At 38.8% G+C, this 144,179-nt stretch overlaps 2 protein-coding genes and 1 pseudogene across 6 annotated transcripts; 1 reads left to right on the top strand and 2 right to left on the bottom strand.

Moving 5' to 3' along the window:
- The first annotated feature begins 23,601 nt into the window (after positions 1-23,601).
- On the top strand, positions 23,602-45,703 carry LOC148879519 (uncharacterized protein At1g51745-like). Its single transcript, XM_088961072.1, has 4 exons — positions 23,602-24,509; positions 28,920-29,629; positions 29,750-29,926; positions 43,744-45,703. Exons 1-4 carry the CDS (start codon positions 24,325-24,327, stop codon positions 45,111-45,113), a joined length of 2,442 nt encoding a protein of 813 aa, XP_088817198.1. The 5' UTR covers positions 23,602-24,324; the 3' UTR covers positions 45,114-45,703.
- A 1,570-nt stretch (positions 45,704-47,273) lies between these two features.
- EMB3006 (embryo defective 3006) lies at positions 47,274-141,126 on the bottom strand. Of its 5 annotated transcripts, XM_088961071.1 has the most exons (11): positions 140,686-140,960; positions 136,989-137,114; positions 133,839-134,001; positions 133,538-133,736; positions 133,124-133,192; positions 128,162-128,191; positions 106,562-106,594; positions 84,211-84,281; positions 76,397-76,478; positions 47,716-47,808; positions 47,274-47,608 (listed from the first exon to the last, which is right to left on the bottom strand). In XM_088961071.1, the coding sequence occupies exons 5-11, from the start codon at positions 133,169-133,171 to the stop codon at positions 47,573-47,575; spliced, it is 393 nt and encodes a 130-aa protein (XP_088817197.1). In that variant the 5' UTR covers positions 133,172-133,192; positions 133,538-133,736; positions 133,839-134,001; positions 136,989-137,114; positions 140,686-140,960; the 3' UTR covers positions 47,274-47,572. The 5 variants fall into 5 exon arrangements, 3 of the variants coding, with proteins under 3 accessions (XP_088817197.1, XP_088817195.1, XP_088817196.1); XM_088961069.1 differs by lacking the exons at positions 133,538-133,736; positions 133,839-134,001 and having other exon boundaries at positions 140,686-141,105; XM_088961070.1 differs by lacking the exons at positions 76,397-76,478; positions 133,538-133,736; positions 133,839-134,001 and having other exon boundaries at positions 140,686-141,126.
- Positions 68,159-68,757, bottom strand: LOC148879518 (ubiquitin-conjugating enzyme E2 36 pseudogene; annotated as a pseudogene).
- Positions 141,127-144,179: the final 3,053 nt, after the last annotated feature.

Raw genomic sequence — 144,179 nt, 5'->3', positions numbered from 1 at the left:
CGCTCTGGGAGCGACTCGCCGTCCACTCTCATTATTCTTGATTTTGCCCATGCCGAAAAAGGCGATTGGGTCTCATGTTGTGTCAAAGTCTTTTATCAGCTCGACAACTTAGCCCTTAGGCTCTGAGAGTGACTCGCGGTACATTCTCCTTAACAATATTTCTTGTCTGATGCTTTCAAGCAGAGAGCAGAGTTGGCAAAGAAATTACTAGAGCTACCCAGAATTTCAAAACACAATGTCATCAAATACTTTTGAAATGTTTGGGTGATTTTTGTTATTTGACAAAAACAAAAATTCCATTAAATTTAGAATCGAGTGTTGTCCATCAATTTATGAAAAGCATAACAGTAGTGAATTGTATAGAATGTTGAATCATATGGATTCATTAATAGATTAGCCGTGTTTTTTAGAAATATATCAAAAGGTTTAAAATTAAATTATCCATATAAACCGCATATCTAAATACTATAAATAAAGGAATAATAACACAATACATTTAACTTTGTGTAAATGTCAATTAATCCACATGTTACGTTTGCTTTATGGGAAGTTAACAAGGTTTCCAAATGGGTTTTAAAATGTATGAATAAATCTTATAAGAAAAGTTTTCATTGAAGGAAGAAACAAGGAATGGCATAGCAAAGAACTGGATCTCTAATTGAATTAAGCTTGCATTTCTTCAACTGGTTAGTAGGATTCTAATAATAATTGTATTACTTTTTAGAAAAAGATTCTGTATTCAGATGTAGGATAATACTGAATAGATCCTCCTAGCTGGTTGGTGATCCTTCTGCCCTACTTGTTGTATTCTTATACCCTAAGTAGTAAGTACCTAATCCTAGTTTGCTTCATGTATAAATTAATGCACAATACAGAGGGGGGATTAGAAGATTATTTGTCCGCCTATACCGGTGTTGCGGCCTTTTGCTAATGTCTTCTCTACAGGTCACTTTTGCTTTTTTGTCAAGTTAGAAAATGGTGTGTAGGCTTAAATGATATGCATTTGTTTGAATTTGAATTCGAAAATTGCTCCAATCAATGGTGCACAGAGTTTTTAAACGGCTTACAATTAGATTGAATATGGAGATTAGGTTTAAGGGTTCGTTTGGTTTGCAGGAATAGGAGAAGATTTAAGGGTTCATTTGGTTTGCCAGAATAAGGGTTTAGAATCAGAACCAGAATGGCCCATTTCAATTCCAATGGTTTGATTGGGTACAATTGGAATCTGAATGCCATCCTTGTTGGAATGGAACTCCCTAATTTGAGGGAATAACAATTTTCTCCCCTTCCCTTGGGATTGAGAATCCCAATCCAGCTGATTTTGATTCTGATTCCTTTATGAATTAAACATGTGGATGGAATAGACCACTCTAATTCTAATTCCAATGGATATTGATTCCGATTCCAATTAGGTGATTGTGAGTTAAATGGACCCTAAATATATATGCTCAGATATACTTAAGTTTTGAATTATATTTATTAGCAAAATTGGATTGAATGTTGTATTTTAACTAAATAGTCATTCAAGTTCAAACTAAGTTGATTTTAACCATCTATTATTAAAGATATAAATATTTTGATCATTATGAGTTTAATTTTTAATGCTAATTAATATCCAATTGCAATTAGAATTCGATTCAAATCGGATATAAATCTGATGGGTAAAATTCAATTCGAATCTGAGAATAAATGAATGAAAATTTGGATCTACATATATCTGATGTAATCCACTTGCCGTCCTAATTCTTTACAATCAAATCTAGAAGAGCTTTATGCCTTTATCCTTAATTAGCATGAATATTGTTGAATACCTATTGTTGAATTGCACCACTGATGGAGATACCACTTCCAGTCTCCCACCAGTAAGTATTTTAATTTGATCACTGGTTTCAAGTCATGAAGCCCTTCTTGTGCTTTGGTGGAGCATTTGTTATTTAGGTCCACAAATTATATTCAATGCCGTGAGTTTTGTTTGGCAAGCTTCCTTCTCTGTTTTTTTAACCCATGGGGGCCAGATATTACTACTTCGTTGGTCATCAACAAGACTGTTTTTACCTAGCACATTTCTGATGATGCGTATATGCACCGTGGTTTTATCCGAGTTTGAGGAGAATTGAAAGTAGACCTGGCAAAAAGTTGACCCAATCTGCCAATCCGACCCAACCTAACCCAAAAAAACAGGGTTAGGGTCTTATATTTATCTACTCAAATGTGAAAATGACCCGACCCACCCAACCCAAAAAAACTGGATTGGGTTGGGTTGAGTCATGGGTCAACCCGCTGATCCGATTGTCAAGTCTAATTGAGATTATTTATACATTGTTAGAAGTTTTCACTTTTTAATTTTTATTATTTAGTCTTTACTTTTTATTGTTTATGCTTTAAATTGTTAAATGCTCAAGTTTTTATTTTATATTTGGAATTTTAAGGTTAATTCTTTTAATTTTGACAATTTTCATGTAATTTTTCTTTATTTTTTTAATTTTAATTATTTTTTGGGATGACCCGAATTGACCCATGGGTCAACCCTAACCCGAACATTTAGGGTTAGGGTCTAGCATTTGACAACCCAACCCGAAATTCAACCCGACCCAAAATCAACCCGAAGTACCTTGACCCAACCCGAACCCAACCCACCCAACCCAATTGTCAGGTCTAATTGAAAGGGTTCTCTCCTCCCCTGTTGCAAACCTATAAATGTTAAGCTATACTAATACTAGGGGTGATCATTTTTTCAACCCAATTTGAACCCGTCCCACAAATTTCTGGGCCTGGGTTGGGTCCAACACTTTAACTCTAACTCAGCCTGTTAGATTCTAGCCATCATCTTCATCATCATTAGGAGAAAATTGCAGATTTGTATCTTGTATTTTGGGCTTAGTTTCACTTTGGTCCCCCGAACTTCAAAACATCTCAATCCGGTACCTAAACTTCCTAAATGTGACAATTCAATACAAAATCATTAACCATTGTTAAGTGGCATGTGAAAGGATGCAAATGCCCTTTAGCGGGTGTCATCTAATTTTTTTTATCAACCATCCAAATGCCCAAATCTCTTAGAAGCCAAAGGAGAAAGGCAATTCGTCAAAAACTGATTTGTTGCTTTGGTTCAACCTTGATTCTTGAGGAAGAAGACAATAAACAGTACCAAAGAGTAATTTTGACATTTTCAAAAGTTTTAAGTCACACATGTCATCACGTGATAAAGATAACTAATGGACTACAAACGGTAGGGACTAAACTGGCATGTTTTGGAAGTTTAGTATTGGATCGGCGCATTTTGAAGTTTGGAGACCAAAGTGAGACTACGCCCAATTATTAGGGGTGAGCAAGAAAAACCAAACCGAAAATCTGGTTAACCGAACCATTGGTTTGGTCTCGGTTTGGTATTTTTAAAAAATTGAAGGTACCAATTCAATTTTGATTAACCAATGTAGAAAGCCGGTGATTAACTGAACCGACCAGTATACATATATTTCTATAAATCAATAAATATGCATTATATATAAATATATTTATAATATACAATATATTATTTATTGTTTAAAGCATAATATTGTATATATATACTTCTAGTTTTTTACTATATATTTTTATATTTTCATAATACATATTATAAATATAAAAAACCAAAAAACTAGTCAACCAGTTAACTGATGAGCTTCGATTTGGTTTCAATTACCAGTTTTCCATAAACCGGTAGTACCGGTTCGATTTCAAAAATAGGCCCACGGTTCAGTTAATCAAACAATGAACACCCCTAAGCACTAGAAAGTTAGACATGAGGCCAAGTTATAGAATTATAATGTACTAGTGGAGGAGATTGGATCCGCTCCTCACACAGGTGCCTCACACACACATCCTTTCATACATTGGGAACATCTCCAGTACTTATTTATTATTATTCACTGGAGATGTTCCCAATGCACGGCCCAATGCACGGTGGATGTGCATGTGAGGCGCCCATTTGTGAGGAGAAGATCTTGTCACCTAGTGGAGGGGCCCCTCCGTTGTAGGGGCAAAACATGATGGTAAGTGGCTTATCAGAGGTGAATTATTATATAGGGAAAAACATTTGTGAAAGGTAAATTTTTTAATTAAAATTTTATTAGAAAAATATCTATTTAAAATAAATGATATTTTTTGAATAATATTATATATAATTTAATAAAATAAATAAATAAATAATCACGACCATTGGGCAATAGAGTGAAAGAGGGAGAGATTACTTTTTTCATTGTGTTTTTGTTTTATATGGTGGAATAATTGTAAATAGTTAAATAATAACTAATTTAATTTAATAAATAAATAAATTTATAAAATAAATAGATAAATAGACAATCAAGTGAGAGAGTATATATATACACACACACGATTCTATGTCTTACTTTGTTAGCAATAATAATTTGTTAGATTATTAAATTATTAACTAATTAAACAATTTAGTAAAATAAATAAAACTTTATATATTATCAACACAAGATTGGTAAAGGCTATCTCAAATTATTTAATAAATTAATTTAGCATTGTCAATGGGTCCTGCTAAACTACTGGGCTACCGAGCCCATGAACAAGCTTAGCCTAATTCATGGCCCAACATGACCTAAGACTTGGCCCAAAGACCAGCCCGGCCCGTGGCATGGCACATCGTATGGGTTCGGGCTAAAATAAAATTTAAGATATTCTTTAATTTTTTATCTATTTATAATTTATGTTAAAATTTTCATTATTTTTTTCAAAATTTTTAAAAAACATGGCTTAGCCCAATTCGTGGCTCGACCTAGCCTAAGACTTTGCCCGTGGACTAGCTCGGTCCATGGCACGGGTTGTATATTATATACAATAATTATATAATATATTAATATGTAGAATTTTATTTTCAAAATTATTATGTTATTTCATTTTATTATTGCATATATAAACAATTATACACATCAAAATTCATATAAAATAAAATTTTAAGACCTTTTTTAAATATTTGTATCTATTTTTTAATTTATGAAAACATGGCTTAGCCTGGTTCATGGCCCGACTTGGCCTAATACTTGGTCTATGACACAGTATGGGTCCACATGGGCGTAGGGCTCATATTATATACATAATTATTTAATTTAATTTTTGCATATATAAACAATTGTATACATCAAAATTCATATAAAATAAAATTCAATATTTGTTTTAATTTTTTTATCTATTTTTTAATTTATGTTAAATTTTCATTATTTTTTTCAAAATAAAAAAAGCATGGATTAGCCCGATTCATGGCCCGAACTGGCCTAAGACTTGGCCCGCGGACCAACCCAACCCACGACACAATACAGGCCTGTGCAGGCTCGGGTTGAGGGTTGTGCCAGGCCAACCCCCTAAAGTATCCCGGGGGAGGGAAGTTGTTTGATGGTTTGATTGTTCTCTCATTCTTGGTTTAAGCCATGTTATATGATGATTATAAGTATTAAATTAAAGTTGTTTGATGAAACGAATGAGAAAGGCATTTAATCATTTCGCTTTCTTCTAGTTGGTTATCCTTTTTAAAGGCTCAAATCTTCAATCATGGAAGCAATTGGTGCAATGCCAACTCCTAAAACTAATGAAAATAAATGCATGTGCGAAAGTGAAGATAGGATAAGCAGTTTACCCGATGCCATTCTTCACCACATCCTCTCTTTTCTTCCCATAAGCGACGTCGTATAGACCTGCATACTATCAATGAGATGGAAATACCAGTGGACCTTCATCACCAATCTTGACTTCGATGATGGGTTCTTGCATTACGGAGTGAGTGACAAATATGTTGACGTAAAGTCACAAAAGTTCATGTATTTCTTAGACTGAGTGTTAATTGTTAGCCAAGATAAGCACATGATAGCCAAGACAGGTAGTTTAACAAACACGTGGCCAACCTGTTGGGCCCACTTGACCACTTGGTCCAAGTCGGTTGTAGCATGTATATATGTGTGTGTTTGTGTGCGTGTCAAAATAATAAATTACACACAACATTTTATTCTCTCATTCGACACATTTTCATATCTCATCGCATCTCTCTTCATGTGCGTAACTCATCGCACTATTCTTCTTGTGATAACATTTTACATGGTATCAAAGCTGTCGATTTTGATTCAATCGTCGTCCTCATTCCTCTTCCCCTATAGATTTAGTTGGAACTGCTTTGTTCTCCATCAATGGCGACATGACAAAACTCCAGTTCGTTGTGCATGAATTTTAGCCAAGAGATCAGATAAGAGGAGAAAAGCTCTTCGTTTGATAGCCCATTCTACCTTCATCCATCAAACAACCTAGGACTAATCCTCGTTGCTTGTCCACTCACCGGTGACAATTTCTACACTTGGCAGCAAGCAATGAAAAATGCTTTGCAAGCCAAGAATAGATTTGGTTTTGTAGATGGATCACTGCCAAAACCATCAAATTCCTCACTAGACAAATGCAACTCAATGGCAGTCGCATGGATCTTTAACTCATTGGCAAAAGAACTTCACAATAGTGTTGCCTTCAATGAATCGGCTTGTGAAATCTGGCGTGAACTTGAAGAAAGATTCAGACAAGGTGACATCCCATGCATGCATCAGCTGAAGCGTGATCTTGTTCTACTTTAGCAATGAGACCGGTCTGTGGCAAGCTATTTTACACGATTGAAGAGTCTTTGGGACGAGCTTACCTAAATCACTCCAATGCCTGATTGCAACTATGAAGGTGTTGTGAAATATTTATTGGTTGAGCGTGAGAAAGAAAAGATGCATCAATTCCTCATGGGATTAGGAGAATCATTCAACATGATTTGCTCCAACATTCTTGTATCGGATTCTCTTCCAAATCTCAGCAAGATTTATGTGCTAATTGTCCAAGAAGAGCATCATCAACTTGCAATTTCTCTAAGAGCTCTGCCCAGTCTTAAAGCTGCAGCCCTCGATGTTTCTTCTTGATCCAACACTACAACGCATCCCTCCAGTTGTAATTGTCCATTCTACGACTACTGTAAGCAACTTGGGCACACCAAAGATAAATGTTTTGAACTCCATGGTTACCCTCCTAGGTGGAATAGATGAGCACAATCAAAGTCTTATAAATATGATAAATCTGAGAAAGAAACTTCACTCATAGTGATTGTGTTGTCATCAAACTTCCCCCTGTGGAAGACTTACGCCAATTGATCTTGAATGTGAATCAACTAATCTCCCTCCTCAGTAAAGATTCACAAGAAAATGTTTCTGCCAATCTATCTAGTAAGACTAATTATGCTTTTTCAGACTTCCCTTGTGGCAGAAAATGTTTATGTCGATCTTGACAGTGGTACATTTAACCACATAGTCTCCACTAAGTCCCTCTTCTTCACCATAATCCTCTCCCCATTCAAAAATTTGTACATGTACCAAATGGGACCATAGTCAATGTATCACACCATGGCACAATATATCTTACATGTAAGATTTTTCTTGATGGTGTCTTGTATGTTCTCGACTTTACCTGCAACTTATTATCTATCAGTAAACTAACACAACAGTTGCGATGTGCCGTTTTGTTTTTCTCTACTCATTATATCATACAGGACCCTGCCTCGAGGACCATGATTGGAATGGGTGAGATTTGAGAAGGTCTTTACCATCTTCACTTCAACATCTCAACATCTGTCCATGCTGCCAATTCCACAATTAGTTACAACCTATGGCATTAGTGCTTGGCCATGCCTCTAGGTCTCGCATGTCTCTCATCCCTAGAGTCTCTCCTCTCAATTCTAATGATTGTTTTGATCCCTGTCATTGTGCAAAGCTACCATGGAGCCCTTTTCCAGTCAACCACATTTGCAGCACAACCCCATTTCAGCTAGTGCATTGTGACACTTGGGGGGACTATAAGACTGCTTCCTACACAAATACTCAATTTTTTTTTCTTACCATAGTAGATGATTTTTCAAGATGTACTTGGACTTTTATGAAGAAAAACAAATATGAAGTTTACCATTTTTTACCTTGTTCTATTCAATGGTTGAGACACAATATCAACAAATTATACACCAAGTTCGGTCTGATAATGGGTGTGAATTCACCTCTAGATCAATGCTAGATTTCTTCTCTCAACATGACATTGTTTATCAACGATCTTGTGTTGATATGCCACAACAAAATGGCATAGTTGATCGGAGACATCGACATCTGTTGGAGGTAGCTTATGCTCTGCTCTTTCAAACCTCCATCCTAGTCACTTTTTGGGGAGAATGTCTCCTCACATCTACATACTTGATCAACATCACTCCTACTCCTCTGTTATCCGGCAAGTCACCATATGAGATGCTACATCGCAATCCACCTACTTACAATCATCATTGAATTTTTGATTGCTTATGTTACGCTCAAGTTCGGCCACAACCTCATGATAAATTTGTTGCTCATGTTGTTTGATGATTTTTGTTGTCTATCCCTATGGCTAAAAAGGATGCCGAGTGTTTGACATTGAAAAGCAGCTTATATTCACCTCTCGTGATGTCACACTCCATGAAGAAGAATTTTCCTTCTCAGTCCAGCAACCAGTTGAGGATCATATGGTAATTCCCACTGAATATGTTGAAGACCAGCTTTCTCTTGACTCTCATCCCAAGCCAGTTGCTACCCAACATGACCCTAATAGCACGAGCATTCATACCACACCATATTTGGGCAATAGACATAATGATGTGCCTAATACCAATAATTCTCCCCCAAACCCCTCAACCAGACGCAATGAACTTGCCATTCTTGATAGACCCACTCGTACTCGCAAAATACCATCTCATCTTTGTGACTTTGTGACATTCCACCATCCATTTCTTCCCCTCAAGCCTTAACCACCTCCACCACACCACCAACTGAACCCTCCTCCTATCATCAGGCCATATAGGATTCCTGTTGGTAGCAAGTCATGTGAGAAGAGTTGGATGCCTTAGATCATAATGGGACTTGGACACTTGTGGACCCACCGATTGGAAAGTGACCCATTGGATGCAAATGGATGTACAAAATCAAATTAAAAGATGATGGGTCTATTGATAGGTACAAAGCCTGACTCATAGCCAAAGGATACAACCAAGTAGAGGGCCTGGAATATCATGATACATTTGCCATGATTGCAAAAATGGTCATTATGCGATGCTTACTTGCCGTAGTTGCAGTTAAGCAATGGGAATTACATCAGCTTGACATCAATAATGCTTTTTTACATTGAGACTTTTATGAGGAGGTATACATAACCCCACATCCTGCCCTACTCTCACATGGGGACCATCGTGTTTGTTGCCTAAACAAATCTTTATATGGTTTCAAGCAAGCTTCTTGGCAATGGTTTGCAAAATTCACTCAAGCCCTCATTGCCATTGAATTTAAGCAATTCATTGTTGACTACTCATTATTCACCTCTCAACAGCATAACTCTTACATCACATTCCTAATCTATGTTGATGACTTAATCATTACCGGCCCACATCACATCCTTCAAAAACTACATCAATAATTGTTTCAAGACCGAGGACCTTGGGCCCTTAAAGTTCTTTCTTGGCATTGAGATTTCTAAATCTGATGAAGGCATATTTATGTGTCAACACAAGTACATTATGGATATATTGACTGAAACTGGGATGCAAGATTGCAAGCCGTGCTTGACCCCAATGGAACAACAAAAGCATCTCATTAATGACTTCAACCCATTTTATTTGATCCAGCCCGCTATCGCAGATTGGTAGGCCGCCTTGTTTATGTTATCGTCACTAGGCCTGAGTTGAGTTTTGCTGTCCACACACTTGGCCAATTTATGCATGAACCACATCAAAAACACCTTGATGCTTCTCTTTAGGTGGTACGATATCTCAAGGATACTCCAACACATGGTGTACTACTATCTTCAACAAATGATTTCATTCTAAGAGGCTTTTGTGATTTTGATTGAGCCAGTTGCCCTCTAACAAGACATTCTACCACTGGTTATATCACTATGCTAGGGGCATCTCCTATATCATGGAAAACAAAGAAGCAACACACGGTTTCTCGATCCTCTATTGAAGTCGAGTACCTGGCAATGGCTGTTCTCACCATTGAGCTACTATGGCTTAAGAGAGTATTGGCTGACCTTACAATTCATCTCTATTGCCCAATGCAACTTCATTGTGACAATAAGGCTGCCATTCACATTGTAGCCAATCCAGTCTTTCATGAATGCACAAAACACATTGACATTGACTATCATTTTGTGCATGACCACATTCAACAACAAGAGATTCAGACATATCACATTTCTGGACTCCACTAGCCTGTTTACCTCTTCACCAAGTCATTAGGATCTGATCAATTTCGTCAATTGTTATCCAAGTTGGGTGTCATTCCATCACACATCCAACTTGAGGGGGGTGTTAGCCAAGACAGGCAGTTGTAACAAACCCACAGTTATAATAAACACGTGGCCAACTTGTTGGGTCCACTTGACCACTTGGTCCAAATTGGTTGTAGCATGTATATATATGTGTGTCAAAATAATAAATTACACAAAGCATTTTAGTCTCTCATTTGACATCATTTTCATATCTCATCGCATCTCTCCTCCAATGTGTAACTCATCGCAATATTCATTTTTGCGATAACATTTTACACTAATGCTCTGCAATGTGTCAAATATAGACAAATTTAGTCTCCGCTACAATTGCTTGATTCCTATTGCTTTAATGCTTGGGTGCATGATGTGGTACAATGTCAGGTTCAAGAGCTCTCCCTCTGAATTGGTGTGAACAAGCTAGTTAATTTGTCTCGGTGCCTCTTCACTTGTCGGCCATTAACTTCACTGAGTTTGTACGTGCAATATGAACTTAAGCCATATGTTCGGTTTTGTTTTCCATCCCTCAAGAAGCTTCACCTGTATCGTACTACATTTTCTAATGATTACTCGACCCAACAACTCTTCTCTAATTGCCCAGTTCTTGAAGAGTTAATTATAAGACAATGCAACTCGGAAAAGCTTCATATTTTCAACATTTGTGCTCGTTCTCTAAAGACATTGACAATATATGATGGTAATCATGGTGAAAATGTGGTTTTCAAGTTAATTGCCCCAAGGATTGTGACATTGGAGCCACTTTTTTACTACAAGAGAGTATTCTCTAGGGAATCTAACTTTATTGTTTGATGTTTTACTTGAAATTAGTAAATCTTCCAAAATGGGTGTGGGCGTTGGAAAATGGGTTCACTTGCCATTTGGGCTGGAAATGGAATCACCACCCATCAGATTAAGAAATGAAGGTGATGGGACCTCTGAGTGATTTTCGAAATGCTTTATTTTAATAGTGACTCCAAAACCCAAGCACCGGTCCAGACCAGTCCGGGTAAGACTCGGATAGGAGAGGGAAGGGGTTAGGCACCCTTCTCCCGAGTTCAAAGGTGGGGCCCGCATGAGGTTTCAAAACAAGCATAAACACAAAAAAGCAAATATTCAAACCATAAAATACACTAATTAATATCAAACAAAGAACAAAACACTATAAAAAAAGATTCCTTATTTTATTATTTTTTTCTTATTTAGTATTACTTTATTTATATTTTTTTGTTTGTGATTTTTTTTTTAATTTTCTTTAATTAATTGAATTTTATTCGTTTTATTACTATTTTTTATCTTTTTATTTTTACCATCTTTTTTATTTTCTCTTCCCTTTATTTTTATCAACCATTTTTTTCTGATGAAATCCTAATGGTTTATTTATTCACTAATTGTTCATTTCCCTTTTTTGTTTTTTTGTTCTCTTCCTCTTTATTTTATACTATCTTTGCTACTACTATTATCTATTTACATTGCTTATTCATTTTTTTTTTTACTTATTGTTTCAAATTATTTTGTTCTCTGTAGCGGACTTTCCTTACACTTCGTTCCAACCCGATCTAACGACAAATGAATTACCCTCTGTTACACTATAACTCCCGCATATAGTTTTTCCTTTTTCTATTATTTTATTTTATTTTTACTACACTTTTCTTATTATCCAGGTAACGAATTCCGATGATCCAGGGTCTTCCACAGATGGTTAGATTCCATTATTCTTTTTAATCTTACGAAATCAATCCCGGTGACTACTTATTTAAACGCACGCAAAACAAGGGACATTAAAAAGAAGACAAGAAGAGATAATCTTAGTAGATCTACATGTAACAAAACAAAGCAAATCAGATACTAATACCAGCCTTGTTCACGTCTAATGTAGCATCATTGGCAATATTATTCCAAGAAGCAACAACCATTTACCAACCGAATTGGAGTCAAACGTTTCACGTGAGTTCAACTGACAGTGAACTGATTACCACCTCTGAGAACTTTTCCCACCCCCAAATCTTGATTAATTGAATGCAAAGTGGGAAAACAAACCCAGAAATAGGATAAGAAAAAGAAGTAATCACAATACTTACTTGGCTGGGATTTTGGCCTGAAACTTGACTCTGCAATAGGGAACTTGAGCTAACTTTCATCTCGGATAGCAATGGTTCTCAGAGGATACAATTGGGAGATTGGAGAGAGAAGAAGATCTTTCCAATGTGAATGTCACCTGAAGCTGAGAGACAGCAACAACTTCGAATGAAACTTGCAGCGACTGGCTCTGTTCTAATGACGTTCGAAGCAGAGCTTACGTTATAGATCAGTGTATTTGAAATGCTACGAGACGAGGTATGTATGATAGGGGATGAGAAGAACAACCGAAAACGGTGAGGGATAGCCAAAAATCTAAACGGAAATGCGATGGATGTGGCTATGGTAATGACCAGAGAAAAGTGATGGAAAGCTATCCAAAAATGGACGTCGACAAGGGAAGGAGAAGAAAAGAGGGGAAGGAAGAAGGAGAGGAGAGGAGAGAGAAAGAGGGTGATCGGTGTAACGCCGCCTTTGCTCTGGTTCGAACGAAGAAGAAAATGAACAGTGCCTCAGAACAGTGAATTCCCTTCTCTCCACTTAAGGCGAAAATGAAGGGGTCGATCTCTTTTAAATGGTACCAGGGGTGTTTTTGTAAGTTCTGAAAAATTAGAGAGTATTTTGGTAATTGTCAATAAGCTAGGTTAATCTGGCTCCAAGGGTTGAACTGGGTTTTTTTATCAATGATGGGTGATTCCAGGTCAAAAAAGTGGAGGGTTGAGATGGGTCTGGCCACAAGGAGTGGGTTTGTGCGTGTGGGTTAGCAAGACAGACTGAAATGGAATCTTTTTGGATGGAAGGGTTAATGAGGGTATTTTTGGCTGAGATTTTGTAGGGTGGGGTTTTCAGACATTATGAGTTGATTGGTAGGGTAAGATTGGCCCAATTGGGCCCGGATTGGGCAGATCTAGAAAGGGCTCAATTCGATTAATTTAAGGTCTCGAAATAAAATCTTTGTGTGATCGAGGGGCAAACAAGGCCTGTTTTGGGTGAAGTTTCACAATGTAGGATTTTTGGGTACTCTAAGGTGATTGGTAAGGTTAGATTGAGCCAATTGGGTCTGGATCAGGCAAATTTGTAATCTGGTCAATCTGAAACTTTGGAATGAAATCTTAATATGGTTTGAGGGTAAACGGAGGTATTTTGGGATGGGATTTCACATGTAAGGTTTTCTAGCATTTTGGGGTGACTAGCCAAGTTTGATTGGTTTTGATGTGTTCGGACCAAGTAGATATGGATTGTGGATGTAAGAAGGACCTTAATGGAATCTTTGTTTGATGGACAGATGAATAGATGTATCTTGAGTTGAAATTTCATGGATAGGTGTTTTGGGAGGTCCTAGGTCTACTAGTTGTGTCTGAGCTAATGGTTGAGATGTAAGTGAGGGTCAATCAAAGCCATTGGATAGGTATCGAACAAGTTTAACAGTAGATCCAAGGGCTCTTGGGATTAAATTCAGATTTTTGGGGTTTTGGAGGTTTCGAAAAAATTAGATAAATATGTCGGGTGTTTAAAGTGAATTGGAAGTTGAAGCAACGGACCGAACAAAAATCAGATGCTAACAATGGGTGATAATGAATTTGCTCTTGTATTGATTGATCATGATAAAATGGTCTCTGGAGCCAAGATTTTAAGAATAACAGGTAACAACATGGAGGTAAGCGCTCCTTTCTACTATCCCCTCCAATTGTCGCCCAGCTATCTTTTGTTTTCCTATGTAACTCTGAATTTTTTATTTATTTAATCCCTTGTATAACGAGCATTTATTACCATTTGTCTCAATCTCTTGTCTATGGAGATTGCATTTCTCTATTGCCTACATTTGGTGGTATGAACGGTTTGTCTATGTTTTCACCCCCATTGAAGATGATTTGCATCTATTAGCCAAGCTACTTGGTCGTGCACCTACTCTACTAGTGCTTGTATTTTCAGTGGCAGGTCTCTATGTATGACTGCAGTGCTAACCCATATAAAAAGAATCTATAAAATTTTCTAGTCAACTTTTGAATTCTTGTTATTGTCTAGGGCTTCAGCCTACAAAATTCGGGGGAAACTTTCAAAGTATTTGGGGAAAGAATTAAAGAATCTGTATGTTTGTTGTCACGCCTTAAGAGAATCATGATCTATGATTTCTTAGGGTTTGAAGGTGATCTAGCAATCATAGGATTTTTTTAAAAAAATTCAAAAGTTTTGGCCGAGATGATTATCAAACCTCCAGAACATCTGTCATTAGATGATTTACAGTGGAGAACAAAGGTTTTCAGTTACTTACTAATGATACCTAGTGGCTCACCACACTGCGTAATTAAGTTTGTTTTAGATGTGTTGTAGATTATTTTATGACAAGGCCTAATATACTTGGAACCAGAGTTAAAACTACATATGATAATTCTTCTTTTGGGGGTTCGCAGATTAGTTGGCCATTGATTGAAGACTTGAAATATTTTGTCTCAGTGGGTTAAACAAAATAGTTAGTTCATTTTGTGGTGAAGAAGATCAACTAATTATTAATACTATTGGCAATTCTCCTAGCTCAGTAGCTTGTTTGCCAATGTTTCTGTAGAGCCTTTTTTGTCCTTTTTGTTTTAGACTTGAAATATTGAATGTATATTTACCTAAACTAATAAATGCAACAATATCAAACGTGTTGATTTGCACATTTTTCCATTGAATATGGATATAGCCGTAGGTCCCAAGTTTGGGTAAAGGAGGGTTATGTCAGGTTAGGCATTCTGGCATTGCCAAACCCTTGTAGATCTAATTGAATGGATCGGTGAAATAGGATTCATGTAGTCAATCCTATGTAGTTGGGATAATGCATTGATGACGAAGATGATGATTCTTGTTAAATGTATTGAACTCATTTTTCCATTTTCCTATTAATCACATCTTAGCAGCCCAAGATCCTAAGGAGAAGCACTCCTCTCTCTCTCTCTCTCTCTTCCTTTTTTCATTTATCCTCTTTGAATTTGTCCTCTCCCCCTTTATTTCTTATAGTTTTATGGTTCTCCATTTTGGATTTTGGCAATTCTGTGTTTGTTTCTACCTTTGCTAAATGCTTTGTATACTATGAATATAGTTTTCCTTCTTCCAAGCTCATGGCTTTTGAGATTGGACTGATTCAATTTGATACTTAAGAATTTTGGACGTGAAGCATGATTTGGAACTAAAAAATATCCTATCATCCTTGCTAGAAAAAAAGTGCTTTCTGATGGTGTAGAGTTGACAAAGAAGTTTCTTTAAGCTACCTAGATTTTTAGAACAATAGAATGTTCTTTGAAATCATGCAATGCTCAATGCAATTACATGTTACCATCAAACTATGAAAAGCATAGCAATGGAACCATATAATATGGAATCACTTATAGATTTGTTTGATAAAACTCTTGTTGGTGAATCCATCTCCACTCCCTTGGAGATTACACACATTCATTGTTAGTGGCTACTCAATTACATTTTGTTGGTTGTGTTCAGTTTGAAGAAAAATATAGAAAAAGGAAGAGAAACCTATACAAACCAAACACAGCCTTATGGATCTGGTCTACAATCCCTGATTTTCTTCATCCTACTTTGGATGATTTGGATGTTGATGTAATGGAGTTAATTTGATGAGTGTATTTGCCTTGGGGCATTCAAATAAAAGAGGGTAAATTTCTTAAACTACCCTTATGGTTTAGCTAATTGACTAACTCATCCTTACTATTTACATATTGTCTTAAAGTATCTTTACTGTTTCGAACAATTGTCTAAAACTTCCCCTACCATTAACTCTCCGTCATAAACATTCACATGTGACATTACATGACTGATATATTTAAAAAAAATCTCTAGAATACCCTTTGGTCACAAAAAACTTAGGGCACCAAGGCTGAGAGTGAGAATTCTATTACAAAGTTTCAAACTAAAGTGCAATGGAACCAAAGACTGCCTTTTTCTTTCTTCTTTTTTTGGTTTTTTTGCTTTTCTTCCTTTGTTTTTTTCTTCTCGTTACTATTGATTGGGGATGGAGAGAGCATATTAGCAAACGATGGTAGTTTTGCCCCTCTCATCCATTTCTAACACCTCCTTCACTACCCTTCCTCATCCTTTCTTCCTCTCTATCTCACTCTCTCACTCACTCAATCACTCACTTGAATCTTGCTCTCTTGTTAGTTCTTTATCAAGGAAGCAATTCATCTGTCGCTTCTCCCGTGTCGACTCATTCTAGTACTAACTTCTTCAATCCAGCTCCTGCGTCAGAGCCTCATCAAGAGCCCGTAGGTCTGGATCCTTCAGAAAACCCTCCAAAGACCGCCAATCCAAAGTCCCTGAAGGTCATCTACCATTTATGTTGGAGAAGAGATAGAGAGGTTTATTGTCAGTGTCGAGTTCTTAAACCACCCGATCTTTGTCTTGCTTTTAAAGAAATCAACCAAGGAGTATGGGTATGAATAGAAGGGTGTGTTGAGAATTCCTTTCTACGTACTCTTCTTCGAACAGGTTCTTAAAGTGTTGCATGTTGGAGATAGTGCAAGAGATCCAGAAGAACATGTGCACTCGTTATGGGATGATTTCCTCTAGTTCCGCCCTTCTCTCTCTTGCTCCACTGTTTTGGTCTCTTCTTTCATTTTTTTATTTGATTTTGTGAGATCTGATACTCAATCTTCTTGTATATACTCTGCAATAGAAAATGACTGAGTATCTTAGTTGGCATAAGATTATATTTGTTTCTTAATTAAAACTTTGGTAACATTTTAACGGATTGGTGCAAAATACTAAAATGTTAAGATACTAAAATGGGTTAGTAATTTAATGGGTTTGTTTCTTAATTACACCAAGGCATTTGTAGCTTACGATCCGAGAGGATGAAGAAATTGATACACTAATCAAAGGAATTATAGCTGAGTGGAGTATGGTTTTGGAAGATTGTGGCAGTAACGACAACGATGATGGTAGCGGTAACGAGATATGACAAATGCATGACGATGGAGAACTTGGGAAGGTTCCTGAAATTTTTCATCAAGTTGGGTTTTATTTTGAAATTTGAGGAATAGTGGATGGAAAATTTGACATTTCATTTTTTCCATTAGTGCTTAATGACGATGTCAATTGTTAAAAACAGTAGGGATACTTTAAGACAATATGTATATAGTAAGAACAGAATTAGTCAATTAGCTAAACCATGAGAGTAGTTTAAGAAATTTGTCCAATAAAAAATGGATTATACATCTAACTTTTGACATAAATGTCAATTAACCCACTTGTTATGTTTTATTGTTATAATGGAAAGTTAACAAGGTTTCTAAATGGTTTTTGATTTTCAATTGAATTAAACATAAATTTCTTAAACTGATGTGTTAGAGTGAAGTTGTAATAGATTCCCCCAGCTCATTAGTGACTGGTCTTCCTTACTTTTTTTACTTGTATTGCTATGACCCAATCACTAAGCAAGTGGAGTTATGGTTAATACTTAAAGTTCGTTTGGTTTACAATTGGAATCAGAATCAAAATCCATCAGAATCGGAATTAGTATGGTCTATCACCTATTCAATGTAAATAAAAATTGGAATCAAATAGAGTGGATTCTCATTCCCAAGGGAAGGAGACAGGGGAGGGAATGACCATTTCTCATTCTCTCAAATAGAGAAATGCCATTCCACTAAAATTGAGAATGGGATTCTGATACTATTCAATCAAATAATTGGAAATTTCGATTCTAGACCCCTCCCTATTCCTATGAACCAAACATACCTTTAATACACAACAATGCTTGTAATGAATAAAATTGTATTTCGATACCTTTGGGGATTTGTACTTTTAAAGTCTTGAAGCATAAAATCCCGATTTTAAGTGTTGTGCTCTTGGGGCTGTTTTGGCCCTGCTTTTAAAAGCAATTATCGACAAATTCTTAAAATACTTTTTGGTTCATTTTTATTTTTCACATACTGTAGCTTGCAATTGTCACATTCTTTAGATTTCTATTGTAACATGGTGTCCTTACTATGGACCGCAACCTATATAGGTGTGCTTTTGCTAATACATGCTTGTATGTTGCTTGCTGCAAAAAATGCTTTAGCGTGAATTATGCGTGTGCCTTATTTTGCGTAGTTGTATTATATAAAGTATAGCATAAATTGTTTACAAATATTATATGTTATTTTATATTATATGGAATCAGTGTTAGAGCTTAATAAAACTATAAAATTATATAATATAAATTATAACCAATATGATGTAGGAAAAACTTGCAACAATTTACTAGCATTATAAAAGTGATAACTCAGGTGGTTTTCATCAACCATGCTTATGGTTTGCTAATAGAAAAACTGAAATGCGCCATTTTATGAAAAAAATTAGCATCTCTAGGAACACATTGGACCGAACAACTAGGAAGGTGAGAAATAGAAATTTTGCAATCTGTCAACATTGTTCTGAGCCACCATGGTGGTTTGAAAACATCCACTAATGGAAGGTTTACAATAGCTTGGAGCATCACCTTCAAAAATGACTTTAGAGAAGTTCATGATCTTTGCAAAATAGAGACCCTTAGGTTGTGTTTGGTTAGAAAGAAAAGAAGTGAAGGAAAAAGAAAGGAAGGAAAACTTTTATATTCCTCTTCCTCTTCCTTCCTTTCCCTTCCTTTCTTTTCATCTTTTTTCCCTTCCCTTTGTTTCTTTCAAACCAACACAGCCATATAGAAACCCATTCGGCCAAATCAGCTTAATGGAAAGAAATAGAATAGGTATAGCTTGCGCAAAAGGGAGAGACCCTACATGGGGACCAGATCTAATATTTTGACAACTGTTAAAAGTTGTCTTTAATCCTTTTAAGTTGTAAGTTGGGGGTATTTAAAGGAACAAGTGTCAAAAAAATTGAAAGTGCTCATTTAACATGCTTACAATGACGTGCCTACCTGATCCAGACTCCCCTACATGGTCCTGAACCACAATTCCAACTATACTAGTGGCTTTCCCTACAACTGCATCAAAATTTATCTATATTTTATAAAGTAGATACTTTCTTTGGTTTTGGTGGTCATAAAAATTGTTTGATTATATAATGTTAACTAATATCTTTACTTTTTAGCACTACCACTACATTGGCTTTTCTAACTTGATTAGAAGTTTTACTCCAATTTGCATGATGATGAGATTCAACTATAGAGTTGGTAAGGACAAAAATTACAAACACAATGGGTGCATGGAGTCCAAATCTACTCCTCGCACCAACCTTACAGCATGACATGGCCACACGCCGGGAACACTCTTGTAATTGTATTTATTATTCATAGGGAGATGTTCCCAATACACGGTGGGATATGGCTATTAAAGGATGAGTGATCCATCATATGGATGGCCGAACCCTGCAGGAAGGTTGGGTGAAATTTCAAAATTTATTTCTCTCCCATCTGGGAATTGCATTCCCTATTTTAGAAAATTGAATCTTTAAGGATCATTCTTGAATCCAAAATCGGATCAAATCTGAAACCAAAAGTGAGGAAAAGATATACCTGATACGAAGTAACAATAACTTCCAATGAAGGTGTTCACGCCCAAGGAGAAGACCAAAACTCGCCTCCACTGAAAATGACATAGTGTGTGGTGAAGCAAGATCAGCAGGATGGCTCTTCAGCAAAAATGAAACAATGACTAATGAGCATGACTTCATATTGTTTCTTCAGCCAAAAAACAATATCAAGAACCTTTCTTGATCATATCCACAAGTGGAGATCGAACTAGGTAGGGATGGCAAGAACTCTGCAAATTGTTTATGAAAGTGAGGAATTTGCCCCCTATTTATAGTCTTCTTTAGATCAACCTCCTAATCTAATTAGGAGAGAGTTTCTTGATCCAAATATGATATTTGGATCTAGACTCTTAAATGGATAAGACTTATCTTATCATTTAGCTAATCCTAATCAGATTATAAATCAGATCTTGCCCCTTTTAATTAATTAACTTAAGCCCAGTTCGAATTGGGCTTTAGGCCTATTAAGTTTATGTGCTCACTTACTCCTTAACCTGTTGCCCAGTTGGCTCTCTTTGTATGGCGTGGGACCCTTACATTGATCTACACATCAGCCACATGGATTCAGCCCAGCCTATGTTACAAGGCCTGGACGAATTCACCGTAGGAGACAGTGAACCCCTAAGTCCATCACCATGGGCTCTTAATGGGCCCAACATTTACACTAAATGGTTCTTGGATCCAGCCACCTTATAAAAACCCAAGAACTGTGGGTAGATGCAAGATTAGCCCATCAAGTATTACCCTCAATGGTCTTACACTTATCCTCTCAGCCCATAATGATCAAACGCTATCCGATAAGAGAAGATCTCTCTCTCGGCTGCAAGGTACAGCGCTGCACTCTCTACTCACATGGATCCCGAGAATTAAAACCTTTATATATATATATATACATGTATATCTTTATATAAATATATTTTGCAAAACAAATTTCAACGTTTGAAATCAACTACTGGTAGTTTAGGTTTTCATCAAAGAGAGTGCATTTCCCGATCATTCACTTTGTCCGATAAAGGAGCTGATCTTGTCACTATGATCATCCACTCAGGTGAATTCTCGGATTGCCCCAACATACTTAGGTTTTGACCCATAAAGGATCTCACTGATTGGCATATCAAAGATGGCCCAATCCGACACCTAGTGCAGTGCCATAATCGAGTCAAAGGGTTAGGTGTAACATTTCAGTTTTGATCATCTATCTCCAAGGTCTAGGGCAATGCTGGAATTTGGTCCAGTTCAGGGTTTCAAGGAAACCTATATTGCATGTATCTTAGGTCTCACCCTGGCAATTGAGACAAGCCACCCCAACCAACTTGGCGATACATCAGTGTTAGTCTTGGCAAGATAAATCTATTAATATCTATCCCACAACTGTGGAGATTTTAAAATAACACGAGTCTCATAAGTGTTCAGTTTAAGGGTATTACATAAAAATATACCAAAATAACATGAATCAATTATGCACTTTATCCATTTACAGTAAAATGATAATAAGTACACCAATCTGATTGGATGTAAGAGCATACACTGTCTAATAGCTACGAGGAGTGCTCTGTGAGGAGCAGATATCAATTTGGGTGCATGTACCTTATGTAATAACCAACCATTAAAAATGTTTTCATTTAAGCCTGGTTCACTTTTCAAAAAGTTGCTTATTTGGGTGAATGTTACCCATGTACTTTTATTTCTTAGGTAAAAATAAGAGAATAACTGTTTTAGCCATAAAAGGTCATTTGTTTTATGTGGGATACACAAAAAATTTAGGCCCTATTTGGCAATGTTCCTACTTGTTTTTGTTCTTTTAGAAATTTCTGTGTTAGAACAAGAATTTTATTTCTTGCTCCTTAGGAATAATAGAGGCATTTGGCAAATTGTTTTTCGAGAACGGATTTTTTTTTTACAAAAGCAGAAACAACGTTTGGATAACGAAACTATTTCTTAACATTAGTTATACAAATCCATCCTCATTAAGTCTAAAATTAAACACATGCACCTGATAACGATGTGTTTAAAATTGATTTTTGGGGATAGTCTTCCAAGAGGAGATGATCGTTGCGTTTAAAAAATCATATAAATAATGATCATTGGGGATATTCTTTCAAGCGGAGGTGATCGTTGCAACAGTTATTGATAAACAAAATTATAATTTTAAGATGAAAAAACAAAACATCCAACGATCCAATGTAAAAAATGACATGGAAGACAAGCTTACTTGTCTACGTGATTCTTGCCAGAAATGAGTTTCTAGTTGTTGTCTAGTCCTTGACACAACCTCAGTTGAACGAATGAAGATTTGGTGTTAGGGCTTAGAGAGCTGGAGTTTATAATTATGTGTGAAATGACAATGCTGTCCCTTCTCTTATGTGGGAACACTGCACATGTGTTCGTAAATAATGGGGAATGTTGTGGGAACCATGCATCCCTTGAGAATGTGTTCTTTGAGAGTGTTGATTTGTAACCCTTGAAGAACATGTTTTTGAGTGTTGTTCTCACTTGAGAATGGCTTATTTCTCGGTTTTTTTGCCAAACATGTTTATGTTCCGCAAGAGCGACAGGAACAAGAGAAACACTCTCATGGACGTTGCCAAACAATATAACATCCCATGCATTGATCAAATTCTCCCCTCTCAAAATCCAAAAACAAACAAAGCCTTAAAACTAGCCATGTCTACCTCAAAAATGATGCCTACTCTCATATGCCAACCATCATCTTCACAATGATTTTGCCTATTGATCTACACCAAAATAAGATAACATCATGGGACTCATGAAATCAATGCTCAGTAGGCCGAAACTTCATGCAAGAGACGAGCCAGAATGGCCTGTGCCCCAAGGCAATACACTAGAAGATGTGACAAGGTCTCATTCACACTGACACAACGAACGAATAGAACAAGTAGCAGTGTGATGCTTGTGAAGAAGATCCCATACTAGAAAGTTGTTATAAAAACACTTCCACATAAAGAGCTTTATCTTTATGAATGGGGGAAGTACCTTCAGTTTTCAGAGGTGTTTCCATTTCATTTCACTAGCCATAGCCATACTGGTGGTAGATTAGGTACTTGGCACTGTTGATGTGATCACCTTCACTCACAAGAGGAAGTAAATCTCTCATGAGGTGTATAGGTCTAAACTTGCTTCAGCAATGGTTGGACCAGCTTGATGCGTAAGTGCATCAATAGCCCGGCCTATTCACGCATTGGGCTTCGGTTTCAGTTCACACTGTTTGAGGCTCGGATCTATTCAAATTTTGACAAGTTGTCCGAGCTCGGCCCATGTCGATAGCTCCTTAGCACTAATCAACTGCGGCATCTTTGAGAAATAATCCACTGGACCACTCCCACTGTCTCACCGTCACATTAAAGGTCACCAAGCCAAACAGATCCGCAACAAATCCATATAAATGGAGGCCCAAAGTCCATCCCGGCCCACTGGATATCATGGAGATCCGATGGTTGAGACTTGAGAGCTCTAGTTGCGCAATAGTTTAGTTCTGTGAAATACTATAACATTGCTCCTTCCTTATTCTGTTGTGATAGGGCCCACATTAATTAAGCGTCCAACCTCTCGTCAATCAACGTACAGCATGCACGTCGATTAAGGGGCAATCAAGTCAATTAACATGGCGTGGGTTCATTAACGTACCTTCGTAAAACGACGAAAGTAACCTTGGTTCATTCGCATAACGGCATGAGTCGCTTGCTGATTTGAAGCGAAGAAGCGGAGAGGAGTCTGGAAAATTTGAGCGCTGCTTCGCTTGGGACTACTGTGCAACGGCTGATCAGAGAGAGACTTGCAGGCTTTCAGCTAACACAACACATCGTCCACTAGTCATAGCGACAATTTCATCATCTCGCGAGAAAATCGTGAGTTGAAAATCCAACTCAAATCCTCGTTGGTTATTTAGCTAGAGAGAGAAAGAGGAGAGAGAAAACTCTGTAATTCTCGTCTCGTGTCGGAAAAAACGAAAAAAAGGAGGGAGAGAGAGAGAGAGAGAAAGAGGAGAGAGGGGGCGGATCAAACTGTTCATTCAAATTAGGCATGGAGAGAATGCCCTTTTCGATCCATATGTCTGCAAATCGAGAAACGTCGACAGAGAGGGACCATCAATGAAACATCTAAGAAACCCTAGAGATGGAGGATTTTTATCAGATTTGAATGGAAACCCTAGGGGACTCCAGACTAGCAGGATCCACCAACAATGGCGGTTTTCCGATCTCCTGCCGACATTACGATTTCGTGCTCTCCTTTGCAGGGGGTTGACCAGGCCGGTGATATGATCGTCTACTGAGTCAATCGTCATTAACGGAGTAGCCATCTGTTCCTATTCTAATAGGGTTTTTTCTTTTGTTTTTATTATTTTTTTTGGAGAGGAGAGGGAGTGATAGAGAAAGTGAGATGGGGATTTCTGAAGGATCGGGTGGGGTTGATTGTAGCGCTGGGACTATAGTTTGGGTTCGCCGGAGGAACGGGTCTTGGTGGCCAGGGAGAATACTCGGCCCGAATGAACTATCGGCTTCTCATCTGATGTCTCCCAGATCAGGAACGCCGGTCAAGCTTCTCGGAAGGGAAGACGCCAGTGTGTAAGTCTGTTTCCCCTTTTTTCCCCGTGTAATTTTTGTTCTTTTAAACCGTTTTCCACTTTTCCTGTTATTTGCATGTTGATTACTTCACTTTGCTAAATTATAATTAAAATAAATCTAATGATTCTTAAGTAGTTTTAGTTGGCCACTTATTTTGAGAGAGCTAACCTGGTGCTTGATCATATATTTTAAGTTGATTGGGAATGTGTTATTGGACCTATCCCCAACGGAGCATTTTTTTTTTTTATTAAGTTCCAACTGGTTTTGGTTGTGGTTCTTTTACTGCGTTGTTTAGGATTTAAGGTGCCAAAATTTTATTTGTTAATTTAAAAATATTACATATTTCTCCATGTTATTTTGTGAATGTAAAGTGATGCTAAGTTAAATCTTAATGGGATATATGATTTGATTCAGATAAGAAGAAACTAGAAAGTAAACCCAATATTGTTTTTTTGTCAGGCTTGCCTGCACTTTATTCTTCAGGAAAAAATTCAGTGCACTTCAACTACTGTTCTGTGTTCTTTGGGCAAGAGCTGCTCCCCTTTTTGAAAGTCATGTCTTGATGAATCAGGCATATGGTTCTCAACGTTTTTATTCAAAGTTTCCTTATTTATATTGCATAAACATGGAGAGTGTATAAACAGTCTGGCCTATATAGAACTTGAATGTGGAAGGCGATAACCTTCTTGTTAATAACACAATACTCTAACCAATTGAGTTACTGAGCTAATATGTTTTTTTTTTGAAATATTTTATTTTTCATAATTTATATTTGCATATGTATATCAGTTTTTATTTTGTTTTCTTTTTCAAAATTGGTGCCTCACCTTGTATGGGTGTACTGCTTTTCTTCTGCCTTACCTCTCAAACTCTACAGTACTCCTTGTGCTTTAGTAGTCATGCTTGCTTTTCAAACATTGATCCACCCCAATGTTCCTAGTTGAAAATTTGTTTCAATTGGAAATTGTCGTAGAGTTCTACCTACCAAGTCAAATAGTGGGAGGGGGGGGGGACTAAAATGCCTCGATAGTTGATGCTTTGACTACCCTGCTCATGCTTGCAAATGCTTCCGTTTCATGCATGCATGTAATTGGGGCTGTTATATATCTGGAAATCAAGTCACATGTTGAACCCCTTGGTTTAGAAGAAATGTAAAAGATTGGGAAATTCAGTCATTTGTTTCCTTGCTGTAATTCTTTCATGTTTATACCCTTGATCCAAAACAACTGATTCATGAAAATGTAAGTGGGATCTGTCAGGGTGGTCTCTCTCTCTCTGGTGTGTCAGAGATTCAAGTCCAGGATCATTGTCTAGAAATTAGATTTAGGAGGCACCTTTACCTTATACAATATCCTTTTTGATATGGACAGACCCACTTGAAAAAATGCTTATTGGTATGGAGTATGGACAGACCCACTTGAAAATGGCTTAATTAATGATGGATAAAAAAATATGTCCAATGGAGATCTTGTCCTATTGCATTGGTGTTGGAGCCACCTGATCACTGTTTCCTATTGTAAATTTGGGTTTTTCTTATGGGCCTGCCTCTTTGATATGCTGGAAATGTGGTGGTGCTTCCCCTTTTCCATAGTTGAGATATTCTGATATTACCAGTTAAAAGGACTAAGTGCGGTGAATAATTTTATTGTCCATTTCCCTTTTTGCCATTTTTTTCTTTACTTCTGTAAGAAATAAACTGCTACATTTTTTAACAATGATTTTATCAGAGTAAAATTATTCTATGGAAGATCAGCAGGACATGTTCATGGCTTTCAATCTTTAAGAGTTGAGAGGAGCTCATCATAATTCATGTTCCTCTTATGCATGCATTAAATGATACATTGTTATCTCATCTTTGATAGTTTTGTATTCCCAGTGTATAGCAACTAGTTGTTCATGGGTTAATGTTGTAATATTTGTATATGGTCTTATGTTTATGAATATGATGCAAATTATGCTTTTCCAACAAAAAAGAAAAAATTATGTACATGAATACCAGGGAGGCTAAGAGGCTGGTTTTGGCTTGGGTCAGGTTTAAAGCCAATCTGATCTGAAGTCACTCTAACCTGAGCTTGACCTGACCTGACTAGTTGGAATAGGATTACCAAACCAATCTTCTCTATCATGTGAACAGACCTCTATTCTTATGGAAACCATATTTGCAATTTGTTTTCAATGTCACCATGTCTGTTCTTCAGTTGTTGGGTTCAGTGCAGGCCATGCTCAACCTGAACCTGATCCAAAACTTGACTGAGACCAACCTGAACCTGACCCAAAACTTGACTGAGACCAACCTGAACCTGACCCAAAACTTGATTGAGACCAACCTGAACTTGACCCAAAACTTGACTGAGACCAACCTGAACTTGGCCTGCCTGATAGGATTGGGTTGAGGTTGGTTTACCACTTAACCGGTGTTGCATGGACTCCCTTAATGGATAATGTGTCCATATTTCTTTTTGATAAATGATAATGTGTCCATATTGGAAATGAGCCCAACATTGCATGGATTATCCTTTTTATCTCCTGGCTTATTGGACATAATGAACAGATAATCTGCAAAGTGAAAGCTATTTTTTATATAAAACTTTACATGTTAGTGAGGGCAATATTTCAAACCACTTTTTGCATGTATATAATGCTAGAGTTCAAAAAAAAGAATTATTTTTGTAGTCTATACTTTTCCATGGATGTATTTGTTAAGTCCATGTTTTTCATCTTGCTGAGTCTGGATCTTGGACACACATTGGATCCAACTTCCATGTCTGTGTCCATGCAACTTTCATCTCTTTATTGTTTTATATTATATGATCAATTAAAGGTTTGCTTCAATCTCCAACATTTGGAAAAGTTTTGTTTTTCTTTTTTTTTTCTTCTTTTAAAATTTAAAGTTTTTTCCAGGATAAGAGTGGTCAAGGAAGACGTGAGATTAATGCTTCTCAGCAAAAGAGGAAATTAAAAGAATCTAGTCTTAACATTCATTGGAAATAATGAATGAAAGCAATGGAAACAATCAATAAACTCTGTCAATGCCCTTGCATCCATGATCCATCACCTTTATTATTATTATTATTTGCTGTAAATGATCCATCACTTTGAATTACATGATTTTCTTGAAATGTTCCAACAAAGTGTGGATGGGGATCAGGGACTGTCAATTCCAAAGCATATGTTGTTTGAATACTCCCTTGATGTAATAGTGTCCATTGTCAACAATTCATTTTTTTTTTCATGGACAATCTGTCTTCCTCTCCTTAGTTGGTTTGCACATGTCTTGTGGTCTCTTCTTGCATTCCCCCTCAAAGAAATTCTCTTTGTAATTTTTTTTTTCTTATTTGGAGGAGCACCAACCATAGAAATAGTAAACAAGAAAGTTAGAGAGGGTTGCTTTGATGACTCTGAGCTTACTGCCTTAAGAGATACAAATTTTTTCCAAGATGGTAACCAATATCCATCCCCAATATTAAAAAATCCTGATATTAAAATAAATTATCTTTTAGGATTTCTTCCGAAGCAATCCTTTGATATTTGATGGGTATCCTCCACACCATGCCAAATGTTTCCGAGGCATCCCAAAACATCACTCAGCTCAACATTAATTCAAAGCACCTGATGGTGCCCTTGAAGCTACAAAGAGCTTCTTTCTTTTGTTTAAGAAAACATCATATCATCTTCAAACTATAAACAGGAAATATTGACTCTGTTGTTATCCAGCTTGAACCAGGAAAGATGTCTATATGGTTTGCCCATTCTATGGAAAAGGCGAAAAGCATGCAATATCAACTGCCATACTAAATGGAAACAGTAGTATAGTGCAAGAACTAGAATAAACAGTAGTATCACATACCATGTCATTGAGAAACCAACTTACCAAGTATGCTTGTTGAAATTAATGTTGTCTAGAGATGCTTAAGGAAAACTGCTAACTTGTAGATTATTATTATTATTTTTTTGTCATCAGCCTTTAGGTGCATATCATCAGTTGAAATACTTTAGGCTCCAAAGGTATTTCATGTTTGATTGATAATGTTCCTTTGTATTTTTTCTGCACCATAGTCATCGTCATCATTAATTCTGTTCTTTATCCCAACTATATGGGGTGAGCTACATTAATTCTGTTCTGTTCAGTTCCATATCTATTGTTAAATTATGAGCCACTAGATCATTTCTCACTACTTCAACCCATGTCCTTTTTAGTCTGCCCCTAGATTTTCTAGTTCCTTCACTATCATTCTACACTACACTATTGTTCTCAAGAATTTGATAGAAATGTTTTGATATTTTCATCTGTTAAGTTATGCTTTCACTTAAGTTTTATTCACTATTTGTTATTTTTTTGGTTAACATGTAATTTTGGTAGTTTCATTTGGTGCTGCAATCATAGCTTGATTATTGGCTTCTGCTTTCCAGAGATTGGTACAATTTAGAAAAATCCAAGCGTGTAAAGGCTTTTCGCTGTGGGGAATTTGATGATTGTATTGAGAGGGCTGAATCCTCACAGGGTGTTCCTATCAAGAAAAGGGAGAAATATGCTCGCCGAGAAGATGCCATCCTTCATGCCCTTGAACTTGAGAAACGGTTGCTAGAGAAGCGACAGCTGAAGTTAGGCATTGCTTCTACGAGTGGAAAAACTTCTGGTGCTCCAAAAAAAGAGTTAGGTGCATCTTCAGAAAATTTGGGAAGAGATCGTGGCAAATTGGGTAATCCTAAATCACAGGATGAGAACATAGGCAATCCTTTATATTTGCAAAAAGTCAGGCAAGGGAAACAACCAAACTGGGAAGAAGATAATTCTGAAGCCATCCCTCGCATGAGAGGCTTACAGGACTTTGGGCTCAGGATTGCCCCCGCAAAGAGAAAGCAGCTTTCTGGTTCTGAAAGTTCTCGTAGAATTGCTTCAGTTGATAATCAAGATCATGTTCTTTCCAGTAGTGGTCGTGGTGTGGGAGGTGTTAATCATGCTGGTAGCATTAAAAATTCTTTGGCCATCAAAAGGAAAAGGTCCCAGGGAGGCCTGACTGAAGAATCCATTGTGAAGAGACGGGATAGACGCCGGCCTCTTGTTCAAGTATTACAGAGTAGTGCAAAATTACAAGTGCCTCACTCTTTACAAACTGAAGGTAATACTGGCACTTCATCTATACAAAGACAAAAAGGACAGATGGGAGTTATTTACTGGGCAAGGAGTAGCAGGTGTGTTTTTTTTCTGTCTGATTCAAGTGATTGTTTTGATGATACAGATTTTACTCAAGACCAGATGCAGATATCACCAACCCAATATGAGATGGACTGCCAAATACATCCTAGTTCCTTGACAGAAGAAAACAATTCCTCAGGATCGATGGATGATGATGATTCTGATTCTGAGAGGGATTATCTGGATCCGGACATGGATGATGAGATGACTGTTCTTTCAGGTTTGATTTTTTTTTTTCTATCTGTGAGTGATGTTTTTCTAAGAACATATACAAGATAGATATCTATCAGATGTTCACATTGGAAGCTGTTTGATCTTTCCAATGTGTTCTTTTTAGTGAAATCATTCAAGATGGCCTGTGATTTCATTTTACTTTCCTTGCAAAATACTGCATGGAAGACTTGAATTCATGTCAAACCTATCCCTAGAAATATATTCCATTGGCCTGTGAAAAAGCTAACTGAAAAGTTTTTCACTTACTGTATGCATCAATGATCTGGAAGAACTATGACAAAAACAGTGTAATATTGATGCTCCAGAAGTATGAGCTAGAACTTTTTTTATTGGTTGCCCTTTTGTTTTTTTTGTATTACTCATGACTGCATGGTTGCACATGGAGAACATAGTTTTCAAAGCGCCAAGGCGAGGCAGGGCGACTGGGGGGCGCCTAGTCGCCCAGGCGATGGATTTTTTTATGTTAAAAAATAGATCCTAGGGTAGTTCCCTAGGTACCATAACCATATTTCTTTAATAACTATTCATGGTTTTCATAAGAAAAGTATAAATTTCATATTAAAGTATAGAAAATCAACATATCCATGAGAAGAAAAGGAAGAAGGAAAATAAAATTCAAAAAATATAGGGGCTGAACCCTTATTTTTGTTATAGGAAAAGAAGAAAATAAAAAGTATTGGTAGTAGTAGTAGAAGAAGAAGAAGAATATATGGAAGAGGAAAATGTGCTGATTAGATAAAATTTTTAGTTCTTCCTTACTTATTGGTTCAGGTTTTTTAGTCTTTGAGGGTTCAATACAGCATTTAGCAATGTTTGTGTTGATTAAACCCTAATAAATAAGAAAATAATAAAAAGAAATTAGTATATAAACACAAACTAATTATTTAGTTTAATAGTGTCTATTTTATAATTATAATCTCAAAAAAGAATGAATAAAAAGTATTTTATAGTAGGAAGTAGAAAACTGTTAGGCGATTGGGCGAGGCGAGCCTCAAAGGGCTCCTTGTCGCCTTGACAACTGTGATGGAGAATTTCTTTTTTGATGAGTAATAGTAAATTTTATTAATTCAAAAACTGATTTTGAGTTGTGAATTCATACAACATCCCAGGGAGAGGCACGAGCTGCAGCCTCTCCTTGAATCTTACAAGTAAACTAGTAAAGAAATTCAGGAATCACAGCTGACCCCAAAACAATTCTTCCCTATTTACCCCTTGCTTGGCTAACACATCGGACAAAGTATTTGTTGATCTCCGCACCCACCGTAAAGAGACCAACATATTCCTTGTCAACCAACTGAATTTCTTTATGCCGTTCTTGTAGCACCATATAGCATCTTCAGGATTTTTCAACCAGCCCACCACCACCTTGGAATTCCCTTCAATTATTATTTATTAGATGCTGTACCCCCAACTGGTTTGCAAATTGCACCCCTTGTACAACAGCTAATAGCTCTGCCCTGATAGAGTCTCCAACTCCTAAAGGACCCGAGTAGAGCAACACAATCTCTCCATTCTCATTTCTCAAACACCCCCCATTTCATAATCCTAGATTACCCATGCTACTCCCATCAAAGTTCAACTTTAGTGAGACTTCAGATGGAGGAGACCATCTTGTAATTAACTTGTCCTTTAAGGGTGAACACCTTGCTATTGCTAACCAATTTCTCCAAAGGTCATTAAAAGAGAATTGATGAAAGATTTCCAAAATCTTCAGCCAAAGTATTGCCCTATGCAACACATAGTCTTTCAATTCCCAACTACTCCTTTCCTTATCTTGAAAAATTCTAGCATTCCTTTCTTCGCAAAGAGTCCAAATCAGGGTAGCACGAGCACATCTCCACATAAGTCTACCTCTTTTTGTAGGCCAAGAGAAAGTAGAATGGTTAAAGATCATTTGAACTTTTGCTGGTAGGCTCCAACTACACCCAAACAACGAAAGTAGCCAAGCCCAAAGGTCTGCAGAAAAAAGGACAAGGTATTAGTAGATGGTAACAATTCTCCCCATGAGCTCTGTAGAGGATACACCAATTGGGAGAAATACAGAGGAAATGTCTTCTCTTTTGTAGGTTATCTAGAGTGTTTACTTTCCCATAGAATACTTCCCAACAAAATGCCATAATCTTTGGGGGAACTGGCCTATACCAAATTTCCTTTGACGGAAAGGGTTGTTGAGTAGAAGGCTGAGAGATGGACAAATAAGAACTTAAGAAGCACAAGTAAAGGTTCCTTTGGGTCTAGGAGCACACACCCTTTTATCTGGCTTGGAGGGATCCAAGCAAACCTGATTAAAGCAACATAGCAAGTCAGAGAGAGATTCAATTTCATCATCCCTTAGTCCCCTATGAAACCCAAAATCCCAATTAGGAGCCAAGGGTATTCCCAATGTTGAGACAAATTTTGAGACCACCTCTTATACAAAGAAACAAAAAATAACAAAGGGAAAATGTCCTTTAAAGGGGTGTCTCCTACCCAAATATCCTCCCAAAAGTGAACAACATTGCCAAAACAAACTTCATACCTGATAAAATTGAGAAATTGAGGAAGGGTGTTGTGAATGGCCTTCCAAGGTGTTGCCAGATTAGCCTGCCTTGATACACCAGCCATCCTATCCATTCTCTGAACTCCCATGAATGCTTCCCACCACTTCATGCCACAGCCTCTCACTTTCCAATGGCCATCGCCACAACCATTTCTCTAACAGCGCTTGATTTTTTTCAATCACCCTCTCAAGTTCCAAACCCCTCTCTTCTTTACTTCTGCAAACAATTTCCCATTTAACCAAATGATCATTTTTTCTTGTCCTGGCTCCCACAGGAAGTCTCTCATCAACTTCTCCAGCTTCCTAGCTTTCCTAGCTAGTATCCTAAAAACAGACAGAAAGTAAATAGGTAAATTAGCCAAAGTATCTCTTATTAAGGTGATTCTCCCTCTTATTACTTTTGGCAGAATACCATTTTTCTTCTTTTTTTACTTTCCAGATGACCTGGGGTTCTAGCAGAGCCCTGAACAATACCTTGTAGTATTGTTCTCAACAAACTTGGAAAGTTAGACAGGCAATATGAACAGGACACAGGATGTATGGAATATGGATGTGGATGGACGTTTACATAGGAAGCTTACATGCAGCTATCCAAATCTCAAAATCTAGAATACATATGGATATGAGCATCTAAGTCTTGTATGCTGATACAATGCTTTTACTTTTAGTTTTTGAAGAAAGTTACCTTTTTGATGCTTTCGAAGTTTCTAGTAAATCCTGTTACAATATACCATTCTTCTAGGAGTCAAGAGACATGAAACTGAGAAACTTATAGATATGGGAGAAATGAGACTCTCACTTAAATGTAACGGTATGAAGAAAAAGAAGTGGGATCTACCATTCCATCATTCAATGTCCAAGTAATTCTTTCTTTTTCTGATTGTTCAGGGGACCAAAAGAATGCATGAATGAAATAAGAAGAAAATTACAACAGAGTTATATATTCCTGACCATCAAAGAAGCTAAGTGTTGTCATAGAGAAATACCACTCAAAACAAGAGCAATGCAAATAATGGTGATACCACCTAATCCTTTGAGCCTAACCACTGGGTAACTGTCTGTCATCATATTTCTGACTTTTGGGATCCATCTAAACAAGGTCTTCACCCAGGTCACCAAAGCTGTAGCCTCTCTAGTGGATTGCTGCAAAATCCAGGGGCCCTTCTATAATTCCTCATGCACACAATAACAATCTTCCTGTTTATAGTCATTTGTTACTTCATAAAATTTTGGACCTACCTTTTGTGGGACAATAATTCTTTGTCTGCTATTCTGATACTTTCCCACATTTTTAAAGAGGCTGTGGTTTATGGTGACATTTTTTCCATGGGAGACCAAAGTTTATCTTGGGATCATAACTTGATTAGAAGTTTAGAACCTTTAGAGGGCTATGGATTGAGGAAATAGCCACTCTCTTTGATTCCTTCATAGAGGTCTGTATCTCCTGTTTGGATCTTTATCAGTGTATATTTTGTGTACCATTTTGGTACTTTCCACCAAATTCTTCTTTCCAGTCTATCATTCATATCCCATTGCCATCATCTAGTACTTTCCCATTTTATGTGTATGTGCATGTGTGTGGAGGTTAGGGAGGGAGTTGTATTTTTCTTAGAGATTATGTAAAAATCAAGAAATACATTTGTCCTCTCAAAAAAGGCATACAATTGTCCTTGAGAACTGCATTCCCTTCCTCCCACGTTTGTACCATGTGTATGCAGGATATAGGATATATTTTTTGTCTCCTTCACTGCAAAGTGCAAACTGGGGAAGCTTTGACATTTTGGACAGAACCAGGGAGTAGGTGGACGTTAGTAGCCATGGATATCAGTTGGGTTTGATTTAAAGGTTAACCATATTGAAACGTCTTATTCACATTCGTCATTGTTGGCGATATGGAGTGAACTATTTTTGAAGGGTAGAAGCCTTGCACAATGCAGGGTGATAGCAGAATTTTGGGTATGGGGCAGTTCCTTATACTTTACCTCTAAAACTTTTTCCAAGAAAATTGATCATACTGAACCAAATAAGTGGGATTTTGGATTCTTTGCGGTATTGTCATCTGTAAAGCAGTAATGGAGACAGCAGAAAAACTGTTTATTCACTGCTAGGTGTCTAGTCTATCGTGGGGTGAAGTTCACCAGAACTTTTGGAGTACAGGGATGCCTGTATATTTGAAAATGAAAATTTGATCATACTGAACCAAATAAGTGGGATTTTGGATTCTTTGCGGTATTATCATCTGTAAAGCAGTAATGGAGACAGCGGAAAAACTGTTTATTCACTGGTAGGTGTCTAGTCTATCGTGGGGTGAAGATCACCAGAAATTTTGGAGTACGAGGATGCCTGTATATTTGAAAATGAGATGTGCACAGAAGAGGTTATACTGAAAAAGGTAGTCTATATACTTTATCTTGCCCGTTGATTCATAAAGCCTTCAAAGAAATACCATATAAATTATTGTTTTTAATTTTTGAGTTTGGGAACCTCTTTTTAAGTTGTAATTCCTGATATACATTATGGTTATACATCCCCAGTGTATGGAGATTTGGTGTATATGGGTGCTAACCTTTTTGTAGTCATTTTTCCACATGTTATATGAATCATATATTATCTTTGTCCAAAATAAATAAATAAACATCTAGGTATTCATAAAAAAAACATCTAGGCATTTCTGCCCAGGATTTTGCTTTTGCTTTAGGTAATGGTGTATGTTAATTCATAGTTTAACCTATTTTCTCTTGGCAACTTTACTCTAGCTGGTACTGGAGGAGTCTTCCTCAATGTGGATGAGGGCACCTTGTGAATCTTTATTGGCCCACCATTGGAGACACAAATTCCACATGGGCACAGGCACCAGCCATTGTTATTGGTTCTTGGATTCCTAAGATGTTGCATCTCTTTTTTCTTGTTATCAAAAGAGATTTAACTAAATGCCATTGGATATGGTAACCAGACTGGTCAAGACACCCTGGAGGAAGTAGGGAAACTTTATTTTATTTTATTTTTGATGAATGTCTCCGAGGGTTGTTGTATGAGCTTTCAGTCAGGGGAACTTTATCTTTACTGTGTTTTAAAATTAGATTGATACTTTTAAGTGTTTAATTTGTTTGCTTGATGATCCATACAACATTGGAAGGAGTTAATTTGGTAGAAAAAAGTTTCTGTTGATAAAAAGAACAGACAATAATTGGATTGAACATCTTGTGGGGATTTACTGGGAGAATGGTTCCTCATCCTTCTTATTGATTAATTCTTATTCAAGAAGGTTATTTTATTATGAACAGCAGTGATAACAAAAAGCTCCACATGATCCAATGCCACGGACACAACCTTAACTGAAACAAGCAGCTGGCAGAATTATTTTATTACAAGAGTTCATATCTATCTCTTAGTTGCATTAGATCTTCAATTTGATGGTGCAGATCATTCTTCAACCGTTTATTTGTTAATTACTATTTTATATTTTATTTCTTTCACTCTTTGCACTTGGTCATCAGTGGCTAGCAAGTTCATGAATAAACATCACAAATTAGGGAAGCAAGACCCTTATCAATGAAAAGAAAAAAATTAAGTGGCTGACTTGGGACATTGAGGTGAAATACAGCTGGATAACCTCTCTTTCTCACACTACCCAACCCTTGCAATTCCAGCTAACTATCTCCTCATACAGACTTGCTTTTGCTTCCCTCTTAGACTCAACCCTTCTACTTTCTCCCTCTTCTCCTCTCCCTTTTTTTGATAATTCCTCTTCTCCTATCCCTTCTTTTGTAAATCTTCCTGTTCTTGAGAACACCAAACATGTTAGACACCCAACAGAATGGAGGTCCACATGAGAATGGTCAAGATGACGAATAGAAAGCTTTAGAGTCCAAGGATGCAGGGGGAGAGGGGATTCAGAACCGTAGGAAGATGGAGGTCTGAGGTGTTGATCGAAGCTAAGACCTTCAAGTTTGAGGAGGATCGGATCAAAGGTAAGGAAGCATTGAAAATTAGAGAGAACAGCAGGGCGACAATATTGGTACCAAAGGATGTCATTGTATGAATGAAAGGTTTTATAGATGGGGCTATCAACTCTGGCAAGGTGAATGGCTGGAAGAACTCAATGTCAGTTCCAGGCAAGAAAGATGCAATTGAACTGAAAAGAAATTGGAAGGGGTGGTTCATTCATGGTGGAGGAGTTCTTTGGAAGAGCTGGAAAACAAATGCTCTGTGTGTCGGAAGGGAGAATGCAGAAAGCGTGGAGGACTATCGGGAAGGTGCTGCAGTCCTTCCTTGTAGCTTCAGAAAGAAAAAGGATAGGAGTGGAGGAAATTGGTCAAAATTCCAAGGACCAGGAGGAGACAACATCGATTAGAACTACTGGGAGTACAGAAGCTCAAAATACCTTGAACGAGGGTGTGATGGTGGCTTGCTTTTCTGTGCATCAGAGAATCCTGGTGGGAGCAGTGACAGATGTATGGAGGAGAAGAATGGTTCTGAAGGCCGATAAAGAAGTGACAGATTGGAAGAAAGTGTTGAATGCAGTAGCCAGAGAGATTGGTTTTGGAAATGAAGCCCTGCTGGTTCCATTTACAGATTCAAAAGCCGTTCTGGATGTAGTTGACCAGGAACTAAGCTTCAAAGCTGTGGAGGTGGACAGAGGCCTGATACAGGTCCAGAATTGGAGTCCCAGCTGTAATGAAGTTGCACTGCAAGATGGTTGCGTTCGACTGAAGCTTGTAGGTCTCCCCTTCCACCTAGGCGGGACTCTGTTCTTGAACATATAGCACAGAGCTTAGGAGGAGTCTTGGTGGGAGCTGATAGACGTAGTTTGGCTGCCGTCGAGGTTCAGGTGGCTGGTGTTAAACACGAAAACATGCCTAGGTGCTTCGAGGTTTACTCGGATGCAGTCTGGTATAAGGTGTGGGTAGCTTCAGAAGTCGAACAGGTGTGGTGGGGAAGAGGATTCAAGGTTGAAGACGATGAGTTGGAAGGATGGTGGACACGTGGAGGGCGGTCAAAAAGGGGCGCAGGTGGAATTTAAGGAAAGGTTTAATGGGACGGCTGGGGTAACTCAATCGATAAGTCAGCCAATTAAAGTAATTAATTCAAATTTTTTTGAAAGGCTTAAAGATAAGGCGAGCTCTTTATCCTTTGCTGACATGGCGAAGAAAGGGAGTGGCTCAGGGTGCAGTTTAGCTTGGTCTGAGCCGGTCGAGTTGATAGGGGGGTCGGGCGAACCACACAACAAACCAAAATTATTTTTATGTGACCCACGTGACAACTTAAATGGTCACGTGGATCAGGCTAAGGAGAAGGGCTTTGGACGGACGATAGACAGGAGTTTGGGCCTATCATCGTCCCCAATGGTCAGGGGCGTTGAGAACAGTTTGTAGCAATGGCGAACGAACAAGCAAAGGGACCTCCAGTGGGTTCCACGTCGCACCAATGAGGAACGGAGCCCAGGGTGACGCTTCTCAGAGAAGCCAAACCCAAGTAACACAAGGGAGAGAGACGAAGGGGAGGCGGCGGACCAAGGTTGGGTAACGTGTAGTGTAGATGAAGGAGAAGATTCAGATGATGGTACCAACATTTGCAGCGTGAATGACAAAGGCGACTATACTGCAGATGACATGGGAGGATGGAACATTGCAAGGTTGTTTCAGAGTGAGTTAATGGGAGTCCAGGAAGGTCGACTAGAGGAAGAAAGAAGCTTGGGACTCTACAAGTTAGATGAGAATGAAGTCAGTACACGAAAAAACCCATTCTCAAGACTTCATATTTGGCAAGCAACACAAGAAAGGGGATATCAGGAAAACCCGAAGCAAAGTAGGAACACACAAAGCAGGGGTGAATCAGGGGTACAGAGGAAAGATCGCCATGTTGACCAAAGGACATATGGTCTTCCCAACCAACTCACGAGATAGATTTTTACCAACCTCTGGATCAAGAAAGGGAGGCCGGGAACAATTTTATTCCAACCCCTTTATCAAATCCAGGTAACCAAGTGAATTTAGGTTATGCTTCTAATGTGTCTTTTGTGTCCTGTGTTCCAGATTCTGCTCCCGACCCATGTCCAGTCAAGGCGGTGAGATTTCTAAGGTTTTGGGAAGGGGATTGGAAACTAGTGAAGAGGAGCGGGAAGGGAGGTTAAGAAATGAGAAAGCATGGGAGATTATTAAGAGAGTATTTAATGAGGTGGAAGGAAATTTAATTTGGAGAGAGGGTCGAGAGGATAGAAGAGAGGAGGGCTCAGGGGAGGGGAGGGAAGGAAAGGAGGACCAGGTTAGGAAGGAATTTGTGGAGTGCACAAAGGATGTGGGAGGTAACATCATAGGAAGGAAGGATGGAGAGGAGAAAGGAGGGGAGGGACCTAAGGAGAGGAGGGAAGGAGAGGAGGATAGGGTTGAAGGGGAGTGTGTAGGGAGGGCTGGGGGGGGAATCTAAGCAAGAGGATTTGATAACAGATTTTGTGGGGGAAGTTGGGATGCAGATTAGAAGATTTGAATGTGCTGAAAGATGGCCTGCAAAAGAGGAAGGAGGGAAGAGCAAAGAAGAGAAAATTGAGTGAAGTGGAAAGATTGAGAAGAGATGTGGAAGGAGACAGAAAGTTTGGGGCAAAACGAGGGGGGGGGGGAGAAGGAGAGGGGAAAAATGGTGGTGAAGGGTAGAAGGGAATTAAGAAAGAAGTGAGAATGAAGATACTAAGTTGGAATGTGAGGGGGTTAGGAAGTGCGAGGAAAAGAGCAATAATAAGAGAGGTAATAAAGAGGTTTGACCTAGACATAGTATTATTACAAGAATCCAAGAGAACGGAGTTTAATAATAGCTGGGCCCGGAGTGTACGGGAAGCCAAGGGGATCAGTTGGGTGGATGCCCCATCTTAGGGTGCGTCAGGGGGGATAGTGACAATGTGGATGAGGGATGTGGTTGAAGGTTTGGAGGAACTGACGAGAAGATACTCAATTTCCATGAAGTTCAAACAACAGGAGGATGGATTTGTGTGGGTGCTTACAAATGTCTATGGGCCAAATGAGTACAGAGAGAGAAAGGATTTTTGGGAGGAATTGACTGATATAAGAGGGCTATGGGAGTGGTCATGGTGTGTGGGTGTGGAGACTTCAATGTGATCAGATACCCAGAGGAAACTAATAAGACCAATCACAGGGTGACAACGAGTATGAGGAAGTTTAATAGGTTTGTGGATGCCTTTGAGCTTAAGGAGATTTCGTTAGCCCATAAGACATTTACTTGGTCAAATCTCCAAGATAGACCCATATGCTCTAAGTTGGATAGGTTCCAGTTTTTTGTGGATTGGGAAAAACACTACGAGAACTTGACATCTAGAGCTCTACCTAGGGTGACCTCATACCATTGGCCCATAGTGTTATGCAAGGAAGAGAGGAGTGGAGGACCCGCACCCTTTAGATTTGAAAACATGTGGTTACTCCATCCCGGGTTTACCAGTAGAGTAAGGGAGTGATGGAATGAGTGTAACCCCTTGGTGGAATGGGAGGGGATGAGATTTCATAAGAAACTACACTTCCTGAAAACAAAGATTAAGGAGTGGAATATTTTGGAGTTTGGGAGGATAGAAGAAAGAAAGAGAGATTTGATGGACCAACTTGGAATCCGGTGGTGGAAAGATTTGAAAAAAGACTTGTATCTTGGAAGAAGAATTATCTCTCTCTGGGTGGTAGGATTACATTGATCAAGGCCATGTTAGCAAACTTACCCATTTATTTTCTTTCAATGTTTAAGATTCTAGGGAAGGTTTCTAGTAGGTTGGAGAGGCTGATGAGAGATTTCCTTTGGGAGTCGGGAGAGGAGAAGAGGGACCACAGGGTTAGTTGGAAGGTAGTGACCAGAAGTAAAAACTATGGGGGTTTGGGGCTTGGGAGCATTGGGATTAGGAATTCGGCCCTTATGGGGAAATGGTTGTGGAGGTTCCCTCTGGAGCAGCAGAAGCTATGGGCTAGAATAGTGGCAAGCATACATGGGCTGGAGCAAGATGGATGGGATGCTGGAATCAGAGCAAGGACCACAAGCACTTCACCTTGGAAAGCAATTCATGATTTGCTTCCAGTCTTCTCCCCTCATCTTAGGTATGATTTGAATTCAAGTAATGCCATAAAATTCTGGGAACATATTTGGGTGGGGAATGTTCCTCTTAAGGAACAATTTCCTTCTTTGTATGCTCTATCCGAATTTAAAGATGAGCCCGTTTCTTTATTCATCACCCCTTCCTCTTCTAGTTCGGGGTTTGGGTGGAACTTGGGTCTAAGGAGGGCTATGAGGGACTCAGACCTTGATTGTATTTTGGACCTCTTTGAACTTCTTGATAATGTTTTCTTGGACCCTTCTATGGTGGACTCTAGAATTTGGACCCCTACCCCCACGAGCTCTTTTTCTTGTGCTTCCTTCTTCAAAGTCCTTTGCCAGTCCACCAATCTTGCAACCTCCCCTTTCCCGGTTAGTGAGGTTTGGTGTAGACTGATTCCTCCTAGGGTTGGTAGTTTTTGTTGGGAAGCCTATTTGGAAAGATTCAATACTGGGGATTTTCTCCAAAAGAAGAGACCCGATACTTGTTTGTCACCTCATTGGTGTGTTCTTTGCAAAGTGGAGGGGGAGACTGGTTTTCACTTACTTGTGTCTTGCCAATTTGCAAAGTCAATTTGGGAGTGGGCTTGTTCTCTCTTTGGGTGTAGGTGGAACCCTCCATCAGACTTGCAGAGCCTTTTTTCCCCTTCCTTCTTCAGGTGGTACATGAAAAGGGGAAGGACTATGTGGAGAAGTATGAGGGCTGCAGTATGCTAGACATTATGGGAAGAAAGAAATTCTTGGATCTTCTCAGAAAATGAGAGGGGCTGAAGATGTAAAGGCTGTGATCCACATAAGGGCAGTACAGTAGCTGAAATCACTAGAGCTATTTATAGACTACGTAGTGGAAGACATGCTGAGAAAGTGGGGTGAGATTGCAAACTGCACTTAGATCAAACCAGTAATAAGGGTGTCTTGGACTCCCCCACCTCCTGGCTTCTTAAAGTTAAATTTTGATGGGAGTTGTAGGGGGAACCTGGGACAATCAGGGATTGGAGGTGTTTTTAGGGATGAGAACGAGGTCATTTCTGCCCTGTTCTCTGGGGGATTCCCTTAGAGCTGAGATCTTGGCAGTTATGGAAGGAGTTCAGAAATCAGGAAACTCATAATTGAAGGGGACTCGGAGGTGGTGATAGGGTGGCTGATTAAAGACAACTGTGGTTTATGGAATTACAGAAATGAAAAGAGGAAATTAGGTGTAACTCTTTGGCTGATGGATTAGCTAAACAAGGGATAGAAAGGGAAGCAATGTTTTGGGCTAAGCTGTAACTTAATTGTTTCTTTTGTTTCCTTGTTTCTCTCTTTGGAGGGTTTAAGTTGTACTCAGAAGATAAGAGTTTTTGTCTTCCTTGCTGTAAATAGTTTGATATTTCAATGAATTGAATGAATCTGTTATTGATCAAAAAAAAAAAAAAGGTGAAATACAGCTGGGTAAAGAGAACTGCTCACTCGCTTGCTGATGGGCTAGCCAAGAAAGGGGTGAATAGGGGTTCCTTTTTTTGGGCTCATTTCTAAATTTGTATCCTTTGTTTTGTGCTGGTGGGGGAGTTAAGACAGTTTACCTCCCCCTATCTTGTAATTAAAGCTTCATAGTTTTAATAAAATTTGCTATTATTGATAGAAAAAAGACCCTTAGCTGCTGGAATGGTCCTTGTTCACATGTTCAGCAAACGATTTTCAGATTCTCTGACCAGTGTAAATTGGGCTAATTTGTTCTGGTCCTACCCTCCTAAGGTAGGAAGTGGGATGTTGTACGGTCCATGGGGGATTAAGCCAAATTGATAAAAAAGGGGATCAGTTCTCTTTGCTGCTGACCAAGAGTGCATGGGAACTCCAAAGCAAAAATTATCTGGAGTTGTGTTCCCTTTTCTGTTTTCTGGGAGGTGTAGAAGGAAAGAAATAAGGCCATGTTTAGTTTGAAGGAAAAGGTAGGGAAACCTTTACATTTGAGGATAAAATGAGAAGCAACGAAAAGTTAGGGTCTGTGATAAGCTCAAGGATTGTTGGCTGGGTTTTACTTATGCCAGAATTTGAAGGCCGTAGTAAAGAAAATTTCGCAGCTGATTTTTGGTATACTTTGAATTTTAATTCTGATGACAAGTTCTGCTGTTTTCTTTGATGGTATTCTTTTGTATGTGGTGGGGTGACCCCTTGTCACCTAAACATTGTATTTTTCTTTTCTATTCAATAAATTTTCTTCTCTGATCTTCAAAAATGGGGAATTAAGCCAAGGGGCTCAGCAAATCTTTTCTATGAATTAGTGTACTATACAATTGTGTTACATAATACATTTCATAAATAAATAAATCTGCACTGATGTGTTAAAATAATCATAAATCACTAAATGATAATTTCAATTGTTTCTTCTGGTTGTTCTCATGGTTCTTGTCTGTGAAGGGTCCTTGGGTCATGAGGTATAATTGTTCAGTTGGCTCCTGAGTGGCCTTTTCTGGGTAAAGTATCTATAGTTTGGCATAGAGTTTTGCTTTTGTGGGAAGTGCGATGCTGGTCCTTCCCTACGATGCATTTAGTCTTTTTGTTTTTAACACATTTTATTTCTGTAAAAAATGAGCATTTAACCTTTCCTATATACAAGTTGAATGGGCCCCCCAACCCCACCCCATTATGGCATGTTGTTCTCCAGGCTCATAAAAAAGCAATATGTGCTCCAGTTCCAGGAGGGTGTTCATGAAGGTCCAAGCAAATTCGTCCTATGGTTGGTTAATTAGAATGATGATCCCTATCATCTATGGCCTAATTTATATTTCCCTGCAGAACAGGATGGATCGCTACCATTTTATCAGAAGTTTATAAGTGGATCTCTAGCATAGTTTTTCAAGTGAATGCGTGTGAAATGTCACTATTTGAAAACTTGACATACTTCAAAGAAAGAGTAGCATGGTCACTGTTCGTTACAAGTCTTGTACCCTTTTTTACCTATGCAAAAGGGGAGATGAAACAACATAAAAATATGGTTGCTTCCATCTGTTAACAGCTTATTTTTCACAAATTCTTTTCTATGACAATGTTCCATTCATATGTATTGCTTTTGTAGTATGACAATTTTAACAGCTAAATATTCCTATGCTATTATACGTTAAACGAAACTACTTGATTTTGTCTTTCTTCAATGTTTTAGTTGTATAGATCTTCACAATGCTTGCCTTTGTTATTTGGTTGTTCAGATGGTACTCAGACATTGACAGCAGAAGAACCTAAAAATTCTAGTAGATATGTTTCCACTAGTGGTTATCATGTTCAAGGACATCAGGAAAGCATGAGCAGTGAGGAGCTTGATGAATCGGCACCTGATGGTTTCATGCCTCACATTCAACCTCATGATCATGGTGCAACTGTTGCCACTGACATGGGGGTTTCCAAATGGCAACTGAAAGGGAAACGGAATATTCGTAACTTGACCAAGAGGCAGATGGAGGTTATGGATGGAAAGAGTCCCAGTGGATCCATTCATGAAACATACTTTGAAGGCAAGGGAACAAATTTCAATCAGAGGACGTCAGGCCAGGGGCTTTATCATAGAAGAGAGGAGTTAAATTATGTCTATGATGAGGGTGACATGACAGAGAAGGATTCTGTGCGGTCCCAGATGGTTGGATTTGACCACAGAAGATACCCACTGACTTCAAAATTAGCTTCCAAAAAATGTGGCAGAATTAACACAGACATTGCAGATTCAGAGGAAGACACAATTTGGGGGGGCAATGGGTTATGTCAGTCAGCTTTAAGAGGGTATTGGGAAGATCAAGGTGACTGCTATGATCCAGCATATGCTGGCCATCGTGTTGGCAACAGTATGGACTCGGTGTTGGTAGATGTAGATTTGAAGGTCCAAGCACAGGCCAGCTATCAAGGAGAGCATGTACCTTTGGTGTCTCTGATGAGCAGATTGAATGGGAAAGCAATTATAGGGCATCCAATCCAAATTGAAGCATTAGAAAATGGATCTTCCGATATTCTTCTTTCTACAAATGATGATTTTGGTGAAGAACCATTTGATAATGATGGAAGCACAGCTCTTCCACCAGTGTGGAGGACAGCCAGAAGAACAGCCATGCATCGTGTCCCACGCCCTCACCCTTCATCAGCATTGGAGGGTGATGAAGCTGCTGACATTCATCCACATTTAGATCTTGAAAGCAAGTCTATTTACAAGAAACCATACACGGGCCATTTAAATCACAAGTCAAAGTTGCTCAAAAAGAGCTTCTCTCATATTCGCCGGCCTCCAACAATTGAGAAGAAGTTCCAGAAAAAGCTATTGAAGAAAGTGAGCTTGTCTAGCCAAAAGACAAGAACCCTATCTTCAATTGCAACTGAGCAGAAACCAAATGGCAAGGGTGTGAATCCAAAATTCACTAGCAAGAGTAAGTTGGATGCATTGATCAAGCCAGATGAGACTGGACCAACAACAGTTACCTGCATCCCTGTGAAATTAGTATTCAGTAGGTTACTGGAAGCAGTTGGTAGGCCTCCATCCAGAGCAGCAAATCATGGGATTTTGATGAATGGCAATTCAGAAAGGAAAGCATCATAAACTCCAATTTAGATTGTTACTATTACATTGGGGGGATCAATAATCTTGTACTACCAAATCCCCAGAGTTCAACTCAACTTGTACACTAAAAAAGAGCAATTATCCAGTACAAATTTCTGAACTTCTTGGAAATGTTACTCTGCTCTTGGGGTGCCAATGGTGAGTCTCCCATTCTCAATTTGGTAATTTTACTTGTGCCAACAAACTCATGAATATGGGTACGGCCTGTTCATGCTCCAATCAACATCCTCTACCCCATTTCTTCCTCTCAAGTTATGTAAATCTTGCTCTGGTGTAAACTTTATATATGTTTCTAGGTATGGGGAATCTTGGGGTCAGATAATTTCTTATGCAGGTGACCCTTTTGTATCCAGAACCCATGGAGCGAGGGTCGGAGCAATGTCAGCAGAGGTGGTCCGGAAGATCAATTTTTTTTTTAAGTCTGGACCAGTGGACTAGTTTAATCATGTAAAGTAGTTACTGTAGCTTCTAGTATGTCAGTCATTTGATTAAAACAAAATACAGAACTCCCAGAAACAGTCATGTAACTCTTTGGAAAATTCGAATTTATATTTCTTTCTTTTGTGCAAGTAGGATGATTGCATATGCCTTGGTAGAGAATTGGCTTCGGTTTGGATGTTCGGATTCAAGTGGGTATTGGCCAAGATTTGCAATTGATAATTTGATACCGTACGTGTCAAGCTGTCTATATTCTGGATAGACGCTCAGGTCTTGGGGGAAACCATAAAGAGGGTACTTATTTCCAAAATTCTAGGGGGAAACTACTATGCAAGCATATTTCTGATGTACACAAAACTATTGTCGTGCACGAGCAGCAGTGTTTCTTTTTTATCCTTTTCTTTTTCTCTCTTTCCTAGCATAATTCCAAGCATTGTAGGAGTAAGACAGTTCCATGATAGCGTCAGTATCACGCTTTGACAAAATAGCTTCGCAGTTTTAGTTCATTAGGTGATTCTAGCTTCTAGGCCCGTGAAAATGTTGGTAGCTGATTGTCTAGCCTCAATTGGAGTTGGCCCTTGGGGCCTAAATTCTAAAATGATCTATGATTCTTTTTCGCCCCAAAAATCCATTTCAGTACCTGGCACCTGCTACTTGTGGGGACTACGGAATTATCTATATTTCTAAATTCTAATTATCCTTTAGGCCTAAGCCATATTATATGAGGACCAAACTAGACTGGCGAACTGGAGATCGACTTGGATTGATAATATTCCAGATATTATATGATGTGATGCAAGTTCAAAATATCGACACACTATACCCTTACACAAGGAGTATCGTATCGACATGGCACAAGGGGAACAACTTGAGTATATATGGCGGTGGTCCTAATTGCCATTAAAATTTATAATGGTGATCGTAACCGCTGTTAAAAGGTTTTTGACCGCCAACGCAGGTCGATGAATTGTTATTCAATATTTATCCAAGCTTTTTGATTTATAGGATCTTTCAAAGTATGCACCACTAACAAAATATCCAGTTACATCGGGAGTGAAACGCAACGTTTTAAAAAGACCTGGAAATGGAAGTATGGAACCGTTCTGGCCACCGGTTTCCGGGTTAATGGTCTGATTGTCTGATTCAAATGGATAGCCCATTCTAACAAAAAAAAAAAAAGACTAAAAACTATTCAACAGGTCAATAGATTGACTTTTTCAATGGTTTTGGCCAAAGACCGGGTTTGGGGTAAAACAGAACTGGTTGCCTGGACGGTTCCTGGACTGAACGGTCCAACTGTCTAGGTCAACTGCGGTTCGAAAACCATGGTGGAAGTAAATATAAAATTTTGCTATGAAATAAATAAATCATATTCTTAAATGCATAAATATTAGTATATTACAAATAATTTTAGTATATATAGAGAGATTATTTAGTTTAGAAAGAAAAGGTTATAAACATAAAGCAAAATACAAAATAAAAGTTCAAAAACATAATATTTATATTAAATTTACTATAAAAAGAAATAAATTGTAACACATAAAAACTAAAAAATTATGCATGTACTTTGAGGCTTAGCCTCAAACCGCCTGCTTATATCTCGCCTCTTTGACACCCAACTGCCTCACCTCCACCTTTAGCCTTCTAAAAATTAAAACCTTATTGCTAAGAAAGTAAATCCATGCAACAAAATCCAGAAACTTATAGAATTGTCCCTCAATATTAATCTAATCCATTTCCAATTTAGCCTGAGCCAAACGCTCTAAAGTTAAAAAAAAAGGTGAATACATGCTAAAATGACTAGAACTCGACAAAAAAAATGTTTATGCCAGTTTACGTGCAGAACATCATAGTACAAAATAAATACACCAAATAACTAAAATTCATAAAATAAAACAAAGACTAAACTGCATAGATATACACCAGCAGGATGTCATAGCATTGGATGTTCTAAATGGAAAGTTTATATGATACATTACGATCATTCGTTCAGCCTATTGCTATATCTGGCCATAGTTGCAATTCCAACTTCTCAACTGCAAAATTTGCAAAAAGCAAGAAAAAATAAGTTACATTGCCCATTCCATGGATGTCAAAGAATGTCATTGAAGTACAGCTTTCAATGCTACAGGAAACAACATACCTTCCCAACAGTATCTTCAATAGTTGACAAGTCTTGTCTTTCCTTCTTAAGGGATTCAATACGAGCTTTGATGAGGCGATTATGTTCCATAGCCTGATTCGCAACATGGTGATAATAGTAGTTAGAAATGGTAAAAATCATTTTTGAATTGAAGAGTAGTATGAGTCGCCTGTCCCATTGAGAAATAAAAAATCAAATCAATAAAGAAAGAAATGTGCTTTGGTTTTTGAATTTTAAATGGAGTGAGGGTTCTTTCACATAAATAAGGGGAAAAAAGAAAAAAAAAAGACAAACAATTGCTTATGATTCTTCTGGCACTTCGTGATTGTTTAGTAAGTTTTTTTTTTTTTTTTTTTTGGAGAAAAGTTAACAATTTTATTGAAGAAAGGAGAGGTATACAAGAGTGTGTACAAATACAAAAGAGGGGTGAGACCCCTGAGAATTACACAGGAGGGCAGGAATCACAGTACAGAGTCTCTAGAATAACTCCTAATTTTGCTAGACCATCTGCCATTACATTTAGTTCCCTTGGGATCCGGGTTGGAGAAACATTCAAAGGAGCCAGCAGGTCCCTTGCCTCTGATAGGAAGTGACTAAGTCTCCAAGGTCTAGTTTCCTGTTGTTCCAACCATCTTATAGTATTGGCTGAGTCATCTTCAATTGAGAAGCTTTGGATACCCAGTTTGCTGACTAGGTGAATCCCTGTTAGAGCTGCTAACACTTCTGCTTTTGTTGAGTCAGCTATCCCAATCGGACCACTATAAACCCAGCATGTGCGGGCCATTCTCATCTCTTAGAATTCCTCCAATGCCGGCAGCTCTGGGGTTACCATAAGCACTTCCATCAAAGCTGAGAGTCCAGATTCCTTCCCTTCTAACTAAAGGAGCTCTGGTAGAGAGTGGGGTAGGAGGGGAAGAAACCAGGAAGTTATATATGTTTCTGCTGAGACCATTGATACTAACTCCTGTAAACTCCTCTGAACTAGAGGCTCCCAAGTTGCAGTAGTGGTTGATGTGGCTGATCAGTTCACCTTTAGATTTAGACCTATTTTCAAACAGCCGATTGTTTCTTTCCTCCCAAAATCCCCAAAGAACAGTGTGCAGTATTATCAACCAATAGGTCTTACCTCTCTTGCTCAGACCTATTCCTTGCCACTGAGAAATCAGATCCTGCAGATGCTTAGGAACCACCCAACTGAAGCCGACTAACTGAAGAAAGAAGTTCCAGATGCTGCTAGCTACCTGGCAGTGTATGAAGAAGTGGTCTGTTGTCTCTCCTTCACATAAGAATAGTGTACAGTCATGAGGGGAGATATAGAGTCATCCAAGATTTTTCTTCTGCAGTAACTCACAAGTGTTCACTCGCTGCAGACAAGCCTCCCAAACAAAGAAACAAACTCTCGAGGGTATAACCTTGCACCAGATCTTCTTGTGAGGGAAATCACTGTCTCGAGTATCTGCAACCAGAGCTTCGAAGAAAGACTTGGACGAGAACTCACCTCCAGGGTGGGGTTTCCAGACTCGAGAATCTTGGGAATTTGGGGAGATGTAAAGGAGTTCAGTTAGCTCACTGATCTCCGCCTCCGGAATCCTTAAGGGTCTTCTGAAGTTCAGGTTTAGGTTTCTTTCTTTGCTGGATATGGGAAGGCACTGGGAGATGATTGCACCCTTATTTATAAAGGTTGTAGAGTCTGGGATACAGATCTGCCAATGTTGAGTTGCTCCACCACAAATCCATCCAGAATTTTAGTCTATTACCGTTACCTACCTTGTATCTAATGAAAGGAAAAAAGAGGGTGTGAATAGCAGAAATACCTTTCCAGGGATTAGAGAGAGCTGATCAGTTTGATTGGAGATTGCAGTCCCAACCATTTGCATTTAACCCATACTTGCTGGTGATGATAGTTGTCCAGAGAGAATTTGATTCCGTGGAGAATCTCCACAGCCATTTTCCAAGAAGGGCATTGTTTTTCTCTTTTAAATGCCCGATTCCTAATCCTTCAGCCTCTTTTGGTTTACAGACCTGATTCCAATTAACTAGATGCCCTTTCTTGACACCTCCCCACCTTCCCAAAGGAAATCTCTTTGGATTTTCTCAATCTGTGATGTAATTCTTGCAGGGATCTGAAATACTGATAGGAAATAGAAAGGCATGTTCGCATGGGAGGCCTTAATAAGAGTGATTCTACCCCCTTTTGATAGGTAGCAGCTTTTCCACCACAGGTTCCCAAAAGCTTGAATTTTTTGGGTTATCTCCTAGTGGCATGCCCAAATAAGAAAGGGGGAGATTTTCCACTCGACAATTCAGAGTTTCCTTGAAACTTTCCATCAAGGACCCTTCAATTTGGTTTATTGCTGCTAGGCTGCTCTTAGAGTAATTTACCTTCAGCCCTGATACTAGTTCAAAACACTGGAGAACTCTTTTCACATTTGAAATGTTCTCCAAATTGGCTTCTAGAAATAAGATGACATCATCAGCAAATAGGAGGTGGGAAACATTTATGGCATCTCTTCCAACCTCAAAACCTTTGATCAAATTGAGGTTTTTAGCTTTCTCCATAAGCTGGCTGAAAACATCCATTACCATTGTAAAGAGGAACGGGGAGAGGGGGTATCCCTGCCGTAGACCCCTGCTGGCCTTAAAATAACCTTTAGGCTCTCCATTGATCATGACTGAGAACCAGGTAGAACTAATACAGCCTTTCATCCACTGCAGCCATTTTGAACCAAAACCCTTCAAGTTTAGAATCTGGAGTAGGCAATCCCAATCAACCTTATCATAAGCTTTTTCAAGGTCTAGTTTCACTAGAAGGCCCTTCCTTCCACTCTTCCTTCTCTCTTCTATGACTTCGTTTGCAATTAGGATGCTCTCTACAATCTGTCTTCCTTTCACAAAAGCAAACTGGGTTTGAGAAACCAACTCTTTTAGGACTTCTCTGAGTCGTTTTGCCAACACCTTTGCCATTCTTTTGTACACACTCCCTACTAGACTTATTGGCCTGTAGTCTTTTACTTCCAAGATACCATTTCTCTTTGGAATGAGGCATTTGAAAGTGGAGTTAATTCTTTTATTAACCACCCCCTTGGAGTGGAATTCTTTAAAGACCTCCAAAATGTCCTCTTTTACTACTTCCCAGCAGATCTGGAAGAAGAAGATCGGGAATCCATCAGGCCCAGGTGCTCTCTCTCCATCCATATCAAAGACTGCTTCTCTAATTTCTTGCTCTTCAAATTCCCTTTCAAGCCAAATTCTCGTCTTCTGCTAGAGCCGGCCCTTCCCAGTTTCTTAAGTTAAAGCACCTAGCCCTTTCCTTGGAGTAAAGAGATTTGAAGTGGTTTAGAAAGGTCTCAGTGATCTCCTCTACATCATCCACTTCCCTCTGGTCCACCTTAATTTTTGAGATGAGATTCTTTCTACACCTACCCAATGCATAGCTGTGGAAGAATTTTGTGTTGTTGTCTCCTTCCTTTAACCATCTGACTCTTGACCTTTGCCTCCAAAAAATTTCTTCTTTTCGGATTACCTTTTCCCGCAAACTCCTTAGAGCATCTCTCCTGCTTCTTCCTTCTCCATCCAGGTCTCCTGATTGCTCTTTTTTGTTTAACTCTTCCATCTCCATGAGGATGGCATTTTTTTCTTCTGTGAATGATTTGAACTCTTCTCTCACCCAGTACTTCAGTTTTCTTTTCAAGAATTCCAGCTTTTGCAGCAATCTGTACCTTGCCCAGCCTTTGGCTTTACATTCCTTCCACCATAAAGCTACATTTTTCAGGAAATCTTTGTGATGAGTCCACATCTTCTCCAATCTGAATGGGCGTTTTCCTTTCAAAGCCAGATCTGTTCTCAAGACTAGAGGCTAGTGGTCTGAAGTACGAGGTCTGATTTCTTGGAGGAGATTTGGAAAATTCTCTGCCTAGTCCAAGGAAACCAGAAACCTATCTAGTCTGCAGCTTATTGGATTCTCTTGAAGGTTTGACCAAGTGAACTGTAATCAACACTACTTAAACTTCCTATGTTACATGGATACAGGTACAACGTGTTAAACTTGGCAAGTCCCCAAAAACAAAAAGAAGTATTAAGGGACTCAATTAACTATGGTTTTAACTCATTTTTTAATGATAAACCTTTATGTGTTATATAACTAGTGGGATAATTGTTGAAAAAAGGATAAAAAACATAGATGCATTAATCAGTGCAATCTACATAAAGCAAAAACAAAGGTTGATTATACTAAATTATCACAAATTAGCGCAAAAACTGTATCAGTGTATCCAATTGTCCAAAACTCCAAATAAAAATTCCAATTTGGTCCTATTAAGGCTGATTCGAATTCAATTCGTTTATAATTGGATCGAATATGGATCCACCTCTATATGATATATTTTTTTTCTTTGAAAATCCCATATCTGATCTGATATAATCCAATTTGATTCTATTATGTTATATGCTCATATATACGTACATTTTTTTATCAATAACACAAACATTAATTATCACAATGGGAATTACAAAGAGGAAGACAAACTTTCTTATCTTCCAACTTCAGCTTGAGCCCCAAGAAATGAAAAAAGAAAGAGAAAAGGAAAAAGAAAAAGAAAAAAAGAAAAAAAAAGAATTAAATTACAACTGTGCCCAAAACATTGACTCCCTGTTTAGTTAACCCATTAGCAAAAGAAATAGCTGATCTTTTTGCCCAACTGATTTTAACTTCTATTTCTCAAACCAGCCATCTGAATTTCCTTCTCGTATTGGTATATCTCCATAAACCACTATCATCTTTATTCAGCCACCCTACCACCACCTCCGAGTCCCCTTCAATTATGACTTTTCTGAGATTCATCTCCCTAGCTTTCTGAACTCCTTCCAAGACTGCATGGATCTCAGCTCTAAGGGAGTCACCCACTCCAATTGAGCCTGAGAACATGGCAGAAACATCCCCACTCTCATCCCTAAAAATACCCCTAATCCCTAATTGTTCAAGGTTCCCATTGCTATTTCCATCAAAGTTTAGTTTTATGAAGCCCGAAGGTGGGGGAGTCCAAGACACACTCATTACTACTTTTAGTCTGGGTACAGCTAGCAACCTCACCCCCCTTCCTCAGCATGTCATCCACTGTATAGTCTGTGGATAGCTCTAGGGATTTCATCCACTGTACAACCCTTATATGGATCAGGGACCTCAGATCTTCAGCACTTCTCTCTTCTTCAAAGAAGATCCTGGATTTTCTTTCTTCCCATAAAGATCAGTAGACTGCTGCCCTCAGTCCTCTCCACATAGTCCTTTCCCTTTTCATACGCCACCTGAAAAAAGGAGCAAAAAGACTTTGCATATTTGACGGAGGATTCCAAGTACACCCAAACAGAGAGAAAGCTCACTCCCAAATAGATTTTGCAAATTGGCAAGACACCAGTAAATGGAAACCAGTCTCCCCATCAACTTTACAAAGAATACACCAATGAGGGGACAAACAAGAATTGGGTTTCTTCTTTTGGAGCAGATCACTAGTGTTGATTCTTTCCAGAAATGCTTCCCAACAAAAACTACCAACCCTACCAACCCTATGAGGAATTGGTCTGCACCAAACCTCATTAACAGGGAAGGGGGGTTTACAGGATTGGTGGACTGGCTTAACACTTTAAAGAAGGAGGCATAGGAGAAGGAACCAGTAGGGGTGCGGGTCCAAATTCTAGAGTCTTCCTTAGCTGGGTCTAAGAACACATTATCAAGAAATTGGAGGAGACTCGAAGCACTATCAAGGTCTGAATCTCTCATAGCCCTTCTCAAACCCAAATTCCAACCAAACCCAGAATTGGAAGAGGAAAGGATGATGAAAGAAGATGTCTCATTTTTAAAAACAAATAAGGCATACAAAGAAGGAAACTGGTCCTTTAGAGGGGCATTCCCCACCCAAGTTTGTTCCCAGAATTTTATGGAGTTACCTGAATTCAAATCATACCTGATAAGAGGGGAGAAAACTAGTAATAGATCATGAATGGCTTTCCAAGGCAAAGTGCTTATGGTCCTAGCCCGGAGTCCAGCATCCCATCCATTTAGCTCCAACCCATGTATGCTTGCCACTAGTTTAGCCCATAATTTCTCCTTCTCTAGTGGGAATCTCCACAACCATTTCCCTAGAAGGGCCAAATTCCTTTCTCTAATGTTCCCAAACTCTAATCCACCATTGTTTTTGCTCCTGGTCACCACCTTCCAGCTTACCCTATGGTCCCTCTTCTCCTCTCCTGGCTCCCAAAGGAAGTCTCTCATCATCTTTTCCAGTCTATTAGCAACCTTTACTGGGATTTTGAACACTAAAAGGAAATAAATGTGTAAATTTGCTAGAGTAGCCTTAATCAGTGTCATCCTACCACCAAGAGAAAGGTAATTATTTTTCCAAGAAACAAGTCTCTTTTCAAATTTTTCCACCACCAGATTCCAGAAACTCTCCCTCTTTGGATTGTCACCCAATGGCAACCCTAAGTAGATTAATGGCCATCCTAAAACCTCACACCCTAGCACTTCTACACTCTCCCTAATTTCTCCCTCCTCCAAATTCACACCCACTACACAACTTTTCTCAAAGTTCACCTTCTATCTTGACATTTGTTCAACAAGTAGTATCACCAATTTCATGTTCTTAATATATTCCAAGTTTCCTCATTCACAGAACAAAATTGTGTCATCTGCAAACTGTAGATGGGTGAGGGGGGTTTCCTCCCTTCTGACTCTCCATCTTCTAATGAGACCCCTAGAGTCTGCTCTATTAATTAATCTCCCCAGGACATCAGCAATCAGTGTGAACAAGAAGGGAGATAGGGGGTCCCCTTGTGTTATACCCCTAGTAGCTAGAAAGAAATCTACCACTGTCCCATTCACCAGTATAGACTAATGACAATTCCAAACACATCCCATAATCCATTTGCACCATTTAGCCCCAAATCCAAATTTAGTCATAATTCTCCTTAAGAAATCCCAATCTACCAAATCATAAGCCTTTTCTAGATCCAACTTACATATCACTCCCTTCTTTCCATCATTCTTAACATTTTCAACACTCTCATTCGCAATTAGGATCTAATCTATAATTTGTCTTCCACTCACAAAGGCTCCTTGATTTGGTGTAATGATAACGTAAATTCATATTATATCAATCGGTAAAATTAGCTCGAATGTTGTATTTTCAATAAATTGTCATAGTTCAAGTTACATACAGATAATTTTCAATTCAATTTATTCATAAAAATATAATATTAAAGTCATTTTTAGTTTATTTTATTAATAATACATATTTTGGTTATTTTTATCCTAATTTGTTTATACTAATTAATATCAAATTATAATATGAATTCGACTCAAATCTGATAGATATCTGATGGATATGATCCAATTAGAATCCGAATATAAGCAAATCAAATTTGGATATACCTATTGTAGAGAGACTAGGCCGATTGGGCCCTAGTACTTGTTTATGTTTTTAAGTAGCATCATGTTTACATTTTATGTGCTAATGGGCCTGTAATTAGTAATAGTTAGGTGATTTTAATAAAATATAAAGAGAGAGAGAGGAGGAAACCATCAAACTCTCTTCTCCTTTCTCTTCTTCTTCTCCATCTTCTTACTTCTGCTGCAATCACCTTTTTTCTTTTTATTTTACTGTTGTAATCAGGTTTAATAATCAGATTTGAAGGACAGTTACACATCTTGGTATCAAAGCAGTTTTTCCCTCTCCCTTTTTTTTCTTTTCTTTTCCCATACACCCTACGATTAGAAGAGTGTATGCAGAGATAAGCTTTTGATCAATTAGAGGACTGTTTTCCAAGTTGGTAGAGGGTTTGGAGAATTAGAGTCTGGCCGAAGAGTGCCAAGAAATGAAGCTGTTATTTTTCTGCCCAAAACCCTTGCTGACTAGAGAGATTTCAAGTTATAGGATACGGAGAAGGATTGGGTGTGGCGCTTAAGGCTTGGGAGGTTTCTTTTGATTCCCAGAAGGGCGTGGTTGAGGTTTGAAGAAGGTTGGGAAGCTCTAGTAGGAGTGACTACCTTTTCTCTCTTTCTCACATTGAATCGAGTAAAGTGAAACCCTAGTTTTTGAACTTTTTGGTACTCAGCTGACCTTAATTAGGTCCATAAAGAGTGAAAAACTAATTTTTGGTTTTTCGTTTAATTAATGGAGCAATCTGGAAGTGAAATGAAACAGATTCCGATATCCAAGGTTGGTCTAGTAGATTCCTATTTGCGTGGAGTGACTACAATTAAACTAAATGGAACCAATTATCTAGCCTGGGCACAATCTATACGGATTTATGTTTGTAGTAGAGGTAAACTGGGGTATCTCATAGGCAATAAGGAGAAACCTACAAAGATGGGCCCTATGCATAAAAAACGGATGTAGGAGAACTACATAGTGATTGGGTGGTTAGTCAACTCTATGTAGCTCCACATAAGCCAACATTACCTCTGAATGACTTCTACCAAGGAGATTTGGGACAATGTCACTGAAACATATTCACAAAAGTTAAATGTTGTGAGAGCCTATAAGTTGAAGAGTGACGTGAATATCTGAGACAAGGGGAGAAGAGTGTAGCAGTTTACTTCTCCATGTTGAAATCATTGTGGTAGGAGACTGATGTTATGGAGACAGTTGTATGGGATAGCACCAAGGATGCAAAGACATTTAGAAATTGGTAGAACAAAACAGGGTGTTTGAGTTTCTTATAGGACTCAAACATCCTTGCTCAAGCATACTTTATGGTGAGTAGTGAACAGAGTAGGTGGCAAGTACAATTACAGGGACCACCTTCAAAACACTTTGCAAATGCTGGGATAAAGCCGAAAGGGCCGATTAAGAAAAGGAAGTGATATGTGAATATTGTAAGAAACCAAAGCATACTAAGGGCACTTATTGGAAATTCCATCTAGAACTTCTCCTGGACAAGTTTCAAAACAATAGCAACAACAATTTCAAGAAAAGTGGTCAGATAGGGAAGCCTAAAAATGCAAATGTTGCTACAATGCCTAAAGGCATAAATAGAGAGTAAAGAAAAATCGGCTATGGAGTAGCTGGTAGCAGTAAAGACAGAGTTTGAAAGGTATGAGAGGTTACTTAATCACTTGGAGGCCACTGTTGCAACATCCAACCCTTCAGGCAACACCTTGTCATCCGCATTTGTTCACTCAGATACCTGTGCTTCTACAAATCATGCTACTATTTCAGGTAATCATAAAATCCCTTAGGCTCCATTTGGTTTAGGGAAATTTTGGGTGGGATGGGAAAGGATGGGATGGGATGAGAAAGTGTGAAAATTTCACCTTCCACCGTTTGGTTGTGAAGTTATATCTTGATGTACATTATTAGAGTAGTCCTTGTTGTACAGTATCGTAATTCTTATTATTTTATTTGTTCTTTTTATCTTTCAACCCTGTAAGGGCATTCTTGTAACTGCACATACCTTTTATCTCTTTAATATAAAAAAGATTCCTTGGGGTGGGGGTCGACTATTATGGACACCCCTAGATCTGTTTTCTTCTTGCTCTGAATTCAGTTCACATGGTATCAGAGCAAGTTGCTCTTTGATCTTCCTTCTCTCTAATCCACCTTGTTTTCGTGATCTATTGAGAACCTACATCTCTACCGAGTGGTCCTGGATTGTTTTGATCTCTCCAGGAACCCCTTTTCTGTTTTCTACGCATCCAGAGAGGGAGATTTTATTGGATCTCTCTCGTTTAACCTCCGTTTGCAGCAAGAATTGAAAGGAGTTGTCGCCTAGCCCTTCTCAACATATTCTGAAATTTTTACAGAAATCCGTAAAGTTTTGAGAGAGATCTGGACTCTTCTTCTTGGCTGCTGCGCCCAGACTTTCCTTTTCTGGACTGTGTGTTCAGCTTTTCTTTGTTTTGGATCTTGAACAATCTCCGGCTAAAGTAAGGGGTTTCGATCTCAGTTTTTTAACTCTCTTGGATTGATTACAGCCTATTTCACTCGTCTTTGGATCAAGTTTTACTTCAGTTTAATCTCTTTAAACTTCAGTCGAACCCTATTTTGTGCTATTTTCTTGCTGTAATGGCTTCAGACAGAGGTGATATCATTCCTGCAAAGATGAATGGACAGAACTATGGGATGTGGAAGTTCCACTTCGACTTTTATGTTGAGGGAAAGAGTTTAGAAGGATATCTGAATGGAACGGTCACCAAACCAGATGAGACCGAGGCCAAAGCTCTACAACAATGGAAGTTGGATAACCATAAACTTGTTTCTTGGATTCTGAGTTCTATTGACTATCATATATCTATACCCATGAGGAGAATGAAAACAACATATGAGATGTACATGTATCTAGAAAAGTTTATCAATAGTCCAACATATCTAAACAATATTAGATAGAATAAAAAATATTATCTTACGGCCAAGGAGATAAGAGGATACGGGAGTATTATTCTAGTTTTCTTGATTTATGGGCTGAATATGAGATTGTTCACATTGAACCCTCGGATCCAATGGAGTGTGTGAAATATCTTTAGAAGCACTTTGAGAAGAGAAAGGTGACTCAATTCTTGATGAGACTTAGACCTGAATATGAGATAATCAGGTCCAACATTCTGAGTAGGAGAACTCTTCAAGATATGGATTCTGTTTTAGGGGAACTTTTGAGGGAAGAGACTAGACTTCTCACTACAGCCGGGTTTGATGGGAAGATGGCTGAAGTTGGGGCTGAAATAGCCTTTGTTGCTCATGGTGGTAATAAGCCAACCTCCAAGGACTTCTCCAAAACCCAATGCTATGAGTGTAAGGGTTTTGGACATATTGCATCTCACTGTAAGAAGAAGAATGTGTGTACCCATTGCAAGCAACATGGTCACATAATTCCAAACTGTCCAGTCCGACCAGCTGAGGGCTCTCAGAAAAAGACAACCCCGGGCCTATCAAGCAACAGATGGACTAGCAACAGACACCGTATCTACTAAGGGTGAGTCTTCAATGAAAGGTGATTCAATAGGAGTCATGGATGAAGAAAGGGTTCGACAACTGGTATTTTCTGCTATTTCCTTTGCTTTCTCTTCTATTGGCTTGTCTGGTAATTTCTCTGCATTCTTCACCTTCACATGCTTGGATTATAGATTCAGGTGCCACCAACCATATGGCAAGATCCTACCTCAATCACCTAATCCCTTCCACTAAAACTCACCATAAACATATTATTACTGCTAATGGTGACAAGTTGGACATCATTGGTAGTAATGATCTGTCCCTCCAATTGTCACCAACTAGATCCTTTCCTCTCCAAAACCCTCTTAGTACCCAACTTTACTACTAATCTGATTTCTATTGGTCAACTTGTTGATGAAGGAAATGTTCTCACCTTTTCTTATGATGGTTGCTTGATACAAGACTGGTACACTGGGAAGGTGAAAGGGAAGGAGCGTAGGCTGGGCCGTTTGTTTGCACTGGAGTTCGAGAAATCTCAATCGGGGGCATCCTCAACTTTACATAGTTCTTTGTTTGATTCTCTGTTGAGTTATAGAAATAATGTTTGGGATTTATGGCATAAGCGATTCGGTCATCCATATTCCAAAAAATTAAAATTTTTGTTTGACTTTGGTTTGATTAAGAATAAAATTCCCCCTATTGATACTGTTGATGTTTCTTGCACTGCATGTTGTTTGAGTAAAAGTCATGTTTTACCATTTCTTCATACATCTGAACATGCCACTAAACCTTTTGAGATAATACATAGTGATGTTTGGTCTACTTCTATTACTTCACGATTGGGGTACAGATATTTCGTATTATTTATAGATGATTGTACCAGATATACTTGGATTTATTTTCTGCGACACAAATCAGAAGTCTTTGGTGCATTTAAATTTGTTTCATACTATGGTGCAAAATCAATTCAAGTGCAACGTGACTATCTTCCGCTCAGATTCAAGGGGAGAATATAGAGATGAAGACTTCCTGGCATACTTGAGGAGTTATGGAATTCAGTCTCAATGCAGTTACCCAGACACTCCATAACAAAATGGTGTAGTTGAACAAAAGAGCAGACATATTCTCAGTGTTGTGCGAACATTACTACAGGAGTCTCATACTCCAACTTCATTTTGGGTAGAAGCAGCCAGTACAACTGTGTATTTGATCAATTTTCTTCCATCCTCTATTCTAGGCAACACTTCTCCCTTCCAAAAACTTTTTGGTTATCCCCCAGATTTCTATAACCTTCATGTTTTTTGTCGTCTTTTTTTTGTTCACCTTCCTGTTTGTGAACGATCTAAATTAACTACTCAGTTTGCCATGCGTGCCTTTGTGAGATATAGTCCTGACTACAAAGGATTTTTGTATTATGATCCTGTTATTCGTCGTATTCGGATTTCTCGGAATGTTGTGTTTCTTGAACATATCTCCTTTGTTGGGGTTGCTAGATTGCCTGCTCCTTTTATCTCTGTGTTGCAGGACATTGATTCAAAGGATACTACTACTTCCTCAACCGAGAGAGATCTTGTCTTCACCCGCAAGCGGGTACATGTCCCGACTCCTGCGCCTACAACCCCCCTTCCACCCGGTCCAAAGCATTCATCTCAGATATCCTCTGTAAGTGCTACCTTGACCCAAGATCCTCCTATTTCAGATAATAGTTCAGTTATTCCACTTCGTCGTTCTACCTATATCTCTCGACCTCCTGACCGCTATGGTTTTCCTTCAAACCAGATTTCATTTTCTACTATACTTTCTTCCATAGATATCCCTAGATCTTATCAGCAAGCCATTAGAAGTTCCCAGTGGAAAGAAGCTATGGATGCCAAAATTCAAGCCCTCCATGAGAATGAAACTTGGGATCTTGTGCCAACTCCTCCAGATGCTTCTATTGTTGGAAGCCGTTGAGTCTATACGATCAAATCGAAATCAGATGGTTCACTTGATTGATATAAGGCCCGGTTAGTTGCCCAAGGATACAATCAAGAATATGGATTGATTATGAAGAAACATTTTCCCCGGTTGCTAAGATCACCACAGTTCGAACTCTTATGGCCATATCTACTGTTTATTCCTGGACTATTTACCAATTAGATGTGAAGAATGCTTTCCTTCATGGTGAACTAAAGGAGACAATCTACATGAAACCTCCGCCTGGATATTACAGTGATCATTTACGTGTCTGTTGCTTGAAGAAGTCTTTATATGGCCTAAAACAAGCACCTGGGGTTTGGTTTGAGCGCTTCCGGGATGTTGTTGCAATTGGGTATAATCAAAGTTCCTCTGACTACTCCCTCTTTGTTAAGAGAAGATCCCAGGGTATTACTATTCTTCTACTATATGTTGACGACATACTTCTAACGGGGGATAATCATGACGACATTTGTGGGCTAAAGACCTTCATAACTCATTTCATATGTTTCGACTGCTGCTACAGTAGTCCGAACAGGAAGAAGAAGAAGAAGAAGAAGAAGAAGAAGAGAAGGGTCTGTCGAAAATCTGATGGTTAACCCATCCAGTCGACCCCCTTAATCTATATTAGATTCTAATAATGTTTACAAAGACAGAAATGCCCTTACTTAAGTGTGGGGCAGAGTAACTCTAATAACACTGCCACATAAGCAAGTTAATTAATAAACAGAAGACTAAACTACCCCTATTCGGCACATCTTAACATTCCCCCTCAAGCTGGAGAATATATGTCATATAATTCCAACTTGTTACATAGATAATTCACTTTCCCTGAGCTTAGAGCCTTTGTAAACAAATCTGCCCACTGGTCATTGGAGCCCACATGTTCTGTATTTATCTCTTCAGCAAGAACCTTCTCTCTCACAAAGTGGCAATCAACCTCTATGTGCTTTGTTCTCTCATGAAAGACAGGATTGGATGAGATATGGAGTGCAGCTTGGTTGTCACAGTACAATCTCATAGGTTTATCCATGTGAAACCCAATTTCTTGTAGGAGATTCCTCAGCCACACTAATTCACAGGTAGTGTGAGCCATGGCCCTATATTCGGCTTCAACACTGCTTCTGACCACAACCATCTGCTTTTTACTCTTCCATGTCACAAGATTTCCTCCCAGAAATGTGCAATAGCCTGTAGTAGATCTTCTGTCACTCACTGAGCCTGCCCAGTCTGCATCTGTATACCCAACTACTTCAAGTTTTCCTCCTGTTTTATAAATAGCCCACGACTTGGAGCTCCTTTCAGATACCTCACAATTCCAAGGACTGCATCCTAGTGAGGTATACGAGGGTTCTGCATGAATTGGCTCACCACACTGACTACAAAGATGTCGGGTCTTGTGATAGATAGTTCAGCTTTCCCACTAGTCGTCTATACCTTCCAGGATCTTCAAATACTTCTCCTGTATCACTACTCAACTTAACATTTGGTTCCATAGGGGTCTCAGCCGGTTTTGCACCTAACAATCCTGTTTCTTCCAATAAATCAAGGACATATTTCCTTTGGCACAGATTCACACCTTGTTTTGACCTGGCAACCTCTATTCCCAAGAAATACTTTAATGTTCCAAGGTCCTTTGTTTGAAAATGATTTTGCAGAAATACATTTAGTTTGCCAATCCCCAATTTATCACTACCAGTGATGACAATATCATCCGCATAGACCACTAATAAAATCTTCCCAGCTTCTGAGTCATAGCTGAACACTGAGTGATCAACCTGGCATTACTTCATTCCAAAACTCCTCACCACTTCGCTGAACTTCCCAAACCAAGCACGTGGAGATTGCTTCAACTCATAAATTGTTTTCTTCAGCTTGCACACCTTACCACCTCCCCCTGAGCAACAAACCCAGGTGGTTGCTCCATATATACCTCCTCCACTAGATCACCATGGAGGAAGGCATTCTTTATGTCAAGTTGAAGGAGAGGCCAATCATACATAACTGCCAAGGAAATTAGGACACGAACGGAACCAATTTTAGCCACCAGAGAGAATGTCTCCATGTAGTCCACACCATACAACTGTGAGTAACCTTTAGCAAAAAGTCTAGCCTTCAGATGCTCCACACTACCATCTGGCAAGTATTTCACAGTATACACCCATTTACAGCCCACAACATGCTTACTAGGTGGGAGAGTAGTAAGTTCCCACGTTTGAGTATGTTGAAGAGCAGAAAGTTCCTCCTCCATTGCCCGCCGCTATCTAGGTGAATTAAGAGCTTCTTGAACATTGTTAGGTATGGAAATAGAAGACAAAAGTGAAACAAACTGGCGATGTGAGGTAGAAAGACGAGATAATGAAACAAAATTGGAAATGGGATGGAGTGTAGAACTACGTTTACCTTTCCGTAAGGCAATGGGTAGGTCAAGGTCTGAAGGTTCAGCAATAGGAGCCATGAGAGGATCCGCAGATGAGGTAGAAGCAGGAGGAGGGGCCGGTGTCGTTCGACGTGTATACACTTGTCGGATCGGCGGTCGTTCAGTGGTGACCTGCACTGGATGAGGAGATGAGTTTACTCCAACAACAGCCTCTGGAACTGAATCACTAACAGCAAGAGGAAGAAGAGGTAAGGGTGAGGACAAGGGTGCTTCATGACTGGAGAAGAAGGGGACAAACTCAAAAAAGGTGACATCACGGCAGACATAGCACTTTCGGGCAATGGGATTATAACACTTGTACCCTTTTTGAGTCCGAGAGTAGCCAAGGAAGACACATTTAATTGAGCGTGCATCTAGCTTGTCTATTCCAGGACTCAAATTATGAACAAAGCACACACAACCAAAGATACGAGGAGTTAATGGAAACGGAGATAAAGTGGGAAACAAGATGGAGAAGGGGGACCGACCATGAAGAATAAAAGAGAGCATCCGATTAATGAGAAAATAAGCAGTGAGTACAGCATCACTCCAAAACCGTTTAGGAACATTCATGTGGTGAAGCATAGACCGAGCAATTTCAAGAAGATGACGATTCTTCCATTCAGCCACCCCATTTTGTTGAGGGGTGAAAGCACACGAGGTCTAATGAATAATGTCATGCTGTTGTAAATACTGTTGAAATGAAGTAAGAAAGTATTCACGACCATTATCTGAACGGAGAACTTTGATTGAAACACCAAATTGTATGCGTATTTCAGCATGGAATTTTCGAAAAATGGAAAATAATTCGCTTCTTTCTTTCATTCATTAAATCCATGTCATTCTTGAACAATCATCAATAAAGGAGACAAAATACTTGTACCCATTATAAGACACTATTTTGATTGGACCACAAACATCTGAATGAACCAAAGAAAAAGGACTCAACATACGACTCTCAACTCTTGGACTGAAGGACACAATGATATTTACCAAACTGGCATGACTCACATTGTAAAACTGACAACTGACTCAATGATGAAACCAACATCTTGAGAACCTTGAGAGATGGATGTCCCAGTCGGCAATGCCATTGTAGAGGAGTAAGGGAAGTCTGAAGTGCAATTGAAGATCCACCGCCGTCAAGGTAATACAATCCACCAGCTTCATGCCCCCCGCTAATTTTCTTCCCCGTCTTGAGATCCTGAAAAACACAAGTGGAAGGAAAGAAGGTAACAGAACAGTTAAGAGCTTTGGTTATTTTACTAACAGACATAAGATTGAATGGAAACTTAGGTACATATAAAACAAATGATAAGGGGACAAAAGCCATGTCAACATTACCAACACCACAGATGGGAGATGAGGACCCATTGGCAAGTGTAACAGTTTGTGATGCGGAGGTTTTAGAAAGAGAAGAGAACACACCTGGAGTCCCGGTCATATGATCTGAGGCTCCAGAGTCAATAGTCCAGGAAGGAGTTTTAGATGACATGCAAGCAATACCTGATTGGGCATATGTAGCAGTGGTATGCTGTGAAGTAGTTTGAAGGAACTGTTCATACTCATCATGCGGAACACTCACCATCTCCCTCCCAGAAGTAGATGTAGATGTGGGAGGTGTTTGGTCTGCCAGTTTACTGTCACTAATAGCAACCTCTCCTGCTACAGCATGATTAGCCCATTTAGAGGGAGGGCCATGTAGGTCATAACAGAAATTCACTGTGTCCTTCCCTACCACAATGAGTACACTTCCTTGTAGAGTTATTTTTTCCTCTGCCACGGCCTCCCCCTGAGTCACGGCCACCCCGACCAATCATGGAATTGCCACGACCCCCTCTGAGATGGCCTCCCCCTCTTGTACTATGTCCACCACCTCTAGCTGTCACAAGTGCTGATCTATCAGACTGTGTGGGGTTCTCTGTCTGTCCCAAAGAAATTCTACGAAGTCTTGAGAATACTTCCTCAAGTGTAGGGAGAGTAGAGCCCCCCAATATTTGAGCTCTAACTGGTTCATATTCCGACTTCAGCCCCACTAAAAATCTTGTAACATCTAGCTGCTCCCTTTGCTGTTGCTGAACTTGAATATCTGGAGTAAGGGGATGATAGACATTGAGTTCATTCCTTATATTCTTCATGCAGGCATAGTACTCTTCTAGTGTTTTGGTTCCTTGTTGTAAATCAAAGTACGCCTGATACAGTTGATATACTCTTGTTGTGTTATCTTGTCCAGAATATAGCTTCTTAGCATGCTCCCATATATCCATAGCCGTATCAAGAAACATGAAGTTGGCACTGATTTTGGGTTCCATACTATTCCACAGCCAAGTCATGATTTGAACATCTTCTTGTTCCCAATCATCAAACCCTGGAGAGTCAACCGGTGGCTTCTCATCTCTTACATGCTTTACTTTCTTCTTTGCCTTGAGAAAAACTTCCACAGATTTAGCCCATGGAAAATAGTTCTCCCCATTTAACTTAATTGAGGTCATTTGTACCCCTAGGTAGTCAGAGGAAATTACTACACTAGGTTTATGATCATTGTAGCCATCTCCTATTGCTGCCATTGTACTCTTTCACAGTTGCCTCTAACTTCTCAGCTACAAGCTGATTGATGTTGTTCACAGTTTGATATTTCAGCACCTATTGCAGCCTCTAAACACAACAATGGAAGCACACACTTGTTCTTATTCACACTACTGCTGATTTCACACACTTACGTCCCACATAAGCATCAGTTCACCATTCACTAATCACAAGTAGGCCCTCTTACAACCACTCAAAACAAATTGTGCATCACAAGCACCACAACACAGTCAAATCTGCTGCACCCAGTTCAAACTTGTTTAACACACTTAAGAGGGCATTACACAACGAGAAGGAGTTCGGCAAGGTCACTGCATTCTACATTATACCACTCGGCCACTTACAGCAGCCCTAACACCACTTAACAATTTACAGCAGCCCTACACCATTCAACAACTTACAGCAGCCCTAACCATTCGGCTACTGCACACACAGCCCTTCCTAGGGTAACAATGAACCTAGTTCTCTAGGTTCTAATCAATACTAACAGCTTCTTGTAGGGTTTCTACCCAGAAATATAAGTAACACTAGAAGAAGAGAGAACTGACCTTCGTTTGAGAATATCAATCAACCATTCACTGCTGAAGTCACTTTCCTTGTTGAAGAAGGTTATGTGCAGCAGAGAGACAAGCTGTAATGTTTCTGACCTAGGGCGAACCGGTTCTCTCCATTGACTGACCAGAAATGAAGGTTAAGAGTCACGAACAATGCTGAGGTGCTTTCCAACTGACGTAGGTCAGGAGCATGGCTCTGATACCAAACTGCTGCTACAGTAGTCCGAACAGGAAGAAGAAGAAGAAGAAGAAGAAGAAGAAGAGAAGAAGGGTCTGTCGAAAATCTGATGGTTAACCCATCCAGTCGACCCCCTTAATCTATATTAGATTCTAATAATGTTTACAAAGACATAAATGCCCTTACTTAAGTGTGGGGCAGAGTAACTCTAATAACACTGCCACATAAGCAAGTTACTTAATAAACAGAAGAAGACTAAACTACCCCTATTCGGCACATCTTAACATCACATAAAGGACCTAGGTCCTCTCACTTACTTCTTGGGTTTGGAGGTTCATCGTAACAATCGAGGGTATTTTATTTGTCAACACAAATACACCTCTAATCTCGTCAAACTAGCTGGAATCACTAATGAGAAACATGTTGATACCCCTCTGGAGCTACATGTCAAGCTACTAAACCCAAAGGCCTCATCTTTCTTGATCTATCTTACTATGACCAAGCCTAATATTTCACATGCTGTTCAGGTCATCAGTCAATTTGTCTCTACCCCAAGACAACCTCATATGATTGTTGTTCGCCGCATCATCCGTTATGTTAGATACACAACCTCTTAGGGACTGTTTTTCTCTTCCTCATCATCCATACAGTTGAGAGTTTATGCTGATGCTGATTGGGCTGGTTGCCCTGACACTCGTCGATCCACTACTAGTTGGTGCGTCTTCATGGGTGACTCTCTCATCTCTTGGAAGTGCAAGAAACAACAAACTATCTCTAAGTCTTCCACTGAAGTTGAGTATAGAGCTATGTCTTCTACATGTAGCGAGATTGTTTGGCTGAAGTCACTTTTCACGGATCTTGGTATTTCTCTTCCTACTCTTATCCCTTTGTATGCCAATAATAACAACACTATCAAGATCGCATCTAATCCAGTCTTTCATGAGAGGACTAAACATATTGAGGTGGATTGTCACTTTATTAGAGACCTCCTTGTTGTAGGCTCTATATCTCTTCCTCATGTTGCCTCTCACATGCAGATTGCCGACATCTTCACCAAGGCCATGACCAAAAGTCAACATCTCATTCTTGTGGGCAAACTGATGTTGATGTCTATGCATCAGTTTGAGGGGGAGTGTGAAGATATATCTTGATATACATTATTAGAGTAGTCCTTGTTGTATAGTATCGTAATTCTTATTGTTTTATTTGTTCTTTTTATCTTTCAGCCCTGTAAGAGCATTCTTGTAACTTTACATACCTTTTATCTCTTTAATATAAAAGAGACTCTTTGGGGTGGGGGTTGACTATTCTGGACACCCCTAGATCTGTTTTCTTCTTGCTCTGAATTCAGTTCAAATTGGTAAACAAGGGAAAAAAGTGGGAAATTTTATTTTTCCATGTTTGTTTTGTGGGAAATTAATTAGAGGTGTACATGAATGTTTTGAAACCTTTTGTGTTTCTTCCCCTAGTTTCCCTTTTCTTGTATTTAAGACTTTCATGCTGGTAGAACTCTGTCTCTCTATTTACATAGTCACCTTTATCATTTGGAAAAGAAAAAAATTGACTATTAACACAGCTTACAAGGGCCTTTGTTAAACTCTTTGACAGGTTGGGTCTGGCATGTTAGGTTTCAAGCTAGGTCAAAGCTTGAGCTGAGCTCTCCATCCATAAGAGCTTCTACAAAGGATCCCGACTTGGAATTCTGTCACCACATAGAAATTGAAGAGTCTTTGTAATTGGGTTAAGTCAATGGACGAGCAAGTGGAGCATTGTACTAAATCATATTAAAGATCATGAGAAGGATGGAGATAGAAGAGTAAACAACATCTATTCATACAAATTTGATTGAGACGCCTTCCATCAAACGAGTAATAGCAGGTACTGGAGCTTGAAGGGATTAATCTCTGATACTTCAGTCATGAATTCTTCCATTTCCATTTCCACTTGAAACCCACTACGCCCACTTAGCTTACATCCCAGAAATGTTATTTACTAGGAGGCAGGTTTTATAGCAATATTAGGCACCACTTGCATATAGACGAGTCCACTCCTTTGCTCTCAACAGCTTCAACTTCATTTGTCTTCCAAAGCTTAGCAATATTTTCTGAAAGAGGATCATCCGGATTCGGAGCACTCAGGAGTGCTTGAATGCTCAATAATACAGTTCAGATCGGAAGAGCTGAGCTCCATTTGTCTTTCAGGATATCAAGGCATATCCTACCAAGCTCATAAATATTTGGATGGTATATCTTGGTGAAGAAACGAACCTTAGGTGCCACCATTGGAGACTGTGTTGGTGGCACCTAAGGTTGGGCCAAAACAATTCCAACTTAAAAACCCCTCCTTCATAAGGAGACTGTGTTGGGCCAAGAATCATGACATTGAAATATCGCATGTTGTCTTCTGAAGGAGAAGCACTAATTCCGGGAGCTGTTACGACATCAAAAATTACATGAAATGCCAACAAATCCCTTCAACTTGTTAAAAAAAATCTTAGAGTGGCTACTCAGCGATCGCTATAATGCGACTCTAACCATTTAAAGGATCTTCACATCTCTACAGCTATTTAATAATTATTAGAAGAAATGAGAGTAATGGCAAGCAAAAATTTAGAACAATCCAGAAAATCTAAAAAGGACATAGTAGATTGAGTGAAAATTCATACTTTTAAAGAAAAATCAACCCAATAAATTGAAGGCATGAACAATACAGATGGAAGAGAGAGAGAGAGAAGGGGGATAGAGAGATCAGATAAATGAAAACTAAAGACAAGTAACACAGAAGAACAATAAAAAACTGGCTCGCTAAGAAGCCGCTGTGTTTCTTGTCCGATCACAAAATCAATACTCAAAGATCAAAAGCAAAACCATTAACCCTAGAGACAAATAAAGAATAATAGAAGAAAACAACCAGACAGAACTAGGTCTTCGGCAAGAATCAAGAACAGAAAAGCATCCAAAATCTGGGAAGTAATTCCAAATAAAGAGAGCACTAATGCAGACACTAAGAACGAAGAAATTGAAGGGGGGATTGGGAGGAGAAGGCCACTACGTACCTTAATAATCCTTCGGGGTAGATTGCTGCTTGCCATTGAAGCTGAGATTTTGGAAAAGCTAAGAGCAGCAAGCCAAGCAAGGAGAGAGGGAGGAGTTGGAAGAGAAGAAGGTTTTGGTGTTTGTTAAACATGTAGAAAATGTTTATGGTCTTACCATTGATAGAAAACACCGAAAAAAAATGATCGGAGATAATGAAGGTTGGAATGCTCTGCAAAGGTAAATGGAGAAGACAAGGAGGTTCATGTCTGACAAGTCCCGATAATTTTCCCTATGCACGTTCTCAATTTCCTTTTCTCAGTGGGGTCGCACGGATTTGGTGTGACCCTGCGTTCTTACTTTTGGGACTCTTCATCCCACATTTTTCCCATCCCATCTCCTTGTTTCCTTCAAAACAAATAAAGGAAAAAAAATAATATATTTGGAATATTTTCTTTTTCCCCATCTCCATCCCACAAACCAAACAAAGCCTTAGATTATTGATTCTGGTGCATCAAACCATGTGACTAGTATACCTAACCTCTTTTGTTCATATCAGCTCCTCTCTGGTAAAGAAAGCATATCCCTTGTTGATTGGTCTCTTGCTCCCATCTCTGGCAAAGGAGATATCAAATCCTTTGACACTCTTGTTTTATCCTATGTTCTCCATGCCCCTAAGCTTAGTACCAATCTGTTATCTATTAATAGCTTGACTAAATCCATGAATTGTAGCATAACATTCTTTCCTACTCATTGTGTTTTTTAGGACTTGAAATCTCAGATGATGATTGTAAGTGGCCATGAGGTGAATAGAACATACTTACTGGACACACCTGGTAGAAGTCTTGGACCACCTATAGAGTTGCTTTGGATCAGTTTTGCCAATGTGTATTGATTGAGTCATGTTATGTCATTTATGTTTTGGTCATTTATCTTTTTCTTCTTTGGGTCATTTGTTCCTTGACATGTTTAAGGGGATATCTCTTTTGAGTCTTCATTGTGAATTATGTGAATTTGGGAAACATTGTAGACAATCTTATCCAATGAGTAATAAAAGATTTATTTCTGCTTTTCATATTGTGCACTCTGATCTGTGGGGGCCATATCATTTACTTACTATGGGGGGTTACAAGTATTTTATCCTCTTAATTAATGATTTCCCTCACCACTTGGATTTACCTCATGAGATCCCGAGATGAAATACCAACTATTGTGCAAAAGTTTCTAAAGGGATGAGAGATCCATCATATGGATGGCCGAACTTTGCAGGGAGGTTGGGTGAAATTTCAAAAACTTCTCTCCCATGTGGGAATCATATTCCCTATTTTAGAAAACTGTATTTTCAATGATCAATCTTGAACCTAAACTAGACCAGATCTTGTAACCAAAAGGGAGTGGAGGGATATACCTGATAGAAGTAATAATAACCTCCAATGAAGGTGTTCACGCCCAAGGAAAAATCCAAAGACTGCTTCCACCGAAGATGACACGGTGCAGGATGAAGCAGAATCAGCAGGATGGTTCTTCAGCAAGAATCTGATGGAGGGCTAGTGAGCACGACTTCAGATTACCTTTTCTACGAAAAGGTAAGATCAAGAACTCTTCTTGATCGCTCCCACAAGTGGAGATTGAACTGGTATGGCAGAAAGAGCAAGAGAGAAGGAGACAGTGCAATCAAACTGTGTTGTCTCTCTCTGGAAATCAGCAGTCAGTTAGATGATTTCTATTGTCCTATGAGGGTTTGTCCTACTCTCCTAATTATAGCCTTAAAGAGAGGTTCTCCTAACCCCATTAGGAGTTTCCTAATCCAAATCTTGTATTTGGATCTAGACTCTCTTTAAGAGATAAGGATAATCCCTTATCTTATCTGTAGATAAAGATCAACCCTTCTAATCTAATTAGAAGTTTCCTTATCCAAATCTTTATTTGGATCTGGACTCTCTGAGTGGATAGGGATAATCCCTTATCTTATCTGCTGATCTAAATACCAGAACCGCCTCCTTTTTAATTAATCTCATTAAGCCAGCTCGAATTGGGCTTTAGGCCCATTAAATCCATCTGCTCACTTAGCCTCCTAACTGTTGCCTAGTTGGTTATCCTTGTATGGCGTGAGACCCAAACATTGATCAACACATCAGCCACATGGGTTCAGCCCAACCTCTGCTATAAGGCCTGGCCGAATTCACTGTAGGAGACAATGAACTCCTGAGTCCATCACCATGGGCTCTTAATGGGCCCAACATTTACACTAAATGGTCATTGGGTCAAACCACCTTATAAAAACCCAAGGACTGTGGGCAAATGCAAGAAGAGCCCATCAGATATTACCCTCAATGGTCTTACACTTAACCTCTCAGCCCATAATGATCAAACACTGCCCGACAAGAGAGGACCTCTCCCTCGGCTACAAGGTACAGTGCCACACTCTTTACTCACATGGATCCCGGGAATTAAAACCTTCTGCAAACATTTTGAAACCATAATATATATATATATAAATATAAATATAAATATAAATATATATATATATGTATATCTCTATATAAATATATTTTGCAAAACAAATATAAAAACGGTTGAAATCAATTGCCGGCAGTTTAGGTTTCCATCAGAGAGAGTGCATCCCCGATCATTCACTTTGTCCGACAAAGGGGCTGATCCTGTCACTATGATCACCCACTCAGATGAATTCTCGGATTGTCTCAACATACCCAGGTTTTGACCCCCTCTAAGGATTTCATTGATTGGCATATCAAAGACGGCCCAATCCAACACCTAGTGTAGTATCATAATCGAATCTAGGGGTCAAGTGTAACATTCCAATTTTGCCCATCTATCTCCAAGGTCCAGGGCAATACTGGAATTCTGGTCCGGTTCAGGGTTTCAAGAAAACTCACACTGCATGTACCTCAGGTCTCACCCTGGCAGTTGAGACAAGCCACCTCAACCAACTTGGCCGCACATCAATGTCAGCCTTGGCCGGATAAATCTCCCCAGATCTATCCAACAACTGTGAAGATTCTAAACTAACACGAGTCTCATATGTGTCCAGTTTAAGGGTATTACACAAAAACACGCCATAATAACATGAATCAAATATGTACTTTATTCATTTACATTAAATGTCATAATGTACATCATTCTAATTGGAGCAAAGGGCATACACTGTCTAACAGTTTCATGGACTCATCTTACCCAATTGAACACTCAGATCAAAATATTCCGGTTAGATAATGCTAAGGAATATTTTGAGAAGAACCTTTCATCCTGCTTTGATGCCTTTGGGGTCATCCATCAGAGTCCTTGTTCCTACACTCCACAACAGAATGAAGTGGCAGAAAGGAAGAATTGCCATGTAGTTGAGGTTGCTAGAAGCCTCCTTTTTGCATCTCATGTTCCTAAAAAGTTTTGGGGGGATGTTGTCCTTAGTGCTACATAATTAACCATATGCCTTCCCGGGTTCTAGGTTTCAAAACCCCTTTCAGCCTTCTCTTTCCAGATGAGGACCTCTTCTCTCTTCCTCCCCAATTTTTTGGCACATATTATGTGCATGTTCAAAACCATTAGAGACACAAATTTGAGCCTAAGGCACACAAGTATGTCTTCCTAAGATATGCCTCCACACAGAAGTGGTATTGTTGTTTTGATCTGGTTCATGGTACCTGTTTTGTCTCCAGGAATGTTACATTTGGTGTGTCTATTCCTATTTTTTTGTATTTCTCCCAAGGGGGAGCATTCCAAGGAGCTGTTTGCTATGACCTTGGCTATTCCTCTTCCAATTCCCATTGAGTCTTCTATGGAGTCATCTACTTCTGTTGCACCACCCACTGCGTCCCCTTCACATGTTACTGCTCCCCTTCCTCCTCCTGGTCATCTTCTCATGTTTCCTTCACATCCTATTGTTCAAAGATAGTGCCAAAGACAATGACTCAAGTTTGGGCAAGTTGTTTCAACTCCTTCAATAGAGCCTCCTACACCACCCATCACTATTGATGTCACAGGTCAGCCTTCCATTGACCCGTCTGTTAGCTTTCTAGACCTTGACCTTCCTATTGCCCTTCACAAAGGAGAGCAAAAGTGTACAACACATTGTATCTCCAAACACTTGTCCTACAACCTTCTTTCCCCAACCTATTATTCTTTCTTTGCCTCCATTTCTACACGTGTGATTCTCAGGTTCGTACCAAAAGTCTTATCAAAACCAAAATGAAGGGATGCTATGATGACTAAGCTAGATACTTTGTATAAAAACCATACCTAGGATATTGTGGACCTGCTTGAGGGGAAGGAGCCGGTTGGTTGTAAATGGGTATTCACTATCAAGTATCATTTTGATGGTACTATTGAGAGGTTTAAGGCTCGATTGGTTGCTAAAGGCTACACTTAGATGTATGGTATTAATTACCTTGAGACCTTTGCTCTTGTGGCTAAAATGACTTCAACTCGAGTTATGTTATCTCTGGCCATTCTGATGGCATTATTGAGAGGTTTAAGGTTCGACTGGTTGCTAAAGGTTACACTCAGATGTATGGTATTGATTACTTTGAGACCTTTGCTCCTGTGGCTAAAATGACTTCAGTTCGAGTTCTGTTATCTCTACTTGCAACCTTTGATTGGCCCTTTCATCAATTTGATATTAAAAATGTCTTTTTGAATGGAGACCTACATAAAGAGGTTTATATGTCTTTACTTCTAGGAGTGTATAGGAAGGAAATGCAAGGGAAGGTGTGTAAATTGAAGAAATCCCCTTATGGTCTCAAACAGTCTCCTAGAGTTGGGTTTAAGAGATTCAGAGTTGCCCTTGTTTCTTTTGGTTACACACAAACTTAATCTGATCATACTTTATTTGTGAAGAGAAGTAATTCCTTGGTCACCAACCATACCTGAGTCTTTGTCTTTGGTACCACCTTTTAACAATAGGATGTGAAGAAAAGGTTTCTTAACACCTAGGCATCACCTAGGCGCTCGTCACCTCTTTGATTGTTTATGTTGATGACATTGTGGTTATCGGTAATGACACCCAAGAAGTGGTTAAGCTCAAAAGGTTTCTTAACATTGAGTTTGAGATCAAAGATCTGGGGGATCTTAGATATTTCTTGGGAATTGAAGTTGCTAGGTGACGGTATCTTCATTTCTCAATGCAAGTATGTCCTTGATCTTCTTGCAAAGACTGAAAAACTTGGTGCTAAACTGATCTCCACCCCTATAGACTTAAATCACAAGCTTTCTGCTACTAAGGGTGAATTGTTGTTCGATAAGGGAGTGTTCCAGAGACTGCTTGGGAAGTTTCTATATCTTTGTATTACTCGGCCAGATATTTCCTATGTAGTGAGTGTTATTAGTTAGTTTTGCATTCTCCTAGAGAAACACATTTAGCAACTGCAGAAAGAGTTTTATATTACTTGAAAGGCACTCCAAGGAAAGGTATCCTATTTGCCAAGCATGGACACATGAAGTTGGAAGAATACACTAATGCTAACTAGGCCGGATGTATTGAAGATAGGAGATGCACCTCAGGATACTATACTTTGGTAGTGGGAAACATTGTCTCATGGAGAAGTAAGAAGTAGTTTGTAGTAGCCAGATCTTCAATTGAAGCAAAGTACAGGGCAATAGCACATGGATTGTCAGAATTATTGTGGCTGAGATCACTTTTGGGAGAGTTGGCTATTGACTATGAGAAGCTAATGGTGCTCTATTGTGACAATCATGCAGATATCAACATTGCACATAATCCCATCTAGCATGCTAGAACTAAGCACATAGAGGTCGATAGACACTTTATATGGGAAAGAGTTGCTTCAGGGGAAGTTTGCTTGCCATTATTGCTTCAGAGGAGTAGTTGGCTGATGTCTTGACTAAGGGTGTTCCAAAAGGAAAATTGACTCACTATATAAGCAAGCTGGGCATGATTGACATCTATGCTCAGCTTGAGGGGGAGTGTAGAGACTAGAGAGATTGGGCCGAATGGGCCCTAGTACTTGTTTATGTTTTATGTAGCATCGTGTTTACATTTTATGTGTTGGGCCTTTTTCGTTATGATTGTTTTCGTTTAAGTTATTTATGGGCTGGCTGCCTACTTAAGGGCAGAGATGTAATTAGTCATAGTTAAGTGAGTCTAATAAAAGGTCAAGAAAGAGAGAGGATGAAACCATCGAACTCTCTTCTCCTTTCTCTTCTTCTCCATCTTCTTCTTCCTTCGGCTGTAATCACCTTTTTCCTTTTTCTTTTACCACTGTAGTCAGATTTAATTATCAGATTTGAAGGACAGTTTTGCATCTCCTATATCTGATTCAATTTGATCTGTTTTCAGCCCTATCACAAATATACTATTTTTGTTAAGATTTTACCCTTACCATAGGGCTGCAAACAGATTGGATTGAATCAGATAGGTAGATCAAATTTGATTCATTCATATTCGAATCTGAATCAGATCTTTTCCATTGGATTCAAATTGAATTTGGATTGTAATTGGATATTGAATAGTATAAGCAAATTAAACTAAATTTATCAAAATATTATATGTTATTAATAAAATGGACTAAAATGGCTTTGATATTGTATTTCATTAACAAAATGAAATGAAAATTACTTACATGAAACTTGAATCTGTGAAAAATTGGTAAAGAACACAACATTTAAACTATCTTTACTAATAGATACAATATAAATTTTAAGTATATATGAGTATATACATTAAATTGAATCAGATTGGATAGGGGAGGACCCATATTTGATCCAATTATAAATGGATTGAATTTGGATCAGCCTTAATGGGGTCGAATTCAAATTCTAAGTCAGACAATGGGATATCATTTGCAGCCCTATCCTTAACAGTTTGAGATTCCTTAAGTCACATATTATAGATGTGAGAAAAAGAAGTCCCTTCAAATGTTGTGCTGGTGTTATTATACACACATGCTTGACTTCACATGGATAAATCACCCATTTTGAAATGTCCATGTAACATAGGAAACTTGACAAAAGAGATATTTAGAAATGAAGGTATTGTATACAAAATTCAAATTACTCACTGTGTCCAGCATGCTAGTCAAATACTGGATCTCATCCTTCTTTGCCCTTGACATCTCTTGTTCGATAACATCTATATTTGTCCTACATTTGAGTCACCAAATTGTTCAAAATGGTGGACCTTCTCAACTGTTCAATGCATAAAAAATCTTTTGATTCTTCTCAATGTTATGGGAATGTGGCTGAAATTTTTACATGTACATGCAGACAAACCATTCCAACATATGTAGGGATTTATTTATCTATTTATTTTTGTGTCACAAGTCACAAGGGCAGATAACACAAGCCAGTAATAGAAGTCCCTATACAAATAGGTCTAGCTACATAACCAGCAGAGAAATTCATTATGCACTTATTTGCATGGACAATTTCTTGGGCCAAGATAGCAGCCTTAACAGATTTTTTTGATAAAGTTATTCTGTTTCTTTGTTAATATCTTGATAATAGAGGCTTGAATAGTCTGTCATACAACTTGGTTGAGAGACATTTCTTTGAGGGCTGCAGACAAATAGATTTTTCTAATTTCCAGTTTTGAGCTTCCATTCTAAAAGCTGGAAATTTTTCTAATTCTTTTTTTTTCTTTTGGATGTGTAGAAGTTTTTCTAATTCTTCTGACTGCCATCTACAAGACAACTCAAAGCCACCCTTTGATAATTTTCCATTGTCATGAGCCCAAAGATGAGGGTTTGGAGAGCAAATTCACCAAACAAGCTTCCCAAGCTCTACTTTCATTTTTGAAAGCCTAAAAGACTTTTTAGAAAGCCCAACCAAATGGCACCCTAGTCTTTTACCATGCTAAAGTAGATTTGTTCTTTTTCCTGATGTTTTTACTATTGTTGGTTGACTGTTATTGTTAACAGTCAACCAGCTGTAATTTTTGACAGTAATGAATAGAAGTATATAAAGGGTCGGCTGTCAAGAGAGAGAAACTGATTGTTCTCTTGACTTATCCTCCCTTTCTTCATATCTCTTCTTTCCTCCTTTTTCTCCCTTTTCCTTTCCTTACAGGTTAGCGAACGTACCTAATCAATATGGTATACACTGACAATAAAAAATGAAAATTTTTGCTTTAACCAATGGAATATGTTGCTGATTTAACACCCTAGTCTTTTTTTTCTTTTTTGATAGCAAATAAAAAGAAAATTATTAAAACCAAAACAACTACAATCTGCAATAAGTTGAGATCTAACTCAACCAAAGGCAGATCCAAAACAGTACACGGGCAAAATAAACGTTACAAAGCCTCATTGTCAGCAATTTCTAAGACTAACCATTCCAGACCCAGAAGACCAAGATACGTCTTTGAAACTCAGGATAAAGCAATAGCCAGCCCAAAAGGAGAGAACCAATTGTTAGGTTGAAGGTTTTTAATGTATTGATGGTTCGACTGATAAGAGTTCTTATTAACCTGTATTTGAGTTTAAGTTGTTATGTACTGGGCCTGTGCTAATGGGCCTAAGTTTGTTTAGTGTTTTAAGTTGTCTGGGTGTCCCATCACTAATCAGGGGCATTCCAGTCATTTCCTGTAATATTGTACTGTACTCTAATATAAATAATAGTACTGTCGACTGGGTCATTCAGTTCGACATTCTCAGCATCTCTTGGTCTTCTCCACTCTTCTACTGCTTCGGCTACAGCATTTCAGCTTTCATAGTATCAGAGCATTAAGCACCTTCCTGGTTACAGCCAACGCCATCTCTTCTCTCTTGCTGTCTTTCTTTTCTTTTTTTTTTATCTAGGTTGCTGCCGTGAAACCCTAGGGTTGTAGGAGAACAACACAAGGTTTGAACCTAGGGTTTCACTTGGTTGTAGGGCGCAAGGGAAGTAAGACCCGGAAGCTGATGTCCTACTAGACTGTTTCTAGTAGTTAGTAGCTATTCGGCTACTAAGAGAGGTCTGTCTTGAGGACTGATTTCAGCAGTCCTAGTATTGGCCGTAAGGGGGAGAACTCTCTTTACAGTTGCAGTACTCGAAGCTCGAGTGAAGTCTACATAGCACAGTGGTGGAGAGCCCTCAGTTTCAGGTCGGTTACCAGCCCAGAACACCTCATTTGCTGCTATAACTGAACTGCTTCAGAACTGCGACAGTCTCGGCAAGTCTGAAACAGTGTTGCGAGCTGTCAGAACCTTCTTCAATCCTGCAACTACTCAATTTTTCAGCACTGTGATCACTTCGGCTAGTCTTAAACAGTGCCATCTACACAGAGGCTGCAGTCAAGATGTCTTCAATATCCGGAGAGGTTTCTTCTAGGGATAACAGACCTGCTGCAAGGTCTTCAAATCTGGAAAACCCTAATCTGCACAGCTTGCAGATTACAAGTGTGCTGCTGGATGAATACAACTTCAGGGAGTGGTCCGTTTCTGCAATGCTTTTTATTACTTCCCGTGATCTCACAGGCTACTTAGATGGGAACAAGAAGGAACCTGAGGTTGGCAGTGCAGAGTATGCTGTGTGGCACAAGGAGAATGCCACAGTTATGCCCTGGTTGCTTGCCTCTATGACTCCTCGGGTTGCTAGGACTGTTCATCACTTTCTTACAGCAGCCAAGATTTGGGAAAAGGTGTCTAAGACCTATGGACAGAAGAAAACCAATGCTAGAATCTACAATCAAGACATTGCTGCCTTAAGGCAAGGGGATATGACAATTTCAACATACTTTGCAACTCTGGAAGATCTTTGGGAAGAACTTGACCATCACTTGATATTGGATTGGGAAAATGCTAGGGACAGGGAGAGACATGATAAGCAGATTGAAGAGAGCAGAGCCTTTAAATTCTTGGCTGACCTGGACCCAGTGTATGAGGGTATAAAGTCACAAATTCTAGGGAGAGATGAATTGCCCGAGTTACACCATGTTTATTATCTGGTGAGGAATGAAGAAGTCAAGAGAAAGGAGATACAAGTTGACTCTCAGACTCAACCAATTGAACAAGAAGCACCTTAAGTGCACTCATTGTGGTGGTGAGAGACATGTAAAAGAAAAAGTGTTGGGTCCTGTATCCTCACCTGAAGCCAGTTGCATTGAGAAAGGACAAGAAGCAACATAAAGGTCATGCGGCAAGTGGGAATCTTGTCACCAGCAACAATGTTGACAACTCACAGAATACACCAACATTGTCTTCTTCTCCTATGGGGCAAGTTGCTAATTCCTTTGGAGCTGGTGCTTTGGGCTTCACTGCTAGTGAGGTAGAGGTCCTTAGCTGGGCATTAGCCCGTCTACAGAATAATTCTTTTGCTTCCACCTCTCTTGCCAGATCAGGTATAGTCTCTGCCTTTAGTGCAACTAGCTCTATTGACTCTACTTCTTGGATTATTGATTCCAGTGCAACTGACCACATGACACATATGTCCTCCTTATTCTCTGCATATCATTTGTTGTCTGGTCAGGATAAGATGAGAGTTGCTGACGGGTCTTTCTCCACCATCTCTGGCAAAGGGGTGGTTGACCTAAGCAAGGACCTCTCTCTTAAATTAGTTCTACATGTTCCCAGTCTTACCTCAAATCTTTTGTCTGTTTCAAAACTTACCAAAAATTTGAACTGTAGTATAACCTTTTTTCTCCACCATCTCTGGCAAAGGGGTGGTTGACCTAAGCAAGGACCTCTCTCTTAAATTAGTTCTACATGTTCCCAGTCTTACCTCAAATCTTTTGTCTGTTTCAAAACTTACCAAAAATTTGAATTGTAGTATAACCTTTTTTCCTACTCAATGTGTCATCCAGGACAGATTGACGAGGAGAACAATTGGGAGCAGTCATGAGTATGGAGGCCTCTACTATTTTGATGCAGACATCGGTTCAGCCTTACAAGCATCTGCTGCTAGTAGTCCGGAGAGTGTGGAGTCAATAGCTAGGTTGCATCTGTGGCATGCTAGGCTAGGTCATTTGTCTTTCTCTTCATTAGAAATGTTGTTTCCTGAATTGTTTAAGGGCATTTCAAGTCAGAGTTTAATCTGTGAAGTATGTCAAATGTCAAAACAATGTAGAACTATTTATCCAATTTCCAGTAATGAAATTCGAGCTCCTTTTGATTTGGTTCACTTCCTTTACTTTATCAGTTTTATTGACCACTATTCTCGATGCACATGGATCTACCTGTTAAAAGAACGGGATGAAGTACCACGGATAACTATGGCATTTTGCAAGATGATTGAAACATAGTTTGATAAGAAGATTAAGCAATTCCGGTCAGATAATGCTGCTGAATATTTTGAAAAATCCTTGAACTTATTCATGGAAAATGCCGGCATATTACATCAATCATCCTGTGCTAATACCCCTCAACAAAATGAGTTGTTGAGCGCAAGAATAGACATCTATTGGAGACAGCTCGAGCCTTACTATTCCAGCACAAAGTTCCCAAGCAATACTGGTCTAAGCTGTACTTACTGCATAATATCTGATAAATCGGATGCCATCTAAGGTGTTGGGTATGAAAACCCCTTTCTTTGTTTTGTGTCCCACTCTTCCAGACTTTCCTCTTCCTCCACGGGTCTTTGGCTGTATATGTTTCATACATGTGAAGGATCCAAAGAAGACCAAGCTGGATCCTAAGGCTACGAAGGGAATATTTTTGGGGTACTTTCCTACACAAAAGGGGTACAAGTGTTATGATCCTGTCTCCAAGAGAAAGTATGTCACCAAAGATGTGGTCTTTTTTGAGTCTCAACCCTATTTTCAGTCTTCTCAGAATCCTCTTTAGGGGGAGACTAGTGGGGTGGAAGAGGATTTTCATTCTCCCTCCTTTTTTGTTTGCCTACCTGCCTTGGACCTTCCATCCTCTTCTTCTACTCCTAGTTGTGGCATCCCAGGTCAACATAGTGAGGCTCCCACTATGCCGGTTACCTCCCTTGATGCTGCAGATGTCCCTGAAGGCTCCAGTAGGCAACAAAAAGAGATACTCACATACAACAGAAGGAAAAAAAGCCCTCAACCTCATGACAGCAACCAGTCGGACTCGGATCAATCTGTCTCTGCAATCCAAAGTAATTCCAACTCACATACTTCTGATTTGGATCTTCCTATTGCTCTCCGTAAGCCTATCCGTTCTTGTACCACCCTGCACCCCATTGCTGATTTTGTTTCTTGCTCACATTTATCTCCTGCCTATCACTCCTTTGTGTCTGCTCTTTCCTCTGTACGTGTTCCTTCTAGGTACTCAGAGGTCGTGTCTGATCCAAGGTGGAAAGAAGCTATGAATGAAAAGATGAAAGCCCTAATGAAAGCAAGAACTTGGGAATTAGTGGATCTGCCAAAGGGGAAGAGCACTGTTGGGCAAAGGGGTCCATTGAAAGGTACAAGGCCAGACTTGTGGCAAAGGGGTTTACTCAAAAAGAAGGAATTGACTACAAAGAAACCTTTGCCCAAGTAGCAAAGCTCAACACAATTCGGGTTCTATTGTCACTAGCAAGCAAATTTTTCATGGGAACTTCATCAGCTGGATGTGAAGAATGCCTTCCTAAATGGTGACCTTCATGAAGAGGTATTTATGGAACCTCCACCAGGCTATGACTTTGGTAGAAAGGTGTGTAAACTGAGGAAAGCATTATATGGTTTGAAGCAATCTCTTCGTGCATGGTTTGAGAGGCTTTGTGGGGCCACAAAGAAAGTGGGGTACACTCAGAACGGTGCAGACCATACCTTGTTCATAAGGAGACAGGATAGCAAACTTACGGCACTCATTGTTTATGTGGATGATATGGTGAATACCGGGAATGACTTGGAAGAGATAAAAAGACTAAAGGAGCTTTTAGCTTCGGAATTTGAGATCAAAGACTTGGCCATTTGAGATATTTTCTTGGGATTGAAGTTGCTAGGTCAAGAGAAGGAATCTACATATGTCAGCGGAAGTATGTTCTTGACCTCCTAGAGGAAACAGGCATGATAGGGTGTAGGCCAGCAAATACTCCAATAGAACTGAATCATGGCCTACAGGAATCAGTAGGGGAGGACTATTGTGATAGAGAGAGATACCAAAAATTGGTAAGGAAGCTGATATACTATTGGGATTGAAGTTTCTTATATTGTGCATGTTGTCAGTCAATTCATGCACTCTCCAAAGATCCCTCATATGAAAGCAGTTGAAAGGATTCTCAGGTACTTGAAGACTTGCCCAGGAAAGGGAATTCTATTCAAGAAAAACAAGAGAATTGAAATTGAAGCTTATACTGATGCAGATTGGGCTGGTTCTGTTGGAGAAAGAAAATTAACTTCAAGATATTGTACATTTGTGGGAGGGAACCTGGTCACATGGCGCAGTAAGAAGCAGAATGTAGTTGCTAGATCAAGTGCGGAAGCAGAATATCGAGCTATGGCTCACGGGGTTGCTGAACTCCTAAGGCTTAGGACCCTTCTTAATGAGCTTCACATTAAAGTTGAGGGTCCTCTCAGACTGTATTGTGACAACAAGGCTGCCATCAACATTGCAAATAACCCTGTGCAACATGACGATACAAAACATATTGAGATTGATCGACATTTTGTTAGAAAGAGAATAGTCTCGGGAGAACTATGCATTCCTTATACTCCATCTGAGATACAAATTGCAGATGTATTGACTAAAGGGTTGGCTGCAACAAAGTTCATGGACCTTCATGGCAAGCTAAACATGATTGACATCCATGCTTAGCTTGAGGGGGAGTGTTAAGTTGAAGGTTTTTCATGTATTGATGGTTTGGCTGATAAGAGTTCTTATTAGCCTGCATTTGAGTTTAAGTTGTTATATATTGGGCCTGTGTTAATGGGCCTAAGTTTGTTTAGTGTTTTAAGTTGCCTGGGTGTCCCATCACTAATCAGGGGCATTCCAGTCATTTCCTGTAACATTGTACTGTACTCTAATATAAATAATAGTATTGTCGATTGGGTCATTCAGTTCGACATTCTCAGCATCTCTTGGTCTTCTCCTCTCTTCTACTGCTTCGGCTACAGCACTTCATCTTTCACCAATATCAGCTAGCATCCTTCTAACATTTCTAGATTTCCCATTGAAGACTTTCTATGGCATCTATATTTTCCATTTATATTGTCAATTGGAAAAATTGTACCAAGGATCAAAAGTTTGCATGAAGTACAAAATCCAAGGTTCATAAAAAAAAATAGTATCTAGAAGCCCAAGCCCTCATTAGGCTGTCCCTAACACAAAATGATTACTATACATGTCCTTATCCCAGCATCGTAAGCCCTCACATCCTCTGGTTAGTGAATCATCTATAGAATTGGTGAATCTTCAGATTGCATGAGAAGAGCTTCATTAAAGAATTGTAATACACAAAGGATTCCAGTGTGCATGCCCTTTATCTATCAATATCACCATCACCGTGCAGTCAATTAACTTGGAAAGAACTTTGTTTGCCTAGGTATATTGAAAATCATGCATATACTATCTAAAGAAATGAAGGCTTTTATTGCATCAATTCTAAACCAATGAAGTTTCTAGTAGAGACATTTGACAACCAGTGAAGGTTCATTAAAGAATTGTAATACACGAAGGATTCCAGTGTGCATGCCCTTAATCTATCAATATCACCATCACCGTGCAGTCAATTAACTTGGAAAGAACTTTGTTTGCCTAGGTATAATGAAAATCATGCATATACTATCTAAAGAAATGAAGGCTTTTATTGCATCAATTCTAAACCAATGAAGTTTCTAGTAGAGACATTTGACAACCCAACTACTCAAAAACAAATGATGAAATATTGATGTCATTGAACAATTTTAATGCCTTCTAACAAAACAATTATTTCATTGAACAATTATCATCTTATCTCCCACTCTCTTTCCCTTCAAGACTTCCTAGAGATTAGAAGATGCACTTACTTATCTGTAGATAAAGTGTCAAGGGTTTGTTCTTCGACAAATTGCTCTACTGTATCAAGAATGGTGCCCACCTGTGACAGAAGACAACTGGTCAGCATCTAAGAAAGAATGAGAACATAACTCAAAATTATAACTAGATATGTATAATTGACATGACAAGCCATGAAACTAACACAGATGACCTCTGAAAATACCATAGTTTGTTTTCTTAGGGAATACTTGATGTTTATGAGTACAGAAGCGTTTCAGACAAAATTCATTTCCATAAATTGTACAAAAAAATTATATCTTCTAAATTGGATACATTATTCAATTTAATTTAACCTTTCATCAGATAGTGCCAAATTTATACTATTTCAGGTGATAAATAGGGGTTTGTGCTTGGCTGTTGTTTTAGATGAAATAACCACCCTGACTTGGATGACTAAAATAACAGCATTAAAATTATTAGGGATGTCAACGGGTCAGGTCTGGGTAGAACCGGAACCAAACTGATTGGTTTTCAAGACAATCAGGCCTGACCTGATAGACCCGATTATAATAAACCTGCTTAAAATATTATACATTTAATATCTATCTCAGTGTTTTAAAAGTGCAAGGTGCAAAAAAGGCGTAGGGGTCAATTTGCGCCTGAGGCACAAGGCGAGGCTCGCACCTTTTTAAGCAAGGCACAAAAAGTAAAAAATGCTAAAATGTTGAGAATGTAAGGGCATTTATATCCTTTCATCCCTTTTGTATTTGGGCACCAATTCAAGGGCCCATTTGTAATTTTCTTTATTTCTGTTATGAAAGACTCTTCAGTGTGTGAACAGTAACACACCTGTGTTCTTTGATAAACCTTTCTTCTTCCTCTTCTTCTTCTTCTTCTCCTTCTTCTCGACCACTTTAACTTGATCTCAGAGCATCGGAAGATCAAGGAGAGTATCAGCCGCTGGTTGTGACTCACAGGCAAGACTGCTGACATCAGCATGCCGTCAGTTGACATCAGCAGCCGATACAGTCAAAAACGTTCATTTGTGGTTTTGACACCCCTTGATGCGCCTCATTTTTAGAGGAATTTTGATATACATTTCATGGAGGTTTGAAGCTCTTTTACATTTTTCTTGGATTTTTTAGAATAAAATTGGCAAAATTTACAGATTTGGAGTTTAGGGCTTGCATGCTCGCATGGTGGGCTGGTTGTTGTTAAACCCACTTGCGTTTGAAGTGTGGTAAATTTCTGAGATTACAGGAAGTAGTCTCAGATTTTTTGGAACCCTAAAACTTTTTTTGGGAATTTTTTTCTTCCTCTATTTTCCCACCAGCACCTTCTTTTCTTTTGTTTATTGGTGTAGCCCGTGTCTAACCTTCAAGGAAAGGTGTTTGGGTGTTCAACTAGTGTTGGGAGATTGTGGTGTTGGTGAGAAAAGTGTTCTTAGAGGGGTGGTGATCAATGGACTCACGGGAAGTAATGACAGTGCTGGAGGGCAAATTACTACTGTATAACTTGATGGAACAAATTTTCTTGAATGGTCTCAATCATCTAAGCTCACAATCGGAGGAAGAGGTAAGCTTGGGTTTATTACCGGTAAGGAATGGGAGTAGGATAATTTGCTGGTTATGTCATGGCTGGTATGCTCTATGCAGCCTCACATTGCCCGCAACTATATGTTCCTTCCAACAGCTAAGGACATTTGGGATAGGGTAACTTCAACTTATTCTCAAACGAAGAACACAGCTAGAACCTATCAGTTGCGAAGAGAAGCATGTAATATGCGACAGAGGGAAAAATCGGTGCCATGTATTTCTCTTCCTTACAATCAGTTTGGGAAGAAATGGGTCATTTAGAAGCTTTGGAGTGGAAGGATCCTATTGATGCTGAACAATACAGGAAGTGCATTGTGAAAAACCGAGTTTTTGATTTTCTTGCTGGGTTGAATGTTGATTATGATTTCACCAGGCAACACATCCTTAGTGTTGGTATTTTGTCACTTTCCACAGCATATTCTTTGGTGCAGAATGAAGAGAGTAGGAGGATTGACATGATGCAAGTTCCTGTCAGTGAGCACACAGCTCTTGTGTCTACAAAACCCAAACAGAGTTCTAGTAAACCTGAAGATGTAGTTTGTGAATATTGCAAGAAGCCAAGGCACACCAAGGATAGGTGCTGGAAACTAAATCCTCACCTAAAGCCTGAGAAGTTTAAAACTGGAAAGAAGGTAAATGCTCATGTTGCTATAGCTAGTCATGATTCTTAGACTCACATGCTTGAGGGAAATTCTTCTGCTTAGGCATCTACTCATGACACCTCTGATGTGATAGAAAAATTGAGAGGCATCTTGCTCCATCTAGAAAAGAGTGGGTTACCTACATCTGCTGGTTCACATACACCTTCTAGTGCTTTTGCAAAATTAGGTACTGCACTTGCGTGTCATGCCTCATCCTCTGGCTCTTGGATAATTGACACAGGAGCCAGTGATCATATGACTAGTATGCCTTCCTACTTTACCACGTATAAACTTTTTTCAGGGAAAGGTAAGATTACTGTTGCTGATGGATCTCAGACCCCAATCTCGAGTTTGGGTGAAGTTAAACTTACCAACAACCTTTCTTTGAAATCAATTCTCCATGTCCCACAACTGCGTAAAAATCTCTTATTTGTTATCCCTCTTACAAAGTCTCATAATTGTTCTGTAACATTCTTTCCATCTTATTGTGTCTTCCAGGATCTGAGTACGGGGAAGACGATTGGCAGTGGACATGAAGCCGATGGAGTTTATCTTCTTGATCAATCTCCAAAGTTTGGGTTAATGTGTTAGTCTGAGTCCTATCATGATGAAAAACTAAGTCAATTGAAGTTGTGGCATAACCGTCTTGGGCATGTGTCTTTTGGTTCATTGTTTTTGTTTCCTAGTTTGTTTGAGTCATTGTCTAGTTCTGGTCTACAATGTGAAGTCTGTCAACTATCAAAGCTATGTAGAACCACATATTTTGCAAATAACAAGAGAAGTAATGTTGCTTTCCATTTAATGCATACTAATGTTTGGGGAAGTATCCTATCATATAATTCCAAGTGGTCACGAAAGGAGTTGATGATCTCATCCTTGGGGTTAGAACCAGAGTGTCGCTCCTGGGTACCATGGGACTAGACTTCTTACTCAATTCCAGACTCTGGTGGGTTGGCTTCTTACTAGGATCAAACTTCTTACTCAATTCCTAAGCCCATTTAGGCTTGCCATGAAGATCCCAACATGTGTCTCTAGTGTGCCTGGACTTTTGACTGTGAGTGCACCAAAGTTTGTCTTTGTCATCCACTCTCTTATGTGAATCACCTTTTTAAAGGAACCTCCGACATTTGAACTTGTACCCCCTTGAACAGCTAGTGCAACCGGTTCCCCTTCTGTACAATTCATCACAATTATACTCTCTTCAGACTGAACTAGGGCATAAACTTCTTGAATTGAAAGTAAGTTCTTACTTCCTAAGATTTGTACCCTCACGGATTCATATGTAGGATTCAGCCCCAAAAGAAAAGCAAATACCCATTGTTGGGAAACAAGTGATTTATAGGCCTTTGCATCCTCATCACACTTCCAATTCACATTTTGATAATGATCCAATTCCTTCCAAATTGATGTCAGATCTGAGTAGTACACCGACAGACTCCTCTCCCCCAGCTTGCAAGTAGAGGATTCAGCTTGTAATTGATATATCTTTGCATAGTGTCTCTATTCTGAATAAGTAGATTTTGCTTGTTCCCTTATTTCACAATCTGTTTCAGCCCACATAAAAGTCTTCCTTACTTGTGGCAGCATGGAAACCAAGAGCCATGACATCACCATACTATTTTCTTGGTCCCATTAGTCATGTTCAGCACTACCAGTCTTTGGTTCCTTCACTTTACCATTAATACCCAATTTTTCTCCTAGCACTAATATAAAGTTTAATTTCCCTAGACCATTCAAAATAGTTCAGCCCATCAAAGGGGATTACAGCCATGGGGAAACTCATATCCATCCCCCCACTCATTCCATTTTGACCTAAAATTCTAGAAGTTGCAGAATTGTTAGAGGACATGATTCAAACACTTTTCAGATCTTACACACACCTTAGAGGACATGATTCAAACACTTTTCAGATCTGACCAAGGACGAAGCCCACATGCACACACTGCAATCTGGACAAAATCTGACCACAAACCAGCTTAGATTGTCCGAAAAAGGCAAGATTTTAGGTTGATCTCAGTGCTGAACTGTTCAAACAGTCACACTCCACCAACTTCTAGACCATCCAAACACTTGACTGCTAGGAGGGGTCATAAACCAGTACGGTCACACCATAAAGGTTAAAAAATCAGGTCATCCACAACCTACAGATCTGTATTTTCAGATATGGGATCACATGATCCATAAAAAAAGAGATTCGAACCTCACAACTTCTCAGAAGGCATTCAGCGGTCTGAATTCATATGGTTTTTTCTTGGTACACGACCAAGATAAAAGAAAAAAAAATATTAAAAGGATCTGTACCAGTCGTAGGTCTGTCCTTTTGATCATAGTTGAAAAAGACAGCAAGTTGAGGAAGTGGAAACTTGTTCAATCTGCTCACAGGCCTAGCAGAACCTCTCTGATACCATATTAATAGCCGAATAGAGGAGAAGAGAGGAAGAAGAAGAGAAGAGAGTGTTTTGGAGTCAACAACTATGGCTGGCGGTGCCAGTTTATATTAATATATATAGGGCGACCATAATTAAAAGGGAAAGGATCCTTATGCCCCTACTTAAGTTATAGTACAAAAAACAAAGAAAAAAAACTACTTTAACTAGTCCGAATGGACCCTAACTCAGCAGAACACAAACATAAGAAATAAAATTAACATTCCAACACTCCTCATTGGATAGAAGATTTACTACTAGGTATTGCACACTACTAGGAGGTAACCTAGTTTCTTAGAGGAGCAAGAAATAGAGTGTGGTGGTGAAAAGCAGTGCAGAAGCAAAGTACGGGGCTATGGCTTACGTTATCTATGAATTAATGTGGATAAAGTATCTACTTCAAGAGTTTCTATTACAAAACCTATTAATCTATTTTGTGGCAATCAATAGGTTGCTATATTGCATCCAATCCTAAGTTGCATAAGTAAACAAAGCATATTGGAGTAAATTATTTTTTTCGTAAAGTAATAAATCATCACTTTGTGAGGGAGGTCAATGGTGGTGACAGACGGCAGTCACTCTTGTAAAGTCTGAAGACTAGTTGATCATTTACTTGTAAACAAAACTTGTTTATAAGTGAGATGCTGTATTTGATTTTTCTTGATCCACTGATAACTCTCTTTTTTCTCTTCTCTCTATTATTCTGCTCTCTTTCTTGTACTTTTAAACTCAATCACAGGTCACTTTACAAGTTCAATAAAATTGCAATATTTTAACAATCAAGAAAAAAAAGATCAACTTCTTGCTTGCCCAAAGTGTAATGCCTTCAACTAACCTGTGCATAAATTTGTACAGTTGTATTATTAACAAGAGTTGTTTCATGTGTTTCAGTGTTTAACCAGCTGATTATAGTGTATACAATTAGACAGATACTCACAAACCGTCAGCTAAACTTATTGCAACTGGAAGGGCCTAAACCCAGATGTTACTAGTTAGTTGTAACTGGAAACATATTATTATATTGCTTACTTTGTTATTTAAGTAAATAAAGACTGATTTTTTTCTAGGCATGTCAAGGAAGCATTGCATAAACTCCATTCATCAAAACCATTGCATAAACTCCCTGAGAAACAATATTTCAAGAAAAAATTATTAAGAGAGAAACTACCCTATAAGTGCAAAAATGAATGTATTTTGCTACATAGCTTGTCTTTCAACCTTCATACTATTTTTCCTCCATGTGCTCAAAAGAATGTCACTTTCTTTAATGAAATTATAGAAGATGGCATGCATCAAGAGATAGGTGACGATGTTTTACCCAATATTCTTCAGAACATCTCTTTGGTATTACCTTTCAAAAAAAAAATTATTACCAGTAAGAGATCATGGCAGATCCATACCCCAAAATTTACTGCCAGACAAGGACAAATTTAGAGTAGGATTTCAGAGTATTAGGAATTATTTCCTACCTAGGTTGGGAAAAAGCAGTACATTCATTTCACTTCAAGACTCTGATAAGAAATAAGAATGTCAGTGATGCCGTGACCCGGGGGGAGAAAGAGAGAGAGAGAGAGGCGGGACATGTTAGGGCTGTGATAATTGTGACATTCAAACGATAAAACAGATGTGTAGGGCACCTATTCCTATTGTTTTTCTTTTATCAATAAAAGAAACTTTTATTAAGAAGAAAAGATGAGAGAAAAATACAGCGGGAAGGGAGGGGTAAAATCCCTTAACCCTCCCTAGAAGTAGAGATCAAATTACAACAATGCCCAAAAGAAATTAGCTCTTCCCACACGTTATTTGGCCAAAGAGTCTACTTGAGAATTAGCACTCCTCTTGGACCGCTGAACCTGAATTTGCATGTTTTGAGTAAGCTGGTTAATTTTCTTTTTTTTCATTTGAGAACATCCACAGACTGAAATCTTCCTTCTGCAGCCAGCTAATAGCCAGCCTAGAGTCGCCTTCCACCAGCAGTTTTCTAATATTCAGCTGCTGGGCTCTTTTAATCCCTTCTAGAACTAACAAAATTTCAGATCTCAGAGAATCCCCCCAACCTAATAGGGCCTGAAAACATGGCAATAATTCGACCTTCTTCATCCCTGAACACTCCACCTATACCTGAAGGGCCTGGGTTCCTTCACCGCTTCCATCGAAGTTCAATTTAGTGAACCCCAAAGTTGGAGGAGTCCAAGCTGGAATAGGGGAAGTAATCAAGGGAGCAGACCAAGCCACTTCTTTCCAATTTCTAATGATATCTCCTGCTGAATAACATTCAAAAAGCTTCATAGTCTTGACCCAATGAACCACCCTAACATAGATTAATTCAATGATGGCTTCCTTGTTTTTTTCTTTTTCATGGAAAGTTCGTTGACTTCTTTCCTCCCACACTGTCCAGCATACATCTGCTCTAACACAACTCCACAAAATTTTACCTCTCTTTTCTAAACCCCTCACTGAAGTAGGGTTAAACAAGCTCTGCACACTTGAAGGGGAGGACCACCTGCAACCAAAAAGAGAGAAAAACCAACACCAGATTTCTGATACAAAAGGACAGGAAACTAATAAGTGATAGGAGCTCTCACCATTCTTCTTACATAAGATGCACTAGTGCGGGGATAAACACCAATTAGACCTTTTCTTTTCAAGTAAATCACAAGTGTTACACTTTTCTAGGATAGCTTCCTAGCAGAAAGCACCTACTCTGGGAGGAATTGGTCTCCCCAAACTTCCAAGACTGGGAAAGGAAAACCAAGGCCCGGATGGGATTGGGTTAATTCTTTGAAAAAAGAAGAGCAAGAAAAGATACCTGAAAGAGTAGGAGCCCAAATCCTACTATCCAATCTAGAGGGGTCAATAACTACCTCATCCAGAATCTTAAGCAAATTAGAAATGGAGTCCAATTCAGAATCTCTAAGAAGTAAAACCCGGATTCCAATCAAAAGCAAAATTAGAAAAGGTTAGAAAGGTGGCTACGGGCTCATTTTTAAACCTTGAGAGAAAAAACAAGGAAGGGAACTGCTCTTTCAAAGGAGTGTCCCTCACCCAAATATGTTCCCAAAATTTCATAGAATTACTAGAGCAAAGGTCATACCTAATAAAAGGAAGGAACGAAGGATAGATGAAACACCCATATCCCAGCCATTTGCCTCTTGCCCATGAATACTTAGGATTACTTGAGCCCATAGATTATCATCCCTTTCTTTTGTCAATCTCCATAACCATTTCCCTAGAAGAGCTTCATTCTTCTTCTGTAGGTTACCCAACCCAAGTCCACCATCACTTTTAGCTTTGGTAACCACATCCCACCTAACTCTATGGCCCCTTTTCTCCTCCCCTGATTCCCATAGGAAATCCCTCATTAGTTTTTCCAACACCCTACACACTCCCTCAGGAATTTTAAACACAGACAGAAAGTAAACATGGAGGCTTGCCAAGGTTGACTTAATTAGAGTTATCATACCTCCCAAAGAGAGGTAGTTTTTCTTCCATGAGGCTAGCCTTTTTGTGAATCTATCAATCACCGGATTCCAAAAGCTCCTTTTGCTAGGATTATCCCCTAGTGGAAGCCCCAAATAATTCAATGGCTAGTGAGAAATCTCACAACCCAAAATTTGAGCCCTTTCTTCCACCTCTCCAGCACTCATATTAATGCCGATCACACAACTCTTATCAAATTTGACTTTGAGGTTAGTCACTTGCTCAAACACATTAATCACCCGTTTTAAATTACTAACCCACCTAATCTCATCCTCGCCACAAAACAGAATTGTGTCATCCGCAAATTGCAAATGAGTGACCAAGACCCCGTCCATCCCAATTCTCCAACCACTTACCAAGCTCCTAGAATCTGCCCTCTCAACAAGCCTCCCTAAAACTTCAACAATCAGGGTAAAAAGGAAGGGGGAGAGTGGAGGGGGTCCCCTTGCCTAATACCTCTAGTAGTTGGGAAATGGACTACCACTTTACCATTCACTAGTATAGAATAGTGGCATGTCCTGATACACCCTTTTATCCAATTACACCACCTCTACCCAAATCCAAAGGACTCTAGAACTTCCAACAACAAAGGCCAATCAACCAAATTATAAGCCTTTTCTATATCAAATTTGCACACCATCCCTTTCTTCCTGCTTCTTTGTAGATCTTCCACACTCATTTGTTATTAATATTTGATCCACAATTTGTCTATTCTTCACAAAGGCACCTTGATTAGGGGAAATGATTGTGGGAAGCACCTCTCTAATTCTTCGGGACAAAACCTTAGCAATGATCTTATAGAGGCTATTAACCATACTGATGGGTCTGAACTCTTTAGGGTAGCAACTCCCTCCTTTTTCGGGATTAAGACAATAAAGGTAGAGTTCAGACCTGGATTTATCACCCCTCTTTCAAAGAATTCTGAGAACACACTTTGGATGTCAGCCTTAATTATCTCCCAACAGTCTTGATAAAAATCCATCGTAAAACCACCAGGTCTTGGGGCTTTAGTTGTTAAGTTGACTGTTTTTATGTATTGTTGGTTCGGCTGATAAGTGTACATGTTAGTTAGTATTGGGTTTTAAGCTGTTAGGTATTGGGCCTTTGTTATTGGGCCTAAGTCTGTTTAGTGTTTTAAGCAGTCTGGGTGTCCCATCACTAATCAGGGGCATTCCAGACATTTCATGTAACACTGTATTGTAATCTACTATAAATAATAGTACTGTCGACTGGGATACTCAGTTAGACATTCTCAGCACTTGTTTGCCTTCACCTCTCTTCTACTACTTCAGCTATAACCTTTCAGCAAACATGGTATCAGAGCATTGAGTGATCTTCTGGTTACAGTCAATGCCAACTCTTTTCTCTTGCTTTCTTTCTCTCTTTTTTTATCCTGGTTGCTGCGTAGAAACCCTAGGGTTGTCGTAGAATAGAACAAGGTTCGAACCTAGGGTTTCCCTTGGTTGTAGAGCACAAGTGAAGTAAGACCCAGAAGTTGATGTCCTACTAGAATGCTTCTAGTAGTTAGTAGCCATTCGGCTGCTAAGAGAGGTCTGTATAGGACAGACCTAGGTTGAGGACTGATTTCAGCAGTCCTAGTATTAGTCGTAGGGGTGAGCACTCTCTACAGTAGCAAAAGTCGAAGCCCAAGAGAAGTCTGCATGGTGCAGTGGTGGAGGGCTCTCAGTTTCAGGTCGGTTACTAGCTCACAGAATTCTTCTTGCTGCTGTAACTGGTCCACTTCAGAACTGTGACCACTTCGGCTAGTCTGAAACAGTGTTATCTACACAAAGTCTGCAACCAAGATGTCTTCAATATCCGGAGAGGTCTCTTCTAGGGATAACAGACCTGGTGGGAGGTCTTCAAATCTGGAGAACCCGAATTTGCACATCTTGCAGATTACAAGTGTGTTGCTGGATGAATACAACTTCAGGGAGTGGTCCGTTTCTGCAATGCTTTTTATTACTTCCCGTGAACTCACAGGTTATTTAGATGGGAAGAAGGAACCCAGAGTTGGCAGTGTGGAGTATGCAGTGTGGCGCAAGGAGAATGCCACAGTTATGTCCTGGCTGCTTGCTTCTATGACTCCACGAGTTGCCAGGACTGTTCAACACTTTCCCACAGCAGCTAAGATTTGGGAAAAAGTGTCAAAAACCTATAGACAGAAGAAAAACAATGCTAGAATTTACAGGTTGAACCAAGACATTGCTGCTTTAAGGCAAGGGGATATGACAGTTGCAACATATTTTGCAACTCTGGAAGGATTGTGGGAAGAACTTGATCATCACTTGATTTTGGATTGGGAGAATGCCAGGGACAAGGAGAGACATGATAAGCAGATTGAAGAGAGCAAAGCCTTTAAGTTCTTGGCTGGCTTGGACCCAGTGTATGAGGGCATAAGGTCACAAATTCTTGGAAGAGATGAAATGCCCGAGTTACATCATGTTTATTATCTAGTAAGGAATGAAGAGGTCAGGAGAAAGGAGATGCAAGTTGACACTCAAATGCAACCAGCTGAACAATCTGTAGAACATTCAGCCCTGATTTCTACAAATCAAAAGGGGAACAGATATCCAGACAAAAGGCATCTTAAGTGCACTCATTGTGGAGGTGAAAGACATGTAAAAGAAAAAGTGTTGGGTCCTGTATCCTCACCTAAAGCCAGTTGCATTGAGAAAAGACAAGAAGCAATAGAAGGGTCAAGCGGCAAGTGGGAACCTTGTCACTAGTAACAATGGTGATAGCCCACAGAATATACCAACAGTGGCTTCTTCTTCCATGGGGCAGGTTGCTAATTCCTCTGGAGCCAGTACCTTGGGCTTCCCTGTTGGTGAGGTAGAGGTCCTTAGTCGGGCTTTAGCCCGTCTAAGGAATAACTCTTTTGCTTCCACCTCTCTTGCCAGATCAGGTATAGTCTCTGCCTTTAGTGCAACTAGTCCTCCTATTGACTCTACTTCTTGGGTTATTGATTCCAGTGCAACTGACCACATGACACATATGTTCTCCTTATTCTCTTCATATCACTTGTTGTCTGGTCAGGATAAGATGAGAGTTGCTGACGGGTCTTTCTCCACCATCTCTAGCAAAGGGGTGGTTGACCTAAGCAAGGACCTCTCTCTTAAATCAGTTTTGCATGTTCCCAGTCTTACCTCAAATCTTGTTTGTTTCAAAACTTACCAAAATTTTTAACTATAGCATACTTTTTTTCCTACTCATTGTGTCTTTCAGGACAGATTGACGAAGAGAACAATTGGGAGCAGTCATGAGTATGGAGGCCTCTACTATTTTCATGCAGACATCGTTTCAGCCTTACAAGCATCTGTTGCTAGTGTTAGATAGTGTATGCCCTTAGCACCAATCAGATTGATGTACATTATGACATTTATTGTAAATGAATAAAGTACATATTTGATTCATGTTATAGTGGTGTGTTTCTGTGTAATACCCTTAAACTGGACACTTATGAGATTCGTATTAGTTTAGAATGTTCACAGCCATTGGATAAGTCTAGGGAGATTTATCCTGCTAAGGCTGACACTGATGTGCCGCCAAGTGTTGGGGTGGCCTGTCTCAACTACTAGGGTGAGACCCGAGGTACATGCAGTGTAGGTTTACTTGAAACCCTGAACCGGACCAGATTTCTAGTATTGCCCTGGACCTTGGTGATTAGTGGGCAAAACTGGAAAGTTACACCTGACCCCTAGACTCGATTATGATACTGCACTAGGTGTCAGATTGGGCTGTGTTTGATATGCCAATCAGTGAGATCCTTAGAGGGGGTCAAAACCTGGGTATGTTGGGACAGTCTGAAAATTCATCTGAGTGGGTGATCACAGTGACAAGATCAGCCCCTTTGTCGGACAAAGGTAATGATCGGGGCGCACTCTCTGATGGAAACCAAGACTGCCAGTAGCCAATTTCAATCATTGAAATTTGTTTTGCAAAATATATTTATATACGAATATACATATATATTACGGTTTCAAAATGTTTGCAAAAGGTTTTAATTCCCAGGATCCATATAAGTAGAGAGTACAGCACTGTACCTTGCAGCTGAGGGAGAGGTCCTCTCTTGTCGGACAGTGTTTGATCATTATGGGCTGAGAAGTTAAGTGTAAGACCATTGGGGGTAATACCTGATGGGCTAATCTTGTATCTGCCCACAGTCCCTGGGTTTTTATAAGGTGGCTTGGCCCAGGGACCATTTAGTGTAAGTGTTGGGCCCATTAAGAGCCCATGTGATGGGCTTCAAGGGGTTCACTGTCTTTTCAGTGAATTCGGCCAGGTCTTGTAACTGAGGTTGGGCTGAACCCATGTGGCTGATGTGTAGATCAATGTTTGGGTCCCACGCCATATAAGGAAGCCCAACTGGGCAGCAATTTGGAAGGTTAATGAGCACACAGACTTATTGGGCCTAAAGCCCATTCCGAACTGGTTTAGTTGGACTAATTAAAAAGAGGGGCAAACCATTCAGCCCATCCCAAACTCCAGAGATCAGATCTCAATTTACACACAGACAAGACAGCACCAGTGTGATTGCGCCATCTTCTCCCTGCGTTCTCCTCCAGTTGCCGCCATAGCCAGTTCGATCTCCACTGTTGTAGGAGCGATCAAGAAGCGTTCTTGATATCAGTTTTTGGTGAAAAACTGATTGGGAATCATGCTCACCTACCCTCCAGTGAATTCTTGGTGAAGGATTTGGTTCTTTGGAAGAACACTGTTGATTATACTCCACCCTACACTATGTCATCTTCAGTGGGAGCAGTTTTTGGATCCTTCCTTTGGCGTGAACACCTCCATTGGAAGATATTATTTCTTCGTATCAGGTATATTCCTCTCCTACTAATTTGGTTCAGACCTAGTTCGATCCTTGATTCAAGATTAATCCTTGAAAAATGCAGTTTTTCTAAAATAGGGAATGTGATTCCCACATGGGAGAGAGAGAAATTTTTGAAATTTCGCCCTACCTTCCTGCAGGGTTCGGCTATCCATATGATGGATCTCTCATCCCTTCAGCTAGTGGTCCGGAGAATGTGGAGTCGATAGCTAAGTTGCATCTGTGGCATGCTAGGCTAGGTCATTTACCTTTTTCTTCATTGGAAGTGTTGTTTCCCGAATTGTTTAAGGGAATTTCAAGTCAGAGTTTAGTCTGTGAAGTATGTCAACTGTCAAAACAATGTAGAACTGTTTATCCAATTTCCAGTAATGAAATTCAAGCTCATTTTGATTTGGTTCATTCTGATGTTTGAGGCCCTTCACCTATTGTTTCTATTGATGGCTTTCGTTACTTTATCAGTTTTATTGACCACTACTCTCGATGCACATGGATCTATCTGTTAAAAGGACGAGATGAAGTGCCACATGGATCTATCTGTTCAACAAGAAGATTAAGCAATTCCGGTCAGATAATGCTGCTGAATATTTTGAAAAATCCTTGAACTTGTTCATGGAAGATGCTAGCATGCTACATCAATCATCTTGTACTAATACCCTCAACAGAATGGGGTTGTTGAGCGCAAGAATAGACATCTATTGGAGACATCTCGAGCCTTACTATTCCAGCACAAGGTTCCCAAGCACTACTGGTCTCAAGCAGTTCTTACTGCATCATATCTGATAAATCGAATGCCATCTAAGGTGTTGGGTATGAAAACCCCTTTCTATGTTCTGTGTCCTACCCTTCCAAACTTTCCTCTTCCTCCTAGGGTCTTTGGTTGTGTATGTTTTATACATGTAAAGGATCCAAAGAAGACCAAGCTGGATCCTAAGGCTACGAAAAGAATTTTTTTTGGGGTACTCTCCTACACAAAAGGGTTACAAGTGTTATGATCCCGTCACAAAGGGAAAGTATGTCACCAGAGATGTGGTCTTTTTTGAGTCTCAACCCTACTTTCAGTCTTCCTAGAATTCACTTCAAGGGGAGACCAGTGAGATGGAAGAGGATTCTTATTCTCCCTTCTTTTTTGTTCCTCTATCTGCCTCGGGCCTTCCATCCTCTCCTTCTACTCCTCCTAGTTGTGGCATCCTGGGTGAACCTAGTGAGGCTCCCACTGTGCCTGCTACCTCTCTTGATACTGCAAATGTTCCTGAAGGCTCTAGTAGGCAACAGAAAGATATAAGAATCACCTACAACAGAAGAAAAAAGGGCCCTCAAACTCATGACAGCAACCAGTTGGACTCGGATCAATCTGTCTCCACAATCCAAGGTAATCCCAACACACATACTTCTGATTTGGATCTTCCTATTGCTCTTCGTAAGTCTATCCGTTCTTGTACTACTCGGCACCCCATTGCTGATTTTGTTTCTTACTCACGTTTATCTCCATCCTATCACTCCTTTGTGTCTGCTCTTTCCTTTGTACATGTTCCTTCTAGGTACTCAGAGGTTGTGTTTGACCCAAGGTGGAAAGAAACTATGAATGAAGAGATGAAAGCTTTAATGAAAGCAAGGACTCGAGAATTAGTGGATCTACCAAAAGGGAAGAGCACTGTCGGGTGCAAGTGGGTGTTCACTGTAAAGCATAGGGAAGACGGGTCCATTGAAAGGTACAAGGCTCGGCTTGTGGCAAAGGGGTTTACTCAAAAAGAAGGGATTGACTACAAAGAAACATTTGCTCCAGTAGCGAAGCTCAACACAATTCGGGTTTTACTATCATTAGCAGCAAATTTTTCATGGGAGAGCTAGATGTGAAGAATGCCTTCTTAAATGGTGATCTTCATGAAGAGGTATTTATGGACCCTCCACCAGGCTACGACTTTGATAGAAAGGTGTGTAAACTAAGGAAAGCATTATATGGCCTAAAGCAGTCTCCTCGTGCATGTTTGAGAGGCTTTGAGGGGCCATGAAGAAAGTGGGGTACACTCAGAGTGGTGCAGACCATACCTTTTCATAAGGAGACAGGATAGAAAACTTACAGCACTCATTGTTTATGTGGATGATATGGTGATTACTGGGAATGACCTGGAAGAGATCAAAAGACTAAAGGAGTTTTTGGCTTCTGAATTTGAGATCAAAGACTTTGGCCATTTGAGATACTTTCTTGGGAATAAAGTTATTAGGTCAAGAGAGAGGATCTCTATATGTCAGCGGAAGTATGTACTTGACCTCCTAGAAGAGACAAGCATGATAGGGTGTAGACCAGCAAATACTCCAATAGAACAGAACCATGGTCTACAGGAATCAGTAGGGGAGGACTACTGTGATAAAGAGAGATACCAAAAATTGGTAGGGAAATTGATATTGAAAGAATGGTAGGATCCATCTAATGGACGCCATAAAGGTTGCGGAATGGGTGGGCGAATTTCAAAAATTTCCTACCTTCTCTCAACTGGGAATCATATTCCCTAAATTTAGAATACAATATTCAAGGATCCTACTTGAACCATAATCAAACCAGATCTGTACCAAAAGATAAATGGGAGGAATATACCTGATCCGGAGAAGCAGTATCTCCCAAAGTTGGTGTTCACGCCCAAAGAATGCTCCAAGATCCGTTCCTGCTGAAGATGACACAGCTGTGGATGGAACAGAACTAGCAGGGTGCGTCCTACACACTGGATCCTTCACAAGAATCCTCTGGAAGTACTAAACACTGAATCCTTTCAGTCTTTCTTGCAAGACTGATGTCAAGAACAGATTTCTTGACTTTCTTCTCTGCAAAGATCTAATCTTGCAAAGGCAGATGGCGGCGGCAGGAGGAGATTTCCAAAACAAAAAGGCTGAACTGTTTTTCTGTTTTCTCTGGAGAGTATGAATCAGATCAGATCTTAATTCGCAGGAGGTATCCCATACCTCTTCAAGGTGGTTCGAAATCTCCTCCTTTCTTCTTGATTAAGAAACCTCCTTTTTAGGAGTAATCCCAATCCAAATCAGTATTTGGATAGGGGATAATCTTAATCCTTTCTGCAGATAGAGTTAGTTTACTCCTGATCTTATCAAGAGGTTACCAGATTCAAATCTAATTTGAATTTGGTCTCTTAGAGTGGATAAGGCTAAAAGGCCCAATCCTTTTACTAACTTTAATCTCAAATTCGCCCATGGATGGGTGATCATATCAGCCCACCTCGAAATGGGCTTTTGGCCCATTAAGTGTTCAGTGTCTAATTACTTTCCAATTTGCTGCCCAGTTGGGCTTCTTTGTATGGCGTGGGACCCAAGCATTGATCTATACACCAGCCACATGGGTTCGGCCCAACCTTTAATACAAGGCCCAGCCGAATTCACTGAAAAACTCAATGAACCCCTTGAGTCCATCATATGGACCCTATGGGCCCAACACTTACATTAAGTGGTCCCTGGGCCAAGCCATCTTATAAAAACCCAGGGACTGTGGGCAGGTGCAAGATTAGCCCATCAGGTATTATCCTCAATGGTCTTACACTTAACCTCTCAGCCCTTAATAATCAAACACTGCCCGACAAGAGAGGACCTCTCCCTCGGCTACAAGGAACAGTGCCGCACTCTCCTCTCACATGGATCCCGGGAATTAAAACCATTTGCAAACAATTCGAAACCGAACATATATATATATAAATATATTAATTTTGCAAAACAAAAATTCCAACGATTGAAATCAACTGCCGGCAGTTTGGTTTCCATCAGAGAGAGTGCATTCCCGATCATTACCCTTTGTCCGACAAAGTGGCTGATTCTGTCACTATGATCACCCACTCAGATGAATTCTCAAACTACCCCAACATACCCAGGTTTTGATCCCCGCTAAGGATCTCACTGATTGGCATATCAAAGGCAGCCTGATCCAACACCTAGTGAAATGTCATAATCGAGTCTAGGGGTCAGGTGTAACTTTCCAGTTTTGCCCATCTATCTCCAAGGTCCAGGGCAATACTGGAAATCTGGTCCGGTTCAAGGATTCAAGTAATCCCATACTGCATGTGCCTCGGGTCTTACCCTGATGGCTGAGACAGGCCATCCCAACACTTGGTGGCACACCAGTATCAGCCTTGGCAGGATAAATCTCCCCAGACTTATCCAACGGCTGTGAACATTTAAAACTAACATGAGTCTCTATAAATGTCCAGTTTTAGGGTTTCACACAGAATTAAACCAAACAACATGAATCAAACATGCACTTTATTTATTTCCTCTAAATAACAAAAGTACATCAAATCAGATTGAAGCTAAGGGCATACAAAACTGTCTAACAGATATATCTATCTCTCACCCGACCAGATATTGCTTATGTTGTGCATGTTGTCAGTCAGTTCATGCACACTCCAAAGATCCCTCATATGAGAGCAGTTGAAAGGATTCTCGGGTACTTGAAGACTTGCCCAAGAAAGGGAATTTTATTCAGAAAACACAATAAAATTGAAATTGAAGCTTATGCTGATGCAGATTGGGCCGGTTCTGCTGGGGACAAAAAATCAACTTCAGGATATTGTACATTTGTTGAAGGGAGCCTGGTTACATGGCGGAGTAAGAAGCAGAATGTGGTTGCTAGATCAAGTGCGGAGGCTGAATATCGAGCTATGGCTCATGTTGTTGCTGAACTTCTGTGGCTTAGGACCCTTCTTGGTGAGCTTGGCATAAAAGTTGAGGGTCCTCTCAGGCTGTACTGTGACAACAAGGCTGCCATCAACATTGCAAATAACCCAGTGCAACATGACAGGACAAAACATATTGAGATTGATCAACATTTTGTTAGAGAGAGAATAGTCTTGGGAGAACTCTGCATTCCTTATACTCCATCCAATATGCAGATTGTAGATGTGCTGACTAAAGGGTTGGCTGCAACAAAATTCTTGGACCTTCTTGGCAAGCTAAACATGACTGACATCCATGCTTAGTTTGAGGGGGAGTGTTAAGTTGACTGCTTTTATGTATTGTTGGTTCAGCTGATAAGTGTACATGTTAGTTAGTATTGGGTTTTAAGCTGTTAGGTACTAGGCCTTTGTTATTGGGCCTAAGTCTGTTTAGTGTTTTAAGCAATCTGGGTGTTCCATCACTAATCAGGGGCATTCCAGACATTTCATGTAACATTGTATTGTAATCTACTATAAATAATAGTACTGTCGGTTGGGTTACTCACCACTTGTTTGCCTTCACCTCTCTTCTACTACTTCAGCTATAACCTTTTAGCAAACAAGTTCTATACATAGAAAAGATGGCATCCCATATTTCTTCCAGCTCGAACTCTCTTTCCAACCACTCAATCAACTCTTCCGGGAGCATGGGCCAATCCAAGCCTTCAATCCTTAATCTCTCATTTAGAGCTCTTCTAAAGATATATTTGAAATGATCCAAAAAAACCATAGCAATCTCATTCTGTTGGGTTAAAATTGTACCATCAACCACCAACTTATAAATGGAGTTCTTCTTTCTTCTGCCATTGGCTATAGCATGGAAAAATTTTGTGTTCCTATCTCCTTCCTTCACCCATTTGTGTCTGGATTTTTGCTTACAACTAATTTCTTCTTTAAAAAGTATATCCTCCAGATTTTTCCTCAACTCTTTGTCCCTTTACATTCCATTCCTTGATTTTGACTTTCAGCTCTTTTAACTTCCAGTGGAATTTCATACCTACCCAATTTACCCTCGGATTACTCTCATTACACAACTTCTTCACTTTCTCTTTAAAGTCCGAGTGAAGCAGGCACATATTTTCAAATCTGAAAGGAGAAGGCCCACTGTTTCCAAATCCAGACTTGCATAGCGAAATTTTCCAATAATCAGAGGTAACTCTTAGTAAGGCCCTTGACACCAGGTCTCCCCAATGCTCTTTTCAATATGCGGTAAATAGGAATTTGTCTAATTTGGAGCAAATTGGTTCAGCTTGGAGATTAGACCAGGTGAAACTGTTACATAAGAGGTCCAGTTCCTTGAGTTCAAAGGCATTGATAAACTCATTAAACTTCCTCATACTAGTAGTACTCCTTTGCCTCACCTTATTGCACTCCTCACTAAACCTAATCACATTGAAGTCCCCTCCTAGACACCAAGGCCCTTCCCACAAACCTCTAATATCTCCTAGTTCTTCCCACAATTTATTCCTTTGTCTGTAGCCAGTGGAGCCATAAACATTAGTCAAGACCCATTCAAACCCATCTTCCACATGCTTGAATTTGACAGAAACTGAGAACCTTCCAATTAGTTTTTCAACTCCCTCCAAAAATTCATCTTTCCACAAGGCGACTAACCCTCCAAATGAACCTCAAGAAGGGCTCATTACCCAACTAAGGCCATTTGCTCTTCACACACTTCTAGCCCATCTCTTGTCAAAGGTCATGAGTTTAGATTCCTGGACTAAAAGATGTCTGGACTTTCTTTCCTTAGGACCTCCTTTATTAAAGTTCTCTTTCTTACATTCCCCAAGCCTCTCACAATCTTCATTACTCCAAACATAGTCTACCCCCACCCCTAAACCTTCTTCCCTACAATCCTCCTTTCCTTCCCCTACCCTTCCTCTCACTAAATTCTTTGTCCCCCTCCACATCCAATTTCAACTTCACTTAACCTTCATTTTCTCATCTTCCCTTCCTCTTTTTCATTCTTCAAATACACTTTCAGCTCATTCAGATTTTTAATCTTGCAACTTAGCTTTTCTACAAATTCAGCTAGAGAATCATCTTTTTCATCTCCCTTTTTAGTCTTTTCTCTTCTGTCCTCTCTATGCCTCCACTCACCCTCTCCTGCTCCATCTTTTCTTTAGCTACTTTAGACCCACCATCCTTACCCTCTTTTCCCTTCTCCCTTTCTAATACCACCCTAGTCAGATTATCAAGCTCTTCCATTATTAAATTCCATAACCTCTCCTCCCTCTCGCCCTCCTCCTGTATCTCCCCACCACCACCAACTTTGTCAATTTCTAATCCATGGGTAATCGGCAATGAGTAAAGTCTGGAATCTGGGAGAAGCATCAAGATCAGAGCAAGAATTAGTATCAAAACCCAAAATCACAAACATACCTGTGTCTGAAAAAGGGCATTCAACAGCCGGCTGGGTTTCACAATTTGACAACAGAATAGGATTTTGTAGGGCACAACCTAGACATGATTCACCGTTGTTAGTACCTCCGAGGCTCTGTCGCTCATCCCCTCCTGACATATCCATATTTGAAGTCTGATGATCCACCGTTATCTTCTCACAGGTCCCCTGCCCACTGTTCATTTTCTGGCTTGATTCTTTCCTACCCCAGGTTCGGTTTTCCCCCCTTGCATCCAAGGAGCATTCGGCATCATTTTGCGCCCCACAATCAGCGGAGGGTTTCAGCGCAGAGGTAACGCCTTCTGCATCCTCAGAAAATATAATGGTTGTGCTGAAAGTGTCTTCCAACTCCCCTTTATGCTCGGCAATCTGGTTTTCTGCTTCCAACTCTGTCTCAAAGTCATCCTCTGAGGAATCGCAACTTACCCAACCTCCGTCCTCTTCTTCAATTTCATCTCTCCTAGCCCTGAAATATCTTGGGTTTGGCCTATCCTCTCCCATTTTATCCTGGTCCCCTTCTTTGGATTTAGCAACTGGAAGCCAACGCAAGTTTTGCCTCTCTGTATTCTGTCCTGAAAATATTTTGCCTTCACCCGATTGCAGCACCTATGGGGAAGAAGATAGACCATCATTATGGTCCTCCAACGCCTTCTTTGATACTCGACTCATGTAACCACTTAAAGAGTCACATGAGTCGGCTGTAGCTCCATGGACCTCCTTAAGGGTCGACCCAAGCTGACCCACTATTAGGCCGGTTGGGTCAGAGCGGGTTGTGTGATTTCCAATTCCAGCTCTGATTGAGCCCCTCCCCAGATCTGACCAAGTTCCCCTTCTAACCAAATCTGTAAAGGACAGATGGGCGGTAATGTTCTTTTTAATTTCAAATTTATTTCAAAACTTTTCCATAAAATCTACTCAACTTTTTGAGCTTAACTTTTCAGTTTCCTTAGAAAGCATTTCCTTTTTTCTAGAAAAAACTTCCTCCCCAAGTTTGCTGATGTGTCCATGCATCTTCTCCTTATTCCCAGCAAGTGTAATCCACCTCGCCAGGTCATTGTCGTCTTCAAGCTCCACCCTCCCGCACCACTGCGATGCTTCGACTTCTGAGGCGACCCAGATCTTGTACCAGTATCCTTCTACACAAAGATTGGTCGCTCTTGGCACAGCTTCAGGCTTTATACTAGCTACCCTTAGATGAACTGCTCTCAGGTCCAAAGTCTTACAAGAGAGTAGAACACCACCCACTGCCAGGACTAAGTTTTCCAAGATGGTTTTTGCCATAAGTGAAAGGGTAAGCCCAGAAGTTTCAGTTTGAACCTCCCATCAACAGAAGTTACCGTGTTAGCCAAGGGACACCAGTTTTCGATCACCACTGTTCCTTCCTTTGTTTCCACAGTGGTGAAATCGACCGTTGCCTCCCCCACGTTTAAAACTGCTTTCTTTACATTGAAGGGGATTAGGATGACAGTTCCATGGAGCCTGAGTTTCACCGTCACCTCCTCTAATAGCCCTTTCCAATCTTTAACCTCTGTCTTCGTAGAGAGGACTAATCTCTTCTCCCAGATTCCTTTCTCCCCTACCAGTGAAATTTTTGGTTCTGGTACTGTAAAAGCCACCATTGGATGATCTCAAACCAACCTTTGGCATTTCTTCTTCTCTCAGAAAAATATTCTCTTCTTAAATGTTTGAAGGTACTATTCCATATTTTACACCAGCTTACACGGACTGCTCCATCCAGAGAGCTTTGAAACCAAGGTACAGCTTCACCCACTAGCAGTATAGTTCTTCTTCTTCCTTCTCTTACCTTTATCGTGAACTCTTTTTGGTGAATGATCTCCTCCAATAGTAGATCTTTCCTTTCTACTGTCAAGGTTTTTCTCCACTTTTGAGCCGGTGAGAAACCCTCAGACTCCATGGCTTCAGTGACTCGTGATATTTCAAATCAATGTAATATATCCAATTGTAGCAATTGCAATTATCAAATGAACCCTTGCTGCGATTTGCTTCAATGGTAAAATTCCCCCACCCAGAGATTTAGCAGATGCAAAACACAATGCTGTAGGAACTACATAGCAGTAAACCTTTAGTGTTTCAAATGCACCTATTCCTATTGTTGCATAGAAGAATAAGAAAATATGTCTAGAACTGCTTATTGACTTTTGTCTGAGAAAAAAAAAAAAAAGAGGCAGAAATTGACCAGGTATCATATAGCAGAAATTGCACTCACAACCTTCCACTATCAAAGCCATATTTCATGTAATATATACAATAGGAAAACATAAAACGTGCACCTCTGTCTCACGACATATAGACTCGAACTGTTCCTGTGAAATCCAAAGAAAACAACTTCAGTTAGAGACTGGGACCCCATCTGTATGTATTAATGTAAGAACTTTTTTTATGAGAGAGAGAGAGAGAAGTATATAAGAGGCATTCAAGAAGATTGGAGTAAAAGGCAAATGAACAACCAACATGAAACAAAGTATACATTGTTGTAACACTGCCATATAATGAACACCAGAAACCAACAAAACACCAGAAGAGAACCAACAACTTTAACAAGACAGAATAGGAGAATGTTGTCAAAATCTTACGATTTACGATACAATTCACAATTTGAATCATGAATCCCAAGGGTTTCAATTCTAACCTTATGTTTGAATCCTTTTCTGCAAAAAAATTTACAATTTTTGTTTGAATCCTACGACTTGATTCAAAAATCTTATGATTTATACAATTATACGATTTTTACGATTCATATAAATCCAATTAAGAATTACTTCTCTACTTTTTTTGTTTATATTTAGTTTTGTCATGGGAGACTTTTTTTAAATCCCTTACTAGAAAATGATTTATTTACAATATTCAAGACTAGAAATTGAGTTTATTTAGATCATATGTAAGTTAAAGGGACATTGTATGTAGATTTTTTTTTATTTTCAAGTCAAACTTGATTGTATCATCTTAGGCTTCTATTGTATAAGTGGTAAATTCTACTGTTTTAAGTATATATATGGTAGATATAAATTAAAAATAGGGTAAAGTCACTTTCCTATATATATTTAGCCTTTTAGTATGTCTATATTTAATTTTTTGACAAGTTTGTCAAAAATAGAAATAATCTTACGATTTATGATACGATTCACAATTTGATTTGATTCAACTTTCTCTACGATTTACGATACGATTAGATATTTAAAACATTAGGAGCACCCATAAGCATCTCTACTCCACCTGAACCCAACCTAATTTACCAAAAAAAAAAAAAAGGTATAAGATGGACATTTCACATAAGCATAGATGTAAGGCACATCCCTACTACTCCCCCAACTTTTCTACTCCTTATTTCTCCAACCTACCTCCCCTAAAACTCCATTCAAACAAATATTGTTCCTCCTTCAAACTCACCCCTTTCCAGACCATGTCCATTTTTCATGTAGGGCCAACTGCTCTATTAGTGGTTCATGTAGGATTGGCATGATCCAAGGCTGGACTAAAAACTGAGTTGATATTTTCTAGGGTTTAAGCCTAAGCTTTGAGTTTGTGGGGCAAGGGATACGTTTGTGGAAGGCAGAAGATGGTTCATCCATGGTTATAGGGCTATCTGATTTTATTAGGATGGTTTTAGGACAAAATTTATTATATTGTGTACAAACTTTTAGAGAGAGCAAAAATATCAGCATCTTCAGATAGGAGTGGAATTTCTTCATACTATTTTAGGGAGTATTTAAAATAGTAAACCAGAAAGGGTGATTGAATATGGAGAGGTCCTGAGGTGGTTTGGAATATAAGGATGACAGCATCCAAAACAAAGAAAAACCAAAGAAATCACTCATCTATACTATATTCTAAAATGCAGTTATTCATGTCAGCATCCCCTCTCCACTCTCCTTCACCCCTTCTAGATTTCTCTTTTCTTTGAATTTTTTTAAATACCAACTTTCTTTGGAGTGTAAAGGAAAGTTATACGTGGACTCCTCCCCTCACTATCTATCAATTCCCTATGGAAAAGTAAGTTGTATGTCATTCAGTGCTAAAATTTCTCCACTATTAAATGCATAACTAAATCCCAAGTTTCTCTCCTCTCCTCCCACATTATAAATGTTGGACAGGGTAGGGTCCTACTAATTTAGAATTTGGTGGTGAGCTTTCGGGAGTGAATAAGGGCTGTGGGTAATTAGAGATGAAGAATATGGATGGAAAAGCAAGTAGAGTTCTTCTTGTGCACCAAAGAATGAGTAAGAAATTAGAAGAGAGAGGTCAACTCTTGCTGTTAGGGTAAACAAAAAAGAGAGCTTAAAATAAGAAATAAGAGAGAGAGAGAGGAGAGAGAGTAGAAAATTTTCTGGCAACAAACAAAATTCATTAAACCAATCTTTATAACCCAAAAATTCTGAAATTGGTATAGGAATTGGAGAATTTGTTGTTTCCCCATGATCTTTTTTTTTTTTTTTTTTTTGCTTCTGCATCTGCATTATTCTCCCCCGGTTAAAAAAAAAAAAACAACCTTTCCTCAAGTTTTGAAGTAGGAGAGGATCCATATTTGTTCCAAGACATAAATTAAAAATTTGGTATTTAGAGAACCAAAGTGATGAAAAAATTAGAAACACCAAAACTTGGATTCTTAGCTTCAAGAATAACCATTTCAATATGACGAATCTTTTCTTGGTCAAGACCAAGGATTAAAGTAAGGCTGCAATCAAATCGAGCTCTAATCGAATAGTTTGGGCTCAAATTCAATTAGGCTCAATTTGAGTTTGGTTCTAATTGAGCTTGACTAATAAAAAGTTTGGCTCAAAAGCTCGCGAGCTTGGCTCGATTAACACATGCATACATACACACATACATAATATATTATAGAATATAAAAATGTATTTTATAATATATATTATAAAACTATATTTTTATATTTTATATAATATAAGTATATATTATAAAAATATCATATATATAAAATATACAAATATATTTATTTTCGAACTTTCTAGCCAAACTCGAGCTCATTGAATATTTAATCAAACCAAGCTCGAGCTAGAAAATATAGTTTGAGTCGAACTCGAACCTAGTACTAGTAGTATAATATTTTAGTCAAGTTAAGCCAAGACATGCCAAAGTTCGGTTTGGCTCGGCTCAATTGCACCCCTAGATTAAAGTATCAGTATCGAGTCTAGTTGGTCGATGTTTTTCATAGTCGACCTGTATCCTAGTATAGTTTTAGCAAGAAAAAGAGAGAAAAGAACAAAAGAAAGAAGAGAAGAGAAGAAGAATGAGAGAAGGGTGCAGTTGAATCAGTTTCTGCCACCCAGATTTGTTATTTATATGTTTCTAAAATAAAGAGAACTACAATGACGTAAATACCCCTACCAACCAAGTAAATAAATAATAGACAATAACATCAACTAAAAGTAACCAAAAAAAGATTGATAACTAAAAAAAACAGCAACTACTTAAGCAAGGACCACACTAATTTACTGTATTGTTTCTCCACACTCCCCCAACTTGGGAATAGATATTGGTCATTCCCAACTTGCATAAGTCTGTCTCTAACTTGACCCTTGTAACAATTATGGTGAAGAGATCAACAAGCTACATATTGGAGGCAACATAGAGAAGGCACACCAACTCTTTCGTTAATTAAGTGTTAGTCCAACTCAATATGTTTGGTCCTATCATGTTGTATTGGATCTGTTATCACAATACAACATTAGGGGCCTTTCATATTCAATTTCTAACTCCTCAAGTAGTGATCTTAGCCATAACACTTCAACCACCCCATTAGCCATAGATCTATACTCTGCTTCAGCATTGGAGCGGGCAACAACCTTTTGTTTCTTACTCCTCCGAGAACAAGATTTCCCCCAACAAGGGCACAGTACCCTAAGGTAGATTTCCTATCATCAACACATCCAACCCAATTTGCATTAGTGTACACTTCTATCTTCATATGACCATTATTCCTAAAGAGTATACCTCTGCCTGGACACCTCTTCAAGTAGGCAAGCATCCTCTCAACTACAAGGAGATGGGATGTTCTAGGAGACTACATATACTGGCTGACAACACTAACAGCATAAAAAATATCAAAGCATGTTAGGCAAAAGTAGAGAAGCTTCCCAACCAGCCATTGATACATGGCTTTATCTTCAAGCAGCTCACCGCCTTCCACATTTATCTTATGATTTGGCTCAATTAGTGTCTGCTAGTTTAACTCCCAAATTTCCAGTTTCTTCTAGGAGATCAAGGACATACTTCCTTTAGGAGATGAACTTTAATTCCCAAAAGATATCGCAAATCACCCAAATCCTTTACCTCAAACTCCTTACTAACTTCTTAAGAGAATCAATCTCATTACTGTCACCACAATATCATCAACATGCACAGCCATGAGAGTTAAGGTTGAACCTGTTTTCATGAAAAAGAGAGTGTGATCAGATTGAGCCTGTACATAGCCGAATTTCCCAAGGCACATCTAAACCAGTCAAACCATGCCCTTGGAGACTGCTTCAAACCATACAAAGCATTCTTTAGTCAATAGACTTTCTTTCCAATATCTTCATCATAGAAGCCCATAGGAAAACTCCATATATACTTCTTGTAGATCACCATTCAAGAAAGCATTTTTAAAATCCATCTAGAACAACGGCCATGAGAAGTTTGCAGCAAGCGACAACAACACACTGACCGTGTTCATCTTGGCAACTGGTGCAAAGGTTTCTACAAAATCAATACCATAAGTTTATGTGTATCCCTTAGCAACCAATCGAGCCTTGTACCTTTCAATTGAGCCATCTGCATTGACTGTAAATACCCATCTACACCCAATAGGTTTCTTCACTTTTGGCTGATCTACTAGCTCTCAAATCATTTTTGATAAGTGCATCCATTTCAACTTTCATAGCTTCCTTTCACTCAGGTACTACCAGGGCTTCCTGCACTTCTAGGAATGGGTATAGCAACAATGGACACTAAAAGGACTTATATGATGGTGAAAGGTGGTCATAAAAATGAAACTAAGAGATTCAATGGTAGTAGATGAGATGCAACGGCATTTCCCTTTGCGTACTGCAATAGGAAGGTCGAGATCATCTGTGAGAGGTTGAGGTTCAATGGTGGTGGTAGGCATATCATCTACAATAATTGTGGGTAAAGATGGTGTAATACCTAAACTTGGTGTCGTAGAGGAAACTGGAAGTGGCCTAGACTGCTCATCACCGGAACCAACCTGCCTCCACCATCATCTATGAAACATCCACAACTCTTTGCACTTTTGATAGCCCCCTCACTACACTCCCCTTCAGTGACAAGAATAGGCAATGGGACTTCTTGAGCAAAAACACCCTACTCACCACTTCCCCCTAAGATGAAATCATGGAGTAATAAAGGGCATCATCAAAGAAGGTAATATCCATAGACACAAAATGAGTCCCAGAGACAAGACCATAACAACAATGCCCCTTTTGATTTTGTGCATACCCAAAAAAAAAAACACGCTTGGCTACCTTAGGATCAAACTTAGAACGGTTAGGTCCAAGGATTTGAACAAAGCAAGTGCACCCAAAGGTCTTAAGGGGAATAGTGAATTCATCCTTATCAGGATACAATAGGTTAAAAAGAGCTTTCATGTCTAAAACCCGTGGAGAACTCTATTGATAAGATAAACAAATATGTGGAAGGCACCCCCCAAAAAACGGATAGGAACATTAGAATTTAGCATGATGCTCCTAGCAACTTCAAGGATGTGTCTATTCTTTCTCTCAGCTACTCTATTCTGCTGAGGTGTACGATGATAGATACTTTGATGGATAACCCCATACTCAAGAAGATATGAGGCCAAGGGTTTTGCAAAATACTACTTGGCATTATCAAATCTAAGTTTTTTTATTCTGATTCCAAAATGAGCCAAAGCCATCTAGTGGAATGCATGGGTCAAAGTAGGTACCTCATCTCGAAGACGCATAAGATAAACCCATGAAAATCGAGAATAGTCATCAACAAATAGGAGGAAATATTTGTACCCCCCCCCCATTCAGTCATGTGACATGACCCCCAAACATCGGTATGTACAATTTTAAAAGGAATAATGCTTCTTTTATTACTCAAATAATAAGTTGATCTACAATGCTTTGCAAGTTCACAACTCTCACACCTCAAACTAGGCACTTAAACAAAGTAGGAAAAAGACTCTTCAAAGACCCAAAAGATAAATGACCCAACCAATTATGCCAAAGCATAAGTTGACTCACACGGTTGGGCCATTCTTTGTTCCTCCCAAGTGGATGCTTAAGCAAGTAGATTCCATTCGTCTCACGGTTGGGCCAATCCCAATCACCTCCCTTGTCACCAAATCCTAGAGGATACAACGATCAGGGAAAAAGGCTACTGAGCAGTCCTAATTTTTAGTAATGCTACTAACTGAAAGTAGATTAGTGCTAAGTTTAAGGACATGTAGGACAAGGACAAAGAGATAGCATTAGACACTATGGTATCTCCCTTTTCGGAAATAAGTACAAGGGAGCCATCAGCAATAGAAATCGTCTCTGCCAAAAGATAAAGAGGAGTAGAAGTAAACATAGAGGACAAACTAGTCATGTGATCAGAAGCACCCAAATCAACAATCCAAAACAGACTAGTGTTACCTAGGGCTAAAGCATGACAGGCAGTAGCCCTTGGACCTGAGTGAGCAAAATCCGAAGTGGAAGCCAATTGAGTTAAGGCAGCTTTGACTACAACTAAGGCATCTAGGGATGTGGATTTTGTGGTAGAGGAAGATGCACTGGCATTCCCCTTCTTATTCTTAAGTCTTGCTGGAATGATGAAGATACAACTTCCAACAAGTGTCCCTAGTGTGCTTTGGCTTCTTACAATAATCTATCTCCCTCTTGTCTTCCCTTCTCATTTCCCTCTCCTTATCACCAACAGGCTTTGGTTTCATTGCTGCCAAGGCTGATTCCATGGGTGGGATCTGTAACATGACCTTCCTTTCTACTCTTTACAGTGTACTAGTGAATAAGCCTAAGATAAAGTGACACTGTCCCTAGTGAGTGATTGTTGCCCCACAATCATATTCTAAATTCAATCCCAACAAGAAATCCAAACACCCTATTTGTTTCAACCAACTTCTTGTATGTTGTTGCATCCTTCTAGCTTTCCCATTTAATGGTCTCTAAGTGATCAATCTCATGCCACTGAGATTTCAAGGTAGAGAGAAATAAACAGATATAGGTTTCTCCCCTTGTTTAAGGTTATTCACTTCACTTTTCAGCTCACAGACCCTAGCAACATTTAGGGGCTGTGAGTAAGTTTCCTTCATATTCTCCCAAATTTCCTTCACAGTTTTCACCCATAAGTAATTTCTACTGATGTGAGGCTGAATGGAGTTGCTCAACCAAGTCATCACTAGATAGTTTTCCTGAACCCATTCAGCATAAGTTGGATCTTCCTTTGTTGGTTGCTTTGTATCTCCAATTACATATCCAAGCTTGTCCCCCTTCCTCCAATAGCCATCATGGCTGATTGAGCCCATTCTAGGTAATTTGCGCCATCAAATTTAACAGTAGTAATCCGAAAAGAGGTGTCTGACATACTACCAGCCCCCATAGATCCTTCCCAAAATGATTTTGATTCATTCCCAACTGTCTCCATGTTAATCACACCCACCACCAAGGATTCACAGATATTTAAGGAAGAGGCTGAAAACAGAGCCTGTACAGCAATCCAGACCCAATTACAGTTCTGAAACACTCTCTCAGCAACCCAATAGAGGTATCAATATCAGTGGAAATAACCAAGAGAAACTAGAACCCTAGAACTGATCTGTTCTTGGTGAAAAACCTAGAACCAGCCCTAGAGAAAACCAAAAAAAAAACCAACCACTCCTTCCAGAAGAGCCCAACCACCTTCTACAAGCTGTCGATCTCAAAAAGGAAACAGTTTCTACTTAGAAAACATTGAGCGCCAGTACCAACTGAAGGTTTAACCCTAAACCTTAATCCGATCCAAAGAACTTTGATTCTTCCTGGTTATTGGCGATCTCCAAGATTACAGATCTTGGGCAGCAACAGATTTCTCCAACAAACCTCCAAGAATCAGGCACATCAAATTGAAAAATCCAGCCTTAGTATATTCTCATGTAGTCGACTGGAATAAGCCTACATGAGAACACTAACAGGCCTTAAACTTGGCTCTGATACCAAGTTGGCTGATGCTGTTCACAGTCGGCCTGTATCCTGGTACAGTTTCGGCAAGAAAAACAAGAAAAAGAGATATGCTTTGAAACGCATGGATACGGACGAAAAAATATGGAAATGCTTGGATATACCAGGAAAATCATACAAATTCCATAAGTATAATAATACCACTAAATTTAATGTCAAAATAACCACAAATGGTGTATAAATGTATAGGAAATTTTAATGGTATATATGAAGAAATACATAATAATTAATATAGTGGGATGCATAGATGTCATACAACTTTATTCATAACACATTAACCAAGAATACAAGGCATATATTATATAGATTTTTACAAATTAATACATACACAGACATTATTATTTTATTTTCTATTAAAGTCCAGGGCCAAAAAAAAAACATATGCAACTATTATATTGAATTATTATATCAATTATTTTATTTATCTTTTTTTTATTTTTAACATTAATAAAAAGGTCAACTAAAAATTTAATTCTCAAACTTTTGGTAAATAATTTTTTTTATTTTTGTAAACAATAAATATGTTATTATAAAATGTAAATTAAAATACCAATTAATAACTTACAAAAATATATAATGCTAAAATATATCAAATATATTAAAACTTCGAAGATACATTTAATATATAATTTCATAATTTTTAATTACTAAAGTATTATTGCATAATTAATATTTTTATTTCTTTAAATTATCAACTTTTTATATAAATGTGGATCAGTGGATTTGATAGATTCAATTTATATTATATTCTCGAATAATTTGTAAATAACATTTTTGTTTTTGTAAATAATAAATGCATTGTTATTTAATTCAAATTAAAATATTAATTAATAATTTATAAAATTTTTAAGATACAAATCATGTGCAAACTTATAAATTTTAAGTACTATAATATTTATTCTATTATTAATATTTTTATTTGTGCAAATTTCTTGAGATTAAAAATCATTTTTTGATATAAATGTGGATTTGATAGATTATTTGTTTTATTAATTTATAAAATACTAATTTTGAATATTATTCTTTTTAATTTATAGTTGGGGTGGTTGAATATAATATATGTTATTTATTTGAATAGGTTGTGGACATTAAAGTGAATAAAAGTTAATTTATTTCATTTATTATCATGAAATGAACATTGGCATAGTGGTTAAGGATGTACTCTAGGGGCACTGGTGACTTTGTTTCAAATCACGCTAGCCTCCCCTTTTTAGTGTGTTGTCTGAAATGCCCTTAATACACCTCCATATCATTGAGTATTGGATCGTATTGGCCAATACTATACGACACGCACCGATATGGTGGTGTATCGGACCAATGTGTATGACTAGAAGGATATGCTTCTAGTAGCACATCTTGTATTAGTGCCTTCCAATACTAATACAATACACCCCGTATCGGGCGTATCATATCGATATTTAAATCCTTGGTCAAGACTCAAGTGGATGGCAAACATTATAAGAAAATTCTTGTGAAACTTACTGGACATCCAAATTTGGCTCTTGATCTAGACCTACAATAAATTTTTGCTCAATATCTGCTGCCTTCTTGATTTGCAGCCTTTGTAGTAGGAACATCAAGGGCAAATCCAAGCTGAAATTGTTACTGCATAGTAGGTGCAATAGAGGGCAGCATAGGAACAATGAGCTGAGAGTTTGATGCCAAAGAAGCACGCTAAGATACTCCATTAAATGTGGCATTTGAAAAGATTTCACCAATAACAATACCCTTCTTTATAAGATTTAAAATGTCAAGTTTGTGATCTATTGCAGCAAACTCTTGCTCAATTTTGTGATCCATTGAAGCAACTTCCTGCTCCAAAGAAGTGACTTTAGATGTATCAGAGTCAATTCAATCATGGAGTCGACCCATCTATTATTCATAGCTGAAAACCAATTAGGAGTTTATAAGCCTTAATGATCAGCTTCTCCTAATCCAATTAGGAGTTTCCTAATCCAAATCTTTATTTGGATCTATACTCCTTAAACGATAAGGCTTATCGCCTTATCCCATCTTCTAATCCAAATCCAGATCCATACCCATATTCGCCCCATGTCACATGGCTGCTTAAGCTGTCATGTGACACCCTGATTAATCGTATTAATCTTGGGCCCTAGGCCCATTAAGCAAGTGGGCTCACCTCCCCTTTTAACTGTTGGCTAACTTAGCTCTCTTTGTATGAAATGGGACCCTAACATTGATTTCACAAAAGCTATATGGGTTCAACCTAGCCTTTGTTACAAGACCTGGCCAAATTCACTGTTGTACACAGTGAACCCCTGAGTCCATCAATATGGGCTCTTAATGGGCCCAACATTTACACTAAATGGTCCTTGAGTGCAGCCACCTTATGAAGGCCCAAGGACTATGGTTCTTAAGTGAGATTACTCCATTAGGTATAAAAGCCCTAAATAGTCTTACACTTAACCTCTCAATCCATAATGATCAAACACTGCCCGACAAGAGAGTACCTCTGCCTCAGCTGCAAGGTACAGTGTTGCACTCTCTACTCGGATGGATCCCGAGAATTAAAACCTTTTGCAAACCTTTTCATAAAACATGAAGATGATCAAGACTGCTATCAGTCTTGGAATTTCAGGTTCGAACAGAAGAGAAAGTGAAGAAGAAAGAGGAGAAAGATTAGTGAGAGTGCAGTAGAACACAGGTTTGAAAGGAAGGACAGATTCTGAATTAATCTGCCGCCGCCACTTCAACTTAATATTTATATGTTATGCTAGTTACAGGAAAGGACACATCTGCCCTTGGTGTTTACATCATAACACTTAACAATATAAAACTGAAAAGTAAATAACAACTAGAATAACAGAACTAGAATAACAGAAAAACATAACAAATAGACTAGGTACATTCTACCCTACGGATAGAGTGGTGTGGGGCCCACATCAGTTTCTCTACACTCCCCCTCAAGTTGGGAGTAAATGTTTATCATTCCCAACTTGGATAGATCCGCTTCTAGCTTCTTTCTTATACGGCTTTAGTGAGGATATCTGCTAGTTGCATACTGGAAGTGATGTAAGGGAAACATACTTCTTGAGATGAGACCCTCTCTCCTACAAAATGCCGGTCAACTTCAATGTGTTTGGTTCTGTCATGCTGCACTGGATTATGTGCTATATTAATAGCTGCTTGATTATCACAATACAGCATCAGAGGCTTCTCATACTCAATACCCAACTCCTCAAGTAGAGATCTTAGCCATAGGATTTCAGCCACTCCGTTGGCCATGGACCTGTATTCTGCTTCAGCACTAGACTGGGAGACAACACTCTATTTCTTACTTCTCCAGGAGACAAGGTTTCCTCCCACAAGGGCACAATATCCTGAGGTAGACCGTCTGTCATCAACACTCCCAGCCCAATCGGCATCCGTATAAACCTCCACCTTCATGTGGTTATTGTTCTTGAACAGTATACCTCTACCCGGGCATCTCTTCAAGTATGCTAATATTCTTTCTGCTGCTAGAAGGTGCGTGGTTCTAGGAGAATGCATATACTGACTAACAAAACTAACTGCATAACTGATATATGGCCGAGTGAGGCACAGATATAGGAGCTTTCCCACTAACCGCTGGAACATAACTTTGTCTTCAAGAAGCTCTCCACTCTCTGCACTAATCATGTGGTTTTGTTCAATGGGTGTATCTGCAGGTTTGACACCCAGCTTTCTAGTTTCAGCCAACAGATCTAAAACATATTTCCTCTGTGAGACAAAGATTCCCTGTTTAGATCTAGCAACCTCAATACCCAAAAAATACCGTAGTGGACCCAGATCTTTCACCTCAAACTCTTGATGAAGGAGTTGTTTGAGGGACTCAATCTCATGGCTGTCATTTCCTATCACCACAATATCATCAACATATACTGCAAGTAGTGTCAATGAAGACTCCACCCTCTTGATGAACAGTGTATGATCTGACTGGGCCTGTACATAACCGAACTTCCCAAGAGCTAGTCTGAATCTGTCGAACCAAGCTCTAGGTGACTGCTTCAAACCATACAATGCCTTATTGAGCCGGTAGACCTTCTTACCTGTCTCTGTATCATAGTATCCAGGAGGCAACTGCATGTAAACCTCTTCCTACAAGTCCCCATTCAGGAAGGCATTTTTAACATCCATTTGGTACAAAGGCCAAGTGTGGCTTGCTACAAGAGATAATAGAACCCGAATGGTGGTCATCTTGGCTACCGGGGCAAACGTCTCCAAGTAATCTATGCCATAAGTCTGAGTGAACCCTTTTGCAACTAGCCAAGCTTTGTACCTCTCAATGGAACCATCCACATTGTGCTTTACAGTAAATACCCATCTGCATCCAACTGGTTTCTTTCCTTTGGGCAAGTCAACTAGCTCCCAGGTATTATTTTTAAACAGGGCATCCATTTCAACTTGCATTGCACCTCTCCACTCCGAGACTGATAGGGCCTCTTGCACTGTTCTTGGAATAGGGACATTGGAAATGGAACTAAGGTAGGACCTGTAGGTAGGAGATAGGCGAACATAGGATAAAAAATGGGAAATACAGTGGGTTGTCGATGTGGTACAATGATGTTTCCCTTTACGGACTACAATCGGAAGATCAAGGTCATCTGTAGGAGGTGAAATGGCAACAATAGAAGAAGTCTCTGTGGGTCCTGGGACTGTAATGCCTGGACCTGGAGCCGCAGATGAGGTTGGAGCTGACCTGGACTGCTGATGATCGGGATCAACCTGCCTGCACCGCCTGTGATAGACTCTCAACTCCTGATCCCTCTGGCCACCCTCACCATTGCAGCTCCCATCACCCAATGGAATAGGTAAAGGAACTACCCCACTCTCACTGCTCTCCCCCTGAAGACATGGACCTAAACCCCTACTCTCACTGCTCTCCCCCTAAAGACAAGGACTTAAACCCCTACTCTCGCTGCTCTCCCCCTAGGGAGAAACCCAAGGGTAATAGGGTGTCTCCTCAAAGAAAGTGACATCCATGGAGACGAACTTCCTCCCTGAAACAGGATTATAGCAGCAATACCCCTTTTGAGTTCGTGCATAACCAAGGAAAATGCATTTGGAGGCCTTGGGTTCAAACTTGGAGTGATGGGGTCCGAGAAGCTGAATAAAGCAAGTACAACCGAATGTCTTAAGGGGAATAGAAAACAACTCCCCATGTGGGTATAGAAGGGAAAAAGGAGATCGCAAATCAAGAACCCATGAAGGAATCCGATTAATAAGATAGACCGCCGTGAGGACAGCATCACCCCAGAAGCGAAAAGGGACATTGGAGGTAAACATAAGACTTCTAGCCACCTCCAAGATGTGCCTATTCTTCCTTTCTGCAACCCCATTCTGCTGAGGTGTATGAGGGCAAGATCTCTGATGGATAACCCCATGAGTAAGAAGGTAAGATGCCAATGACTTAGCAAAGTACTCCTTTGCATTATCAGATCTAAGAACTTTAATCTTGGCATCAAACTGGGTTAGGACCATTTGGTGAAAGTTTTGGGTCAGGGCGAGAACCTCATCTCGTGAACGCATAAGATAAACCCAAGAAAACCGGGTATGGTCATCAACAAATAACAAAAAATATATGTACCCACCCATAGAAGGAATGTGATATGGCCCCCAAACATCCGTATGCACAAGATCAAAAGGACGATTACTCCTTTTATTACTCAATGAATAAGAGTTTCTACAATGTTTAGCAAACTCACAGCTTTCACATTGCAACTGGGACAACTCAACAGACTCAAACAAAGTAGGAAACAAACTCTTTAAGGATCGAAAAGACAAATGACCCAATCGGTTATGCCAAAGCATAACCGAACTCACACTCCGGGAAACAAGTGACCTCTTACCCTGACTCTTCCCGACGAGAACTCTCCCCGAGCAGATAGATCCCATTCGTCTCATGGCCAGTCCCAATCACCTCTTTCGTCTCCAGGTCCTGAAAAACACACCGGTCAGGGAAGAAAGTTACTGAGCAGTTCATGTGTTTGGTGATACTACTGACTGAAAGGAGATTAATATCAAGCTTAGGAACATGTAAGACAGAAGACAAGGAGATCGTATCTGATAACTTAATGTCCCCCTTCCCAGAAATAGGAACCAGGGAGCCATCAGCAATAGATACTCTATCCCTACCAGATGACAAATGATAAGAGGTAAACAGTGAAGGCAAGCTAGTCATGTGGTCGGATGCACCTGAATCTATTACCCAACAAGGTTCAGTAGTACCTGGAGCTGAGGCATGGTAGGCTAAAGCTAGAGTACCTGAATTTACGGTTGTAATCTGACCACCCATCTCAGAAACACTACCATAACTGATGCTCCCAAAGCTGCCTTCTACCTGATTTTTAAACTCCATCTCAGTCAAGTCTTAAAACAGCACTTGGACTACCAATCACAACCAAAAACAGTATAGGCCTGATTTGTATTCACAGTGTATGTGCACAATTGGGATAACTCTGATATGAAACCAACTAACAAACACAACAGTGGCTGTCCGTAGAGCTCTAACCCCTTTAAGAGAGTTCGAAAACCCCAAAATACTCTGAAAAACAGCTTAGAAGGAGGTCTGATTTGCCTTTGCAGAATTAGGGTTTTAATCAGTCCTTAAAGTGATCAATTCAGTTGCACAATCTAATCAGTATTGTATACATAGACTTGCAGTAGGGTTAATATGAAACCCTAGAATCTGATCAATGCCAACAATAAACTTGAGGACAGCTCTAGGTAGATCACAAGGTTCAGTCCAGCACTAGGACTTGCCGCAAGATCACTTTCAAACTCTAGTGCAGAAAGAAACAAGGCTGAGACAGTTCGGTGTAAACCAGTAGGGTTTTAATCACAATAGAACAGTAGGGTTTGCTGTAAAACCCTAGTGAATCAAAGTGTAAAACAGTAGGGTTTGTTGTAAAACCCTAGTGAATCGAAGAGATGAAAACCTAGAATGGTTCAGCCTTCCTCTCCAAATAGGTCCAACCTATCTTTTCTTAGAAAAGTAAATGACTTACAAGAAAAGAATTGTTCACTACCTTCTAGGGTTACCCGAACCCTAGTCTTCTCTGATCCTTCCTGACCACCAATACTTTGCAACCATAACAAAACTTCCAACAACTGCTAGCACTTCTGGCGATCTCCAAGAATCAATCCGCGAACTCCACCTTTTCAGCTTCTAGTCCTAGGAGATTCTCATGTGGTCGGCTGGTATTAGACTCACATAAGAAACCCTAACTTGGCTCTGATACCATGAAGATGATCAAGACTGTTATCATTCTTGGAATTTCAAGTTCGAACAAAAGAGAAAGTGAAGAAGAAAGAGGAGAAAGATTAGTGAGAGTGCAGTAGAACACAGGTTTGAAAGGAAGGACAGATTCTGAATTAATCTGTCGCTGCCACTTCAACTTAATATTTATATGTTATGCTAGCTACAGGAAAGGACACATCTGCCCTTGGTGTTTACATCATAACACTTAACAATATAAAACTGAAAAGTAAATAACAACTAGAATAATAGAACTAGAATAACAGAAAAACATAACAAATAGACTAGGTACATTCTACCCTACGGACAGAGAGGTGTGGGGCCCACATCAGTTTCTCTACAAAACATAATATATGTTTTTATACAAATATATATTTTGCAAAACAAATCTCAAACACGGTTGAAGTCAACTGCCAGTAGTTTTGGTTTCCATCAGAGCGAGCGCAATCCTCAATCATTCACTTTGTCCGACAAAGGGGTTGATCCCATCACTATGATCACCCACTCGAGTGAATTCTCAGACTGCCCCAACATACCCAGGTTTTGACCCCCGCTAAGGATCTCACTGATTGCCATATCAAAGACAGCCCAATCCAACACCCAGTGCAGTACCATAATCGAGTTTAGGGGTTAGGTGTAACTTTCCAGTTTTGCCCACTAATCTCCAAGGTCCAAGGCATAATTGGAAAATGGTCTGGGTTCAATGCTTCAAGTAAGCACACACTACATGTGCTTCGGGTCTCAGCTTGGCAGCTGAGACAAGTTACCCCAACCGACTTGGCAGCACATTAGTGTTAACCTTGGCAGGATAAACCTCCCCAGGTCTATCCAACGGCTGAGAACATTCTAAACTAACACGAGTCTCATAAGTGTCTAGTTTAAGGGTAATTACACAGAAACATACTAGATATAACATGAACCAATTATGTACTCTTATTCATTTACAATAAATGTCTAATGTACATCAATGTGATTGGAGCTAAGGGCATTAGGGCATTGACTTCTTTAATTGGAGGGTTTACCTCGAGATATGGCTCTGATACCTCTTGATATGGATCTAATATCTTGGGGTTTGGCCTTGATACCAAACTAATGTAGGACAGTGTAGGGTCTTACCAATTATCTAGTATGGCCTTTGCCCTTTTGTGGGGTGAACGAGGGGTTGTAGGTGATTGGAGATGAAGAATATGGATGGAAAGGCAAGTATAATTCTTGTTGTGCACCAAAGAATGACTAAGAAATTAGAAGAGAGAGGTGAACTCTTGCAAGGTCCAAAATATCAATACACCCCAAAATGCCAGAAGGGGCATATCAGGGGTTTCGACCCCACGCTTTCTTTTTTTCCTTTTCTTTTCCAAAAACTGGTCACGGGGCAGTCTAAGGCCTGCCTACCACCTGAAATGGGTCAAAATCCCAAAAGGCTTGGATTTAGTGTATCAATGACCTAACTATACATTGTGAAATTTTGAACCTTGAACTCTTGTTGTAAGGAAAAACAACAAAGAGACAGATTGCTTAAAAAAAGAAATGAGAGGGGGGAGGAGAAAACGAGAATTTTCTGGCAACAACCAGAATTCACTAAACCAATCTTTATTCCTTTAAAACAAACTTATTAAATTGGATGTCAGTTTACATACTCCAATTTGCACTAGGAAACTGATCCAAAACAACTTTTAATTGTTCCAAAACTAAGATAAATCCATAAGTAACTCATAATGGCACTTAAATAAGGACTCCCAACTCCAAAACAACTCTAATAACACTTTCCTTATACCACTAGACTAACTTACTTTAAAGAAACCAGAAACTACTAAAAATATAACCATGAGAATTACTATAAATAATAGGTCCAATAGTAACCATAAATATAATTTTGAGCAGCAATAAAATTCTAAAAAAACAGTTATTAAGACACCAACAACTTGAAAATAAATAAAAAACTAAAAAAGAGTATTGATATCATATAACCAAAAATTCCAAAATTGATATAGGGGAGAATTTGTTTGTTTCCCCATGAGTTCTTCCCTTCTACATATGCATCAATAATGCATTGTGTATGTGGGCTCCTCTTTTGTCTTTCCTTTTTTTATTCAATTACATATTTAATTAAGTTAATAACTTAAAATGAACTTTAATAGTTTTAAAATTAATTATTATTAATTCATATTCCATTTAAAATTGATAAGAATTCATAAATTCAATAAAAAATAAAGCATATCTAACAATTACTAAAAATAAAATTAATATTAAAAAATATTAATTAAAATTTAAATTTCATTTAAAAATAATGTAAAAACAAAAAATTATTAACTTCTAACAATACTTTACCTTTCTCAAAAAATTCAAATTAAATTTCATAAAAATTGATAAAAGTTTATTGATTTTAAAATATAATTTTTATTAAGTTAAAATCAATTTAAAAATAATACAAATTTATCTAACAATACATAAGCCAAAAAAAACTTCGATTGGAGTCAAACTGGCTCTGCCCAAATTGGGAATACCTTAATGCTCCTTGCAGTTCTTGTGACCCAATTTCAAATTACCCATATAGTACATGGGATGGGGCTTGTATGTGTCACTTGTACAACATCATGTAGTTCATAGTAATACAATACAAGGGATAGGATCCCTATGCATTTACTGTGCATAGTACAATGCATTTCATTATATGGGTGAGAAATAAACCCTTCCTATATGGGTCATCATTATTTAATTTTTAAACTAAATTTAAATTCCATTTAAAAATAAAAATTTTAATAGAAAATAATAGTTAAAAATAATTTTATTGCTTTAGGACCAAGAGTGATGGGGATCAACTTAAGGCATATCAAAAGAGAACTATGCTCCATTTGGCATCATTATGAAGACATGGGGCCCACATGGGAGCTGGGTTAGCGGTGCATCAACTTGAGAAGACCCTAGAGTCTTCAATCCACCTTAAGATGCTCTGTGTGGTTAAGCTTGCTGCTGGACAAGACTACTTTGGTTTTCTTACATTTCTGGACAGCAAGGGTATTTTGGCAATTTTGCATGTTTAGTGGGATATGTTTGGGAACAGGTCTTAGTCTAGTAATTTCCCTTTGTTTGGCTTTATGTTTGTAACTGTTTGGGGCAGGTTTAGAATAACCTAGCTTCTTTTTGTAAGTGGCTTGTTGGGCAAGCTTAGGGGGCAAGTTTCTTCCTTTGGAAGCTTCTTATTAAGCTTGTAAGGCTCATTGATTCACAAAGAGACATTCAACTTCCTTATTCATAAGAAACTGAATAGATGGAGAGAAGAAAGGAATCCATGTAAAACTTTCAATTGGGTATTACACAAGAATGAAGCCATACTTGGATAGTTGGACTGACTAGACATCATCATCCATGCCTTATTCCAACTATATGGGGTTGGCTACATGAATCCTATTTCACCAACCCATTCTATAGTTGCCCATGTCCTCTCTCTCTCTCTCTCTCTCTCTCTCTCTCTCTCTCTCTCTCTCTCCCCTAGGTTTCTATGAATGGCTTCATTCCTGATCCTATCCTTTCTAGTTTTTCCACTCATCCATCATAGCATTTACATTTTTGCCACACTCATTTTCTGAACACGTTGTTTCTTGAGCCCAACACTCTACTCCATACAATATAGTTGGCCTTACAACTGTTCTAATATTAACTTCCCTTTTAATAGGTGGTATTCTCCTACTACACAAAAGTCTCTGGGTGGCATCCTCCTCAATCTCTCCCTTGTTATGAATTATTGTACCAAAATACCGCTGTACCAAAAATGATCACATTGAGTTATCTCTTGGTCTCCAATCCTAAATGCAAATAGATAAGGGCCAAGTGTTGAACCTTGGTGAAGACCCAACCTATTTGAACCCATGTTTTAAAACGCTAAGGCATGATGCGAGGCGTTGCACTACCTAGAGGCATGAGGCGTAGTTCAGAACGCAAGAGGCATAAGCCTCTCGAACACAAAGAGGCGTAAGACTCCTTAAGAGAAGGGGGGTTAAGAGGAGGAAGGGGAGGAGGATGAAGAGGAAGGGGGGATCTCATTTTTCTTTATTTTTAATAAGAATCTTTTATAATAAGGAGAATAAAGATGCATAACATTAGTTCAAAAGGGAGGTCTTGTCAAACTCGCGACCCTAACTCAAAAAAAAAAACAAATTGGGCTGCATCAAAAAGAGGGCGGGGGGTCTGGGGCCAAAGCCCCCAGCCGAAGGGACAGGGGCAAATCACTTTCTTTTCCCTTATCTTTTCTTCCCTTCCCTTCCCTTTTCTTTTCTTTCCCTTTCTCTTTTTTTCTTCTCTTTCTTTTTATTTCCCTTCCCTTTGTTTTCCCTTCCTTTTTTTTCTTTTTTCTTTTTTTCTGTCTTTTTATATAAGATGTGCATGAGGCACATGAGATGTACACCTCTAGCACACCTCATGAAAAAAGCGCATGAGGCGTATGCCTCATAATTGTCAGCGCCTCTAGCATACGCCTCAGAGTGTTTTGGGAGCGCCTCACCTTAACAAAGCCCATGCATCACACGGGTCCCGACTAGTAATGCTTCTAAATAGCTCTCAAGGCTTTGGCAATCACTCGCCAAATGTCATACACAATAGAAATAATATCCAACTTTCAATAGGCATGCTTTTGTAACAGTATACATATATAGACTCTCCAGGGACAATAAAACTCCCTATTAAGCTAAGAAAACTAAAAATATGGTTATACCACATGTACAGCTTTAGTCCAAAGAAAACTAAGTAACTACTAGTCTACTTAAGCAATGGCAATTTCCTTTGTCGATAACAATCTTTTCATTGATAATGAAACGAAAACATAAAAAGAGTAGAAATTATTAGAAACAAGGATATAGAATTGGCACCCCTATCTGGGCAAGGGGTGCATTTCGAAACTAGGAAAGAAACATCTTGCTCTTGTACTTGGCACTTGCTTGCTTTTTTTTTTTTTTTTTGAGGACTCCATCTAAGTAGAACTATGGCGGCACTTAATGGATTGAGGATAGAAAAACTATCAGACTTCAAAGACCTTCTGATTGAAGGAGAATCTTATGTAATCTAAGGCTGGATTAGAAACAATACAAGAGGAGCTTGGAAGTACAGTTAACCTTAAGGAAGATTAATGAGTTGGCATCGTAATGGGGCACAACTTACAAATGGACACCATGTTCAGCCAAAGTTCAGGGGCCATTTGAAAACAGATGAAGTAGCTGAACTAAATGACTTATTACTTTGCCATTTAGCAAATGAGTTTTAAGGAAGTTGTGAACTCCTTAATGGCTGAAGCTAAAGTTGGATTAACTACTATACCATCAAATAATGTATTGTTTTAAGAATTTTATCCACCAAAAGACAAAGCAGTAAATCATTCAGTTCAACCACTTCAGCCATTATCAAATGGCCCCATGGTTTGTGGGTTGGCAAAGCAGGGGTGAACTTGTAATATTTCTGTGGTGGTTAGCTGAGGTTAACATTATTTCTAAAAATCTTTTTATGTTACTGATTAAAAAATGGTCAATCTACATACTACTACCACCTAATAACACAAAAATACATAAGAGTTTCAGAAAAACACTAATCTGACCGCTTAGCTCCTGCATTATTGCCACTAGGGCCACTTAGTGAAGAAGTCTAACTTATCCAGCAACTTTCCACATTATAAGTTTTTATGGGATCTGCAAAGGTTGTCAAGTTCTTCTCTTTGACCTTTATTCATGAGAGCCTTTCTTTAAAGGCTTGTTCCAAGTTAAAAACTGGAATTTTGTAGAGCTATTGCCTATTATTACTCAAATAAAACTCTAATGCAATGTTGACCACAGTGATAATATGGATTTTGGGAATAAACGCTTGATAATCCAAATAGTCCTCTACCAAATTAGTAGTGCAGATCAACTCCATGGATCTTTCACAAGGTGGAAATAGGTGGGCAGCTAGGGTCGTCTAGAAAGTTGCTACTTGACCTGACTAGGTAAACTTTTTCCATATAAATAAAATTATAATGTTTAAACAAATCAGATGTTCATGTAAATCATCTCTCTTTATGTACACATGCCAAATACCAATAGATGCCAATTTCTAGACTATAAATTACATTACAAATACAACCTAAATCTTATTGCATGTGTCAAGTTCCAACTCCCAAGAGAAAGAACTATATTATCAATTTAGTTACCTAATCAAATTCAAAGATCAATGTCCAACTCCAACCAATAGTATGAACAACAAGAGTACATAACCAAAATCATGAGCTCCAGTAGATCAACTAGAATATAAACATGTTAAAATTAATTCCTTTTTCAAAAAAGAATTATAAGAAACATGCACAATACTGAAATGTCAACAAGCTTAGGAGCATTTAAATAGAATTTCTTTCTAGAAAATAGATAATAAACAAAGAAACAGGATAGCAGTATTAACTTTACCTCTATATTTTCATGCATTGAAGTGATGACCTGAAATAGATGTCACAGCATAAAAGCAACAGTTCATACTTGGCATGAACTTATAGACAATTAAAAGATAAGGAACAAAACATTTGACTACAACATAATGCAAATATGGTATTCTAGAGAGAAGAATACTACTACGAGCAACACATTCTAGAATAACCACAACTCTTCAAAGCAAGAAAAAAACACATAGATTTCACCCAAATCAGAACAATAACCAAAAAGCCCCAACACATTCTACTGCAAGCAACAATATGAACGAACAAATAACCAACCCATAGAGAAACCAAACCCCCAACCAAGATCACATGACCTGCAAACTGATAAACTAACAAACACCTTAAAATTCCAAATATTTCATCTTAGCACTCAAATTCTCTGGAAATTTAAACGGAAACCTCTCTACCACTTCTTAACGACTTTCTTTGTTTTCTTTACCTTCTTGATTGGACCAACCCCAAATAAACTCCCTTTCGATCGAACAAAAACTTTTGAAACATCTCACTGCAATAAGAATCTTCTTGAGATCTTTCAGGTCATTAGCATGCTCATTGACCTGTTCTAACTCCAAACATAGTTTCTGAGGTGCCAAGACAAGGCTAGGAAACTGATCAACTGTTTGAACCATTCAACCCAGACAGTCAAACTACTGACCCAGACATTTGAGAGAAGGGTAGAGTTTTAGGTAAGAAGTAAAACATGGGCATTTTTGTCATAAGAATGTGTGAATAAGGACAGTTTTATGAACAAAAAAATCATAAAAACACCATTTACCACATTAAGAGTATGATGGGTCCACACCTGATAGGAATATTTGCAATGAACCAACAGATGAGGGCCAGATTCCCCCATTTAATAGCACAGAGCACACACATTAGCCAAGGCCAATCCTCAGCAATCTTTCCAATATTGCAGACCACATAAAGAATATCATTTTAGATGGGACATGAGACTTCCAAATCCAATGCAACTGAACTGGACTTCCAGATTCTGGAATCCCCAAATTTTGGACAGATTGATATGACCCAGAAATATGACACGCAGTTCACAGACTTACAGCAGCATTTACACACTCGAACATCAACAAAAGAGACTAGTATTCATTCAGCAGAAAACATTAACAGATGATCGGTTTTTCGAGAGACCACCGGCTCTCCCAAACACTCACAATATTCTTTACTCAAAGAAAAACATACCCCCCCTATCCCCCAAAGCCCCTTCTTATGCTCTTCTGATAGCATAACTGACTCCCTCTATAAATGCCCAGCTGGCCTAGTTATAAATGCCCAAAAACTCTTCTTTTTTCATAACTGACATAGCTATAAATGCCCCAAGACTCTCCTTATTCCCTCCAGCTATAATTGCCCTCATGTGATTAATTGTTCAATTATTTCCCCCCCTTAGCTGATTGTTGACCTTTCCTCTTCCTGGCATATGTAAGGTTAATTGGGGACCTATCATTACCCGCCGCCCAAAGTTTAACCTTGTCCTCAAGGTTAAAATGAGGAAATTGGTCTCGAAGTAAGTCAAAAGGCTTCCAAAAATCTTCAAAATCAGGCAGATCCTGCCAAGGAATAAGCACTTCCAACCAGTAACTCCAGGCATAGTGGATGGACGCACACCGTGCACGGCAGCAGGATAATGGAGCTTTGCAACTCTTCCTTCTTTCTTTGAAAGCCAGACCTTTTCAATCTCTTGGCTGCTACCCTTGTTCCATCAGGTAAAAACCCACTATATGTGCCCCCAGTCTTGGCATTTCCAACAAGACGGTTACCTTCACTGAAATTCTTTGTAATTGGCCTCAGTTCCTCATTGCCGAAGACTTTCCATGATGGGGTAACTGGTGTAGATGTTGATGGATTAGATGCTTTGCGAGACCTTCTGCGCCTCTTGCTCCTCCTGTATGCAAGCAACCAAATTACAACAGCCAAAGTTGTGCAAAGGATCATCCCACTAACAGTTGCAAGGATGATAAGATACTCCTTGTGGCGGCGCAGGTGGTAGCATTTGTTCTCTATATCAAGCATACAAATGAACTCATGAGAGTTGTTGCATCTCTCACCCACAAGGGTTGGCTGGCCATTAGTCACCGATGTACAGGTATTGATTAGATTAATGCCTTTGCATGATGAATTGGAGCCATTGGAGTGAAATGGTGCCCCAGGGGAGATGGACTCATTCCAATGTGTTGCATTGTCAGACCACTTCCAACTAAAACCACCTGTAGAATTGAAGCCTCTTCCTCCAACCCAACAGCCTCTTGCTGTATTAGTGCTGAGTTTTCCAGCAAAACTTAGTTCCTTGGCTGATGTCAGTGCTGCCAAGTGCCCAATATAATCCCTACATCGGGACTCTGATTCATCCCAATAACTGGAGTTTTCTATCATCCCAAAACACTTGCTCTTATTCGGACTGATTACCAGCAGGTCTCGTAGGGGAGCAGAGAGCACCTCGAATCGGCGACGATATTCCTTAACAGTAGAAGACTGCTGTAACGAGAAGAGTTGCTCCTGTAAATTACCCTCCTGAGTCGATCGAAAACATTCAAGGAGGAGCTCTTTGAATTCTGTCCAACCACGAAAAGGTCGCCAACCATCTTCCCAGTAATACCATGCCAATGCATCGCCCTCTAAATAGACAACTGCATCTCACAGACGCTCTACCGGAAGCAAGCCATTAATCTCAAAATAGCGCTCCATGCGAGAAAACCAATCGTCTGGATTTTCCCCATCAAAAATAGGTAACTCCAACTTCCGAGGAAGTGAATCAGGAATATGTTCCGGCACCGGCATCGAGGAAGATGTCGGAAATGCCGCACTCTTCCCTTTTTCAGCCGCACAACTCGATGCGACTAAAGGACGAGCAATGTCAGTCGTCGACAAAGGAGCTGAATAGGCATGTTGCTGAAGCAACAGATCAAAACGTCTCACCAGATCTTGAACGCTCCCTTCCAGGGATGTGATCTTCAAAAGTCCAGTTGTTATCTCGTCACATAATCCATCCACTTCAAAATGCAGAGAAGTCAAGCATTCTTCGAAACCCTCCATCTGCTATGCCACTTCCTTAGCTGTCACCATGATCGAGGAAAGACGCGCTCTGATACCACTGATATGACCCAGAAATTTGACACGCAGTTCACAGACTTACAGCAGCGTTCACACACTCGAACATCAACAAAAGAGACTAGTATTCATTCAGCAGAAAACATCAACAGTTGGTCAGCTCTTCAAGAGACCGCCGGTTCTCCCAAACACTCACAATATTCTTTACTCAAAGAAAAACATACCCCCCCTATCCCCCAAAGCCCCTTCTTATACTCTTCTGATAGCATAACTGACTCCTTCTATAAATGCCCAAAAACTCTTCTTTTTTCATAACTGACATAGCTATAAATGCCCCAAGACTCCTTATTCCCTCCAACTATAATTGCCCTCATGTGATTAATTGTTCAATTATTTCCCCCACCCCTCCCTAGCTGATTGTTGACATTTCCTCTTCTTGGCATACGTAAGGTTAATTGGGGGCCTATCTCAGATCTAGCAGATCCTTGACTTTAATTTTTTAACCAACCAGCAACAACTTTTGATTCATCTTCCACTATCAGATTTCCCAACATTCTACTTTTTTTTGTTGACCAGTACACAAGTGATTTCATTAAATTAACTTAAATCGTGTTACATATTAGTGCTGGTACAAAAGAAAACCGGTCCCTTTACACATAGTCGTCAAGGTGATGCCTAGGCGGGCGCCTAGGCGACAAGGCACCCTTGGAGGCACACCTCGCCTAACTGCCAAGCAGTTTTCTATAGTGTGTTGTAAAAAACTTTTATATTCTTAATTTTTTAGGTTATAATTATAAAATAGACATTTTTAAACTAAAATATTCATTTTGTGTGTTTATATACTAATTTATTTTTATTATTTTCTTATTTGTTAGGGTTTAATCAACACAAACATTGCTAAGGAAGAACACCTTAAAGACTTCAAAACGTGAACCAATAAGTAAGGAAGAACATAAAATGTTGTCCAGTCAACACATTTTCTTCTTTTTCTTTACTAATTTTGTGTGTTTATATATTAATTTCTTCCTTTCCTATAACAGAAATAGGGGTTCAGCCCCCATATTTTTTGAATTTTCTTTTCTTTCTTCTTTTTCTTCTCATGAATATGTTGGAATATGTTGACATGAAGTTTATAATTTTCTTGTGAAAATTATGGATATTTATTAAGGAAATATGATTATGGAACCTAGGGAACTACCCTAGGATACACGTTTTTACTTAAAAAAATCCACCACCTAGGCGACGCCTAGGCAACTAGGCAACAAGGCGCCCCCCTGTCGCCTAGCCTCGCCTTGGTGCCTTGAAAACTATGCTTTTACAGTTTTTCAACAAACCCAGTTACAACTATGCCCAAAATAGTTGTTCCCCATACACCCCTTGCTAAGCCAATGAATTGGATCCCATTCGCTTGCTCCCTTCGCCCATAAAAAAAGTAGCCCCCAGATCCCTTACTACATTCTTAATCTCTCTCATGGTTTGCCCATCGATCCACACAACACTCTACTTCATAAAGCATGGCTGGCCTACAGCTGTCCTATAAATTTCCCTTCAATTTGAATGGTGTTTGTTGATCACAAAATATTTCTTAGGCACATCACTGACTTGTCCACCCAGCTCTAAATCTCTGCTAGCATTGCATTCCATGCTTCTTTATAATCAAAACTATATCATCTACAAACAAAATATACTATATGCCTAGGTAATAAGTCATCCATTAGAACTATTTAGGTTTTTCAGTTTTAAGAGCACAAATCATTGTTGGAAACTGGCAAAACCCCTATTGCCAACCAATCCAGGTGATATATAAAAAATTAAGCAGCACAATGCAAACACAGGATATATAATGTCAAAAGTACATCAGGAGAAAAAGTACCTGAAGAAATAGCCGATGAAGACCTTCTTGCTCAGCATTGTTGAACATCGAAAATGCCTTGGAGAAATCCTGTATAGTATGAACAAACCAGTCAATCATGCAAGTGATTCAACAAAGGCAGAACTGCTGAAACATGTAAGGAATGAGGTTTAGAGATCTTTGAACTATTGTAATCTGCTGGTAGGTCACTCAGAGATAGTTGTAAGGTTGTTCCAAAACAACAGCATAGGCCCTTCACAGTACAGACACATCATAAAGAAAAGTGATGCACTTGACTGGACAAGCAAGAAAATCTTCTACTTGGGTTCAAAGACCAGCAAATAGGCTAAATAATAATCTAGTTAAAAAGACGTTTTTTTGCTGGATGTAAAAAGAATGAAAACGTGACCAATGGGACAGGCAGCAGGCACCGACCTTTATTTTAAGGAGTGTTAAGCATATTCCTCATGTATGGCATTCAATGGAAGGGGTCTTCTTGTATGTAACCATCAAACCTGAATCTAAAATCTGGACTTTAACTCGTTAGGGTGCTTTCTCTTGTACTTCTTTTCAAGAATCCTTAGCTTCTTCCCATGTCCCACAAATATTTCCTGCTAGATCCATCAAATTTGGACTGGTCCCACCCAAAATCAAGGCTTTTTATCAGAAGGTATTCTACAAGAAAATTAACACTTGTGATATGTTGCAGAAAATAAAGCCTATTGGCATCTCTCACCTCATAAATGTTTTCTACGTGACGCAAGTGGAGAAACTACTTTCCAACTACTAATCTCCTGCTCTTTTACTTCCTATATCTAGGATGGTTTCTAACACTCTTTTGCACTAGTGGTCTCCACCTAGTGATGTAAGTAGCATATTCTTGCCTTACTTTTTTTAATCTGCCCAAAAGAAGAGGAAAGATTTGTTAGACATGCACAAAGCTACTATCCTATAGACCATTTGAGAAGAAAGAAACAATAGAATATTCAAGGAAAAGAGATTCTCTAAGGAAGTAATAATTGAAAATATATCCATCAGAGTGGTGTATTGAGATCTTTGCTCTGTTCTCAAAGGAAGGTATTCTTAGAGGTTAGCAAACAATGGCTCTTTCTTATTCCAGAAGCCTTCTATATCTAGAGAATGTGCTCCTCCTCAATTGAATTAAATCAAGCTAAACTTTGACAGGTGCAACCTTGGAAACCCATGAATCTCAGGCATTGGAGGTATGTTTGTAGATAGAAATGAAGCTATGGTCGCTTTATTTTCAGATTCTATTAGTATTAGGATTTAGGACTCCATAAGAACCGAACTGATGGCTTTATTACACTGGTTAAGGATGGAATAAGGCTAGATATGAAAATTTTAATGGAAAGACGCTAAAGGACAGTAGTGTAAACCTATTTTCCAAAGAAAACAGATTAGGGGTTAGGTATGGTTAACCACATTCTTTCGCTAAAATAATAAAATCTTCTGTTGTCAATTGAAAAATAAGCTTTTAACTGTTACCAATAAAACAATAGTCAATCATGCATTTTTTACAGATCTATCAAACCAAAGAGTAGAATGATATATGTCAAATTACATGCACATCAAAATTATGGGAATTCTATTTACAAATTGAATTTTTAAATCATTAGCCATTTGAACATTTCTTTGAATAAAAAACCTGAAAGGACTAGAGCTGTACTAGAGCTCCAAAACTCTTGACAAGTTCAAAAATTTCTCAACGGATGACAATTAGAAAATGGGGAGGGGTGTATCATAACATCTACAAGAAAGAGTACAACTCGAGGGACTTTGAAGACTCCAACAAGGGTATTCATAAAATTCAATTTTGGTATGGGAAATCAGGGACCTTCTGGAATTGGAGATGTGTTTAGGAATTAAGAGGGTCACATCATTGCGTTATTCTCATGTCCCATTGGAGTAGGAGACTGATCAAGAGCAGAATTAATGGTGGTATTACAGGGAGTGCAGCAAGCAAACAAGAAGCAATTAGAGAAGTTAATTATTGAAGGGGATTCCAAGGTGATGATTAGTTAGCTATGTAACAATGATGCAGTCCCATGGAGATATAGAAATGAAATCAAGAAATTTAAATGGCAGACAAGAAACATGGAGCTACAAGTCCATTAAGTGAATAGATCTGTAAATGAAATGGCTGATGGATTAGCTAAATAGGGAGTAGGTCAGGAAAATTTTTTTGGGAACAATTTTAAGAAATTTATAAAAATATTTGGTATCCTTACATGTTCTCTGACCTAGGATTGTATAACTTGTATGTATTTTTACCTAATGAAGTAAAATACTCTAGGACTGTTTACAACAGCCAACTTATCACAAATTTTTAATCTAATTCAACTATAAGTTTTTCCGCCCTCATTTCCATAGCCATTTGCACCCCACACACTACCTCCATTTTATCTCTGCCCTTGTGGAATGCCCTTCCCTTATCAATTCTAAGAACATTGCACAAATCTATCCCTTCTCCATGCCCCTTGAGTTCCTGAAGTTGCAGGGCTTTTGAAGCTGCTCCCCTTAAAATTCAATTTGATAAAACCCAATTCCAGAGGGGACCAACTCCTTGCTACCCTTTACTTTCTTGATGAGGATCCCATCACCACTCTTCAATTTCTCATCACATCATCATCTACTGTAAAATCTGAAAAAGCTTCCATAGTTTTTATCCAACGTGCCACCCACTGCCACCCTCACCGACCCTGCCATGGACTTTTTTGGGCTTACCTCAAGGAGCTTGGTAAATAGGAAGCTCGTAGAATTAAGAACGCAAAATGTTTAACAACACATTAACTACTTGAAGTAATGCAACAGGGAAAAAACAAAGGTATTCAAAGTTTTGCATGCTTGAATTGTTAAGTGCTTAAATATGTTTTATATTCTATGTTTGATTTTATTTCTACACTTTTTCACTTTCCATGTTTTAAATGTTATGTTTATGTATTTAAATTTGAGAATTGAGACAAGCTTGTTAAAACATTTAGTTTCTTTTAAATTTTAAATTTGCATTTTATTAATTAATACTATTTTCATGTTAATTTTTTGTTTTTTTCTATTTTTGTGACTTGCTTCTTGCACCTTGCACTTTCAAAACATTGATTGCTAAAGAAAATCCATACATGTTGCATAATTAAACTTTACATAACATAAACCAATTGCAAGTGAAAGTTAAGGCATGTGAACAATTTACATAAAAACATTGCTTTGGCATGCCTTGGAAAGAATTTTAGATGGTTTAGACAGGTTCTTTTTCTTGTTTTCCTTCCTGAAATTCAATTCTCTCAACCTACTCAAAAAAGGTCACCTTTAAGGAAGATGCAGCAACTTTCTGGTAAAGTCAGAAAAATATGAAAAATAGCCTTTAAGTTGGATTTCTTGAAAGGGTAAACCAAATGAAAGTGGATTTTCAGTACACTCATGTTTGTCAAATGAGATGATTAAGGATTAGGAGATGATGGTTTAGCTAAAGTGGATTAGAAGATCTACAAACAGTATGGTTGATGGTTTGGCTAAACAAGGAATCCAAAGACGGTCCATGTTTTGGGCTGTTTTGTAAATATTGGGATAGTTTTACTTGGGCTTGTTATCTTTGCCCACAACTCCTTGTTGTACTCCTTTAAATTAATGAATCATTTTTTTGTTGCCGATCAATATATATATATATACACATACATACCATCTATCTGGAGTCTTGGAAGGATCCTAACCTTTAGCATTTCCACACAAAGTGGCTTCTCTCAAACTCAAACCCACATTCTCAGACTTGTCAGGCCAAGATTTTTTTTTTTTTATCAATAAACCAAGTAATGCCTCTTTTAAGGAAGTTCAAAGTATGTCTACTAAAAAATGTGAAGGGACAAGATATTACCTCCTTAGAACATGCTGTGAGCAAAGAACGTATGCCCAACTTAAATGACTTCTTCAAATTCAAGTGTCTCAATCCTGGAGGAGGATTTTGACTTTCTTGGTCCATTTGATGGAGTAACAAGTACACCTATCAGATTGGGACAAAATTTCAATAGAAAAATCAGATTGGGACAATAAGTAGCATTGGGAAATACATTAAAATGGAGAAAACTTTCAAATAAATATAAGAATTAAACATCCAACTGCAAATTAACTTTCTTCACTTAAGGTGGACATCCTAGAAAAAAGATTAACCACATGAGATCATTAGTTTGAAGCATTGTGACACTATGGGTCAGTTGGGACCACTGCCTCCACCAACCCAACAATCTAATTCATTGAATTAGGTGAGGCACATTTTAGATAAATTACACTCTGGCCCAAAAGGCCAGCCCCATCATAAGATAGCAACCTCAAGACTGAGGGTTTTGTTTTGGTTACATAACCACCAGTTTATTGCAAACATCAAAGATTTAGCTCTTGTTGGATCATTTCATAGATGCCATTTAGAGAGAGAGAGAGAGAGAGAGAGAGAAGACATAAAGGAAAACCCAAAGCCTCAAAATGTTGTTTTCTTTTGGTTTAATCCTGTTTCGCCTTATTTCTGATTCTAAACCAAGTCCAATCAAAAGCTCTTCATTTTGGTTGCTGGACCCGCACAAGATAAATAAAACAATTCAAGGTTCTGGATAACATAAAGAGAAATAGGAGATAGTCATCAAAAAAAAGAAAGAAAGAAAAGGAAGGAAAGATGACAAGAATTGGAGTCAAATCAAACATAGAATTAAATGGAGGCTGGGTTAGGTCGTGTACAGATTAGCTGGACATGAAATGCCATTGAGGGAGCCATATAACCAATTACAGACCTCCATTTCAGCTTTACATGTCCATCCTCATTTCCATGTATGAGTCCCTTTAACATTGACTAACAAGAGTGGGTTCAAAATTTGTTTTTGTTTTTTCTTTTATGGATTTCTATTTTCATCTCTTCATATACTCTAATCTTTCCTCCTTTCCCCTTTCTCTTCCACCTCTACACTCTACCCATCCACCCCACCAGTCACCACCATCAACCTCCACCACCACCACCCCCTCTCCCAAGGAAATGAAAATTAAATAATGGAATTAAAAACTTTACTTTTTTAAGACAAGAAATGAAGATAACAGTACACCTTACCAACAAGAAAAAAACAAAAAAGTAAAACAAAATCTCACATGAAAAATGGCTATCAGAAAGGTGCATAAATCTAAGAAACTCTGTAAGAGAAGTGTTGAGATTGTGCTCAATCCTTTGGAGAGTCTTGAACGATTGAGTAAAAAAGTCTTGCATGGTGTTATGGTTGAGTTTTGTCTTTCTGTAGTTTTGGTCTTATTGTTTGATTGGGGCCTGATGTTCTTGTTTTCAGGCTGGATAGGTCTTTTGGGTGTAGTTTTTGAAGATGAGTTGTGGGTTGTGAAGTTTTGTTTCCTTCTCTTGGGTGACTGTTGGTCACCTTTCTTCTATCTTCTTATTTTCTTTTTCATAAAAATTTATTTTATTACCAAAAAAATGGCTTTCTATCTAAAGACCAAGCAAGTCCAATAGGTATGCAAGAACATCATGTTTTTCTTCATGGCATGGACAGATACTAATGAGTTTGGGTCATGGTTTTTCCATGGATAGTGACACAAAATTTTACTAGAATCAACATATTCCCTAGTGAACACTACCAGCACCATGTGCAGTTCAAGAGATAGTTTCCATGACATATTTCCATTTCCATGGATAATGACATGAAATTTTACTAGAATCAACATATTCCCAATGAACACTACCAACACTATGTGGAGTACAAAAGATAGTATAATAGCATAAGTTGGTGACAATATTGTAAATATATGGAGTAACAATGCTATTGACCACCTAACTTGATTACCACATTGAGCCAGCTTGATATTCATTTCAAACATAAAGTTATATTAGTTATTCAACAAAAAAACATAAAGTTATATTAGTTTTTGTTTGTGTAATAGACCTTTTAGTCGACCTGTTAGAACCGTTTGCATTTTCCATGGGTTTAAATTTTTCTTTAACTCATTCTATCATGCAGTTTTGAATCTTAAGGTTTACAAGACAACGTTATATTAGTTTTTGTTTGTGTAATAGATTATTTGGTTGATCCGTTAGAACCATTTGCATTTTCTATGGGTTTAAATTTTTCTTTAACTCATTCTATCATGTAGTTTTGAATCTTAAGGTTTACAAGACAACTTCACAACATTTGCTTTTGTCTATGACCTTAATTTCTTGGCTATCTTTAATGATTTGGAACAAGATAATATTTTAAAAAAGCATGTCCATGCTTATTTTATCATTTCATAAATATCATTCTATATTTTTTCATATTTGAAAATGTTTCCGCCATGTCTACAATTTTTACAATATTTCCATATGATATTTCTGATATTTCCAACATGTCTCCTGTATTTGGACTATCAACATTTCCATTAACATCAACATTTTAAACCTTGGTTTGGATTGTCATTTGAACCCAAAGTCCTATAAAACAAGAAAGAAGAAACACATGCATTGAGATATAGCACAAGAGAACTAGATAATTACTAAGAATAGCTATTAAATCACAAGCAACAAGAGTTTATGTAAATTTCTTTACCTTCACTTATCCCATTCATCATCTAAGTCTTGTCTGAACTATATGGGGTCAGCTACATCAATCCTGTTTTACCATTCCATTATGTTTAGTGTCATATATGTCATTAACTTACGGGCACTTAAATCATTTGTTATTGCTCCCACCCAAGACAACCAGCCAACATATTTAAGTTGTAAACAACCATACCAGACTTTTAAGGTAGTAGGAACAGTACCAAAACAAAGTTTCATGAAACCAAAGACAAAGACTGTTGTAAAGGCATAACACTTCCAACTTGCAAGAAAGACCCATCATCAATCATCACCGTCTAAGCCTTGTCCCAACTATATGGAGCCAGCCACTAATTCCTGTTTCATCATTCCATTCTGTTCAGTGCCATATCCATTGTTAAATTATGGGTGCTTAAATTGTTTCTTATTACACTTCCACTCAAGCCCTTTTTCCTTCTTCTCTTAGCTCTTTAAGCCCCTTCAACTTGTAATAGATCACTTTTCCTAGCTCTTTAATCCTCTCCTTTCTAGTGTCACCACTCATCCATCTAAGCATTTGCATTTCTTCCACGCTCATTTCTGTACATGCTATATCTTAATTGCCCAACAACACTCTCAACATAGCTGGCCTTACAACTGCTTTATAGAATTTTCCTAGCTGAAGTGGTATTCAGCTTTGTCATGTAAGACTCTGGATGCACCCTCCATTTCGCCCATCCTACTCTAATTTTAAGGGCAGGGCAGCATCCTTCTCAATCTCTTAAGGGAAGAGATGACATTCAGTTATCTCTCGGTCTTGAATGCTAATTATACTCTGATTTACACTCCTATTATTATAATTAACATAAAATATACTTATTACCTGTTCTTTACGAGCAACGAGACACCATGGATTGCGATCTTAGGAGACAAACGGACAGACATACGACCCAAAAGAACAAATTTTAAATAGACAGGAAAAAGGAAATTGTTTGTAGACACTGGTATGAAGCTGCAGATAATAATTTAACCCTACCTGATAACTGTACTGTTGTTGCCAGACGTGGTTGATGACCGAATTCGTAGCGGAAGAAAAGAGAAAGGGACTACAGAGAGAGGGGAAGCCGATGGTGGGGGCTCACGGTGACCGGCGGGGAGACTGCTGATGGTGATGTACCGTGCGGGGGTGGACAGAGACTCAAGAGAGTAGAGGCGTAAGGAAAATTTTCCAATACAAGCAAAGGCGGGCTTCGGTTGAGCTGCTTGAGTATTTGTTATTTGTCAAAAACTTCAAAATTTTTGAATTGGTCCGAATCCGACCCCCCTCATGCAGTTCTTAAATGGAATTGGGATATGCTCCTCATAGAGAGTTGGTGCTCACAACTTCGTGCTAACACAGTTCAAGGGGAGTGAGCACCAAATTCAAGCGCTCATCACCCCAACCTCACATGATGCCAAATCCCATCATGTATCGAGAGCGTCTTCAAGAATATCTCCCGTGAATAATAACGAGCCCTGATCCGCTTCTCACAGAATGCTCCTCAGCATGTCCCAACCATACATCAGGAATATTTTTTATATTTATATATTATTATTCATGGGAGATGTTCCCAATACATAGTGGGATGTGATTGTGAGATTGGTGTGAGGAGTAAATTCGGAATTCATGAACTAGTTTACAGTCCAAGTTTCATTCTAATGAGATTCTTTAAAAATATAATTTAAATGGACTTAAAATTAATATACTTTTTATTACTTTTATTAATGAACTAGTTTTATTTTTTTAATAAAAGTTTAAAATTAATTGTAAAACTTTATTTATGTAATTATTTAAATGTAATTTAGATTAGTAATAATATTTTTAAAAATATTACTTTATTAGTACAATTAAATATTTATAATAAAAATTATTCATTTTTTATTTTTGATAATTTATAGTTTAAATTTAAATGTTTTTTAAAATATAATTTTTATTAGTAGAAAAAAATACTAATTATTATATGATTGTATATGTAATTATAATTATGATAATATTTTATGATTAATTATTAAATATTATAATTTTACTATTATTACATATATTATTTCTTATCAATTATTACATGTATAATTTAGACCTTGTATAGGTTTCTCTACCTTTTCCTTTTTTTCTCTATTTTTCTTTCAAACCAAACTTTGGGAGGGGTATTTTAGATAATTAGGGACGTTGTATAGTAGAGGTTGTGTTAAAAAAAATGCAAAAAAAAAATGTATAAATAAAAATATATTAAAAAGAATGAAAGAGGGTTATGGGCATGGACAATTGGGATCGAATCTGGATATAATCAACTTTGCTTCGAAATTTTAAACGAATAAAAATTAAAAAAATACTTTACTTGTTATATAATAAGTCAACATAAATTTGAAATATTGTATCATTATATTTATATTGTTATAATATAAAGTTGTACATTTACATTTTATTTTTATATTAAACTATATAAATTTTATATATTAAATTGATATATAATATAAAATAAGTGGACTCGGATTTAATTGGATCAGATGTTCCAGATTGTAAAATAGTTTTATTGTTTCTTGCCCAATTTTCAAGTGGACTTTTTACCAAAAAAAAAATTATAAGTTTCATGAATTTGCATTCGGATATGTTTTGAAACATATCACGAAAACACCGAGTGGGACAAGAAAACCACTTTTTTACCAAATTGTCCCTTTTAAAAATTTGAACTTTTTCCTCTCTTCGTATTAGATCTATTTATGCGCTGGGTAGCCCAACGGCCCAACCTGTTATTTTTCATGATTTGGTAAAATTTTAAGCCCGTGGGCTTGGGCTCGGGCTTTAAATACCAGTCCTTGTCATTTTTTGGAGCGGGCCCATGCTTTCTCAAATAAGCCCAACCTGATATTATTACATATGATAAAAAAGCATTTATGTTATATATAATATATATTTGTTTCTTCATTTACTATTAGGAAATACAAATTATTTTATTAATTTATTAAATATTTACTAAATTAATATAATATTAGTTTATAAAAGTACATTGAAAATAAGACATTTTGTGTACAAGTTGGGCTTCGGTCTTCGGGCTTTATATAAGGGTCAGGCTCAGGCTCAAGATCTAGGCCCGGTGGTCGGACTGGGCTCGGGTTCAGGCTTGCACATTTTTCTGTTGATAAAGAAGCAATGCCCAGCCCGACCCATGAATAGGTCTGCTTGGTACTCGGTAATATATAACTTCAATACCAAAACTCTCCTCTATATCTTTCCTCAACTTCAAAGCATCAAAATCACTAGAAATTCCCAAGAAAGCAAGAAGAGTAACCATGACCATGCTTAAACACATATCTTGGGGGACCCAAGGTGTTTCCCTCCATGCCTTAGACAACATCTACCATAGGGGTGAACAAGAAAAAGCAAACTGCAAATTCCGATTAACCGAACTTGTTGATTCGGTTTTGGATCAGGATTAAAAAAAGTGAAGGTCTCTGTTCAATTTCTGTTAACCAATATAGAAAACTGACGGTTAACCGAACCGACCAGTATACCTATATTTTTATATTTTATATTATATACATTTTATATTTTTCTCTATATATATTATAAATTAATAAATATGCACTATATATTTATAATATATAATATATTATTATTTAAAATGTAATATTTTATATATTGAAAGATTGTTATTATATTTATATATTTATTTATAATATATACTACAAATATAAAAATCAAAATACCAAATTGACGGTTAATTGAACCAATCGATCGATTAATAGATCGGCTTCAATTCGGTTTTAGTTACCAGTTTTTTTAAAAACCGTTAATACCAATTTGATTGTGCATGATCTGGTCACTCCTAGATGGAGGGCAGTTCGGACGTCAGTCTGCTTAGGTGACCAGTCGAACTACAAGAGAGCAAGACAGAGGACCCAGAGTGGCTTACCCGATGTAGGCACTCCGATACTTAAGTTAGTAACTGTTGTTTGCGAGCTAAAGAGTTTGTAAGCAAGAAAGCTAGTGAGCAATAATCGTGTGTACCTTGTAGCGTTGGGGTTGAGGCCCTAATATAGGCAAGCTGCCTTAAGTCTTACGAAACACCTCCAAGATCCCCAGCCCACATTACCAAGAGTCCACTTTGTGCTCGAAGATGGACTTCGTGTGAGTTGATGAAGCTTATCGAGTTCATCCAATCCGAGCGGGATAAGGATAAGGCTTGCAGATGTGCAACGTGATCCCAGAGAGGCCAAAGACAGTTGGCTAGCTTCTAAAGTTAGCTATGTGTTGCCTCGACAGGTCGGGCCATCACGAGCTGCTCGGACCTCAGTCTTGGCCAAGTGCCCAAGGTACTTGAGTTGACCTGGCCTACTGAGGTGGCAAGAAATGTTGAGTCGTTATCCAATCATCAAGTCGATCCATGTGTTCGCATGCTAACAGGTTGGGCCAAATTACCCCTCATCAATTGCCCCCACTCACCTGCCAGAGGTGCTCAACTCAGTGCGGGAGTTCATGATGAGTCTAGGTGG

This window comes from Nelumbo lutea, chromosome 1 (assembly GCF_056320005.1).
Source record: "Nelumbo lutea isolate HS-2025 chromosome 1, American lotus-T2T, whole genome shotgun sequence".
In the NCBI taxonomy this organism is placed as follows: Eukaryota; Viridiplantae; Streptophyta; class Magnoliopsida; order Proteales; family Nelumbonaceae; genus Nelumbo; species Nelumbo lutea.
The sequence above is the reverse complement of the archived record's forward strand: the minus strand, read 5'-3'. Positions and strand labels throughout refer to the sequence as shown.

Coding starts and splice junctions, on each gene's coding strand:
- LOC148879519 (XM_088961072.1), top strand. CDS start 24,325: ATGGGGATTTCTGAAGGATCGGGTGGGGTTGATTGTAGCGCTGGGACT. Junction 24,510..28,919: donor GGAAGGGAAGACGCCAGTGT/GTAAGTCTGTTT, acceptor TCTGCTTTCCAG/AGATTGGTACAATTTAGAAA. Junction 29,927..43,743: donor TGAGATGACTGTTCTTTCAG/GTTTGATTTTTT, acceptor TTGGTTGTTCAG/ATGGTACTCAGACATTGACA.
- EMB3006 (XM_088961069.1), bottom strand. CDS start 137,093: ATGGACCAAGAAAGTCAAAATCCTCCTCCAGGATTGAGACACTTGAAT. Junction 106,595..128,161: donor CAATGCATGAAAATATAGAG/GTAAAGTTAATA, acceptor TGGATTTCACAG/GAACAGTTCGAGTCTATATG. Junction 47,609..47,715: donor TTGAAGATACTGTTGGGAAG/GTATGTTGTTTC, acceptor CAAATTTTGCAG/TTGAGAAGTTGGAATTGCAA.